Source organism: Perognathus longimembris, chromosome 3 (assembly GCF_023159225.1).
Source record: "Perognathus longimembris pacificus isolate PPM17 chromosome 3, ASM2315922v1, whole genome shotgun sequence".
Classification (NCBI taxonomy): Eukaryota; Metazoa; Chordata; class Mammalia; order Rodentia; family Heteromyidae; genus Perognathus; species Perognathus longimembris.
Window position 1 is genome coordinate 86506280 of NC_063163.1, and position 117969 is coordinate 86624248.

At 48.4% G+C, this 117969-nt stretch overlaps 1 protein-coding gene and 1 non-coding gene across 13 annotated transcripts; one reads left to right on the plus strand and one right to left on the minus strand.

Annotated features, from left to right (window-relative positions):
- Positions 1–1548: 1548 nt before the first annotated feature.
- Kdm2b (lysine demethylase 2B) lies at positions 1549–92217 on the minus strand. Of its 12 annotated transcripts, none has more exons than XM_048342983.1 (23): positions 91936–92216; positions 90742–90886; positions 87766–87844; positions 86391–86437; positions 73962–74140; positions 73570–73676; positions 61515–61608; positions 60030–60183; positions 54046–54161; positions 47644–47770; positions 46012–46487; positions 44747–44833; positions 15521–15745; positions 11444–11587; positions 10368–10454; positions 9932–10192; positions 9610–9723; positions 9016–9054; positions 8190–8869; positions 7415–7578; positions 7164–7325; positions 5856–6074; positions 1550–3060 (listed from the first exon to the last, which is right to left on the minus strand). In XM_048342983.1, the coding sequence occupies exons 1-23, from the start codon at positions 91966–91968 to the stop codon at positions 2879–2881; spliced, it is 3921 nt and encodes a 1306-aa protein (XP_048198940.1). In that variant the 5' UTR covers positions 91969–92216; the 3' UTR covers positions 1550–2878. The 12 variants fall into 12 exon arrangements, with proteins under 12 accessions (XP_048198943.1, XP_048198940.1, XP_048198939.1 ...); XM_048342982.1 differs by having other exon boundaries at positions 9932–10201; XM_048342985.1 differs by having other exon boundaries at positions 91539–92216.
- Positions 59457–59561, plus strand: LOC125349818. Its single transcript, XR_007210621.1, has one exon. It is a non-coding gene; the product is annotated as a small nucleolar RNA U13 (small nucleolar RNA).
- Positions 92218–117969: the final 25752 nt, after the last annotated feature.

Consider the following 117969-nt stretch of genomic DNA (forward strand, 5'->3'; position numbering starts at 1 on the left):
CACCACATATATAGAAAATGGCCAGAAGTGGCGCTGTGGCTCAAGTGGCAGAGTGCTAGCCTTGAGCAAAAAGAAACCAGGGACAGTCTGTGCTCAGGCCCTGAGTCCAAGGCCCAGGACTGGCAAAAAAAAAGAAGAAGCTTAGGTTCTTTATAGCAAGAGTTTAAAAAAAAAAAAAGAATAAAGACATTTTAGGTAATATTTTGTTTTTGTTTTTGGCCAGTCCTGGGTTTGGACTCAGGGCCTGAGCACTGTCCCTGGCTTTTTGCTCAAGGCTAGCACTCTGCCACTTGAGCCACAGCGCCACTTCTGGCCATTTTCTGTATATGTGGTGCTGGAATTGAACCTAGGACCTCCTGTATACGAGGCGAGCACTCTTGCCACTAGGCCATATCCCCAGCCCTTTAGGTAATATTTTGAAGTAACCCTCGCTTGGTGACCAGCCACCATTAGTTTTTAGGGTTAACAGGAAGCTCTCTGCACCCATGGGATTTAGACCTGAATTCAACCGTCCAGGATTAAAAATATATGAAGAAAACTCTACTGAACATATACAGCCTGTCCTGTCCTTATTTTCCAAATGACACAGTACAGCCACCTTCTGCTTGACTTTACATATATTAAAATAGCTCGCATCCAGACAAGATATGAACAGGTATATGTATACTGGGCAGAAGGCCACTTAAGGTAGATATTGATATCTTGGTGGTAGAGGTCTTGGGGCCAGGCCCCTTTATTTTTGCCAGTCCTGTGGCTTGGACTCAGGGCCTGAGCACTGTCCCTGGCTTCTTTTTGCTCAAGGCTAGCACTCTGTCACTTGAGCCACAACACCACTTATGGCCATTTTCTACATATGTGGTGCTGAGGAATTGAACCCAGGGCTTCATGTATATGAGACAAGCACTCTTGCTACTAGGCCATATTCCCAGCCCTGCCAGGGCCCTTTAGATACCAACTGCTACCTTATTTGGCAGAAAATAGGTGAAAATAGGCCATATTCCCAGCCCCGCTTGTAGCTACTTCTAACAAGTAACAGCCATAATCACCCTTAATGCAGTTCCCCAAGGGAGAGGACCTCTTTCCTAGTGCAGGTCCCATCTTAATAGGATGAAAGCAGTCTCCAGGCCTGTGGAGGTAAGCTAGTTTCACAAGTGAACTACACTGTTAACTAATCTTAACTCTGCCACATGAATTCTGAGTTAATGCAGTGGCTACATTGTTTCTAGTTTGAGGCAGAAAGGGTCATTGGATTTTTAGCAAGAGGATTGGCCTTAGATGTAATCTGATTTTTTTGTGTACTACTTTAGCCATTTTGTCAGAATGGGAAATGTAAAATTAGACTTAGCAGGGTTTTTCTCTCGTCTCATCCTCAGATCCACTAGAGCAGTCATATTTGTAGAGAAATGCAAAGTTACAGGACTCTGTCTAAATAAGTCCGGTAAACTCTCAGGGCAGGGTAAAGGCCTAGGGGCTCGGAAGCCACTTGGCATAGGTGCAGTAAGAGGACATCAGGCGGGGAGTCTACTCCTGTTTTACAAATGGCTGTTGCGTGAGCTTCCCATTTTTTCACTGGCTGGACACTAATCTCTTTCTGAAAAGAAAGTCATGAACCACAAGGCCACTAGATAACCCAGAAGAGAGAAATTCTATGGCTTCATCTCAAAATGCTGCACGCTTGTGCTGAGACTCCATGCCGGGCTGCTGCGCTTCCCCCAGTGGCGGTGCAGCCACTCTGCGCTGCGCTCAGGAGTGTTACACCACACCCTTCCAAAACGCCAAAACAAAAACCCTCAGACAAGAAGAGTACTTGGGCTTTTTTTTGTACAATTATTTATACAAATTCAACAAAGCTAAAACCGAAACAGGGAAGGCCTAGGAAACACCACCGTACAATGGCACTTATGAATGCAGAACTTGACAACTTGTGAACCTAAACAAGAACTTAACTTATGCCTTGAAGGAGAAAAAAGGGAACGCAAGGCCATGTGGGACATCCATCTACTTTTTGACTCATGTTGTATAAATTAGACTATGTAGAATACAAAAGCTCATGCTGGAGCAAAACCCTCCTGAGTGCAAAGGCTCAAGTCTCAGTTGTGGAATTTGGAAGAAAAGATGAATTCTCTATAGAGGAAACTCAGCAAAGTGTCTTGACTATAATTTACATTTATTCACAACATGCTTGTGTAACTTCTTGCCATACAAAGTGGGCTCTCAGCTTCCAGTTAAGCATGCTTTTAAGAGGAAGGTCGCAGCCCACGCTGTGTGACCTGGGCACATCTGTCCACATCTGTCCATGGCTCTGTGCTGCTAAGTACAGGTTAAGTTCTATCCTACCTGAAGGAAACCAGGAAAGGTGGGTATCTCAAAACAATAAAAACACTGGTATGCAGTCAAACCTTGCATAAATAACCTTTAAACAATTTGTACAAAAATAGTTCTGCATAATGTAAGATGTAACAAAATCAAACTAATTGTGTCTAGACGGCAGCAGATGTGGTGTGTGGTCCACGTTATGTAGACGCCAGAAACCCTGGGACTGCAAGGAACATGGCGTCCAAAACAGACACACCACCAAGGAAAACCTCTAGGCTTGTAAGAGAATTTCTCCACAGTCTAGTCTCCTCTCTGCCAGGAATGACTTCTCTAAGCCGCCTCGGAAATGGTCGTGGTACAGTCACATTGCAGAAAGACCGGAGGTCGGGTCTGGCTCGCTTATCCCCCACGGCCTGGTGGGTGGCTTCTCCCTGGCAAGACTTGCAAACTGGAATCATCCTGTTGATCCAAGTTCCAAAGGGAAGGAGAAGCCTTGGTTTCTCTTGTAGTCTCCTTCCCTCCCGGCCTGAGGACCATCTGTATTTACACACTTGGCCTTGGACTAACTCAATTTTTGTAGGAGTTTTTCTTCCACTTGCCCAAACTGGACACTCACTGACATCTCAGCTATGAACTGCTCACAGCCTTCCTTAGTGACTTGCTTGCAGTACCTCAGGTCAATATGACAGATATTTCCACAGCGTTTGAAGAAGGACAGGCACTGGTCAGTGACCTTATTGCAGTCTGCAGGGGAAGCAGAAATGATGTGATATGAGAGACAGCAGACAGGGAGCACAAAGGCCCCCAGGGACAAACACCAGGCCAAGGGGCTACTGATAGCTGGTGCTCACTACCCCCACCCCCCATCCCGCTTTCTTCCCCTACCCAGCCCCCGAATCCCAGCAGGCCACCCTGCACCCTCCAGGCTGGAGGCCAAAGAGGGGATCCACCAAAGAGGAAACCAAATTTCTGGGCCTGTGTTTTTCCAAAGCACTGATCTACACAGACTGTTCTTTAACTGCTGCCCACAGCGCAGAAGCCCAGCTACCTGCCCAGAGCTACGGTCATCTTTAACAAACAAGCAGCAGCAGTCAATCTGAGGAAAACCTCACAAGAACACAGCTTAGAGAATTTAAAAACCAGGTGGAACCATGGGAAACTGCTGCCTAACTATTTTTGATCAATGTAAACAGCAGTTTCATATGGCAGATGCTACACAGCAGCCGAGGCTGCCAATGAGACAGCAGCCCGACAGAAAACGCAAGAGAAGAAAAAAAATTGAGGTGATCGATAAACAGTGGTTTGGGGTCTGATGAGCTTGTGTGGGAAAGAGAACTCAATTCTTTTACACAGCTCACTTAGCAACTAAACAAGCACAAGAAAGAGGCAATTCCTAACTAGAAAACCCCAAAAACAATCCATGCAGGAAAGAAAGTGTGCTTATAATACACACGATTTGGCTCAATAGGACTTACATGGTCATAATAGGGCAAATAATAGCAACCAAAAATGGAGCAGGGAGGGTACACAGCCAGCCCTGTACTCAGATGTGTCTGCATGGAAATGGAGGTGTAGGCGCACTATTTGGAAATGGGAGTTTAAGGAATGGTCCAAGGGAATGAGACCAGGTAGAGAAGGGAAAGATAAGGAGCTGCCTTGAGCATCAATTTTTTTTTTTGGGGGGGGGGGGGGCGGTTCTGGGGTCTGAACTCAGGGCCTGGGCACTGTCCCCAAGCTTCTTTTGCTCAAGGGTCACATTCTATCACTTGAACCACAGCACCACTTCTGGCCTTTTCTGTTTATGTTTTACTTTACTAAGAATGAAACCCAGGGCTTCATGGATGCTAGGTAAGCACTCTATCACTAAGCCACATTCCCAGCCACCAAAGAAATATTTATAAGATGAAGTTTTGCCTGAGCATAATAAATACGATCCTAACTTTACCTTATCAAAAGGATAGATGCTTCAACCACAATCATGGACCCTAAAACACACCAGCTGCCACCTATGTGTGTGACACAGAGACTTGCTAAACTTGCTATAAAAGGAGGTGAAAAAGACAAGAAATGTACTCACTACCTTACGTAACTGTAACCCTCTATACGTCACCTCGACAACAAAATTAAATAAAAGGAGGTAAGAAAAAACAAAACAAGTCAGGTGTGGGCAGCTCACCCCTGTAATCCTAGCTACTTACAAGGCTGAGATCTGAGAGTGGTGATTCAAAGCCAGCCTGGGCAGGAAAGTCTGTGAGAGTCCTATCTCCAATTTAACCACCAGAAAACCAGAAGCCCAGGTCCTGAGTTCAAGCCCCAGGACTGAACAAAAAGAGAAAAAGAAACAAAACACAGTGGGTGTAGACATACTTCACAGGTCTAAACAAGATTCCAAAGATCTGCTTACTGAGAAGAAAAGATTATCTCAGTGAATTGTCAAAAAGAAAAATTCAGAGGCTGGGAATATGGCCTAGTGGCAAGAATGCTTGCCTCCTACACATGAAGCTCTCGGTTCGATTCCCCAGCACCACATATATGGAAAACGGCCAGAAGTGACGCTGTGGCTCAAGTGGCAGAGTGCTAGCCTTGAGCGGGAAGAAGCCAGGGACAGTGCTCAGGCCCTGAGTCCAAGGCCCAGGACTGGCCAAAAAAAAAAAAAAAATTTAAAAAAAAAAAAAAAAAGAAAAATTCAAAAGACCATACACACACATGCACTCCCCACCCCAAAATACCCCAACTGCACTGAGATCTGCTCTCGACATCCCTAACCACCAAACCTAGAACCTAGGGAAAAGAGCCATTGCAATACCAAGTGCTCATAACCAGCTGCCTCAGGCCTTCAAGGGACAGCAGCCGCAGCCCAGCTCAGGCCTGGGAACTGATCTGCAGCACCGCCACTGCCCTGCCTGCCGTGTGGCACTGGGTGGCTGGGTGTCAGTGTCACCTAAATGGAGCCATCCCTTAGTATTTGGTCATTTTTTAAGGCGGGGGGGGGAGATGCCATTCCATCCTTTTTATTCTTTTGCTTTATCCAAATGTGGCATCCTAACCCAGCAGCCCTCCAGTGCTGGCAGAGTGGTGGCTGGCGGGGCAGGGGCAGGCAATGTGAGTGCCTCACCCCAGATCCTTCGGAAGTCCCAGCCGCACCCTCAGCAAGCGCAGCACCCAGGATTCAGTGCCATGTGACACGGGCGCAACAAGGAACTGTCTGAGGACTTCTTTCCAATGCCGGCGCCTTCAAAGCTGGGTCATGAGGGGCCCATGCACCCAACAAGGCAACACCACTAGTCCATGTGGCCAGAAGCCCTATCCAGCGTGGCCCCTACCCCCCAGCCTCCCACTGTCCCTGCACCCCGAGTGTCCTCCCTCAGGAAAATGGTCCCTAGCCCAGATTTCGAATCAGGAAGCACCATTTCTCACTGCGCTCAGCACTAAGTGGCCATCCGTGCAGTGGCAACAGTGACGGACACAACACATGTGTACCGCACTGCCAGTCCTCAGTAGCCATCGCAGAGAAGCTGGCAGGCCAGGCCCCACCGCACCTGAGAGGTTAATCTCGGTCAGGGAGTCTCGGGTGGTGGTGCCAACTGCTGTGAGCAGGTTGATGGACTGGTCAGTGACGTGGTTACAGTAGCTGAGGTGGAGCTTGGAGAGCAGGGGCATGTGGCGGATGATGAGTCGCAGGGAGGCATCTGTGATGTCCAGGCCAGCCAGACGCAGCTCCACAATGTTGCGCAGCTTGCTCCGATTGTCCATCTGACCTGGTGGGAGAAGCAATCCGTCAACCCGATCAGGTCATGTCCCAAAAGACCAAGGAGCTAGACTTCACATCTAAGAGTTAAGTCAAAAGTGCTTCTCCTCAAAATCGCAACTTTAGCATTAAAAGCCACAAGATTCAGGGCACAGTATGGTGGCACATGACCATAATTCCAGCAACTTGAGGTGGAGGTTGAAGGAATCAAGGTCCAAAACCAGTGAGGCAAAAGCATGAGATCCTACCAGAAAAACGAGAAGAAAAAAGAAAAAGGGAGTGTGGCTCCAGTGGTAGAGTGTTTATCTACCAAATGCCCTCAGTTTAGTCTTTAGTACCACCAAAAGATAAAACCAGACTCCATATCAAAGTGAGATTTCTGGGGGGGTGGGAATGTGGCCTAGTGGTGGAGTGCTTGCCTTGGTATACATGAAGCCCTGGGTTCAATTCCCCAGCACCACATATATAGAAAAAGCCAGAAGTGGCACTGTGGCTCAAGTGGTAGAGTGCTAGCATTGAGTAAAAAGAAGCCAGGGACAGTGCTCAGGCCCTGAGTTCGAGGTCCAGGATTAGCAAAAAAAAAAAGAAACAACAAAAAAAAGTGTGATTTCTGAGGCTAGGTATAGTGACATGCCGTAATCGCAGCACTTTGGAGGTGAAGGCAAAAGGACTGAGTTCAGGGTTAACTGTCTCAACCCCCAGTATCTTCCCTTAAGATTGCCAGCTTCTCTTGAAAAATCAAAAGATCATTAAACACAGCTCCCAGGCTCCCCAGGACCCCCCCACCCTGTCAGCAGGGGGAGTGACCTGGGCTGCTGTGCCCACCAGGCTGACCCTGATGCTTGACTCAAACAATGCGCCACAGAGGGTCGGGTATGTGCAGGCCCCGGGATGGAAACTTGGCCTGCTGGTGCCAGGCATTCCCCACCTCCTCCTGGACACTGACCCAAGGCTGGCTCAGGACACGGCAGTGAGGACTCTTCACTGTCCCTCAGGAGAAGGCTCAAGTAGATGAGCGATGGTGGTGGCAGACTGGACAACACAGCTCTACCACTGCCCCTGAGCAGGCCCCAAGCAGAGCCCCAGCCTGGGAACTCACCCGGCCTGTTATCTGTGGGTGGGGACAAGAGGTCCCGCATCTGGGCATCCTTTAGTCCTTCCACCCACTGGACGTCCAAGGTCCGGAGCAATGGACAGCTGGAGCTACAGAGGGCTGAGACAGCAATCCACGAGCAGCCAGACAGCACCAAGTCTCGAAGCCCTGGGGGAAGGCAGGCAGGGAAGAGGGTTTGGTCAGACAATATGCTCCCACCTCCACTACTGCACAGGGGGCCCCAGCCCACAGCTCACCAGGCAGCCGGTTAATGAGCCAGCTGAGCTGCTTCTTGGAGATATTAGTCCAGCTGAGGTCGAGGGAGATGGGCTGCCGCCGAATGATGCCACTGAGCATCAGGGGTGTGATGGACTTGCAGTGGTTCAGGTCGATACGGGTCCACAACCGCTTATCGCAGCACCTGGGGGCCAGGATTGCAGGGAGACAGCATCAGGGGGCTGGCATGGGAGGGTGCGGTAGCAGTAAGGCTCCCAGCACAGCTACTGCCCACAGCGGAGGCTCCTGAGCGCCTCTCTGCTGCCTTCTATTCTGCACCACTTCTGCTCTGAGTGCCACTGGCAGAGTGCCCACGGCCCCGGCAGCCACCTTCATGGGCATCGCTTGAGGGCCTTTGCGAGGCCTTCTACACACACCTCCAAATAAGCCCGTAGGAAGCATCATGCCCAGTCATAGGCGAGGGTAAGGAACTGACTACAGAGCCCCAAAGCTGGGAATGTCAGGCTGGGATTACAGTCAGTACTGGCATGCTCACTCAATCTCAACTAAGCCTGAAGACTCCATCTGATCCTTGTGAGCTTGCAGCGAGCCAAGTCTGGAAGGTAAAGGGGCTCCCCTCAACCCGGAGTGGATTGATTGTGCATGGCTGCAGCAACTGGAGACTGCGGCCAGTGACTAGGCTCTGCAGGGGCTCAGAAGCCCCACAAGTGACTCGAGAGAGCACAAGCAGGGTCGTGGGCATCCTAGCTGGGGTGTGAGCCTCAAGCTGGGCCGTGACCCGGGGCAGCCCCTCACCAGCGGTTCCAGGTCCTGCAGACCCGCATGCAGACACACAGGTCCTGGTGGCTGAGGTAGCTGAAGACGGCCATCCACACCTCCCTGTGCATGACGTGGGCTGCCCCGTCATCAAGGGGCAGCGAGTCGGGCGGGGGGCTGATGGGGGGCGGCCGGATCACATGGCGCTCCATTTGGATGCACTTGGGTGGAGAAACCGAGGGCGGGGGCCGGGAGATGACCCGGGGTGGGCTGCGCAGGCCGGGCCCCAGTGGGTGCCGCAGCTCCCGGGGTGTGCCATTGAGCCCCTTGCTGAAGCGGTGGGGGCGCTCACAGAGGCCCGGGGGCCGCTTGGGCTCCTCGTTCTCACTCTCAGGCTCCGACTTGATGGGCTGGTGGTTCTCGTGGGCCAGGCTGCTCTCTGTCTTCTGAATCTCATGGTTGAGCTCCTTACTCAGCTCCTTGCTCAGCTCCTTATTGGGTAGCCGCCGTTTCCGGCGCATCTTCACCTTCTTTTTCTCCTCGGGGCCCTCTGCCACCTCCGTGCTGGGCCCCGCCGTAGGGGAGCTGGAGCGGGAATGGTCACTGTCCCGTGTCTTCGGGGGCGCCTCGGGCAGGTCGTCCTCCGGCTCCTGCTTGAAGCGCCGCAGGGGCTTGTTGGCCAGTGCCAGCCGGTCCTCTGTGTTCTTCCACGATCGTCGCTGCGGGAGGACAAGGACAAAGGCACGTGGCTCAGCAGCAGCCCATGGCGCTCTGTGTGGCCCCCACCCCGTGGGCTGCAAGCTCCTAAAGGGACCTCAGTGAGGTGACAGGAGGAACGAGCCTGGGAGGGAAGAGAAGGGAGTACCTTTTTCCTGAAAAGCTTATCTTCTTTGCCAGGTTTTAGCTGTGATGAGGAAGAAAGGACAGAGCTTGCTCTCAGGCTCCAGGGCTGTGGCCCCTGCACCCGACACCCCTGCCAGCCGGCGCCTTTCCCACAGTGCCATCTCTTCCTCCACTTCTCATTGGTGGGTGGTGGCCCTGTCTGCAGCTTTCCAGGAGGAAGCAGGAAATAGGAGGACAGCGGACAGTTCCCACCCAGCTGACCTCCCACCCCAGAACGACCAGATTGCAGGTGCCCATTACAGCAGCCTGGCTTCCAAGCGAGCAGACATGGCCGGCAAAACCTGAACCCAGAGGGCGCCGGCGCCACCTTGTGGCCAGCGACAGCAAGGCCAATGGGTGGAGCAGGGACGGGAGATCCTGAGGTTCCCTGGATTCACAGTGGCAGTTCAGCTTTGATCCCAACCAACCAGGCTCTTACCACTGAGCTCCAGGCCCTGCCACAGGCCCGAGGCCAAGCCCCCGCAGTGTCTGTGGCAACAGGCTGGGAGTGAGGGGCAGGAGGGGGACAGCCTGGGCTCAAGTCCCCAGGGCCTGGGGGTGTGGGGTGTGGGAGCACCTGCTGCTGGAAGTAAGTGAGACTGGATCTCCACCAGGGGCTGAGGCTGCTGCCTAGAGGGGGCCTCGGCGAGAGGTGAGAGGAGGAACCGGGGGACGTTTGAAGCGTCGAGGCCTAAAGGGGGTGGGAAGAGGAGTGACTCGCTGATTTGTATTTCTTTTGGGCCGGGCTCTTAGGACGTAGGTGATCTGCTTAGGGCAGCCAAGAGGCCAGGATCCCGAGTTCTACCCATTGCCCACTCCCCACCCTTCAACCCCACCGCAAGACCAGCCAGGGCCCCCATCCGTACCCCCCGCCTGCAGCCCAGAGACCCTGTCCTTACGCGCTTGCGTCCGCTCAGCTCTTGGGGCTTCTCGTACTTCCGCTTTCTCCGTAAGTGCACATCATCAGACTTTCGGCGCAAGACACCATCTGGGGGTGCCTTCTTGGGGTGCTCGTCTGATTTGCGCCGGGGCGCCTCCTCGCACTCACTCCTCCGCTTGACAGGCTCCTGCCCTTCTTTATGGTCCCGGTTCATCTTCTGCTCCTTGAGTAAGGAGCCGGGCAGGTTGGAGGCATACTTAAAACCAGGGCCACGCTTTTGCTTGTAGGCCAAAAAGAGAGATGGGAACAACCCAACTGTATATCTTTGCACTCACCCTTCCTCCGTGCGCCCAGCTGCCACACCCCACCTGCCTGACAACCTGGGGACAGGCTGGTCCTGGCAGGGCCTGCCCGCCCCATTTACCACACCACCCCTCTCGCCACGCCACACTCACTTTCCCGGTCTTGCCAGCGTGGTTGCACTTGGGACACTCCCAGCAGTTGGGAAGCTCGTCGTTGACCACTCCCTCTGACTCCTTAATCTGCAAGAACACGTCCAGACTCAGCAGCAGAGGGAATGCGGCCCAGGGAAGGGGGACGCCAAGGGCATGGGGTCTCTGCAAGGCCCAGCTTATTGGAGATATCCATGCCCCCCACCCCGCAGGCCATGTCCATCCAGCATCTAGCCAAAAAATGTAGCTGCATGGAGCTGCTGAGACTTGCTCTGAATGAAGACCGGGTGCAGACGCTGAGCCTGACGAGCCCTCAGCCCTCCCCCCGTGGGTCAGGCCCTCCTCCATGCAGTGTGTGCCCATCTTACTGGCTCTCAGAGAATTGATGAAGGGACCTTAGGAAAGCGATCAGCTCAGGCCTGGCACACGCAAAGGACCTAGCACTTGGCTATGCCATTGACATGAGCTGGGGGAGAAGGAAAATAACCAGGCAAGCACAACAGGAAGGCCACGGCAGTGTGAACCCTCATTCAGAGGGGTTTATCTGCACACACGTGGAGTGGGGCCAAAACAAAAGCCTGCTTCCAGGCTGAGGCGGCTCTGGCAGGGCTGGCGCCATTCTCTTCTCTGGGCCGGCTAGCATGCACTCCTTTCCAGGTGCAACCTGCTGCTAAGCCAGCCCAGCACAGAGATCCCCCAGACGGCGGCTCTGCCTTGGCATGCCATAGGAACTGGCTCCTAATGGCACAGGGCGACAACCATCTGTCACTCCCGACCCACTCCTTTTTCTCCTAGAAGCTGAGAGTTAGGACGCCCACGAGAAGCCACCCAGACCTCTGCTCTGTCCCAGGTATAAACACAAGGCCTGTGTCTTCTGTCTGCTGAGATGCTGGGGTGCTGGAGCACTAAAGTGCTGGTGGGGGTTTTTCTCTCAGGGACACAAAGCTAGAGATCCTGCCTGGCCCATCATTACACGCAGGATCCTTTACCTCAACAGCAGAGCCTAGCCCCTCCCTACCATATCAGCATCAGAGGCCCTGGAGTTGGGGGCATGCCCAGGGCCCCCCTGGGGCTCCTACCTTAAGGCATCCAGGGTGGATGATCTCGTTGCAGATGGAGCACTCCATGAGCATGAGGTTAAACTTGCCCTCCTCCTCTTCCACTGTGTCCTCCTTCCCTGCCTCGCCACACACAAGGCACACGGCAGTGTGGGGCAGCACTGGCTGAGAAGCCCAGAAACACACAAATCAGCCCGGGGAGGAGAGACCCCATGGGGGTCAAGGGAACTGAGCTGCTTTTCTGGGCCCAGCCTGAAGTCAGAAAGCTAGCCCAAGCACCTTCAGCCACTCATTCACACGTACTGAGCTGTGACCTACCGGTGCCAGGTACTCTGTGAAAGCCAGGAACATAGCAATGAACGAAACAGATCAAAACCTCTGCTAATCCTCTGCTACCCTCAGCCTATCTTTCAGGGGAAAGAGACAAACAGGAAGAATAACTAGGCATGTGGCACAAGGAGTGTAGGGAAAGAGACCGGAGAAGGCCAGGGTTGGGGGTGTGGAGGTCAGGCACACAGTAATGAAAGGGGTCGGCCTTGTCAGCAGTCCATAGCTCTCAGAGGGAGGCTGTACAGTCAAAACTGTCTTCACAATAAGCTAGACGTGATTTGCCTTCTGTGCTGAGCTGCTATTGTACTGACAGGCTGTTGTCGAGGAGTACAGGCAGGTTCTGGCAGCTCTGGTAACTCAGGGCCACCCACATGAACACTGAAGAGATCACCAGTTCCACTGAAGAATGTCTGATTCTTAACTTTATGGAAACCTCGACCCGTGAGCACACATCCTTTCCACACAGGAAGTGTGCACACGGCACTTCCGCACGCAGAGGGACCGTTAGCAAAGGGAAAGTACTGTGACAGAGGCGGCTGAACTGACCACCTTCTCCACGGACCACCATGTCTACTGAAAAGGGGATGCCGGGAAAAGCAAAACCCAAACAGCAAAAGAACTGTCATTTCTAGAAAAATAATGAATAACATTCGACACAAATGACAAAATTCAAGCATTTAAAAGTAAACAGTAAGTTTTCCTTCGTTGGGAAGCCTTTTGGTGGACTGGCTTTTCTGATGAGACTAGTGGTGGTGATATTTAACAAACTTAACTGTGCGTGTGTATATAATATCATGACGGGCATGTGGCAATATTGAGAAAATAAGCCTCAGTCAGCCAGTGTTTTCCAAGCATCCATCATACAACATCCTGCAGGAAGAGTGAGCTGGCAAGGGAGAGATGGTCAACTATGGTAACAGTGTGAAAGCTCTTGATACTGTTTCAGATTCTGCTTTGCAAGCTTTAAGAAACTGTCTCCTCGGTTGGGGATATGGCCTAGTGGCAAGAGTGCTTGCCTGGTATACATGAAGCCCTAGGTTCAATTCCCCAGCACCACATATACAGAAAATGGCCAGAAGTGGTGCTGTGGCTCAAGCGGCAGAGTGCTAGCCTTGAGCAAAAGGAGGCCAGGGCAGTGCTCAGGCCCTGAGTCCAAGCCCCAGGACTGGCCAAAAAAAAAAAAAAATAGAAAAGAAAAAAAAAGAAACTGTCTCCTGGGCTGGGAATATGGCCTAGTGGCAAGAGTGCTTGCCTCACATACATGAAGCCCTGGGTTCGATTCCCCACATATATAGAAAACCACCACATATATAGAAAACGGCCAGAAGTGGCGCTGTGGTTCAAGTGGCAGAGTGCTAGCCTTGAGCAAAAAGAAGCCAGGGACAGTGCTCAGGCCCTGAGTCCAAGCCCCAGGACTGGCCAAAAGAAAAAAGAAACTGTCTCCCATGGAACTGTGGGGAGTATCACACTATCCAATGCTCTGAAAATCTATTACATTCCTCCTCCGGAAACAACACATCACATCATATCACATCACATGGAACACAGAAGTATATAAAAATCTAGGTCCTCTCTAATGAGCCAGATATGAGTTACAGAAAGAAAAGACAATGCCAATCTTCCTCTTGTTTCAGAAAATAGAGTTGGTCCTCAGGTCTCAGCCTCTTGTGTAGCTAGGACTACAGGTGCCCAACAAGACCATATAATTTTTACTAAACCACATTCTAACTCTGATTTTTGCTGGTTATCTCTGGAGATGGACTCTCTTGGACTTTTTCTGCCAAGGCTGGCTTCAGACCACGATCTCTGGATCCTGGCCTCCTGAGTAGCTAGAATTACACTTGTGAGCCACAAGCGCCTGACAACAGTTGTTATTACAATACTTCAGATAGGTCCTAAGTAAGATGGAATAAACACTCTGCTGATATGTGAAAAAGTCTTTATAAAATGGCAGATATCTGAATTTAAATAGAACATTGAAGATAAGAGTCAATCATCCAACAAATTCCTAAGGAACATCAGCTAAAGCTTGAAACCAGGGATGGAGGGGTACGGGGGGGTGGGGGTGGGGCAGCTGTTCCCCTTGAGTAAAATCCAAGGAAAAGATGGAAAAATTGTGAAGCATTATGTGAAACAGCGAAGGCTGGTGTCCAGGGCACTGGGATAGGAAAGGCAGGGGCCGCTGACATTAACACAGAAGAAATGGTGCAGGAGGCCTTGGGCCCAGAGCTGGTCAGGCTGTGGACGAGAAGCCCGGCCCCAGCACCAGGACAGCGTTGGCAGGAAGAGGGATGCGCTGTGACAGACGGGCAGCATATTGAAAGGACACCGCAGGCAGTGGAGATAAAGCCTGGGGGCAGGGAGAGGGAAACCTGTGAAGGAAGCCACACGAAGAGAGGGGCCAGGGAGCCAAGCTACAGGGCAAGCAAGAAGGGGTGGAAAAGGAGAGGGGCCTGCAAAGATCACACATGCGAGGAAGCACTCGAGGAGGCAGAAAGGTTGGAAGAAGAGTCAGAAGGGCCCGTGGGCCTAAGAACCCACAGGAGACTAGAGAGAGCAGAAGGGACAGGAAGCCTTAAGTAGCTCAGGTGGGTGCCCAAGTGGAAAGCAAGACCCTACTTCAAAAATGGTAGGCAAAAGCCAGGGCTGGAAGTGTGGCTCAGGTGGTAGGGTACCAGTCTAGCAAGTGCAAAGCCTTAAGTTCAAAAGACCAGTACCAACCTCTCCAAAAAAGAAATTGTGTCATACGTGCTAGCATGGATGAACGCTGAGGACGTCACAGTACGGCCAGTGAACACTGCAGGGCTCCACTATAGAAAGTGGACTCTAACCTAGAATGCTTAAATTCTTAGAAACTGAAAATGGAATGGGGGCTTCCAGGGGCTGGGTAGAAGTTGGTAAAAAGGGGGAGCAGTTAGTTGTCCAATGGCTGGCTTAAGTAGTATAAGATAAAAAGTGCATATAGTTAATACTATTGTAATGTGCTCATTGGACCACAAGTCACAGAAGACATTCAACAAGGTCCTAATGAAGGGGAAGGCCCAGGACCTTGAAGGGGCATCCACAGCTCAGAAGAAGGGGCTCACGTGCACCAGGATGAGTCTGTGAACCAACTTACCGGGGCCCAGGAATCCTGTTCCTCCAGACTAGCCAGCTTTTCCAGGGAGCATGGAGAACCACACTGGGTACTTACACCCCCGCCTCAGTTCAGGGAGGGCAAAGTGGGTAGGAGGAGGGAATCAAGCATGAACCCCAGAACCATGCCAAGTTTTCAAAGTCCACAGACACTGTCTGAGGCTGTGGCAAGCCAGCAGATCTGGGTCATTGTCTAGGAAGCTAGAAGCATCTGAGAGGTCTCTGCAGGTGCCACTTGTAGTATCATATGCCACCTCTTGTGTGGGGAAGCCCCCTCAGAAGAGACATTGATCACTCTCCCAGACCTCTGGCTCTGAAGGCAGGACAGGAAGGAAGGGAGGGTCCAGATCATCATGAACCAGATAATAAATGTTGGTGATGGGGTCACAGGCAGGACAGGTTGCCCTGACATCTTTAATGAGAGGGACTTCAAAGTATTTGGCCCTCTCAGGGAGGGAGGAGTTACAGACCAGCAGGCTGACCCAGAGCCCAATGAGGGGCTGAAAAGGGCCCTGCCTGAGTCTGTTCTTCCTACAGGGAGCTTGTTTCAGGGGTAACAGGACAGTAAGCCAAGGAGTGCAAGCCTGATACAGGCAGGGGGGGCCCTGGACCCAGGCTGGGGCGTTCACTCACCGCGATGCATTGCCGCATGATGCAGCTCTGCTTCATCCGCCCAGGGCCTCCAAACTTCTTCATGTCCTTGCAGAAGTGGCACTCTCCACACTCCGTCCGCAGGCAGGCCTCGCACTTGCGGCATCGCGTCCGGCGCCGGCGAGCTCCTGCTGTGGTGCGGTTGGCGGCCAATTTCACGGCGGAGGCTGGGCCCAGCTTGCCCTTGGGCCGACCCACTGCCCGGTTCTGCAGGAGAACCAACAGGACAGGTGAGATGGGAAGGAGATGATGTTGGGATTGTGCTGTATTCCCCCCAAGGAAGAGAAATTGAACTCCCAAACCTTGCTGTCTTGGAAGATGGCCTTATTTGGACACAGGGGTTTAGAGAGGTAATTAAGCTAAAGGAAGGACCCCTAGCACTGGTGTCCTGAAAGATGGAAATATGGACACAGGCAGATGTGCACGATACAACATATGTGAAAACACAAGGAGAAATGGCCATGGGAATGGAGTTCTGTCAACAAACAAACAAAACTGAAAACAACAACAAATGTCAAGGACTATAGGCCAACACCAGAACTTAAGAGAGGCCGGGAAGAATCCACCACTAGAGCCTTGGGATCAATTTGGGCTCTGCCTGCCAACACCTTGATCTCAGTCATCTGGCTGCCCAAAGTCTAAGAGAACAGTGGTCTGTCCCTAGTGATTCTCTCTACAGAGAACAACCCTGCTTCTGCCCGCAGCAGGCCCCGTTGCCCACTTCTTTAGCCTCTTCTTGCCTACAGTCAAGCTGTATCTCCTCAAAAAGACCTCCATCCCTTTACCCAGAATACCAGCCCCCCACCAGACACCTGGCCCAGCCCTGCAGCCTGCAGGATTTGGTTCACTTGATGCGTCTGTGCTGGGTTCAGGGCCCTTCCATGGGCTCTGCCCAGCACTCAAGAGCCTAAAGGTCCAAATGGTCTTCCTTCACAGTTGGCTACCATCATGGATGTTATGTACTCTCTATCTCCAAGAGATGAGAAGACAAGAAAGGCCCTATTTTCTGAGACCCCCACTAAACTTGTTTTCCTGTGATTCACATGACAGAAAAGAGCAACTAACATAGCCACAGTTCTGGCCTCCAGACATTGGCCACCAGCCCCCAGCCTCCTGCACAAGGCCGATGAGGCCTCTGTTTATCAGGGACCTAGACAGGAAGGATCAGGATGGCAGCCGATGTCTGGGCAGAGCACATCCTAGGCTGGAGTACCACCCAGAAGCACCCTAGCACCTGAGGCAGGAGCTGCTCTTCCCCATGCTTGATCTCCTCCTACATCCTTACTGTCAGGGCTGGACTGCCCCTGCCCCAAGGATAATGGCTGTGGCATGCTCACAACTTCACCAAATAGAAAAGTAAAACAATCTGTACCCAGGACATTTTGAATTTGAGATACAACTTAAGAGACTGTAGAGGGCTGGGGATATGGCCTAGTGGCAAGAGTGCCTGCCTCATATACATGAGGCCCTGGGTTCGATTCCCCAGCACCACATATACAGAAAATGGCCAGAAGTGGCGCTGTGGCTCAAGTGGCAGAGTGCTAGCCTTGAGCAAAAAAAAAAAAAAAAAAAAAGAGAGAGAGACTGTAGAGGCTGGGAATATGGCCTAGTGGCAAGAGTGCTTGCCTCATATACATGAAGCCCTGGGTTTGATTCCTCAGCACCATATATACAGAAAAGGCCAAAAGTGGTGCTATGGCAGAGTGCTACCCTTGGGAGAAGCCAGGGACAGTGCTCAGGCCCTGAGTTCAAGCCCCAGGACTGGCAATTAAAAAAAGAGAGACTGTAAAACTAAAAACTGCTGCTCAGTGAGTAAGAGAATATGTATACCAAGAGGAAGCATCAATGGTGAAAGTAGCAGGCCTGATGGGAGGTATTCTCTGCCCATGCACTACCTACGGACACTACATACATCTGCTCAGTAATAACCCTGTGAGAATTGTCTTAATGTCCTTATATTCCAGATAGAAAACTGAAGCAAGAGGCTGAGTGATTCACCCACGTTCAGTGAAGGAGGCCAGACTTCAAAGAGTTCGGCTACAGACTCAACACCCTTAGTATGAAGCAGAAGTGAGAGGGGCAAAGAGTACATTCACTCCGAGAAGCAGAGGCCAGGAAGGCATCCCCCTCTCCCACAGCTCTCCTCCCTACAAAGGACACAGGTCCCATTACCAGCAACCACATGGGCAGCTTCTGGAGGCCTCAGGTCCAGTGCAGAGAAGGCAGCGCATCACCCATCTCCAAGGACAAGATCAGGGAAGGAAGGGCTCACTCAGACTCAAACCCTTGGGACTGGCGAAACACTGAAGTCTAAAGTAATGTCAAGTACCAAGGGCCAGCAAGACCAGAGGCTCCCATCTTCCCTCACCGTCGAAAGCACATTCCCACCCAGAAGTACATTTCCCACTCACGGAAAACACTGCCTGGACCTCACTAGCTGAGACATCTTAGTAATGACAGAAATGCCTTGGAAGGCAGCCTATTTCCCAAGACCTCAATTCTCGTCCTCTCTATCTTAGATTGAAACTTAAGCTAGAAATACTTTTGCACTAGTAGAAACTGTAACACTGAATTGCATAGGATCCTGCCTGGCACTAATGATTCACACCTGTAATCCTAGCTACACAGGCGGCTGAGATCTGAGGATCTTATAGTTGGAAGCCAGTCCAAGCAAGACCCTAATATAGGCTTTGAGCAAAAAAGTCAAGCAAGGGGGCTGGGGAAATGGCCTAGTGGTAAGAGTGCTTGCCTCGTATACATGAGGCCCTGGATTCGATTCCCCAGCACCACATATACAGAAAACAGCCAGAAGTGGCGCTGTGGCTCAAGTGGCAGAGTGCTAGCCTTGAGCAAAAAGAAGCCAGGGACAGTGCTCAGGCCCTGAGTCCAAGCCCCAGGACTGGCCAAAAGAAAAAAAAAAAAAGTCAAGCAAGAATGTAAGACTGAGTTCAAGCCCCAGCACTGGCAAGAAGCAAACAACAATAAATAGAATTGGTCAAAGATCTAAACACTAGCCAGGCTCCAGTGGCTCACGCCTGTAATCCTAGCTACTCAGGAGGCTGAGATGACAGTTCAAAGCCAGCCTAGGCAGGAAAGTCCCCAAGCGACTTATCTCCAATCAATCACTCAAAACGAACAAACAGAAATGGCACTGTGGCTCAAAGTGGTAGCATGCTCAGGGACAGCATCCAGAGCCTGAGTTCAAGCCCAATGACCCAAAAAAAAAAAAAAAAAAAAAAAAGACCTAAACAGAGCTAAGACAACAAAACTTTTTTTTTTTTTTTTTTTGCCAGTCCTGGGCCTTGGACTCAGGGCCTGAGCACTGTCCCTGGCTTCCTTTTGCTCAAGGCTAGCACTCTGCCACTTGAGCCACAGCGCCACTTCTGGCCCTTTTCTATATACGTGGTGCTGGGGAATTGAACAGAGGGCTTCATGTATAGGAGGCAAGTACTCTTGCTACTAGGCCATATTCCCAGCCTGACAACAAAACTTTTTTAAATTTAATTTTATTGTCAAGGTGATATACAGAGCAGTTATGGTTACATATGTAAGGTAGTGAGTACATTTCTTGTCAAGCTTGTTACCTCCTTCCACAATGAAACTATTATATATATGAAAACCTAAGTATAAATTTTCATGACTATGCATCAGCCATCAATAGTTTTTAGATAGGCAGCAAAAAGAAAATAAAACATCAAATTTAAAGTTTTGTGCTTTTGGGCTAGTAATGTGGCTTAGTGGTAGAGTCCTCTCCTAGTAAGTCCTGGGTTTGATTCCTCAGTACCACATACACAAAAAAGCTGGAAGCTGCGGCTCAAGTGGTAGAGTGCTAGCCTTGAACAAAAGAAGCTCAGGGACAGTGCCCAGGCCCTGAGTTCATGCCCCAGGACCAGCAAAAAAAATAAAAATAAGATAAAGAAAGTAAAACTAAAAATGTTTTATGCTTCAAACGATACAACCTAGTGAAAATCCCCACCAAATAGTAGAGCATGCTGTCAGGTAAAGGACTAGTTCCCAGATTATCTACAGAACTCTAGTTGGATTGGTGTTTGCAAGCCTGTAATCCCAGCAGCTGGGCTCCACGGAGAGACTATGTCTCAAAAACAACCAAAAACACCTACAAGTGAATAATAAAAAGACCAAAGTGCCGATTTAAAAATGGACAAAGAACTTAAATAGCTGTTTCTTTAAAACAACAATGGCAAATAGACACAGGGAAAAAACTGCTCACCTTCACTAGGTAACAAAGCATGCAACCATAATCTGCACTGGGACTCATTCATGAACCCTCGTTCACACACTCACCTCACCTACCTATCCACCCTAAGTGTTTTCTGGCTGTGGATTATGTACCTGACTAGATGCTAAGTGCCAGGACAAGAGATGATTAAGATCTGTTACCTACTCTTAAAGACTTTACAGTGTGGAAGAAAGAAGACGTGATCACAAAAACACATGATAACGGTATTATAAGATAACATTGACAAAGTGCTACTCATTCTTTTCAATGTTTATATCATAAAAACATATGAAGCAGTTACTATTACTTCCATTTCCAAATGAGCAAACTGAGGCACAGTGCAGAAGTATTTTGTCCAATGTCACACAGCTAAGGAAGCTATGAACCCAGGCAGTACCTTTAAAGCCTAGTATGCTGGTATGCTGACCCAGGAAGAGTCAGGAAGGCAGGTTGGGAAAAGCACTTCAGATCACAACAGTGATTAAGTGTGCCTTACAGGAAGAATAAGACTCTGCTGGCCGGAGGTGGGAATAGGGTGAAGGGATACAGTCTGGGCAGAAGGAAGAGTAAGCTAGAGATATGAAACTTGAATGTGATGACACAGGGCCCCAGGTTCTACACACATTAGGGAAATGTGCCCTGTAAGATGGGAATATGGCTAAGCGGTAGAGTGCTTGTCTAGCATGCTTGAAGCCCTGGGTTCGATTCCTCAGCACCACATAAACAGAAACAGCCCGAAATGGCACTGTGGCTTAAGAGCAAAAAGAAGCCAGGGACAGTGCTCAGGCCCTGAGTCCAAGCTGGCCAAAAAAAAAAAAAGTTATGTGAAGGACTTGACACCTTGGAACACAGGACTGTGTTCTGGCAATAGTGTGGTTATGTCTTGGGCAACAATGTAAAAACAAGCAGAGATCAGCTGAAGATGATGTAGACATGAACAGAAGCAACAGACAGGATGACAGAAGGGGATGGTTCAGGAGGTTTTAGCAAAGACCTGGTTTTATACTCTGGTGAATGGCCCAAAGCAAGGATGCAAGCAGGAAAAATCCTGTAAGACTGAGATTTCTGGCACAGGCAACAGGAGGGACATGGGGGGGGGGGGGGGGAGAGAAGAAACATAATTCCAAAGGGGACACATGGAATTTAAGGGACCCACGGGACCACTAAGGAAAGTGATGGGAGAGAGCTAAGACACACATCTGAAAATCAACATCACGCAGTGTTAAAGCTAGCAGATCCATGAGGATGTCTAGAGGGAGGGTGCAGAGTGAAGAGCTTTTGGAGGTGCCCTCAGGAACGAAGCAGCTCACTGAAGAATGGCCAGACAAGCAGCAGCAGCAGCAGCACAAGGGTGTGGCCTAACAGCCAGAGACTAGTCTCAAGAAGGGCGTGGCCAAGAGTTTCCCACCAAAGTACCCCAACAACAGCTCCCCATGGAGTCCCACAAGCTCGCTGTTGTTCTTTGGACATGCTAATGTTGCCACCTGCTGCACAACAGCCACAGGTAGGACAGTCCTCAAATCTCTTCCCACAAGGGACAAAGAAAAGTTGATGTGACCAGTTTTGACTCTAGGAGGGCTTGTTTACATACTGAGAATAAAAACAGAGAAGGACCAGAACACCCAGAGGATGGGGGCACCTGAAAATGAGGAAAGCTAAGGACCTTTCCCCAGAAATATACACACAGACACAAAGTTGCCATGCTTTCCCATACATGGTCAGGATTGTCCAGGGACCTGTCTTAAAATTCCACTCTTTAGGAAGCTACAATGGGGAATACATATACTACTGGGTAGCGACCACATGTATTTCTAAGAGATTTTCTTCCTCATGATTCCTTAATTATTATATTCAACAAGTTGTCGTCTTTTTTGTCTCAGCAAGGCAAAATTTACTTCTTCGCAGGAAAGTACACTATTGGCAAGCAAGCACCTGCAGTCATTTTTTATTGGGGAAAAAAAGGAATAAAGCTATTTTCACCTCAGGTGTCAAGAAAAAAATACTCTAGGGTGGAACAAAAACTCGTCCTACTAAGGGGCCACCTCCTCACACTAGAAAGCAGAGCTCAACACTTTTCCAACACATTTGCACTGGAGAAGGCTCAGCCAAAACTGCACACACAGCAAACAGCAAGCAACTGTCTCCTGCCTGCCGTCAAGGCTCAACTTCCAGAGGCTGTGAAACTTGGGGAAATCCAGGTGGCTGCAGCAAAGTGTAGGGCAAATGGGCCTGTTGGTAGGATACAAGCCTAAGAAGGCCTGAAATTGCCCAGGACTGGACACCAGTGTCTAGCAGGAATCCGAATGAGTGGGGTGAGAGGCTGAACACAGCACTACAAACCACTCCTCCCAGGGCCTCCTCCATCCAGCAGCATATCCACGCTCCAGGAACTCCCATCCTCTTCATGAAGGGCCTGCATGCAGATAGAGTTTGTTGCCAAACCTAGCCAGCCAACAGAGGGGCAGGAGGGAGGGAAAGTCTTGATGAAGTGCAGGGCCTGGAGCCTTTGGCTTTGAAGTGGCAAATGCCTTCTAAAGGTGCTCAGTGGAAGCTAGTCTTCTCAGGCCCAAAGAAACTGCAGAAGAAAGCACAGTGGAAGGCCAGGAGAGTGAGCCAGCTCCTGCAGGGACCTCAACTGACAGCACTTCTGCTGGGACTACAAGAAAAACTGTTGTCCATGGCCCTGCCTGACACACTGTCTCCTTCAATAAATCCAAGTGGGAAAAAATACTATAAGAGAGCATGAAAACCTGACTCGTGGCTAACGGCTCCAGAAGTGCCACACCCAGCACACCACGCCAAGAGGAGGAAAAGTACCTGGCTTGGGGACACAGGCCCCTTCCTAGTGGCCATCTCATTCAGGAATAGCCAGGCCTGAAAATGTGTTAAGTGCAGAGAAACACTGTATCCTTTTGTCCCGCAGTGTCAAAGATTACATCTCCCATACTGTCTGACCAATTTCAGAAAAACAGGTAGGCCAACCTGCCACACTAAAGCCCAGTCTGCACTGAATACCAACATCCTATGACCACCTAGGAATAGTAAAGTTAGGCAGATCCAAACCAGGAGTTGAGGTATGAGCTATGTAGCAAAAAACGAGAGCCACTCACCCAGGAAGAGCTACTGACTTGGTTATAAAGTTCCAAGCCCAAACCACTTGAATTTTCCCGGGTTCAAACAACTGAAGGGGCAGGGAGATGCATGAACATCAGAAGGTGCATCTGCTTGAAAAACCACACAGAACCAAGAAACCGAAAAAGTGAACTTTGCTAATTGAAACCACTTTAACACCATGATAAGACTTGAGTGCAGATCATGTTTGTACTTCCTCAATAATGCCTAATGTGAAGAAGGGGGGAAAAAGTTCTGACGTGTAGCCTTTAACATTCCAAAACAGCCTTATTTCACACAAGCATCACAATCAAGCACCTTAAATTGACCCAGTGGGTGCGATGTCTACATCAAAACCACTTCTCGCATTAGTGGTCCCTGGGGCTGGTCTACCTGGCCTGTGTCTGGCTGCAATTGTTATTGTACAGATACTACCTGGTAAACCTCCGCGCTGGCCTCCCCGGAGTGGGTTCTCGCCGTACACACAACCCCAGGCTTTGTTTTACACGCACATTTCTCCCCCGGTCCCGGGAGAGGTCCCTTTACTTTTTAAATCCGACCCAGGCCGAGCCCTGCCAGCTGGGGTCAGGGCTTCCTCCGCCGCCGCGGGCGCGGAGCGCACTCGCTGGGTTCCGGGTAGCCCGTGCCGGCCGCGGCTCGAACCCCTTCCTGTCTCCGCTGCCCTCGGCGGGGCGGCGAGCGCGCGGCGCCCAGACAAAAGCTCGGGCCGTCGGGCCCACGGGCCCGCGGGCGTCCTCCAGCCCCGGGGCCAAGAGTCTCGGTGCAACTTAGCCCACCGAGAGGCGGGAGGCAGCACCGCAGGTCCGGGTACGACTCGCGGCCGGCATGCGCGGGGGGCCGCAGACGAGGACGCCGGAGAGGGCGCCGTGCGCCGGGTGGCCGCCCACAACTTGCCCGCGGGGCCGTGGCCCGCGCCCCGCAGGCCCGCCCGACGGCGAGGCCCGCGGCCCACATTGTCCCCGCGGCGCCGGGGCCACCCGCGCGCGCCAGCCCGGAGCCCGCACACGCCCCCTGCCCGCGCCGGCTGCGGGCCCGCCGGCCTGCCGAGTCCTCCGCGCCCCGCGCGGGCTCGGCCCTGGCCGCCCCACCGCCCAGGGCTGCAAAACTTTCTCCTCGCGGCGCGGCGGCGGCGTCGCGGCCGCCCGGGGCGCGTCAGGCGGGCGGTCGGGAGGTCGGGCAGCGGGTTCCTCCCCCGGCCCCACCCCGGGCCCCGACCTGGTCCGGCTCCGATTCATAGTCGTCGTCCTCGGCGCTCACGGACATGGCCATGGTTCATGGTGGGCCCCGGCTCGCGCGCGCTGACATGGCCGGAGCGGCGCCGCCGCCGCCCGCCGGGAGCAGGCTCGGCTCGCCCTGGCTCGGGCTCGGGCTCGGGCTCCCGCGCCGCGAGGAGGGAGCCGCCGCGCGCCTCGCACGCCCGCGCGGGAGGGGCGGGGCGGGGCCGGCGCGGGGCGGGGCCTTCATGCATATGCATGAGCGGGCCAGGAAGGGGCTGGCCCCCCGGCGGGCGGGCCAATGGCGCGGCCGCGGCGCCCCGGCCGCACACAAAGGGAGCGGGCCTGCGGTGACACGGGGGCGGACCCGCCGAGGGCGGCCCCGGGAGGCCGGTGCGCGCGGACGGGCGCGGACGGGGCGGCGTGGGGGCGTGCCCCGCCCGGCCCTGCCCGGCTGCGGCCCGCGCGCCACGGGATGCACATGGGTGGCTGAACGCCGCCGCGGTGGCTGCAACAGGAAATGCAAGCCCAGCCTGGGGTGGGGTCTTTTGTGTGGTCCTTTGGGGTGTCTTGCGTGAGCCCCGGGGTGCACCGGCCCCGGAAAGGGTCTCACCCAACGGGCGATGCCAGGCAGCAGCCTCTACGCTTTCTGCGGTGGGCACCTAGGTTTCGGAAGACTTCGGGGTTTGCATATGCCCCAAGACCAGGACCTGATGCCAGCTAGTCCCAGAGCTCCTAACTCAGCGCCAGCAGGCCGGCCAACCTCGATAAGATCGGGGCCCGGTTTCCTCGGATGCCACTGTTGGCGAGACTGGGCCAGGCCGCCCTATGGACGCGGATCCCTCCCCAGTTTGCCTTTTCAAGTCGAGATAGTGTCAAACGGCGGGTTGTACCAGTCCTCAACACCTGACTTGTAGGCTGTCCCGGAGCATGCCCTGGACTCTGCCCTAAGGTGGGCACTCCGCCCATTTGGACAGAGCCCCCACTTCTTCCTGTGATGCCCAGGGGTTGATTGGAGAAGCGCGGAGGGCACTGAGAGCCAGAGCTCCCGGGAGCCTGACAGTGCCATGTGCTCACTGAGAAGCTGTGGGTTTCTGAATTCTTAAACTGTAAATGTTCCTAGTATTTACACCGAAAGCAGTCCAGTAGCACAGAAAATCGTTGCTGGTGATCCTCATGCCAAATATAAGTATTTGGCACTTAGCAGCCCTTCCTTTAAAGCGCTCATGACCTTTAGCCTGCATGACCAATGCTGTCACAGGTATCAAAACTGTATTTAAAACTCATAGCTGGACAGCTGGCCCACATACCCACCCACTCATCCAAGGTGACATGGTATATGCATACCTGTACCAGCTCATTTGCTCCACTTATAAAATGAATGGATTGGCAGGGGAAAAGGATAACCTGTAAGAGATCTTTCCCAAAAACAAACCATCAACTGTGAAGTCAGATGATCAAATCTTCCACAGTCACCCAGTTACAAAATCCAGAGAGAATAAGAGAGACCACCAGGCTGATCATGGCCTGGGCTTTCAAAGAAGGCAGAATGTGTGGTAGAAACCTTGTAAAAAAAAGCTCTGGAGGATTCTAGCAGAGTTGAAAAAGGAAATAAGAAGAGATGTCAGTTTCACTCAGTGAATTTTCAAGTCTGAAATGTAAAAAACCACTGACACTATGGGGAAAAAAAATCCCAGTAGACTTGCTCTTCACTAAAACTGAGTTCCTTCCTGGTTGCTCTATTTTTCACAATTTACTCAAAGTAACAATAAATTAAAACACAAACACACACACACACAGCAAAAGACCTCCCACCCCTTCCACACACACACACCTTCTACTCCTGCAAAGTTACCAGCTTTCTAAAAGCTACTTTGTCTGGACAATTCTGACTGAGCTCTTAGGAGTCACCTCACCTAGAGGAAGCCTTCTAAAGAAATTGGAAGCCATTGAGAAAATTCAAACCAAGTGGCTGAGAATGTACTTAGGGTTAGAGAACTTTCTGAGCATGCAAGAGGCCACCAGCACTTCCAGAATGAAAAGAAAAAAAAAAGAGAGAAAGAAAAGAAAGGAGTAAAGAAGGAAGGATGAAAAGAAAGGAGGGAGGGAGGGCAGAAAAAAAATCATGCAACTGGTTAAAGCGCCAAGGACAAAGCGACATACAAATGATATATCAAGAATAGTCTGAGGGCTGGGGATATAGCCTAGTGGCAAGAGTGCCTGCCTCGGATACACGAGGCCCTAGGTTCGATTCCCCAGCACCACATATACAGAAAATGGCCAGAAGCGGCGCTGTGGCTCAAGTGGCAGAGTGCTAGCCTTGAGCGGGAAGAAGCCAGGGACAGTGCTCAGGCCCTGACTCCAAGGCCCAGGACTGGCAAAAAAAAAAAAAAAAAAAAAAAAGAATAGTCTGAAAGCAGGAATTTCTCCCCCCCTCCCCCGCACCCAGATCTCTCCTAAGGCTTTTTTCCCCTTCCTTTGAGATAGGGTCTCAATAACTAGCCCCAGGCTCGCTTTCAACACAGAATCTTCCCTTGCCTCAGCCTCTCAAGTACTAGGTTGCCACATGCCCAGCTTCAGGTCTCTCCAGTTAAGAATCCAGAGCACAAGGTTATTTAATAGAATTGTCCTGGAGCTGACTTCCTTTGATGCCTCTCAAAAAAATGTACTTTGGTATTTAAGGAAGTAAAATGATACAGTTCACCATACTGGAGGTGAGAGAGGTGACACTAAGACGAGTGACAGACACACTCAGACTTGATCAGAAAACAACCTACTAGATAGATTTTGTGTATTTGGGGTTCTTGGTTCAAATCCAATCCCAGCAGGGCAAATATGACTTGCTGTCTGGTCTGTCCAGAGCCTACAGTGGAATAAGGAGGCTAAAGTGATGAGGTCGCTGCAAATATTAAGAAGGTCACCATTCTAACACCTCTCAGGAATCTTCTGCTGACATTACAAAGAGCTCCTTCTTCTACCTCCCTCAACCAGGTTTCCTTCAGCTAACTGTGTGTAACTGGTACACACAATTATTCAGCATGTTTTGTGCTAGACTATACAAAATACAGTGTGCTAGACTATACAAAATACAAATTATGCCATCCTCATCCTCTTCTACCTGACAGAATTGCCACTTGAAAATGCACTGCCTACACTGTGCCTTGGGCTGATCCTTTCTTTACCTGGTCAGGAGTGGCCTAAGAACACTCGCTGGGCACTGGTGGCTCATTCCTATAATCCTAACTTCTCAATAGGCTGAGATCCGAGGATCCCGGTTCAAAGCCAGCCAGGGTAGGAAAGTCCAGGAGACCCTTATCTCCAATAAATTACTCAGAAAACTGGAAATAGAGGCTCAAAGCAGCAGAGAGCTAGCTTTGAGCAAAGAAGAGCTCAGAAGAGTTCAAGCCCGGGCTGGGGATATGGCCTAGTGGCAAGAGTGCTCGCCTCATATACAGGAGGTCCTAGGTTCAATTCCCCAGCACCACATATACAGAAAATGGCCAGAAGGGGCGCTGTGGCTCAAGTGGCAGAATGCTATCCTTGAGCAAAAACAAGCCAGGGACAGTGCTCAGGCCCTGAGTCCAAAGCCCAGGACTGGCAAAAAAGAAAAAAAAAAAAAGAAGCGTTCAAGCCCCACACCACCAACAACAGAACTTTCTCAAGTTCTCAGAAAGCTCTCAAAGCTGACAATACCACACAGGTAGTTAGGATTTGCTCAGAGCCAGGAAGATTGAGAACTTTCGGCATGTGCTGAGGAAATAAAACAAATGGACACCAAGTTTCCCTGATCCCTCTCCATCCTGTTCTCTGAAGTTTTTCCACTGCATATAAGATTGTGAGATCCCAGGTTGGGGATTTAGCTCAGTGGAAGAGCACTTGCCCAGCAAGAGTCTGAGTTCCATCCTTAGCACACACACAAAAAAAATTTTTTGAGATCTCAGGAATTTTTCCTAGCTATAGATAAGTTCTGCCCAGACTTAGCCTTGTCTTGGGACAGCGACAGGCAATGTGCTAAGATGAAAGGAGGAAAGAGAGGAAGAAATATGATGGAAATGGGATATATAAAAACAGAAATATATCTATAATCTAAGATACAATATAGCCACAGGACCAGAATGCCTAAGATATATTAGAAAGGCTTGTATAAGGGTTGGGCATGGCTCTCGTGGTCTAGAGTGCCTAGCAAACTGGAGGTATGCACAAAGCATATCATTTATATTAAATACACATCAACAAATACACTACATATATTTTGTGGATTCACATTTGGCATATGTGTGCCAATCTATAGTAAAACATAAAGATCAGGGCAACTTATGATGGAAGGACAAAACTGGGAGTGACAGTCAAGCTGAATTTTGATCTATATGTAATGTCTTCTTGCTCTTAGTGATTCATATATATATTCATGGACTCTTTCTAGAATGAATTAAGGCTGTGAAAAGCCACCATAAAGGTTTGTCCTTATTCTCTTATATTCTCAAAGGGGGGCAAAGAAAAAGCAGCCACCATCATCCCAAGGTTGATCTGTCCAGTCATCCCGGGGGTAAGGAGAGGGAGGGAACAGAAGTAACAAAGTAAGGCTGCACAGGGTCACTTCTCACCTTCTTTAATAGGTCTTCTCTCAGCTGGTAGTTCACACCTATAATCCTACCTAGTCAGGAAGATCCCAGTTCAAAGCCAGCTGGGGCAGGAAAGTCTGTGTCATTCTTATCTACAATTAGCCACCAGAAAGTGGAGCTGTGTCTCAAGTGGTAGAGTGCTAGCCTTGAGCACAAAACTTCAGGGACGGACACACACACACACACACACACACACACACACACACACACACACACACGATTCATGGCAAAAGGAAAGGTCTTTTGTTTTGTTTTTTGGCCAGTCCTGGGGCTTGGACTCATGGCCTGAGCACTGTCCCTGGCTTCTTTTTGCTCAAGGCTAGCACTCTGCCACTTGAGCCACAGTGCCACTTCTGGCCATTTTCTGTATATGTGGTGCTGGGGAATCGAACCCAGGGCCTCATGTATATGAGGCAGGCACTCTTGCCACTAGGCCATATCCCCAGCCCCAAGGAAAGGTCTTTTGGAGAATTATTCTTCAAATATAATGGATGTAAAAGGAATTCCTGCATCTGTCTCAAAACCTGACAAATACATATCCTGGGGTTGCCTGGATAAAGCTGGTACAACAAGCAATGTTATACAGGCTAAAGAAATTACTAATGTTATTTAATTGCCTTTTAATTTTTCCCCTGGAGAGTCATTGCACAAGCATTTAAAAACCACATATATTTGTCATATGGGTCTTCTAAACAGACTGAGCTTTCTGTTAAATGGGGGTTTCTTTCCTAATTATGTCTCTTTACATTACCAAAATAAACCTATAAATATTTACAGGAACTGGAAGATCTGTGATTACTCACAATTTTAAAACTTAATTAAAAAAATTAACAGATGACTAGCACTAATCTGAGATATGGGTTTCCATCCTCTAGCCCAGTCCAAAGCCTTTTTTGACCTTAAAAGGATAGTTCCCAGCCAAATGCTATTGGCTCACACCTGTAATCCTAGCTACTCAGGAAGCTGAAATCTGAGGATCATGGTTCAAAGTCAGCCTAGGTAAAAAAGTGTGAGACTCTTATCTCCAATTAACCACCAAAACCCCAGAAGTGGAGCTGTGGCTCAAGTAGGAGAGTGCTAGCCTTGAGCAAAAAATCTCAAGGATAGTACTCAGGCTCTGAGTTCAGGCCCCAGAACTGGTGTACACAAACACACACACACACACAAACTTATTTAAAACAATAAAGTTGTTGTTGTTTTTTAAATTATGGTTGGGGCTGGGGATATGGCCTAGTGGCAAGAGTGCTTGCCTTGTATACATGAGGCCCTGGGTTCCATTCCCCAGCACCACATATACAGAAAACGGCCAGAAGTGGTGCTGTGGCTCAAGTGGCAGAGTGCTAGCCTTGAGCAAAAAGAAACCAGGGACAGTGCTCAGGCCCTGAGTCTGAGCCCCAGGACTGGCCTAAATAAATAAATAAACAAACAAACAAACATTAAAAAAAATCATGACTGGCGATTTAGCTCAGAGGCAGAGCACATGCTTAAGCATGCTGAAGGCTACGATGTCATTGCCCAACACCTCAAATAAATTTCATCTAATTCATCCACTCTTGCCCTTTTCTTCTGTATATATCACCTGAACTGGAAGGACATATTATCTAAAAGTATGTGGTCAAACACACATCCATCTTGCTAATGATGCAAAATAAAGAAGGTGGGAGAAACTTGACAACTTATTCCCCAAATACAATGGAATTTGATGATGAAGTTAAAGATGGGCCATTATTCTACAAAGAAAACACTAGTAATAACAATTATTTCAGTGGCTGCCAAGCTTTCTAATGGCTCCAACAAAGACATGAGCCCTCAATATTTCAGTTGCTTTCCAAGAATATGTCTTTGGCATTACTAACACAGACAGCTGAGCAGGTTATCGGGACTGAAGAAGAAATCCTTGGCTACAGACTTTAATTACTGGCTATTTCACTGGGTGCTGTCTTGATGCTGCAATAATGTGGTTCTAATAGCTGACAAATTCAAGTCCTGCAGGAGAAATGGGAAGGGCTCATTTTAAGGGACAAAAGGGCATAGGGACTATTGGAAATCTTAGTTCTCTTTCAGTGAGTGTTCTTTGAGCAGCTGGCTGGGACTAGGACACCAAAATTCAAGGGAGGAATAAATGAAGTGACTCAGAAGCATTAGGCATACAGATGAAACAGATTAAAGAGATGAAACGGACTAGACTTCATCTTTAGAAGCTCTGGGAACATCTTGCTGGTGAGTTCACACATGTAACAATAGTTTCCCAGGCACTTGCTATCTGGGACCAATCTTGCATTGATAAGATACAAAATGGATAATAGGATGTATTACTTCAGAGGCATCTTGGCGGGAAATGGATGGCACCCTGCATCTTTATATTGGGTCATGGAGGACAGTTTAACAGAAGCTCAATTTCCAGAGTGAAAATAGAGTTAAAGAAAAACCAATAAGGCCTGGAAATGTACTCCAAGCCTCGGGTCAATGACAAGCCATTATCTCTTCTTGGCCAATGGGGTAGAAGAAGGAATAGTTACTAGAAACAAGGAGGGAAGCCAGGAATGGTGGCACATGTCTATAATCCCAGCTACTGTGGAGGTAGAGGCAGAGGCAGGGTGCTTTCCAGTTTAAGCCCAGTCCACTCAGTTGGCAAGACACTCTCAAAAGCCAAACTAAAAATAAATAAAAGGTCTGGGGGCACGGCTCAGGCAGTAGAAGGGCTGCGTAGGGGCTGAAGTCCCTGCAATCGAGGGGTGTTCTCTTCCACTGCTGGGAAGACACAACCTGTGGCCTTCCAGTAGGAAGGGAACTGCAACCAGCCAGAAGTCAAGCGGCAGCCCTTGAGTGCAGTCCTAGAGAAGGCCTGACAACACGACAGGGAGGACCCAGCTCAGGAAGGGAGTGGCATGGTCAGACCTAAACTTAAATCACAGTTTAGTTAGCTGGGAGGGTTCAGGGGTTGAGCCCGGAGACCGAGGCAGCCCAAGTGAAGGCTGTGGACCCTCATCCATGGTCCACTTTAGAGGAGATGTGAGGTCACTAACCCCAAACCCTCCTGCCCCAGTAAATGGGATGCTGGAGCCAACCCTGACACCTCCCTTTGCCCTAGCAGCAAAGCAACCCGGGCCCTGCCATCCTACAACAACCCCCAGTTATACTTGTGATCCACTCTCCTCACTGCCACTACCACCCGAAACCAACCAAAGCTGTAGCCATGGCCTCCTAACCAGCCAGTCCTGGCCTGCTGCCTCAATTTCACACTTTTCTCAGTTTCAGAGGTTTTAGGGAGGGCTAAACAGGAAGAGTAACATGGCACAGCGACTTTCGCTCTGGGATGATGGATAAAAGTCCTGAAGATGGCTGCATTACACTTGTGAGTGTGGGTCACACCGCTTAACTGTACACTTCAGCTTCGATGTGACATAACGCATTAATGAATAGTTAATCAAAGCCACCTCTCCAAAGAGAAATCATTCATTGGTTCTTTATGGCTTGGGATCAAATCTAAGACTATACAATCAACTCCAACATGAGAAGTGAGCCCAACCCTCCAAGCTGAGCTGGGCTCTATGCTCACAACCCCTCCCCACCCAGCCAGCCTCCTTCAAGGAACATTCCAGGCTCCCCCACACCAGGCTAGAGATGTCAGCCTCCAGGTCCCTCTCCTGGAGAACTGGGAGAGACCTCCCGCCTTGGCCACACCAGGGTCCAGCACATGGCCCTTGCCTGCTCTGGGTAATGATCTATCCAACCGTGTGTCTGCCACAACTGTGCACAATCAGCTCCATAAGGACAGGGATAAATCTGTTTGTTCCCCACCCCACCCCTAGCACAGGACCGTGTACACATAGTAGGCTAATCACTCGTTCCTTGGAGGAACAAGTGACTGGAAAGAAGGAAAGCAGGCCAGTCACCCCACACCCACTGACTCTGAACTGGAGAGAGCACGTTCTATGACATCACCACAAACACCTAGTGAGCAAGGACATAACACTTCCCTCCAACCATCAATCCATTCTTGCTTTGTAATGTTTTTAAAGACACCTCATTTACTATCTAGTGGCTTCATTCACATGGCCAACAGCACCATAGCTGGTGTCTGAAGGACACTTGTGTAACACATACTTTCCCCGTGTCCCACTTCAGCACTGGAGGAAGGTGGTTAAAATCATCATCAACAACGAAAGTCAAAAAAGTGTAAAAACCTGGCACCACATAGACCTGGGAAAGGACATTTGGTTAGCATCAAGAGAGCTGAAAACAGAAGCAGAGGCTTGGTTTCAAGAGGGGGCCGCAGGTCATTCAGCCCCACTCATCTCATACATGTCAGCCAGTGACTACAAAGGTGTCATATGATTTGGGGGTTACAAACAAATTTCATCAAGTAGGCAAATCACATATATAAAGCCCATAAAAAAAAAAAAAGGAAGCTGGGAATATGGTCTAGTGGCAAGAGTGCTTGCCTCCTATACATGAAGCCCTAGGTTCGATTCCACATATTTAGAAAATGGCCAGACGTGGCACTGTGGCTCAAGTGGCAGAGTGCTAGCCTTGAGCAAAAAGAAGCCAGGGACAGTGCTCAGGCCCTGAGTCCAAGGCCCAGGACTGGCCCCCCCAAAAAAGCAAAACAAGGCTTGCAAATAAGCTCTAGCCTTTTTACTTCAAGGTGATTGATGCTCAAGGGCCACTCCTCTTACCTACACAAATGAGCACATGCCTGGATCTTATACATGGGATGGCTCTAGAAATTTCCACCATTGGGCTGGGAATATGGCCTAGTGACAAGAGTGCTTGCCTCATATACATGAAGCCCTAGGTTCAATTCATCAGCACCACAGATATAGAAAAAGCCAGAAGGGGCTGGAGATATGGCCTAGTGGCAAGAGAGCTTGCCTCATATACATGAGGCCCTGGGTTCGATTCCCCAGCACCACATATACAGAAAACGGCCAGAAGTGGTGCTGTGGCTCAAGTGGCAGAGTGCTAGCCTTGAGCAAAAGAAAGCCAGGGACAGTGCTCAGGCCCTGAGTCCAAGGCCCAGGACTGGCCAAAAAAAAAAAAAAAAAAAAAAGAAAAGAAAAGAAAGAAAAAGCCAGAAATGGCACTGTGGCTCAAGTAGGCAGAGTGCTAGCCTTGAGCAAAAAGAAGCCAGGGACAGTGCTCAGGCCCTAAGTTCAAGCCCCAGGACTGGCAAGAAAAAAGAAAAAAGAAAAAAAGAAATTTCCACCATTGGGCTGCAGGTGTTGGGAAAGTTACTGTTTGGTTCTTGTCCATACCACAGGAAGGGTGTGAGGTTTCCCATGGGTTCTAAAGACCAGGCTTACCATGAGCTCAAAAGCACTGGAAGGAAACCTCCCAAACTGGGAGGCAAAATAAACCTTTGCCCTCTTTAAGTTGACTACTGCAGGCATTTGTTACAGTCATGCAAAGTGCACTCCTGGGGCATCCTTCAGACACCAGTCATTTTCTCCCCACTGGATTTCTTTCCGTTGTTGATGTTACATGCAACATTGTTTAGGATACTCAGACCATGTTTTCTGGGCCTCCCTACCACGCTCCACACTGCAAACAAATGGCCATCACTGATGAAGGTGTTTGGATTCCAGATCAGGAGTTCTTTGCTGCTGCTCCTCCTGAGGGAAGCACACTTTGCTTGCCTGGCTGTGGTCCACAGGCTTCCATGGCCTGCCTCTCACAACACATGATTACCTGGCCCTGATCGGAGGTTGCTCTCTGAGTTATATAGGACTGGAGAGGTGATACCCAAAGCCTTTGACACCCTCTCCTCTTCCCCTCACCCAGCAGGCAGCATGGAGCCTCAGCTACCTCCAGCCCCCAGGGACACATTGTAAGGAGATGGACACCCTCCCCACAGAAGGGCCCCAGGCTTGTTGGAGCAAAGGGAGCAAGAAATGGATCAAGGAGACCAGTTTCCTAAACCCTGTCACAATACAACCCTACTAGTCCTCACCCAGTTAGGGGTTCAATTTTGCTCAAGCAAATGGTAATATAGAGGTAGAAAATGTGTCTACAGCACTCATCTCAGATAAGACCCCATCTGATAAACAAACTAAGCATATGCAAGTGGTAGAGTGCCTACCAAGTTGAGGGTCCCAAGTATGAATTCCAGGGAGGCGAAAAAAAAAATCCAAGGGCTTTTAGAAAATACAAACTCCCAGGCCTTACTCCAGACACACAGAATCACAATGTCTGGCTAGGAATATGGCCTAGTGGCAAGAGTGCTTACCTCGTATACATGAGGCCCTGGGTTCGATTCCTCAGCACCACATATACAGAAAATGGCCAGAAGTGGCGCTGTGGCTCAAGTGGCAGAGTGCTAGCCTTGAGTAAAAAAGAAGCCAGGGACAGTGCTCAGGCCCTGAGTTCACGGCCATGACTGGCAAAAAAAAAAAAAAAATCACAATGTCTGGGGTAGGTCCCAGGAAACTGTGTGTGTGTGTGTGTGTGTGTGTGTGTGTGTGTGTGTGTGTGTGTGTGTGTATAAGTTCCACAAGTGAGGCTGATGCTCCCCGCCTGAATACTGACCCTCACTGGATCACATTCTCTTCCTAGGAAAGGGACAATAAAAGGCAGCCACTGTCACCAGCCACCACCTCTTCCTCATCGACTTAATTACACCATGGCTGGCAGCAATTGGGAGAAGGTCAGCACATGGGACAGGAAGTAGAGAGCCCTTTTACGGAATGATGTACTTCAGGGAAAGGCTGTCACACCCAAGGAACCCCAAGCTGCTCTCACATCTATCTGCCCAGTTACAGAGAAAGGGGAAGAGAAACAAAGCAACGTCACTGGATATGTACCATTTTATTCCATGCCCTGAAGGATCCCCACAATAAAGTTGATCCAGAGCAGGGAATGTGGCTTAGTGGTAAAGTGCTTGCTTAGCATGCATAATTCCTCACTACCACAGAAAGGTAAAATTAATAAAATAATAGAAAAAATAATCATTAAAAAAACAAGTCGGGGCTGGGAATGTGGGTAGAGTGCTCACCTAGCGTGCATGAAACCCTGGGTTTGATTGCTCAGCACCATATACAAAGAAAAATCTGGAAGTGGCTCCCACTTCCACTGTGGATCAAGTGGTAGAGTGCTATCCTTGAGGAAAAAAAGCAGCTCAGGGATAGTGCCCAGACCCTGTGTTCAAGCTCCAGGACTGGCACAAAACAAAACAAAAGAGGGCTCGGAATATGGCCTAGTGGTAGAGTGCTTGCCTCGCATACACAAAGCCCTGAGTTCGATTCCTCAGCACCACATATAGAAAAAGCCGGAGGTGGCACTGTGGCTAGCCTTGAGCAAAAAGAAGCCAGGGACAGTGCTCAGGCCCTGAGTTCAAAACCCAGGACAAGCAAAAAAAATTCAAGCCAATCACTACCCTGTCAGAGGACCTGTCCTAACATAGCCTCTCTGCTTCTATGCCAGTAACTGCAATTTAAATGGCACCTGTTTGGGCCAAAAGAGGTAACAGACTAAGAAACAAGATGCTCCAACAGGCTCCTCACTCAGCCTTGCTGGGTCTCCTCTCCGTCCTAAGTCGTCTCCTTTGTGAACAGGCACGCAGTCCAGCAACAGAAGGTCAGCTTGCTAATAAGGCCAAGGTCAGAGGCCGAGCTTCAAATAAGCTCAGTTTCCTCACCTTGCCTTGAGGGTCACAGACAGGCCCCCAAAATCCTGCCACTTGGTCATAAAAGGAAGTAGCCAGAGTGGAGACGGATCAAAGCAAGTACAACACCACTGGTAGAAACAGCCAATCGGGTGAATGGTGATGGACGGCCCTTCAAAGGCTTCAGAAAGGACCTCACGGCACCTAATGAGTTCCAGAAAAGGACTCTGTGCTCCTGAAGGGGAGGTGGGAGATCAAAGCATTTCTTGCTAATCATCAGTGAGCATTAATTACTTGTTGAGTAACCCAACCCAGCACCCTGACAGCCTCAGTGAGCACCCTTGATCTTTCAACTCAATGGGGCATCAAATTGGGAGGAAGCTGACTGCAAACCTGGGAACCCAGAGACCTGGGGTGGCCCAGGCAGCCAGTTGTTCAGTTATTCCTTCCTTTCTAGTTAACTTCTTAACCCCATCAGCCAGGAAATGCATAAACAGAGCACCAGCCTTCCTCCCCCCAACCCTCTGCCACATTTCACTGGGTCCTCACAGAAAGTCACTGCAGAAACAGGCAGATCTGGGGACAAACACCTCACAAGCTATGTGGCCTGCGGCATATCACATTCTACTCTGAGCCCTCAACTGTACCAGGAGGTAAGACTACCCTCTCCTAGTTGTTTGGATAAGGAAAACTCTTAACAGCTGCAATAGAGCAGGGTAGGAGAGGGCGGCCAAGCTTGCGTGGGCCCTGGGTTTGGTTGCCACAAATAACAACAGAACAACCTGCACACTGATCAACTTGCTCATAATATCATTATTCACGACAGCCAAAGTGTAGAAACAACCTGAACGCCCATCAACAGACAAATGGATAAACTCAAACTTTAAGAATCACAGGATGGGGGCTGGGAATATGGCCTAGTGGCAAGAGTGCTTGCCTCCTACATATGAAGCTCTTGGTTCCATTCCCCAGCACCACATATATGGAAAACGGCCAGAAGGGGCGCTGTGGCTCAGGTGGCAGAGTGCTAGCCTTGAGCGGGAAGAAGCCAGGGACAGTGCTCAGGCCCTGAGTCCAAGGCCCAGGACTGGCCAAAAAAAAAAAAAAAAAAGAATCACAGGATGTGAGGCTGGGAATATGGCCTAGTGGTAGAGTGCTTGCCTCATATACATGAAGCCCTGGGTTCAATTCCTCAGCACCACCTATGTATAGAAAAAGCCAGAAGGAGTGCTATGGCTCAAGTGGTAGAGTGGTAGCCTTGAGCAAAAAGAAGCCAGGGACAGTGCTCAGGCCCTGAGTTCAAGTGCCAGCACTGGCAAAAAAAAAAAAAAGGAATCACAGAATGTGGTCTATAAAGGGACTATCATCTGGCCACAAAAGTAAAAACGGGCCAGATATAATAGCACATGACTGTACTTACCAGCATGTGGGCCACAAGTTCAAGTCCAGCTCGGGTTATAGAGCAAGACCTTGTCACAAAGCCAACAGACAAAAACACCAAACAACAAAAACTAATGAGGAAGGAAGGCAGGACCGATTCTTCCTATATAATGGGTGAATCATGAAAATGTCATGCTCAGTGAAAGAAGCCAGACACAGAAAGTCACACATGTTGTATGTATCCATTTAGCAGAACTCTCCAGAGGCCAGGGACCCATGGCTCATACCTGTAATCCTAGCTACTCAGGAAACTGAGATTTGAAGGTCAAGGTGAATAGCCAGCCAGGGCAGGAAAGTCTGTGAGACTCTTATTTCCAATTAACCACCAAAAAGCCAATAGTAGAGCTGTGGTTCAAGTGGTAGAACATCAGCCTGGAGCAAAAGAGCTCAGGGACAGCACCCAGCCCTCAAGTCCTAGTACTGGCATGTGCACGCACACAGACACACACATAGACACAGACACACACACTCACACACACCGTAGGCCTGTCCAGAATACAAAGTAAAACAGATTGGGGGGAAGTGGTCACCAGTGGGGAGAGGGTGAATGAAAGCAAATATGGTCTATGTAGTTTATCTGCACCTATGAAAACAAAACAATAAAAGCCACAGAGACTGTTTCAAGAAGGGGGAGGGAGTATGGAGGGAGCTGTAGGACTGACTAGATGAAGTTGACCAGGATACAATGTACACATGTGTAGAAATGTCACAATGCAAACCATTTGTGCAACTAACATACTAATTTTAAAAGAAATGTCCAGTCAGATCCCAGTGGCTCATGCCTATAAGCCTAGGTACTCAGGAAGAGGAGATCTGAGGATCATGGTTCAAAGCCAACCTGGGCAGGAAAGTCTGTGAGACTCTTATCTCCAATTAACTACCAGAAAACCGGAAGGGATGTTGTGGCTCAAAGTGGTAGAGCACTAGTTTTGAGCTGAAGAGCTCAGTGACAGTGTCCAGGCCCAGAGTTCAAGCCCACGACCAACAGAAAGAAAAGACAAGACGAGACAAGACTAGACAAGAAGAGAAGTGAAGAGAGAAGAAAAGAAGAGAGGTCCAGAATAGGGAAAGCCAAGCAGACAGAAAGTTGTTTGGAGTAGAAAGGAGAGAGAAGAAAGGTCAGGGAGAGAGGTAGTATGTACAACTAAGTTGAGGTTTAAGGTTTTTGTTTTTTTTTTTTGGCCAGTCCTAGGCCGTGAACTCAGGGCCTGAGCACTGTCCCTGGCTTCTTTTTTACTCAAGGCTAGCACTCTGCCACTTGAGCCACAGCGCCACTTCTGGCCATTTTCTGTATATGTGGTGCTGAGGAATCGAACCCAGGGCCTCAAGTATATGAGGCAAGCACTCTTGCCACTAGGCCATATCCCCAGCCCCTTAAGGTATATTTTATTTTAAAACTCTTCGAGTATACCAAACAAACAAAAAAACCTGAAAACTTTAAATAAGTAAATTACATGATAAGGTATCTTTAAAAAGACTGATACCCCTAACATACAAAAATACTGATAGTGGGATGGGAATGTGGCTTAGTGGTAGAGTGCTTGCCTAGCATGCATGAAGTCCTGGGTTCAATCCCTCAATGCCACATATACAAAAAAAGTCTGGAAGTGGAGCTGTAGCTCAAATGGTAGAGTGCTAGTCTTGAGCAAAAGGAGCTCAGGGACAGAGGCCAGGCCAAGTTCAAGCTCCAGGACTGGCAAAAAAAAAAAATTAAAAAAAAAAATACTGAGGGGGGGGGAGGGAAAGGGGGAGAAGGGAGGGGGGTATGAGGGACAAGGTAACAAACAGTACAAGAAATGTATCCAATGCCTAACGTATGAAACTGTAACCTCTCTGTACATCAGTTTGATAATAAAAATTTGAAAAAAAAAAATACTGATACCCTGAGAGTGTTGCTCACTACTGGCTCTCCTCCCTCCTGCACTTTCCAGCCTGGCCTGAGACTCCACTGACCCCCAGCTATGTGAACTAGGTGTACCAAGTGTGGCTCAGCAAGAGCCTGATGGGACCTAGACACCCCCAGAAGCCATCTTCTTGTCTAGGCTTTGGAGAAAAAGAAATAAGGTAAGGGTTTGGCATTTTCCTCCTTCTTTTTTTAAGTGCCTATCTCCTCAGCAAGGAGACAAGGCACCTGGTGGACGGGTGGAGATGGGGACCTGGCTTCATTTGTGAGGTTCATTGGCTCCTCTATTGTTTTTGAGGTTTTGGTGCACAGCACCCGCTGTGCAGACCCTCAGACCTCCATGGAGCAAGTCCATTCCTTAGGAGGGAAGTGACAGTCAGTAAAGCCTGCCTTTCTCCTTAGGGTCCCGCAGCCACCGCCTGGCTTGTGTTTCCAGTACCTCCTGCAGGGGGCACTTGTGGTCTCCCATATGGTGCAGGTAGCAATGCAAATGGGGGAGGCCGGCTTTATCACCCACACTCTACAAACTGAGGCAGAGCCAGGAAGGAAGTTTTTGGGCTCCTACTCCACCTGGGCACCCACAAAGCCTCAGAGAAAACTCAATATCCACAAGTAAGTGAAGCTCTATTCCTCCCAGTTCCCTAAGACAGTAACCAAACAGCAAAGAATCGTCTAGAACACAGCTGACCAACAGAAATATCCAATGAGTCAAAGATGAATTTCTGAATTTTTTGTAGCAATATCAGAAAATGTAAGCTCAATCTGAATAATTAATTTTAACAAATATATCAAAACAGTGGTCATTTCTTCTAGGGATACCAGATTGAACAATAAAAATACAAGGCATCTGATTACATTTCAAGTGAGTAACATTTGGGACATACCTGTAGTTTAAAAAAAATTGTTGCTGGGCTGGGGATATGGCCTAGTGGTAGAGTGCTTGCCTCGTATACATGAGGCCCTGGGTTCAATTCCCCAGCACCACATATATACAAAATGGTGCTGTGGCTCAAGTGGCAGAGTGCTAGCCTTGAGCAAAAAGAAGCCAGGGACAGTGCTCAGGCCCTGAGTCCAAGGCCCAGGACTGGCAAAAAAAAAAAAAAATTGTTGCAGACAAAGGCCTAATATCTGTCATCTACAGAGAACCCAAAAAACTAACCCCCTCCAAACCCAGTAAACCAATTATTAAACGGGCTAAGGAGCTAAAGAGAGACTTCACAGGAGAAGAGATAAAAATGGCAAAGAAACATATGAGGAAATGTTCAACATCCCTGGCAGTAAAGGAAATACAAATCAAAACAACCCTGAGATACCACCTCACTCTAGTTAGAATGGCCTATACTCTGAACTCAAGCAACAACAAATGCTGGAGGGGATGTGGGGAAAGAGGAACCCTTCTCCACTGTTGGTGGGAGTGCAAATTAGTACAACCACTTTGGAGAACAGTATGGGGGTTCTTCAAAAAGCTCAGCATAGACATACCTTATGACCCAGCTATACCACTCCTAGGCATCTATCCTGAACAACAGGTCTCAGGATATCAAAAAGACATCTGCACATCCATGTTTACTGCTGCACAATTCACAATAGCCAAAATATGGAAACAACCCCTCTACAGATGAATGAATCCAAAAAATGTGGTACCTATACACAATGGAATACTACATAGCAATTAGAAATGATAAAATATTGGTATTCATAGGGAAATGGTCAGAACTTGAACAAATAATGTTGAGCGAGACAAGCCTAGAACACAGAGAACAAAGGGGCATGGTCTCCTTGATATATGACTGCTAGGGTGGGGGGAGGGACAGTAGAGACCAGGTCTACGTAACAAAAAACTTCTTGTCAAATGGTATTTCCACAGGTTTGGGTCAGCGACCTTACATTATGTATCTAAAACCAAACAACTACTAAACATAAAAAGATCTAAAATAGATCTATCAGTGGATCACAATAGCTCAACAGCTATGTACATGTGATCATATAAGAAAAAGATAAGCAAACTCTATTGTTGACGTTATTTAAAGTTCTAGGTGAATTTCCTTTGGTGTATGCCACATGGCTACTGTATATGATTTTGGTACACTAGGTATTGTATATATGCCTACCTGATCTAGGGAAGGGAAAGAAAAACGAGGGTATAAGATATCACAAGATATGTTACTCACTGCCCTATTATGTAACTGTACCCCTTTTGCACAACACCTTGTCAACAAAATTTAATTTATAAAAAAAAATTGTTGCAGAGCACGGGTAAGCTCAGGATGATAATCCTAGCTACACAGGAGGCTATCTGAGGATTGCAGTTCAAAGCCAGCCTGGGCAGAAAAGTCCATGAGACTCTTCTCTCCAATGAGCCTCCATAAACCAGAAGTGGCACCGTGGTTCAAAGTGGTAGAAGGCTAGCCTTGAGCAAAAAAGCTCAAAGACAGTGCTTAGGCACTGAGTTCAAGCCCCACAACCACTAAAAACAAACAAACTGACATGTTGATTGAAACCTCTCCTACAACTACTTAAAGATAACAAAATTTTCAAGTTAATTGATGCAGTGTTTACTTTTATCTTGTACTAAGTCTTGGAAATCTGTTGCATATGTTATAGGCATAGTACATCCCAATTTGAGCTAACCATGTTTCAACTGCTGAGTTTCAACTGCTCATAGTCACCAGTGGCTAGAAGTTAACACTGTGGAAAGCCCTAGAAAGTTCTTTGTAGTACTTTTTATAATAGCAAAGGAAAAAAAATCAGAAATAAAAAAATCACCCACTAGAGCTAATGAAATAACCTGTCTTTGAGAATGCTGAGGACTAAAACTAGGGCCTCAGGCAAGCTAAGTAGGAACTCTCTCACTGAGTTCCATGCACCCCTAAGTCCTGGGTGCTGGGCAAACCACTGGGTCCCCACAGCTCTTCAAAGTGATGGCTGGCAAGTGAGGGAAGTGAGAATCAGAGAGTTGTGTGATGGGGTTATAGGCATGGCTCAGGTGGTAGAGTGCCAGCCAAGGAGTGAAAACATCAGATACTATGTTTGAATCTGGTCTTGGGGAAAGAAAGAAAGGAAGGAAGGGAGGGAGGGAGGGAGGGAGGGAGGGAGAGAGAAAGGAGCGAGGAAAGGAGGGGGAGGAGGAGGGAGGGAGGCAAGCTGATGTGACTTGACCAAGAAAATGGTGAAACTGAGTGTGGACACAGGACAACAAGTAGGTGGGACAACACACACACAGGTCAATCACAATGGCCTTTGGAGGGGTACAGGCCAGGTGTCATACTTCCTCTGCCTGGTGGATGGTGAATGGGCATTGGTTGAAAGTTCAGTCTCTGCTATCAACTGGAACTATCTCTATCCTAATAAGGCTTCACTATTTAAGCCTCCATTTCCTTGTCTGTGAAATGAGTTACAAGTGCCAACCCCAGTCTAAAGAAGATCAGAGATGCAGGAGATCAGGCAGCAGCTACCTATCCCTTCTGTGATCTTCATCATGCCACTACTAGTGTTTGTCCCAGTCATTCTTTCCCGTTTGACTAGACATTTTATGTTGAACACTGATCAGATTTACAAAGAGAAAAAAGGTACTTTCAGAAGAGAGGAAAACAGTCTATGGCATGGATAGAGAAAAAAAGGGGGGAAAAATAAAGGAGTGAGTGACAAAAAGAAGATCCACCTAATTAAATCAAGTTGAACCATGGCTTGCCACAATTAACTAGGTAACCACCAGCGGGTGATGTCAGTGCCACTTCGTTTTTGAGTGGTCAATTGAAAATAAGAGTCTCATAGAGACTTTTCTGCCTAGGCTGGCTGCAACCACGATCCTCAGATCTCAGCCTCCTGTATGAGCCACCAGTGTCTGGCAGAATTTTTTTTTTTTTTTTTTGCTAGTCCTGGGGCTTGAACTCAGGACCTGAGCACTGTCCTTAAGCTTCTTCTGCTCAAGGCTATCACTCTACCACTTGAGCAGCAGTGCCATTTCCAGCTTTTTCTGTGTATGTGGTACTGAGGACTCAAACCCATGCTAGGCAAGCACTGTGCCACTAAGCCACATTCCAGCCCCAGAATTTTTTTTTTATTTATTTTATTTTTTGTCAGTTGTGGGGCTTGAACATAGGGCCTGAGCACTATCCCTGGCTTCTTTTTACTCAAGGCTAGTACTCTACCACTTGAGCCACAGTATCACTTCTGGCTTTTTCTATATATGTGGTACTGAGGAATCGAACCCAGGGTTTCATGCATACTTTACCACTAGGCCATATTCCCAGCCCCTTGAACTCTTTTTAAAAAAGCAAATATTTGAGGCTCTAGGCTGTGGCTCATGCCTATAATCCCAGCCACTCAGGTTTGGTGATTAGAACTGCTATTTCAAGGCCAACCTTGACAAAATGTTCTCAAGACTTCATCTCAACCAATTTTTTAAAAAACAACTAAGTTTGGTTGTATATGTCTGTCATCTCAGATACTCGTACACAGAATGCATAAATAGGAAGAACATAGTCCAGGTTGGCCTGGGTATAAATGCAAGACTCTAGCACAAAAATAACTAAAGTGAAAAAATTAGAAGGGTAGCCCAGATGGTAGAGCACCCATCTAAGCAAGGACAAGGCCATTAGATCAACCTCCAGTAGCAAAAAAAATAAATAAAAACTTAAATTGAGACAGGTACTGGTGGCTCATGCCTGTAATCCTTAGCTACTCAGAAGGATGAGATCTGAGGCTCGCAGCTCAAAGCCAGCCCAAACAGAAAAGTCCATGAGACTCTTATCTCCAGCTAACCACCAGAAAACTGAAAGTAGCACAGTGGCTCAAGGTGATAGAGTACTAGCCTTGAGCAAAAAGGCTCAGGGATATTACCCAGTCCCTGAGTTCAAGCCCTGTGACAAAAAAACCCGAAAAACCAAACTCAAAATCCAAATTATTACAGCATCTACTACAATGACCATATCACTGCAATCGTTCAACACAATTGGGGTGCCCTCTCCCAGTAGCCCCCTGAAAAGCTGCCGACACGCACTCTATAAGAGAAGTGGGAAGTAGCCCCCCACCTTGGGCAGAGTGCACCTTACCTTAGGCATCTTCTTTGGCCAGCTGACCACAGGGACCCCAGTGATGGCAAGGCTGGGATCATCTTCTGCATGCTCCTTCAGGACATTCTGTAGCCAAACAAAGGAGGCACATCATCCCGGTGAAAGGGAGATCTCAAGCACTCAGTCTTGCTAACTTCTTACCAAACACCCTGTAAAGGCTGGAGGGTAATGCCTCAGATCCCCTACTACCCACAAGCTCAACTATGTACCCAAAGAAACAACTGTCAAACCTTGGTACCCCAAGTCCTGACTCAGCTGCTCTTTCAGTCAGCTTGTTGTTTGTATCCTAATCCTGGCACATGAGAACATTTATCAGCTCTGGCCACAAGTGGATACTTGATCCAATTTGACCAAGGATGGCACACCTGTAATAACAGCTACTCCAGGCAGGGATGGAAGGATCACAATTCAATGCCAACCCAGATAAAAGTTATTGAGATCCTATCAGAAAAACAAGCCTGACATGGGAAGTGTACACCTGTAATCCCAGCTAGTTGGGGGATGAAGTAGGAGGATCATGGTTCAAGCCTAGCCCAGGCAAAGAATGAGACCCTACCTGAAAAGTAATCTGAAACAATGAGGGCATAGACACAGATATATAGAATATACATATACATATACATATACATATATGAGCTATATATGAGAAGATAATATGTATGTACATAAACATATATATTTCCCTTTCCTGCCAGTCCTAAGGCTTGAACTCAGGGCACAGTTGCCGTCTCTGAGCTTCTTTTGCTCAATGTTACGGTTCTATCACTTAAGCCACATCTCCACTTCTGGCTTTTTTGGTGGTTTAGTGGAGATAGGAGTCTCAGACTTTCCTGCCTAGGTAAGGCTTCGAACCTCATTCTGCATATCTCAGTCATGAAGAGGGCCCCAGGACACACAGCTGTGCACATGACCCTGCTGCATCCTGCAGGAACCCTGCTCAGATCAGGGAGCCTTTCCAGCCAGGAGTGAGAAGTCTGCCCCACAGGCAACAGCAGCCCTGACACTGTACAAACACAGCCAGCTTCCAGCAGAGGTCGCTCTTCAGCTCCAACAGTGACCAAGGCTCAGATGCCCCCAAAGTATCTTTGGATTATAGTCGATTGGATATAGTTGGATTATAGTCCTGGAGAGCACCAGAACAGTGTGCACCAAGCCACTCTGATCCAAACTACCCACCATCACACAGAACAGAACCTTCTCATCCCAGCTCAGCTGCCCAAACCCCAGCCTTGATCTCTGCTCACCTTCACTCCCTCCAGGAGTGCCTGGGGGTCCTCGATGCCCTCTGGGACACACTTCTTGTTCTCTGGGAGGGACTCAAGTTTCTCCACTAGTGCCTTCAAGCCCTTCAGTTCAAACTCAGTGAGGTGGGTCCATTTGGCAGACACTTCGGTGGCAGGAGAGCCAGTGGGTGTCTTGGGGTAGTCAATGGGCATCGTGGCAGACTTTGTGCTGTCCTCCGACTCATTGGACAGTGTCCTTTTGAGGAACCGCATGGCAGGTGCTTTGGGCTTCTTCCCTGAATTTTCCTGATCCTCGGAGGGGGTGCTGGTGGGTGAGGTGGGGCCATCAGCAGGGGGCTTGGGTGCTTTATCTGCACCATGCCCTTCCTCTTCCTCCTTCTCTTCTTCTTCCTGGGGCTGCTGCTCACAGGATTCTTCCTCCATCTCCACCCAGGAATCCGATGAAAAGCCGTCTATACTGGTCTTTGTTGGGGCATCTGCAGGAAACAGGCAAAGATGCAAGATGATGGCTTTACTGCCTGCTGGAAGCTCTGGAAATGCCTTGTCAACACCCCCCACCTGTGTAGAGGCTCCAACCATTATAAAGGTCTAGGTCAGACAGAGATTCAAATCTCAGCTCTGCATCTTCCCAACTATGCACAAGGTTTCATCTCTTCTCTGGACTCACTTAGCACTTTACTAACTACAGAGAAATCAGGTAAGAGCATACATGACCTTGAATTCAAATGATTTACAATCAGGGAGAACCCCTAGATGTAGAAAGCAGGCTGGTAGGAAGCAGAAGGGGAGATTAGGAGGTGATAGGATTATAGCTAAAGAGTATGGGCTTCTTTTGGGGGTGATGAACACATTTCAAATACTGACGATGGTCGTACAGAAAAACTGCACACTTGGAGATGGTTAGCATGTATGATATATGAAATAGAGCCCAATAGAGCTATTTTTTAAAAATACAGACAGGAGTTCAAGCCCCAAAACTGGCAAGCAATAAATAAATGAGTGAGTGAGTGAATAAACAAACAAACAAGATATGGCAAGGTATTGCTGGCTCACGCCTGCAATCCTAGCTATTCAGAAGGCTGAGATCTGAGGTTTCCTGTTCAAACCCAGCCCAGGTAGAAAAGTCCCCAAGAGACTCTTATTTCTAATTAACTACTCAAAAACTGGAGTGGAGCTGTGATTCAAAGTGATAGAGCGGGCTGGGAATGTGGCTTAGTGGTACAGTGCTTGCCTAGCATGCATGAAGCCCTGGGTTCAATTCCTCAGCACCACATAAACAGAAAAAGCCGGAAGTGGCTCTGTGTCTCAAGAGGTATAGAGAGTTAGCCTTGAACAAAAAGAAGCCAGGGAAAGTGCCCAGGCCCTGAGTTCAAGCCCCAGGACTGGCCAAAAAAACAAAACAAAACAAAGTGATAGAGCACTAGGTTTGAGCAAAAGAGCTCAGGGACAGCACCTAGGCCCTGAGTTCAAGCCTCACAACCGCCAAAATAAAAAATAAAATACATGCGCTGCAGTTGTGACTCAGTGGTAGAACACTTGCTTAACACCTGAGGCCTTGGGTTTGATCCTCAACTCCACAAGAAGAAAAAAAAAAGATGTCATGAATATTTCCTTTAAAGGTTGGTCACTCACCAATAAGCATGGATTCTCGCTGGTACTCCTGAGTGAGGTGAGAACGCTGGGTCACGCAGTACACATATCTCTCCAAAACATACCAGCACATCTCATAGTAGAAGGGGTAACGGAACTTGGGCTGGACCTGAAAGCAAAGAGCAGTCAGGTAGAAGTCAGTTTCTGGAGGAAACAGGGAAAGGAGGGGGAGCCACGGGCAGAGGCTCCTGAAGGGAAGGTTTATTATTCTCACCATCTAGCAAGAGCTGAAATGGAGAAAAGAAAATGGGGAATGTCACTGGCAGGGAGGCGAGAGGGAGGCGCTGAAAGGGGGCAATGCCAGCAGCATGCACGAATGAGACAGAGGAAGAGGCCTGAGTAAGGACATCCCTTCACTGGTCCCTGAGCTACATGCCCAGGAAGGAGGACCAACGGGGTCCACTTTGTGCTTCTGTGAGATGCAGAAAAACAGAGCTTTCCTCTGACATTGCCCGTCCCTGAGTGTGGAAGCCCTGCCTAATTCCAACTACATAACAGACATGAACTCCTCATTCTAGAATATTCTGGAACACACTCATCCTCCTCTCTAAAAAACAGAGGTTTTCCCCTCCCCATTCTTACCCTTTGGTGGTACCCTCCAGCAATGCAGGAAGAAGGCCAGCAGAGAAGGCCAATAAGGACAGGAGTATCTAGCCTTACCAATGCGGGATAGATCTCAGAGGTGTACTCCCACTGTTCCTCTCACTTCCACATCATTGCCTGGCCTGGCTTCTACCAAGGGATCACTGGGACTTCAAGCCCCATTAGTACTGGATCTGGACATGGACTTACATGGAGACCCTCCCTTGGAGGTCTCTTACAAGAAGAGACAATGAGTATGGAGTGATATAAAAAGACCTAGGTCCTGGGATGGGGGAGTTCAGATGATGGCAGTTAGGAGTCTATGTGGAGGAAATGACAGCAAGAGATGGGAAGGAGAAACACCACTGATGACTCCAGAACAGAGGAACCTTCTGGAACCTGCATCCTGGTGGGCAAGGGAAGAATAAGGATGCACAGGGGTCCTTCAGATGCTATCCAATGGGTCTAGTGTATCCACACTCACACCTGGCCTGCCCTCTTGCCAGGGGAATACTTGTGAGCCAAAGATCTCTCCTCCCTTTTCCCATCCTGTGCCTGCTCTGCTCACAGTCAGAACAGCATTATACCTCCAGGACACAGACCAACACACGCACATCACTATCTTCTGTTTGCCCTAAAATACTTTTCCCTACCATTCTCCAAGTGTCTCCATTCTGCCTGTCCTCAGCTCCCCGTCCACTCCCAACCTGCATTTCAGCCATGAGGCCTTTTCCCACTATGGGCCCTCATTTCTTCCGCACATCAGGTCCGTTTGATCTCCCTGCACCTGGTAGATGACATGCTTTGGGACGCGATCAAGGCTGTCACATGCTTTTCAGCTCCTTGGGGAGATGCATGGAGTTGGATCATAGTCTAGCGTTTTCCTTGGCTCCAGCTACTGTATGAGAACCCCCATAGCATTGCTAGGATAGTAAAAATATATATATATATATATATTAATAATTGCCTTTCAAATACTGAATCAGTGCCCCCTGGAGTTTACAAAAGAGGGGGACTCTTAGGCATGAAGCAGACTATGATCTCCTGTGATGAAGAAGGGTGGGGTGCTCAGCCTCACCCTTACTCCAGAGTTAGGGCCAAATGATTTTAAAACCAATTGTCAATCCCTAAAATACAAGGTGAGGAACTTACACCATCATTCAACTGATAATTGACTCAAATGACGCTTTGACTTTTCAATATTTTGGACACTTGTCCAAGCTACTGTGCCATTATTGGCTTTTACAATGCCTGAGAATCTAGCATGGGAGAAAAAAAAATTGGGAGGACAGGCTGTATCTCAGAAGGGGAAGATAAATCTCCTGTTTGTTGCTGAACCCAAGGGAAACCAGCTGGGTGAAAATAAATGCTGATGAAGGAATTCAAGGGTTTGGGTCTTTTGTGTTGTGGTGGGTTTTTTTATTTTAATTTTTTTTTTCCAAGAGAGGGCTTCAGGAAACAAAATTTGCAAAGAATTGACTTACAAACAGGTTGTCGCCTTCTACCCTTCGCCTTCAAAAGGTTTCAGCCACATGCCTGGGAACATTAAACACAGGATTGCTCGATATTATTTGATGACAAACCTGGAGCCTCAACCGAACTGAGCTGTTAATCGACCTCAGTCCAAAAACAAAAGGTAAGGCAGTCACAAAGCATGACCGGTTCCCAGCCAGGAAGGTAACCAAATCTATCAGCAGATCTCAAGGGTTCAATTTGAGTTCCAAAGGCCCATTCAAGCGGCACATTGCCTGAACCTTTCCTGGGAGCCCCAGGTCATCTGAGAAGGCAGTACCTTTGCAGATGACAGAGGAAGCTATCTCAGTGGATTCAGAACTCCCAAGTGCCAAGGAGTTGAAAAAGTAACATGAGGGTGGGTGGAAGTATCTTAACATTCATTTTTCTCCTGGAAAAAAAAAAATCAGTGGAAGAAGTTAAAAAAAAAAAAATCGGATGGCAGGGGGAAAAGGGAGCTAAAAGGTAAATTATTTGCAAGTTCCAAACAGACTCACTGGCCATGAGGGAAGGACAAGCTGGCATTACCTTTTCAGGGAAGGCTGCTTTCACTAGAGCCATTAGAGAAAGAGAGAGAGAGAGAGAAAGAGAGAGAGAGAGAGAGAGAGAGAGAGAGACAAGTGTAAGAAGCAGCAGTTTGTGGAATTATCATTTGGCCCTTCCTATCACTCTTTGTTCATTTATGTTTTTGTCTGGTTGTGGGGCTTGAACTCAAGGTCTAAGCAGCTTTACACTTAAGCCACAGCACTACTTCCAGTTTCTGAGTGGTTAATTGGGGATAAGAGTCTCACAGGGACTTTTCTGCCAGGGCTGACTTCGAACTGCAATCCTCAGATGACTCAGCCTGGTGCCTGACTTCCTAGCTCTTATTAGCTTCACTTGAGCTAAAAGTATATCATAATTGTTGTGATCCGATCTTAAAGGAATGAGCAAGCAGCGCCTCCACTCTGCTGAAGCTTTCTACCACCAGCATCATCTGAGTTGGGAGACTCCCTCTACCAGTCCTGGAAGGCCTGCACCTGATTGGCTGCCTGAGGGACGCTGCAGGATGAGGTCGCCTACCATGCAGCCCAGAAAAAGGAAACAATGAGAGCAAGACAGAGCTTCCTAAACTAGGGGAATCCTGGGATCCCTCCTGGTCTGGATGGGGGACACACACACCCCTTGAGCTACAATGGCAAATTCTAGCCAGTCTACAAACTGATGTTTCCTCTGCCCCACCCACAGCATTTGGTTTCCAAGTAAAGCCATGTTTTAGGACTCCCAGACATTTTTTTTTTTTTGGCCAGTCCTGGGCCTTGGACTCAGGGCCTGAGCACTGTCCCTGGCTTCTTCCCGCTCAAGGTTAGCACTCTGCCACTTGAGCCACAGCGCCGCTTCTGGCCGTTTTCTGTATATGTGGTGCTGGGGAATCGAACCTAGGGCCTCGTGTATCCGAGGCAGGCACTCTTGCCACTAGGCTATATCCCCAGCCCCCAGACATTTTTTTTCTTCTTTTTGGTGCCACTCCTGGGGCCTGAGCACTGTCCCTGAGCTTTAGTGCTCCAGGACAGCAGTCTACCACTTGAGTCACAGGTCCACTTGTGCATTTTTTTGGTGATTATTTGGAGATAAGAGTCTCACACCTCACTGGGGCAGGCTTCAAATCCACATCTTCAGATCTCAGCCTCCAGAATAGCTAGAAAAAGCTATTTTTAAATGGCTATAACCTTCTTAAGGGAGCTCATGGGGCTGTGAAGAATTAAGCTGTAATGAGCTGACAAAGAACTCTGGCATGTTATCGGGCTTGCAGGACTCTCCTCTGTGTCTTTTGTCTGCATTGACTCCTAAGACAGAAACAATTGAGCCTTGCAGCCAAGCCCTCTCCCAAGACCAGAAATCAAAGCAGATTAAGCTTCCAACCCAGCCTGCTCCCCAGCCCCTCCCCAGCCAGTAACCTGCTTCAAGGAAGCCAGACAGGATTGCCTGCCTATTCAGCAGAGGACAGAGATGGGGGCCTTGGAGAGAAGGGCCCTGTCACACATCCCTATGTGGGCGACATGCCACAAGAGCTCAGTGTGATGCTTGGGGTCCTCACATTACCCTTGCCTCCCTGCCTTGAGTGCCACTGATGGGGGAGGGAAAGAGGCTCCTTTGGAAAAGAATGGGGCTCAGATCCTCTGCCATGTACAATTAGAACCCCAGGGAAGGGATCAGAGGCCCAGTTAAGTTGCTAAAGTATTTAGAAACCCTAGCCTGGCTCTGGCTTTAAGGAACAGCCTGGAAAGTCCAGCCCTGACTTCTCCCTTTAGACTGTTCTGTTTCTGTCCACACCCGCTGGATTGCTCACAAACATACTGGCCTCTTCTTCAGGATCAGCCAAAGAACAGCTGGCCCAAGTCCAGAAGCACTTGACTCAGACCACTGTGCCCCAACAGTGCGGTTCTTTCTCCTGAATGGCACAGGGCACGTGCTCCCAACCAGGGATAGCCTGGAGAAAGTCCATGAGGCAGGGAATTTACACAAGGTCAGGGTCTCGATCTGGGTCTCTGAGCATCACAGATAGCAAATCTGCTGCCCAGGAATGTAAGCAGACCTGGTACCACACCTGACTGCTGACTGGGCTCCAAGGGTTCTCCAGGATCCCTGGACCTGGCCCCTCAATGCTGAGACTGGCACAAGACACCAGACACACAGAGTGGCTAAGACTTGGACTCAGGTATGTAATTCCATGAAAATCTAGGCCTGAAACAAACTGGAAAACAGATGCTGCCTGGAGCAGCTGTGATGTGTCCAGGCCTGTGAATGCTTCTCTGGGGCAAAAGAAAGCCATCTCCATGGTTCATGAGAAGAGAAACCGCATGGTCTACCCACACAGTGGGGAAAGCCATGCTACAAGAGACATGAACCTTGAAATCACGATGCTGGGTGAAAGAAGCCAGACTCACAAGGATTGAAGGATTCCATTTATACAAATGCCAGTCCCAGGGGGGCAAGTAGATGAGGGGCTACCAAGGTTGATGGACAAGGGGAATGAGGAACAATTGCTAATGGGCACAGGACTTCTCTCAGGGATTACAAAAAAAAGTTCTGGAATTAGTGGTGAAGGTTACATTTGTGGGGGCTGGCAATATGGCCTAGTGGCAAGAGTGCTTGCCTCGTATACATGAGGCCCTGGGTTCGATTCCTCAGCACCACATATACAGAAAATGGCCAGAAGTGACGCTGTGGCTCAAGTGGCAGAGTGCTAGCCTTAAGCAAAAAAGAAGCCAGGGACAGTGCTCAGGCCCTGAGTTCAAGGACCAGGACTGGTCCAAAAAAAAAAAAAAAGGTTACATTTGTGAATATACTAGACACCACTGTACACTTCAAATAGTAACTTTTTTTTTTTTAAGAAAAAATATTTTTTTAGTCAGTCATGAGGTTTGAACTCAGGGATGGTATGGCACTGTTCCTGAGCTCTTTTGCTCAAGGCTAGCAATCTACTATTTGAACCACAGCTCCACTTCCAGTTTTTGAATGGTTAATTGGAGGCAAGGGTCTCCTGGGGACTTTTCTGCCCAGTCTGGCTTCAAATGTGATCTCAGCCTCCTAACTAGCTAGGATTACAAGCGTGAGCCACCAGCCCCGAGCTCTAAAGAAATATTTAAAGAGCCCATAAAAACATCAACAAAGAAGGACCTTTGGGCCAGTATCGAATGTGTGGGGACATGTGGTTAAGCTGCAGTATGGGAAAGGGGGAATGGCAAGGTCCCAGCCATCAATACTTTTCAGGGAAATTCACAGAGCCCTTGGTCCTAGAGTGTGGAGTGGGGGAGAACTGATCTCTGAGAAACTACCCTGGGCACTGTCACCATCTAGGGCCCAGTAAGCATGAGACCCTCATGAGACGATCCCAGCAGGCACCAAGACAAGCACAGAGCTAGCTGGGGACCTGAGATTCAGAGATACGGACTTCCCCTCTGTCAGATTTCAGGTCACCAGAGAAATGACCTGAAATGACAAACCTGACCTTGGACCAGGCCAGGCTTCTTTCCAAGAAGAAGATACTCAATCTCTTCAACTCCTTTCTATACCAGACAAGAATAAAAAGTCCAGTTCCTGATAGGTCACATTGCCTTCTCAAGAAACACTTCCTTTTCCACAGTAGGGCTTGGGAGGAGACGGGGGGCAGGAAACTATGGCCTGAAGATGAACAGAAACTCCAGGAGATTGAAGGGATTCTTGTGGGACACAGATGGAGGCCGGGCTTGAGACAGAGAGTGGGAGTGAGGGGTCACCACCCCTCAAAAGAAGTGGGAGCCTCCTTACCCGGGTTCTGTCTTCAATCTCGTAGATCCGCAGCTGCATGGGCACGTTGAAGCTGTGCAGGATGTTCCCGCCGAACACCAGAGAGTCTACAGGGGTGTAGACTGCATGGATCCAACCTGGATGAGGGAGGCAGAGGGGAAGTGAGCCCTGGCTCCTGGGGACCCTCTCCCCAAAAGGCTGGAGAGAAAGAGACAGCACACAGGAGGACACCAGGGGCCTGATGCAGAATGTGGAGGCTCTTAGCTGGCATGGAGGACCCAGCTCCAAAGCCTGACTGAACCTTGCTAACTCGAGTCTGGTACTAGGAAGCTGTCGACCAGCTCCTACCCCAAGGACCTCAATGACCCAGCCTTCCTGCTGGGACCTGGCTGCAGTTGCTAACAGAGGGGGGGAGAGAGGAGGGGAGGAAGGAGAGAGAGAAATAGGGACCCTGTTTCTACACTGGCCAGGAAGCTGAACATCTTTCCTGAGCCTATGTCTCCCCTGCCCTCCCCCAGAGCACCAGCCTCAGAAGTGGTAAAAAAAAGGATAGCCCAGAATCATGACTACACAGCAACATCCTACAGAGGGACAGCACCCAGATGAGGACTCAAACTTGAATGCTTTTCTACCACCCGAGTCATGCTTCCAACCTTACTTGACATCAGATCTTTGCAGGAGCATTTCTAGGTGGTTTCCTTAGCCACGTGACACCTGCACCCACCTGACTTCTGCTTCTGCCCTATGGTGCAACAGCTAATTACTCAGGAGACTGAGATCATAGTCAGCCCTGGCAGGAAAGTCTATGAGTCTCTTATTTCCAACTAACCAGCAAAAAGCCAAAAGTGGAGCTGTGGCTCAAATGGTAGAGTGGTAGAGTGGTAGCCTTGAATAAAAAAGCTAAGGAACAAGCATCCAGGCCCTGAGTTCAAGACCCAACACTGTCACAAACGCACATGCGGAAGCATACGCATACACCAAACTGAGGCTAGAGGAGTTAAGCCACTGGCTAAACAGTTATAGCTGGTGAAGTAAGTAACTCAGCTTTTAGCCTTGACTTTGCACTGCCTTGAAGTCTCAGGGGACAGGGGACAGGCATGGAAGCACAATGAGAGATCAGGGACAGAGGTGAAGGCAAGAACAGGTGGAGGCAGAGAAACTCATCAGAAGACAGAGGAGAGTGGGCTGGGGGGAGGGAGGATCATGTGCCAGAGGTCCTGAGCCTCTTCTCTGACCTAGGTACCTCACGGTTTTGCTGGAAAGAAAGTTGAGAGTCCAGCCTACCTCCTCCCATCAGCCCCAGCAGTTCCTGCCTCCCCCTGGGTGAGCTGGAACATACCAGCCACAAGTCAGTCAGCAGTCACCTCCGGGAAACAGAGAGACCATACTGGATCCCCCAGTCACTGGACAGCCAAGGTGGCCCTCCTGGGAAAGCAGGAGAAGCCTCAGCACCGAGCTCCCTCTCACAAGGCATAACCTCATCCTCCATTTCCATGCCCAGGTCCCCGGTGTGGGTCATCAGAGGATGCTGCTCGGTGGCCACCTATGCCACTTGTAGGCACCTGCCTTGCCTACCCTCTGTGCCAAAAGACAATGGCCGTGGCCTTTAAAGAGACCTGGCTTCCAGTGCCCCGCCTCTGCTACCTGCCAGATATCTTCGTGAAACTGCATTTCTATGTTTGCACCAAGCAGAGCTACGCTGTCTGGTACTGCTGGTGTCACCACTGCTAGCGTTATTTAAGCCATGCTTCCTAAGCCTGGGACTGAGGACTGCCCGAGCCTTAACACCCCATTCCTACAATCTTCCACATGACCACCCATGCCCAAGACCAAAGCCTGGCTTCCAGACCATCCCCGAGCTGATCAGGGAGGTAAGGGGCACCATCAGAGTCCTCTCCTGTGTGCCCACCGGAAGACTATGCCCTCCTGTGTGAGAACTTGGTGAGCAAGACAGAGGCACCATCACCAGTATTGGTAGAGGGGTTGGCAAAGGTGGCATCCACACAAGACTGTATTTACTAGCCTGGATTCTCCTTTCTCTCCTGGAGGTGGGAGCACAAACACATCTGACTTACGTTTATTACCATTGTGTATGAACAGGAAGAAACAAAACAAGAGCAGCTGTGGCAGGGAATCTGAATGCCCAATAATCAAGGGATTCTAGAAGCTTTTACTTGCTTTCCTTCCTACTCCTAAAGCCTTACGGGGGGGGGGGGGGGGGCGGAGAGGGGACAAGGAGGATCACCTAGATTAGAACAATTGTCAAGTTCCTCCCTAAGCCCTGCTTGTATCTATGTGGCTGCCCCCAACACCGCCCTGAGGAAGAACCAGCGAGGGAAAACCACAGCTCTCAAGAAGCCGCCTCTGTACCCACCCTCCCAAGGGCAGATCATTCTTGAACAGACTCCAGGAAGCCTGTATGCAGGTTACTTGGGCTGTGACTGGGCAGGGGAGGATGGCATCTGCCATCAGCAATAGGAAGGTAGTAAGGACGGGCTCTTTAGGCCAAGCAGCAAGGAACAGATGCAACCATGGAAGCAGAGTGGTAACCCACAAAGCCCTTCTCTGGGACAGTTGAGGCACAGAGTCAACCTCACCTCTAATCTCCACATTCATAGCTCAGAATCCAGCAGCTCCTTCCTTACCTCTGCCTCTGACGCCATGTCACACTCAGGCCCTGGCTTCCTTCACAAGCATCAATGAACACTCTTTGCAGAGGCAGCCGAGGGACACTGTGACTGCTGGTATAAAGCAAGGTTGGCCTTTTCTCTGGAGGCCCTAGTGGCTGGTATCAGGAGCCCAAAATGGCAAATGTGTTCTATATCAGGTCCAGGAGCGCGTTACAAAATGGGGAAATGTCACATGGCAATCTGAATTGCTTCCTTCTGGAAAAATGAGCAGATCCGTACACCAGGCCCCACTGCTACCTAGTCCCAACTGGCTGGGGCTGAGCAAGCCACTGCTCCACTGCCCAGGGCATAGCACCTTCTGCATCAGTTAACTCTTTACTGCAGTCTCTTTCCTGCTCTGCAGTGATTTTATAGATGGGCTGATCATCTGAGGCCCAGTCATGTTGCAGTCTAAGAATAATCTTACCTACTTGCAAGAGGCTTCTACTACCTGAGAAACAGAAACAGGAAGACTGCAGTCCAGGATGGCCTAGGCATAAAAGCAAGACTATGCAAAAAAATAACGCAGGAAGTTCTGGAAGACATGGCTTAAATGACTAGTAAGCACAAAGCCCTGAATTCAAACCCTGATACCTTCAAACAAAAGAGGGGAGCCAGTTCTGCATCTATGAAACCAACCAACAGCAGATCAGAATTATCTGGGGGTAAAAAAAAAATCCTGTTTGTACTGAACACACACAGACTTCTTTCCTTCAACAATAGCTGGCATTTACATTGTTTTAGCTATCATGAGTCATATAGACTTGGTTTTGCTATCCATTCATAGTGATGGACACGGCCTCCTGGGGATACCAAGGTTCAGATGTACTTAAGTTTGTCAGAGGTGTCATGAAGGGGCTGGGAATATGGCCTAGTGGCAAGAGTGCTCGCCTCATATACATGAAGCTCTGGGTTCAATTTCTCAGCACCATATATATAGAAAAGGCCAGAAGAAGCACTGTGGCTCAAGTGGTAGAGTGCTAGCCTTGAGCAAAAAGAAACCAGGGACAGTGCTCAGGCCCTGAGTCCAAACCCCAGGACTGGCCAAAAAAAAAAAAAGAAAAGAAACAGCAATAAGATGCTTTTGTTTTTGTTTTTCATTTGTTTTGTGGTACTAAAGACTGACTCCAGGGTCTAATGCATGCTAGGCAAGTGAGTTATCACCAAGCTACAGCCTGACCCTCTTATTTTTAATTAATATTCCACCTTTAGCAAAACCTGGAAGATGGTGGTAGTGCTGGTGGTTCAACCCTATATCCTAGGTACTCTGGAGGCTGAGATCTGAGGATCAGGGTTCAAAGCTAGCCTGAGCAGGAAAATCCATGAGACTCATCTCCAGTTAACCACCAAAAACGCCAAAAGTGGCACTGTGGCGCAAATGGCAGAACACTATCCCTGAGCAAAAAAGCTCAGGGGCAGCACCCAGGTCCTGAGTTCAAGTGGTAGAGCGCTAGCCTTGAGCAAAAGAAGCCAGGGACAGTGCTCAGGCCCTGAGTTCAAGCCCCAGGACAGGCAAAACAAACAAAGACAGCCATATTTGTGCTGTGGCTTAGAGGATGCTTCCAAAACCCTTCACAACTTGTGGAGGTCATCAGTCATCTCTCACCCCAGGGTGAGGGAGAGATGAGCTTCCCGCATTTTTGCATAGGGCCTTGAGAGAGAGCCTACAGGCCCCCATTGCAGATATGGTAGTAGAGGTGCAGAAAGGGGAAAAGACTAGCCCCAAGTCACAAAGAGAGTCAGCAGTAAGAGTAAAAGCATTCCTGAGTTTTTCTAAATTCACCAGCACCATTTCCACACACCTTCAGGATTGGAGCACAAGTCAGAAGGAGCCCATCTCTTACCAGGGTCTCTACACATTTGCCAAGGACACCCATCACACATACTGCCGCCAAAGGCAATGCCCTTGGTTCCAAACAAAGGTTCTTTCCATTCCTTGATTGCACCTAGCCCAAGGATAGTCCTAGAGCATGAGTCATCCCTACTAAAACATGGCCACCTCTAAATTCCACATTTTGCTGAGGGAAATCTCTATCTTCTGTCCACCTTTATAGAGGAGTCCACGTATACCAACCGGTGTACAGGGTATAACAGGTATATAGGCCCCATCTCTAGTGGGAGCTGTTACCATCCCTTAAACCCACCACACCGGTACTCCATGTCCAGAATGAAGGGCAACTTACAGAAACTTAGATGTGACCAGTTTCTTCACCTAAGGGATCTTAGTGACCATGGGGTACTCCTGTATTCTGTCCATGTTTCTACCCAGTGGAAGCACTTTGAGACATGCGTATCTCCAGTGATGGGGAGATTTCTACCAAACAGCAATCCTTCCCACTGTCTTTCTTCAGACACACCTCTTCTCACATAAAATACCCCTAGTGTCTCTTTCAATCTCATATTAACCTATATGGTTTCCAGACTCCTTTACCTCAGATTGAGATTCTCCAAGAGGCACACGGCTGGCTTCCCATATGTGGCCTCCATTAGTGCAGCCTAAAGTCTAACTCCTTGGCCCCTAGATCATTGGCCACCTCTACTAGTGACTCCATCCAGAACCAGTAAGAAGCCTTCAGTCTATCTCCACAGAACTATAGGCAATAGGGCTTGGAGGCATAGTTCAGGGGAAAAGTACCTACCTAGCAAGCTCAAGTCCCTGAGATCAATTCCCACTACTGTCAGAAAGCGAGAGAGAGAGAGAGAGAGAGAGAGAGAGAGAGAGAGAGAAAGAAAGAAAGAGAGAGAAAGAAACATAGCAGTAGGATCCTTTTCCAGTTCATAACCATGATGACTGGGTTCTTACACGCTTGTGTGACATGTGCCTCCCTGTAAACCTTATTATAACAGGAGCACATTACCCATCTGACATGAAAAAAGAAAAGAAATGAAGAGAAAAGAAAAGGAAAGAAAAGAAATGCAAGCAGTAGGTCTGAGCTGACTCAGTCCTGGCACCATTCTAGGAAGTCTTACCTCCAATTTTACAAGTGTTACCACTGAGGCCCAGACAGGTATAGCAGCAAATCCAAATATCCAACTGGGGCTGTTCAAGCCCTTCCTCTGACCCAAAAATCCCAGTCATCATTTGACACAGCAGTCTCCAGTGGGAGGTACTAAAACATCCCATGGAAAGACCTGTGGCTTTTCCCAAAAGAAGTCCAGTCCACAGGCACGCAGCTCTGAGGTAAATGTTTCCCCCTGTTGTCTGAGGTGTGTGCTTCTCCAAGACTGTCCATGGCCGGTCCAACTCAGCAGTCCCGGGGAGCCCTCACCTGGCCTCACAGCAGCATGAACAACCAATGGGTAGTAAGATCCCAAACCAGCCACAAAGGAACCTACCAGAAGGAATGAAAAACGTGTAGCCTTGTTTCAGCTCAATTCTTTGGCATCGTTCCACACGGTCTCCCAGGAAGATGTCACTCTGCTTGCCTGACAGCACCCATTCCTCGTACAGGGCCAAATTGTGCAAGGTTGGAGGGATCAGCCAAAAGATCTGGAGAGGGAAGAAAAAGAGGCCAGTCAGGCCAGTCTCTGATTTCTTCCAGGCCCTCCATGACCCAAAGGAATGGCTCCACCTGCCTGGAGAGAGAAGGGATAAGAGGGGATCATCCACCCCCTTGGCCCACAAGATTGGGCCCAAGAGGTCTCTGAGGAAGCAGGGAAGGCTGGAGCTGCCTTCAGGAAATCTCCATCCCAGCTAAAGTACCAGGGAAGGACTACATCCTGCACTCAATGGAACATTCTTTCTTTTGAGCTACAGGCTTGGCTGGGAAGGAGGGGGAAGGAGAGAAAGGGAATTTCCTAGTTGTATGATAAAATGGCCCAATAAATAAGCCCAGCCTGCACTCATTTTGGAGAAGGAGGAAAAACATCTGGAATCAAATAGATTGACTTCCTTCCAGAATCTCTTCCAACAAGTTATTTAAAGCAAATGCACTCACACAACCAGATGAACAGGGCAGTATATCAGCATTCTCAAGAAGCACCCACGTCCATTTGGGAATACCTACATTCCTACTTGCACACCCCCCCCCCACACACACACACGAACACCCTGAATTTCTACTTCCTTTCTCAGGGTGCTGTCTATCCCAGCATAAAATTTTCTCGAAGACAGGTATGCTGGCAAAGAAGCTTTCAAGTTAGGAGAGACTGAATGACATTGTCCAAAAAGAAATGCAAATGCACTTTTTACCTGACTTACGTACCTGTAACCCCTCTGTACATCATCTTTATAGTAACAATTAGATTTTTTTTTACGTTAAAAGAGACTATAAGCCAGGCACTGGTGGCTTAGGAAGCTGAGATCTGAAGATCATAGTTTAAAGCCAGCCAAGGCAGAAAAAGTCCATGAGACTCTTACCTCCAATTAATAACCAAAAAACCAGGAATGTGAATGAAAGTGTGGTTCAAATGGTGAATGAAAGTGTGGCTCAAGAGGCTCATGAATGAAAAAGCTAAGGAGCAATGTCTGGGCCCTGAGTGTAAGCCCTGGTACTAGCATGCTTAATTAATTAATGAGACTACAGACAGGAGGAATGCAAGCTGGAAGTACTTGGGAGCCAAACTCAGCTTCAAACTGGCACAAGGTGTTTAAAAAATTAGACTAGGAAAGTGAGTATGAATGAATGACCAGGTGTGATAAAAATTTCTCCCCTCAAAGGGAGGCAGAAAGCCAGAGGTGGCCATAACAGTGTCCCAGATGATGTTCACAGGACAGGGGGTAGGCAAGGGGAGGCTGATGGAAGGGCAGATGTAAGTGAACACCTCTAAACACACAAGGAACCTGAGATGCACAGAGCTGGAAGCTCAACTTGAACTCACCTTTCCACCCCGGAATACATGGTACCACACAGAAGTGCCTCCAAAGTCGATGTGGAAGTCAGTGAAACAACCTTTCACACTCATCAGACAGTACCTGCAGCACAGAAGCAGGAGGGGGAGAATGATGGTGGGGAAAAAATAACAGCCCGATGCTGGTGGCTCATGCCTGTAATCCTAGGTAATCAGGAGGCAGAGATCTGAGGACTTCAGTTCAAAGCCACCCTAAGCAGGAAAGTCCATGAGATGGTTATTTCCAATAAACTACTCAGAAAAAAGTCAGAAGTGGCACTGAGGCTCAAGTGGTAGAGCGCTAGCCTTGAGCACAGAGAGGATCAAGGACAGCACCCAGGCCCTAAGTTCAAGCCCCAGGACCAGAAAATAATAATAATAGGGCTAGGAATATGGCCTAGTGGCAAGAGTGCTCACCTCATATACATGAAGCCCTGGTTTCGACTGCTCAGCACCACATATATAGAAAAGGACAGAAGTGGCGCTGTGGCTCAAGTGGCAGAGTGCTATCCTTGAGCAAAAACAAGCCAGGGACAGTGTTCAAGCCCTGAGTCTAAGCCCCAGGACTGGCAAAAATAATAACTCAGTAACCAAATCACAGGAGCAAACCCTTCAGAGGGGCCTAACTTGGCACTCTTCCATAAACATCAATCCTGGGAATTTCCTTTTATCTTTGTAAAACATAAATCTACTTGGAGCTCTTGACCTGGGGGATACCCTTGTGATCAAATGACAAATCTCCAGCAAGGGCCATCCTTCCCCAGAGCCTGTGTGTGTGTGTGTGTGTGTGTGTGTGTGTGTGTGTGTGTGTGTGTGGCATTTTGTTTTATGGTTTCCAAGAGAGGTGGTGACCAATAGGCCACTGTGGTTTCTACACCTGCCTCAGCCTCCCGGAACTAAGAGGCTTCCTTTCTGCTCTTTCACAGCTCTGATGCCTGCTGACCGCCCCCTTTGTTGAACATGGAATTCAGTTGTAAACCATCTGTATGTAGCTTGCCAACTCCAGTTTCATTTATTCCATTCATCTCATGTATCCCACCAGAGGTCCAGCCAGGAGCCAGGCATGGCACTGATGCACAGGAATGCCTATGACCCATGCCATGGAGCAATGCACAGAAAAGTTCAATGGCAAACCAACTACGATGGATCACCAAGTAAGCAATGGGAACCAACAGCCACCAAAGCCCACACAAAGGGAATCCACATACAGATGATGCCCAAAGCAAGCACCCCAATCAGTGGCAGTTGGAACAACCGGGATTCGCAGACACTAACGAGAATCAGGGTTTCATTCTGGTCTGAGGATAATGTTCTAAAACTGATTGTGGTTTCACAACTCTGTAAACATAGTAAAAAACCATGGGATTGACATTTTTCATAGATGACTGGTATATGAATTCTATTTCAACAAAGCTATTTTTAAAAAATGAAGTAATTAAAAGAAAACCCTAGGGGTGTGGACCAGGCAGAAGGGGGATAGAGGATGTCCATTCAGAGAGAGCAAAAACCAGTTAGTGGTTCCTTTCCCTCTGATCACCAGAAAGAGCTAGAGAGCCCACCCTTGCAGAAACAAGCCTATTCCCCCTCTCCCCCCAACATGATGTCCTCCTAGAAGTGAGCAGAGCCTAAGGAGGAAGGGGCATAGAGCAGGCTTCTAAGTCCATGCCTGAGAGACAAGAGTGCCAGACCCCCTCCAGCAATTCACCCCTTCCCACAAGTGCTCTGGAGGGAGCACGGATGAGGGCAGCTTTCCCACCCTCATGCCCATGCATGTTGGTACCTCCAGAGGCCCCGTGTGTTTGCACACACACGCTTACCCCACTGACCTCTTTTCCCTGCTGTACTTTGCTTTTCCGTGGTTTGGGGAAGAGGAATGGGGTGGGGATGGGCAAGGAGGGGCCAGCAGCAAGCCCCAGTGAAGAGAAGAGGAAAGGGGGACATAGTGTTGAGCGGATTAGAAGGCAAGAGGGCTCCAAGAGCCCCCTCCTTCTGGTTGCCTTTTGCACCTCCCGTTCAGGTGGACCCAGGGCTCAGCAGTATGCAGGCAGCGTGCCTCTCATCCCTCCTCCGGATAGGCTGGAAGGAGCCTTAACCATGTGTCTGCGGGAGGCTGACAAATCAGAAGGCCTTCCCGTACATCAGAGCCCCGCTGCCTAGCAACCCCATCGGAGGGGTGTAGTTGACAGCCCAGGACGCAGGCTGTCACGAAGCGGGCACCAGGGCTGCTGAAGTCCCGACTCTGGCCTCCGCACCCTCCTAGCCTTCCTGCTTTTCCAGGTTATATGCGTCCTCACACTGAAGATCTTAAGAGAGCTTTTTCTCTCCAGAGAATAGGGAGGGAGGGTCCTGAAGCCCTCACCCATCTCACCACACACATACACACACACACACAGGCACGCACAGGCGCGTGCACACACAGAGGCACAACCAGCACAACCATACCGGCCTCTTTTCTAAGCACCACTTCAAAATATTAGCCCTCCCTTCCCTAAAACCACCTCTTCCTCTAGACTTAGATTTGTTGTTTTTTTCTTTTTTTTCTTTTTAAATCTAACCTTGGTTTCCACCCCCTCCAGGCCTCAGATGAACAGTCAGGAGAAAAAACAATTTAAGGAGGGGCAAGAGGTGGAACCAGGAGAAGGTACTTCCTTCTGGCTGCAGTGGGTACCCTCGGTACCCACAGCAGAGGACAAGTGGAGACCTTGGCTCCTCGGTTCCAGGTCCTGGGGCTGCCTGTCCAAACGGATTTATCTTCTATCGCCCTGCTCCAACCTCCCCAGGAGGTGGAAAAAAAAGGAGACTCTCAGGCTGCTTGGAAAGTTCTCCAAGTTGGTCTGAGTCTGATCTGCCCTGGGGGGTGGGGGCCCTCGGGGACAGGGGAACCACTTCTAAGCCCGCCTCTTCTGGTGGCCCCTCCTCCCAGTGTCCCTCATTTCCTGGCCACCTGACCAAAGCCACCCCTCCCACTCCAGAGACTGCAAGCCAGGTGGCAGTGACAGGACGGCTTTGTCCTGGTCCCTGCAGCTATCAGGCCACCCCAGGCTCGCTCCAGCTCGGTCCGCTCTGGCGAGACGCCTTTGCACTGACCTCCACAGCTTCCTCTTCACAGCACACCGCAGTCACATGGGCGCCCGGCTCCTCACCACTGCGCTAAGCTCTCCCCGCCGCCCCCCTGCCAGCCCCCCAGCCGGCCCGGCTGCCTGGCTTCGCCTCTTGGGCGGGCCCCCTGTCCCCCCGCCCCCGCCCCGTTGGGACCCGCAGCCAGGTGGCGTCCTCGGGAAGGAGGCCGCCCGCCAGTGGGAGGCGGCAGCCCCGCACTCGGGAGCTCAGCCCTGGGGTTCCTCGCTAAGGCCGGGACTAGGGGGAGGCGCATCGTAGCGGGGAGCTGCACCTGCCACACCAACTTCGGGGCGCGGCCTGGGGTCTTCGGGGGCGGGGCGACCCCGCCCCTGTGCTTTCCCTCCACTTGGGAGAACTGCCCCCCAGGTGGCCTGGCCCCGGTCCCCTCGGGCAAAGGTCTGGACGCGAGGAGGGGGGAGCCTAAGAGGCTGACACCGGGTGGCGGCTGGTGGCACGCACGGGCGCGAACGCACACACTCCACGCTGCCTGGCCGGGAGACACAAAGAGCGGCTCGGGGACTGGGGGCCTGGGCGACGCCGTCCGTGCACCCCCTCCCGCCCTGCGCACCACCACAAAGGGGCCGGCACAGGGCGCCCGCCCGCCCGGCCGGCCCGGTTACCCTCGGCGGCGGCGCGGCTCCCGGGCATCCCCCTCGGCGGCAGGAACTCGACGCGCGCCGGGCGGGCGTCGGCAGCGCTGAGAACCGGGCCCCCTCCGAGGTGCGGGGCCGGCGGGGACGTTGGGGACCTCTCGCGGCGCCCGCCTTCCTCGGGGAGCCGGCCGCTGCCTGCGCCCATCCCCGCGCTGAAACTGAACACCACGGAGGCTGGGGGAGGCCGCGGTGGTGGCCAGCGACGGGCGACGAGGAAGCGCCGCGGGCCGGCGCCGAGGGACGTGGCCGCAGCCCACGGCCGCCTCTGGCCCCGGCGGGGTGGGGGCGCAAGGCAGCTTCCTTCGCTCCCGCCAACTGGAAGCAGCCAGTGGACCCCAGTGCCCGAAGAAGTGTTTCCCGGAGACGATGCCGCCCGGGGCGGGGGGGGGGGGGGCGGTTAAGGGTGATGACCCAGCAAAGCCACCTTCCCTTCCATGTGCACCTAAGGGCATGGCACCACCGACGGACCCAAGGCTAGGAAGTGGGGGGGGGGGGGGGAAGTACGGCAGCCAAGATGAGGCTCCCTGGGCTAAGCTAGCAGTGTGGCCACGGGCAACTTACTTCCCCTCTGGGAGCCATTTCCTGGTCCCTCCGAAGAGGAGGGAGGCAAGCCCATCAGCTCTTCCCGGCCTCTTCCTCTACCTGCCCCCTCCCTGGCGCTGGGGAGGACAGCATAGAATTTTTGTGGGAATTCCACAAACCAGAAAATCGTATTTTAAAAAAGAAAAGAAAAAAAACTAGAACCGTCTAATCCAGACATCCTAAGAACCCTGGAAGGCCATTCCCACTGCTTGGCCCCATTTTTCAGATGAGAAAACTGAGGGTGAGAGACATAGTCCCTCATCTTGGTGGTGAGCCTGGTAAATTTCACTCACTTTCCTGCCCAGGTTGGCTTTAAACTGTGATACTCCAACCCCAGCCTCCCAATTAGCTAGGATTACAAGTGTGAGCCACTAGCACCTTGTTATATCCAGTGTTGTTTTTTTTCATTTTCTTGCTTGCTTTATTTTTTTCTTTCTTATTTATTGTCAAAGTATCCTGTGTTTTAGTTTCTTATTTTTTCCCAGTTTTCCCTGTCACCTCCTGAAAAGAGTTTAAAAAAGTACATGGGGGGAAGGGAGGGTCTGGGGATTTAGCTCAGCAGAAGAGTGCCTGCCTGGCAAGTGCAAGGCCCTGAGTTCCATCCTCAGCTCTGGAAAAAAAAACAAACTATAAAATAAAAAAGTACATGGGGGGAAAGCAAAGGTAAGGGTGACAAAAAAATTGTTTTCATTACCTGACTTATGAAATAACGCTATCTCCTCTGTACAACACCTTAATAATAATTAAATTATATTTTAAAAAATGAGCACCCATGGCTCACATCCATAATCCTAGCTACTTAGGAGTCCAAGATCTGAGGATTAAAGTTCAAAGCCAGCCCAAGGGGAAAAAAGTCCATGAAACTCTTTTATCTCCAATTAACCAATCAAAAACTGGAAATAAAGGTATGGTTCAAATGACAGAGTCCCAGCCTTGAGTTAAAAAAACCAGGGCTGGGAATGTGGCTTAGAGGTAAAGTGCTTGCCTAGTATGCATGAAACCCTGGGTTCAATTCCTCAATACCATATAAACAGAATAATCCAGAAGTATCCCTGTGGCTCGAGGAGTAAAGAGCTAGCCTTGAGCAAAAGAAGCTCAGGGACAGTGCCGAGGCCCTGAGTTCAAGCTCCAGGACTGGTTAAAAAAATAAAAATAAAAAGAGTACCCAGAGCCTGACTTCAAATCCCAGTTCCTACACATACATTAGAGTTCAAAAACAGGGAGAAAAAAAGTATCCAACTTTCAATTCATTTGGAACTAAAGATGCTTTCTATAAGGTCCCCTTTTTACTGAACTTTTGGACTACTTCTCTGCTCATCCAGCCCCCAGAATATTTTCCTTATACCAGGAAACCTCATTTCTGCAAACCCTCCTGGGACAGTAGCAGAGGGGAGGAGACTCGCTAATCCCTTTCTAGAACACATGCTAATGACTAGCCCTCCCTAGTGGAAAAGGTACCACCAAGTCATAGGCTTAGAGGATTGATGCTCCCTTCTTACAAGAAGTAGAGCTAAGTTCTCATCCCTTGAGAATGGACTGCACTATTTAACAGAAGCAAGCAGGATATGACTGTCACAATAAGATTACTAAAGGCACTGTGCCTTCCTCCTTTGTCTTTTTTTAATTTTATCAGTCATGGGGCTTGAACTCAGGACCTGAGTACAGTTCCTGAGCTTTTTCACTCAAGGCTAGCACTCAACCACTTTGAGCCACAGTACCACTTGCAGATTTTGGGTGGTTAATTGGAGATAAGAATCTCACACTTTCCTGCCTGGGCTGGCTTCCAACCACAATCCTTAGATCTCTGCCTCCAGAGTAACTAGGATTAAGACATGAGCCATGGGCTGGGGATATAGCCTAGTGGCAAGAGTGCCTGCCTCGGATACATGAGGCCCTAGGTTCGATTCCCCAGCACCACATATACAGAAAACGGCCAGAAGCGGTGCTGTGGCTCAAGTGGCAGAGTGCTAGCCTTGAGCGGGAAGAAGCCAGGGACAGTGCTCAGGCCCTGAGTCCAAGGCCCAGGACTGGCAAAAAAAAAAAAAAAAGACATGAGCCAGGACTGGGAATATGGCCTAGTGGCAACAGTGCTTGCCTCCTACACATGAAGCTCTCAGTTCGAAAACGGCCAGAAGGGGTGCTGTGGCTCAGGTGGCAGAGTGCTAGCCTTGAGCGGGAAGAAGCCAGGGATGGTGCTCAGGCCCTGAGTCCAAGGCCCAGGACTGGCAAAAAAAAAAAAAAAAAAGACATGAGCCACTGAAGCCAGCATCCTTGGTCTTTCTTGAACCCCTCACTCTGAGAAGCTAGGACATTCAAGCAGTCCTGTGGAAAGAGGTCCATGTGGCAAGGAGCTGAGGCTTCCTACCAACAGCCATGCTAATGCCATCTCACAAGTGACTCCTCCAGGCCCAGTCAAGCCTTCAGGTGAATGCAATCCAGGCCTAAGTCTAGACATAACCTTTTTCCCCCTTGGTACTAGTCCTGAGATTTGAGATAAGGATCTCACAGACTTTCCTGCCCAAGCTGGCCTCGAACCCCAATCCTCAGATCTCAGCCTCTTTAGTAGCACACATGAACCTGTTTTTCAAACTGCTATTTAAAAAAAGGGCTAGGAATATGGCCTAGTGGCAAGAGTACTTGCCTAGCATACATGAAGACCTAGGTTCAATTCCCCAGCACCACATGTATAGAAAATGGCCAGAAGTGGCGCTGTGGCTCAAGTGGCAAAGTGCTAGCCTTGAGCAAAAAGAAGCCAGGGACAGTGCTCAGGCTCTGAGTCCAAGGCCCAGGACTGGCCAAAAAAAAAAAAAGCTGTTCCATTTTCAAATGATTATAGAGCAATAAATAACAAATGGTGGCATATAATTGCTACTGTTTAGACAAGCAGAAGAAATTTGCAAAGACAAAGTGGCAGAAATGCAGGGTGACATCAGGACTCAGCCCATTCCTGTGATTCTCTCTTGTTTCTTTGAGACATTCAGCACTAAGCTGTATAATGTCCATGTTTGCTTGCCTGTCCCTTCCCCACCACAATGTACATTCCATGAGAAAGAAGACTTGCTTTTATTCACTGTAGTCTAAGAACTATTCAGAGAAAGCGTGTCTTGCATTATAATTAATACATTGACATACGCTTTATGAATCTTTTTGTCTCCCATGTTGTCATTACTCCCTGTACTCTAGCCATCTTCTCTTCCTTTTTGTTGGTCATGGAACTTGAACTCAGGGCCTGGGCACTGTCCCTGAGCTTTTTCGCTCAAGGCAAGTACCCTATCACTTTGAGCCAAAGTGCCACTTTCAATCTCTCCTCTTAAATACCTCAACCAAAACCATTTAAAATGCCTAAACCTGGGGCTGGGGATATGGCCTAGTGGCAAGAGTGCTTGTCTCGTATACATGAGGCCCTGGGTTCAATTCCCCAGCACCACATATATAGAAAATGGCCAGAAGTGGCGCTGTGGCTCAAGTGGCAGAGTGCTAGCCTTGAGCAAAAAGAAGCCAGGGACAGTGCTCAGGCCCTGAGTCCAAGCCCCAGGACTGGCCAAAAAAAAAAAAAGCCAGGGACAGTGCTCAGGCCCTGAGTTCAAGGCCCAGGACTAGCAAAACAAACAAATAAAATGCCTAAACCTCTGACTACAACCCAACAGCATAAACCCTGGAGCCAGGGAGAAAGCAATGGTGTCTGCCACCATTTCCCCTTCTCCTTCTATTCAGGAGAGCCGTCAGCTGTCCCTGCTCCAGCAAGGAAGCTGTGCAATTTCTAGAAACAATGTCATTTTAATTAAATTCCACAGAACTATTCCATGATCTCAGAGGACTTCATTGTGGTGGCATTTTTTTTCTTTTTTTTACCTTGCTTATGAACGTTTGAAAGGCATTCTTTCCTGCTGAACAACTGGGCTTTCCAAGGTGACATCTTCCTTCCTAAGGAAGCTCAAGTCCTCTAGTAAATCCCCACAGCCACCAGCGGAGTTAATTTTTAAATCTACCTGCCAAATACTAGACTGAATATGTGGGCCTAGAAAACAGTATATGTACCGTGCTTGGGATATATAAGAGGGGATCCTACCCATATTGATAGAGTTTACTATTTAAAAGAATCTCAGATAGGTTGCTGGTGGCTCATGCTTGTAATCTCAGCTACTAGTGAAGTTGAGATCTGAGGATCCTGGTTCAAAGTCAGTCTGGGGGCTGGGGATATAGCCTAGTGGCAAGAGTGCCTGCCTCAGATACACGAGGCCCTAGGTTCGATTCCCCAGCACCACATATACAGAAAACGGCCAGAAGCGGCGCTGTGGCTCAAGTGGCAGAGTGCTAGCCTTGAGCGGGAAGAAGCCAGGGACAGTGCTCAGGCCCTGAGTCCAAGCCCAGGACTGGCCAAAAAAAAAAAAAAAAAGTCAGTCTGGGCAGGAAAGGCCATGAGACTCTTAACTCCATTTAACTGCAAGAAAACCAGAAGTGAAGTGTAGTAGAGTGGTAGCCTTGAACAAAAAAAGCTCAAGGACAGTGCCCAGGTCCTAAGTTCAAGCCCCACAACCAACTGCGTGGGGGGTGGGGGGGTGGAAGGATCTCAGCAAAGTACAGAAGATACTACAGATAAGGTAGACTTAAACTGAAACTGATATGTACATTTCTCGGTGCTATCTTCTTCCAAAAAATGTGTTCAGGTATCCTCCTACCCCTTCCATCTCCCACTCTCTTTTCTCTATCTAGGCTAGGCAGTGGCCTATTCCAACCTGCTTGGTCCCACACCCTTCAGTCCACATTGCAAGAAGATTTTGTACAATGTAAACCTAAAAACATCCCTCTCTTCTTAAAATCTCCAGAGAAAACAAGACATGGCAGTACACCCCTGTGGTTGGTTGGTCCCAGCTCAGGAAAAAGAGGATCACAGTCTGAGGCCAGGCTAGGCAAAGTAAGCACAAGAGTGTATCTGAAATACAGACAAGCAAAAGGGCCAGGTGCATGGCTCAAGTGGCAGAACACTTGAGTGCGTAAGGCCCTGATAAAATATGGGGAGAGGTTTCCAACTGTTCTTGGGGAAAATTGGGGCATTCTACAGGAAGACTGGGGCATTGGGCCCTGTTCATGACTTACCCCTACACTATGCCCAATGCCTAATCCCACCAGCCCACTGCACTCAGCCAGGAAAGCCTTAGCAGTCTTTCTTACCCGAGAAGCCATGCAATCTTTAGATCACCGCTCAGGAGGCCTCCCTGACCACCATGACCAGGTAAGAAGTACCACAGGCCTCTGTTGTGGCCTCCACAACAGCTGTCAGATCCCCATAGCTGGGTTAACATCTGTCTCCCCCCTAAACTATATGCCTGATGTGGACAGAGAGCCCATCACAGCTGCTGTCCCATGTGTCCCTGATAACCAGCACCTGTCAGATGCCCAGTGCACTGTTGTGAAGGAATGACTCACTGGACCCATCAATGGGTGGATCAGTCCATGAGAGCCATAATCTGAACCCTAAATCCATTCCTACAGCTCTACCCTAAGCCCTTTCCCTTCCTCCATCACTCCCCACTGCTCCTCATCTCCTCTATTGTCTAAAGCCCAGGTGAAACGTCTCCTCCAAGAAGCTCTCCTGGTGACAAGATCCCAAAAGCATTCCGCCTACACCTCCTCCCTCCCAAGACTCTGTTTCCCTTCTCCAATCACCACAGCCAGCACCATGAGGCACTTTTATCCACAGGGTGGGGGCTTCAGTCCTGTTCACCTCTCTTTCTTCCCCAGTGTCCCACATGGAACCTAAGGCCTCCCACATACCAGATAAGCGTTCTACCGCTTCAGTCACAAACCCCAGCCCTTTTGTTTATATTTTGTTTATATGACAGTGTCAGTAGTTTTGATTAGGCTAGCTACCAACTCCTCCTGCATTTGCCTCCCAAGTAGCTGGCATTACAGGTGGGCACCACCACACTTGCTTTTATCTCTTTACTTGTCCTTCTCAGGCACACATTTCCCTTTGATCCTATCAGAACAGAATAGAATAAAATAGAGAACAAACCCTGGTACCCTCCCTCCACACCCCTGGCCTATGCCTCTGCCTTTGATGCAGCCCAGATCCAAAGGATGCATGGCGCTTCCGCTTGGAGCGGACAAATGTCTATAACATAATGAGAGAAAGAGAAGAGAGAATGAGAGCAATCCATGAGAAGCCCAGGGCCTGAGAGCTGGCCTCTCTTACAAAGCCTAGCACGCAGTAGGCATTCAATTTGCACTGAATGTAGGGCCAAAGGGGTGAAAAGTTCACAGCAAGCACCTCCTGGGGGCACTGCTGGCAGCAGGGCTGAACACGGATGCTAATGGATTCAGGCTGCCAGTGTCAACTCTGACCAGAGCCCAGTGCTGCCTGGGACAGCCAGCATCTCCTTCCCCTTTTGCATGGCTGGAGCCCCCAATGTGATTTCCTCCTTTTAAGGGCCCATTACTCAAGACCTTGAACTGGGGAAGCCCCTTGCTACCCCTACCCTGGTTCAACGATCAGGCTCAAGATGTGCTGAACAGGCATGTACATAAATATATGTTCATAGCCATCATTACTCCCCCAGCCCTCAGTCAACCTTCTGCCTAGAAACCATACTTCTGCTGACTGAGATGACCCTGAGATTTGTTCAGGAAAGGTTCTTGTGAGTCAGAGGTCCTAGGTCTCAACATTAGACTCCCTTCTCATCCAAAAAGTATGTACTAAGCCAGGCACTGGTGGCTCATGCCTTTAATCCTAATTACCCAGGAGGCTGAGATCTGAAGATCATAGTTTGAAGCCCAGGCAGGAAGGTCTATGAGACTATTATCTCCAATTAACTACCAGAAAGCCAGAAGTGGTGCTGTGGCTCAAGGGGTAGAGCACTAGCCTTAAACAAAAAGAGCCTCAGGGACAGCACCTAGACCCTGAGTTCAAGCCCCACAACTTACAAGACAGGGAGAGGGAGAGGGAGAGGGAGAGGGAGAGGGAGAGGGAGAGGGAGAGGGAGAGGGAGAGGGAGAGAGGAACAAATGAAAATCCCATAAACTCCTGCCTCTTAAACTTGTCTCTCTCTCTCTTTATTTTGAACTGGAGAGAAATAATTCAAAACACTCTTGATTAAAACTCTAAGTCTTTAAGGGCTGGGAATGGGGCTTGATGGCGGAGTGTTTGCCTAGTACGCATGAAGCCCTGGATTCCATTTCTCAGCACCACATAAACAGAAAAAGCCAGAAGTGGTACTATGGCTCAAGTGGTAGAGTGCTAGCCTTGGGCAAAAGCAGCTTAGGGGACAGGGCCCAGGCCCTGAGTTCAAGGTTCAGGACTGGCAAAAAGAAAAAAGTGTACTGTTGAGTAAGACCCTCTTGTGGGGCACATGAAAGGGAGGAAATAGTTGATTGTGTGTGAGTAAATACACGCAAACACTAATCTCCACACAAACACATATACACAGGAGTACATGCAGAGGTGCCTCTTTCCCATCTCTTCCTCAGATCACCACTCTGGGGAAGATCTGGGATGGAGGGCCTGGTCCATTGCAGGACTATGTCCAGCTTGCCCATAGGAAGGATCCCATCCTCCTATCCCACCCTGGGAGCAGCAGTGCTGAGTCCTTCAGCTCCAGATGGGGCTAGCCAGAGGAACACTCAAGCCCTCATGGATGGTCCCAAGCTTAGGAATACCCTTCCCACCCCCACTCCCAGCCCGGCCATCTTACTTCTTTACTTTGGGGTACTTCATCTCGGCAATGGCATTTGTTGCTTCGGTCTGCTTCTCCTTCAGGTGCTGGGGCCACATGTTGTCAACCCAGTCTACCAGGTCCACCTGAAAGCCAGGCCACGTCAGTGCTCCCAGTCTGAACCCAGACACAGCCAGAAGCACATGAGCCAGAAGCACATGCCCCAGGCCCCTGATTCCCTCATCACTTCACCCTTTCCTCCAGCCTCAGCATGCCTCAGAGCCAAAGCCTTGTTCCCAACATCCCCTCTAAACCCAAGAGCCTTGGTCTCGCCCATCCCAGCAACTCTATCTCAAAGGACAGGACAGCCTGGAGCCAGGCAGCAGGGGAGTTAGGCCTGGTATCAGGAGGGGTGTTGGGCTGGGACTTACCACAGTGGGCCGCTTGACCAGTTGCTCCAGCTTGGTATGGCTGAACTCCAGGCTGATGACGTTGTAGAGCTTATCCCGCTGTGCCTCAGGCGTCTCATAGTAGCGCACAAACTGGGACATGCTCATCTCTGTGCCCTTCTGGGTGTTCACGTCCATCACATCCACCAGCCGCCGGCTCCCTGGGGGCACGAGGCACACCCTGGTCAGCCCTGCCAGCTCAGGGCTCCAGATCGCAACTAGGGGTCTCCTTACTCTCTGCAGTTCTCCTTCACACCTTCACATCTGCCAAGATGACCTCAGCTCCTTCCCAGGGGTCTTCAGTCTTCCCCTCCCACTCATGCTCACACCATGAACACACCTCTCTCCCCTGCCCCATAATTAAAACCTTCAGTGGCTCACTACTGCTTTTTCTTTTCTTTTTTTTTTTTTTTTTTTTTTGTCAGTCCTGGAGCTTGGACTCAGGGCCTGAGCACTGTCCCTGGCTTCTTTTTGCTCAAGGCTAGCACTCTGCCACTTGAGCCACAGCGCCACTTCTGGCCGTTTTCTATATATGTGGTGCTGAGGAATCGAACCCAAGGCTTCATGTATACAAGGCGAGCACTCTTGCCACTAGGCCATATTCCCAGCCCCTCACGACTGCTTTTAAAAAGAAAACCTTCACAAGGAATTCAAGGCTTTTCTGTATATTCAACACAAGGACAGTGTTTATCTCTATGAGCTTCAGAAGTCTCCCTCCTTCCTTCTGTGAAGCCAAGTTATTTGGCTTCTCTGACTTTATCTATAAATGGTAGGCGAATGAAAGAAAGTAAGTGCCACTGGATGGCTCACCCTTGTTATCCCAGCTAGTTAGGAGGCTGAGATCTGAGGGTCACAATTCCAAGCCAGCCTGGGCAGGAAAATCCATGAAGTTTTTAAAGGTTAATATTTTTTTTTTGTGGTCCTGGGCCTTGAACTCAGGACCTGAGCACTGTCCCTGGCTTCTTTTTGCTCAAGGCTAGCACTCTGCCACTTGAGCCACAGCGCCACTTCTGGCCTTTTCTATAAATGTGGTGCTGAGGAATTGAACCTAGGACTTCATGTATACAACGCGAGCACTCTTGCCACTAGGCCATATTCCCAGCCCAAGATTAATCTTACTCCTTTTTGCAGTCTATTCACTCATCTGTGGAATTCCACTAAATGTCTCCAGGACTTCCACCAACGAATGAGCCAAAGAACAGTGTTCTGAGAGGGGAGAAACAGACACAAAGGGGCCTGCCAAGTCCAAGAGATTTCTTCAGGAAGTTGTCACTTCTGGGGTGTCTCTCAGAATAAGCATTGCAATTGCAGGCAAGAAAACAATCACATGGCCTCAGAGGCCCTAACTCTCCATGAACTCAGTGACAAATACACAGGCTACTGAAACTTAGGAATATCAACAGAAAATAGACAACCTCTTATTCACAGCTACCTCCAAAGGTTTTTGGTACATTTACCAAAATGACAGCCTCAGGAATGTCCACGCAGCCCCACAAGCTAAGAATGGATTTTACAGGAAATTAAAGCAAATTTCATGACGTGCAAGTCAGGTGACATTCATACTCCTTGATGTACATGGAAAGCTCACCTAGCCACACACCATTTTCCCTGTCACCTGGGGATACTTGCATGCTACCAGGGGTGGTTGCAACAGAGAGCACATGGCCTCAAAGCCTGAAATGTTTACTCTTCCCCCTTCTGAGACAGCATGCTGACCCTTGTACTCAACAAAGGTTTTGTTGAAATTGAATACTGACATGGGCTAGCAATTTCATCCCATACCCTCTTTCATGCCAGCTAGGGGCACAGAACCTGCCTGTAGCAGGCCTGCGGCCAGGATTTGTTGAGTAAACAGTGCCTTTCACACAGTAGGAAGTGTAATAAAAGTAACTGCTTAAGTGTTTAGGACTTGGACTTCAGATTCAAGATCTGCTCTTCCCAATAATCCTGGAAACCAGGTAGGAAGGTCTCTACCAGTAAGGAAAGCAAGCAATGGGCCCTGAGTGACTGCCTCAAGTTCCCTGGATAATCTCTCTTTACTCTTCTTTTTTTTTTTTTGGTCAGTTGTGGGGCTTGAACTCTGGGCCTGGGCGCTGTCCCTGAGCTCTTCAGCTCAAGGCTAGCAATCTACCACTTGAGCTACAGTACCACTTCCTGTTTCCTGGTGGTTAACTGGAGATAAGAGTCTCATGGGCTTTCTTGCCCTGGCTGGCCTCCTGAGTAGTAGCTAGGACTACAAGCATGAGCTACTGGCGCTGGCTCCCTGGATTATCTTTCTACCAGTAGCAACTGTTAACACCTACTGAGCACAGCCTCTATACAGGCCATATGATGGGTAAGAAACTGATGCTCAAACAACCAACTTGGCCAACACGCCCTGTAGGTGAACTACCGGGGTAAGGTTTGAAGCTCATTCAGTTGACCACCACAGGCCAGGCTCCTAAGTCAACCCCTGGAATACTGTGTACTCAGATCACAGGCTAAGGATGGATACAACTTCAGCCTTCAACATCCTCAGCCCTCAGTGGCCTACACCAGAAGACCCAAGGGAAAACAGCCGTGTTTACACAGATCCACCAGGGGGCATCCCTGGCCTTTGCTGGAAACTGTGGATGTGATACTGACAGTATAGGTCCTACCGTAACCAGGGGACAGGGAACAGGTGAGCTCCCATTGAGCATTCTGGGAGAACCTGATATTAGAGCTCTCTCCCTCTTTGGCCAGATTCCCACCTCTCCCCTACCTCTCTGCCTCTAACTCAAGATTGAAGCCAAGGTAAGGAGGTAGGAGATGAATACAGTATCCTAAAATCTCCATCTCCCATGTTGGGTGCAGGTGGCTCACGCCTGTAATACCAACTACTCTGGAGGCTGAGATCTAAGGAACCCAGTTCAAAGCTAGCCTGGGCAGGAAATGCCATGAGACACTTATCTCTAATTAAGCACCCAAAAAGCTGGAAGTGGAGCTGTGGCTCAAGTAGTAGAGCACTAGCTTTCAGCCAAAAAGCTCAGGGATAGCAACCAGGTCCTGAATTCAAGCCCTAGGATTAGCACTAAAAATAAAATAAATAAAAATCTCCATATTCCCAGGGGCTCCTGCAAGTTAGAAGTACAGGCCAAGCTTGGCTGTCTCTGCTAGCATCATGCAGTAGTTACACATCACAGGTTCATATCCCAGCTGGGCTTTAGCCTGTGCCTTAGGCCATAGCTTATGTGACTATCTGTTTCCTCTACTGTAATAGAGGGCAAAAACAACAGCCAATCTAGGGATGGTTGTGAGACTTAAATGTTAATGCACAGAACATAGGCTGTGTCTGCTGAAAGGAAGTGTTATCTAGTCAACCAAGCTCATGTAACTACAACAGTTTCAGAGACACCCCCAACCAAGGTATCAAACCCCAAGAAGGCATATGTCCTTTATACAAAATGAGTCTGCACAGAACATAGGCAATTCAATGCACTAATTCATATACTTACACTTATAATACCCAATACAATGAAAATGCTACATAAATATGCTGATATACTGTATTCTTTAGGGAATCCTAGCAAGAGAAAAAAGTCTGGGGCTGGGAATGTGATTTAGTGGTAGAGTCCTTGCCTAGCATGCATGAAACCCTGGGTCCAATTCCTCAGTATCACATAAACAGAAAAAGCCAAAACTGAAACTGTGGCCCAAGTGGAAGAGTGCTAAGGACACTGCCCAGGCCCTGAGTTCAAGCCTCAGGACTGGTAAGGGGGGGGGGTGTCTATATGTGTTCATTACATGTACACACACAAACACACACTTCTTTTTAAGGTCAACTCATGAGGGATTGAATCTCTGATGGGGGGGTGGGGTCTGACTGCACCAGAAGGGAAAGTCAGATGGTTAGAAGTTTATGCAACTGCCTGATAACTCTGCCAGTTAACTAACTCTGGACCTACCAGTCCCATTGAACTGACCAGTTTGGATTCTAAAACATAATCAGAATACCTAACTAGGCAAGGTTTTTATGGTGGGTACTAAAGTTAATTATGGTACAATGGTTCCAGAACTGTGAATATACTTTTTTAAAAAAAGTGAGCCACGTCATTTAGTAAGTGGGGTATATGTTATGTGCATTATAGTTAAATAAAACTGGAAGTTGTTGGGGCTGGGGATATGGCCTAGTGGCAAGAGTGCTTGCCTCATATACATGAAGCCCTGGGTTCGACTCCTCAGTACCACATATACAGAAAACAGCCAGAAGTGGCACTGTGGCTCAAGTGGCAGAGTGCTAGCCTTGAGCGGGAAGAAGCCAGGGACAGTGCTCAGGCCCTGAGTCCAAGGCCCAGGACTGTCAAAAAACAACAACCCTGAAGTTGTGCTTTTTTCTTCTTTTTTTGAAGTAGTAGGGTTTGAGATTTGGGGTAGGGTGAGGTGTTTCTTAGATTTGTCTGCCTAGGCTGGCTTCACACAGCCTCCTGAGTAGCTAGGATTACAGACATGAGCCAGCAATTTCTAGTCCTCTATTCTAGTCAGGTAGTGAATTTTATTTCCACTCTAGGGCCATGTTATTCCACTCCCAACAGATATGTGGAGGCCCTACTTAGTGATACCTATGAATAGGACCTTACTTAGACTGGCTCTTTGCAGACAGGGAGGATCCAATAAGTGAGAGCCACGTATAGATATAGGCTGAGAAAGTAGTAATACAGCCACAAGCCAAGGAATGCTAGGAATTGTTATAGCTACCAGAAGCAGTAGGAGGCAGGAAGGGTGCTCCCCTGGGGCCTTCTCCTGATAACTTGACTCAGGCTCCATTAAACAGCAAAAAATACAGGAAAGGACTGTTCTTAAGACCAACTGGTCACCAGGATACTTCCTCTAACTAAGCTACAGAGGTCACCTTGTAGCTACACAAAGAGAAAAATATCATCCTGGATAACATACCACTCCATCCTCAATAGGAACTTCGGGTCACTTATTTATTGCCCTTACCATTCTAGTAAACACTAATAGTCTGGTCTTATCCATTCCTTTAACCCAAGATTCTAGAATGGAGCCTGGCACATAGGAGGAGCTTAGTAAATCTTTGATGAATGAATAAGTGCATGCTGTTATCTATTCTTATGTCCTGCCTAGCATGTACTATAGGCCTCCGTGTGTGTGTGTGTGTGTATTTACATGTGTGTGCGTGCCTGTGCGTACACACATGCACCAGTCAGTCCTGGGGCTTAAACTTAGGACCTGGGCACTTTTGCTCAAAGCTAGTGTTCTACCACTTGAAACACAGTTCTACTTCTGGCTTTTTGGTGGTTAATTGGAGATAATAGCCTCATGGAGTTTTCCGTACCGCTGGCTTCAAACCAGGATCCTCAGATCTCAGCCTTGAGTAGCTAGGATTATATGTGTGAGCCACTGGCAACCTGGTGCTTCTACTGCAAGCTGAACTGAAGAAATGACCAGAAGCCTGTGGGTAGGATAGGCATAACCATGTCTAGAGACCAGAAAGATAAATCCCCTCACCTGAAAAACACCAGCAGAGCTGGGTACAGGTGGCTAAAGCCTATAATCCTAGCTCCTCAGGAAGCTGAGATCTGAGGATAATGGTTCAAAGTCAGCCTTTAGTAGGAAAGTCAGTAAGACTCTCATCTCCAACTCCAAAAAAAAAAAGCTAAAAGTAGAGTTGTCACTCAAGTGATAAGATTGCCAGCCTTGAGCAAAAAAAAAAAACTAAGGGAAGCTGAGCACTGGTGGCTCATGCCTGTTATCCTAGCTACTCAGGAGGCTGAGATCTGATGATCAGTTCCAAGCCAGCCCAGGAAGAAAAGTCCCTAGAGACTCTTATCGCCAATAAACTACTCAAAAAAGCCAGAAGTAGCACTGTGGCTCAAGTGGGCACAAAGAAGTTCAGGGACAGTGCCCAGGCCCTGAGTTCAAGTTCCATAACTGGCAAAAGAAAGAAAAAGGTAAGGGACAGCTCAAGCCTTAGAACCTACTAAGAAAGAAAAATAAATAAATAAATAAATAAATGTCTTCAGTAGTTCTGAGTAGTCAGGAGCCCCACCCTGGAACCATGTGACTTGACAGAACGGACACCATATTCTTTTGGGTTTTTTTTGTTTTTTTTGGCCAGTCCTAGGCCGTGAACTCAGGGCCTGAGCACTGTCCCTGGCTTCTTTTTTGCTCAAGGCTAGCACTCTGCCACTTGAGCCACAGCGCCACTTCTGGCCATTTTCTGTATATGTGGTGCTGAGGAATCGAACCCAGTGCCTCAGGTATACAAGGCAAGCACTCTTGCCACTAGGCCATATTCCCAGCCCTGGACACCATATTCTTTACAAGTGACGGCCAGGTTCACTCTGGAGGTAATAACCAGGCCTCTTGTCTCCTCATTGAGACCCTAGTACTCCTGTGCTCCCTTGTGGTTCTGGTTTTCTTCACAGCTTTCGTTCTCTTTTTTTTTTTTTTTTCCCCAGCCCTAGGGCTTGAATTCAAGAGTCTGGGTTCTGTCCCTGAGTCTCTCTGTGCTCAAGGAAAGTGTCCTACCACTTGAGCCACAGCACCACTTCTGGCTTTTTTCTCTTTATGTGGTATTGAGGAATCGAACCCAGGATTTCATGCATGCTAGGCAAATACTCTACCAAGAAGCCACATTCCCAGCCCTCCTTTATAGCTTTCTAAAGTGACAGAGGCCACAGGGAACCAAACCAGGAATACTCCCCAGGCCAGGATCCCCAGGTGACCCCACCCACCTCAGTGGGCCCCACCCTCTGATGAAAGGGAAGTCAAGATGGAGCGTACTTAACTAGGCCTCATTCCTTTCAGAGCCCAGGACCGGCATGAGTGGAACAGCTGGGGCCACAGAGAAGGTAGAAGAGGCCAAGTGACAGAATCCCAAGCCAGAGGCTGGGACACTTGGTTCTAAGAATAGCTTCCTTGGTGTGCTAAGAGTTCTGTCTAGCTCCCCAGGTGTCCTGGAAGCCACAGGCCACTGGAAGGGTCAGAATGGGAATGAAGGGAGGATAAGGAAATCAGTTCTGCTGGCACAGGGAGAGGCTCTATGGATCCTCCAAGAAAACAAATGCACCAGCAACCCTCTGATAGAGCCCTGCTGGGATGTGGCTCCCAGAGGGCGGCGGGAACAGCAGGCAAGATGGCACAGTGCCTGGGTGGCAGGACAATGCAAGCAGAAAGAACTGTTGACTTGGAAGACCGATGTGTGGTAAGGGATAGCTCTGAACACAACAGCACAGGGAAGATTCATTATACAGATTCCTTACAATGAATGAGAGAGGATGACAGAATGACACCCAGTGCCAGCCAGATGACAGATGAAAGCCTTCATCCTGTAACCCTAGCTATCTGGGATCCTGAGAATGGGAGGATGGAGGTCCAAGCCCAGCCTGGGTAGAAAGCTTCATGAGGCCCCCTTTTCAACCCATAGCTGAGGGTTTTACCCAGGCCAAATCCCAATCTCTGCTTCTAGAGTAGCTGGGATTTCAGGCATACACCAGCACTTCCAGCCAGTCTTTACTTTTTCCTTTTTTTGTTTTTGGTAGTATGTGCCTCTCAGTCACTCAGCTTCTTTGCTCACACCTGGCACTCTACCACTTGTGCCACACCTCAGCCTAGCTTTTTTTTTTTTTCTTGTCAAGGTGATATAGAGAGGGGTTACAGTTACATATGTAAAGTAGTGAGTACATTTCTTGTCATATTTGTTACCTCTTCCCTTATTTTCTCCAACCTTCCCTTCCCCCCACCCCAGCCCAGCTTTTTGATAGTTATTTTGGAAATGGACTCTCAGACTTTTCTGACCCCCAGGCTGGCTTCAAACTGAGATCCACTAGGTCTCGGCCTCCTGAGCCTCTAGGATTACAACTGTGAGCCACCAGCACCTGGCTTCATACACTTGATTTAAAGTGTGCGATGTCCCATTTCCTACCCTTACTGAAATAGTCTGTCCCCTTCTGCTCTGACATTCACTTCCTTCATAATTTCTAGATTCTTTCACACACACACACACAAAATATATATATATATATAAGAATATATTATAAATAAAATAAAAATATGTTTATATATATTGGGGGTCGGTTATAGATAGGGTTTGAACTCAGGGTCTGGACACTGTCTCTGAGCTTCTTTTGCTCAAGGCTAGCACTCTACCACTTGAGCCACAGTGTCTTTTCTGGCTTTTTCTGTTTTTATGTGGTGCTGAGGAATCACATCCAAGACTTCATACATGCTAGAAAAGTACTCTACCACTAAGTCACATTATCAGCCCTCCCAGAGCTCTTTTGCCCAAGGCTAGCATCCTACCACATGAGCCACAGCACTACTTCTGGTTTTCTGGTGGTTAATTGGAGATAAGAGTCTCAAGAACTTTCCTACCCCAGTTAGCTTCAAACCATGATCCTCAGATCTCAGACTTCTGAATAGCTAGGATTACAGGCATGAGCCACCAGAACCCCACTAAAATCTTCCTTTTTTTGTCGGTTGTGGGGCTTAACTCTGGGCCTGGGCACTATCCCTGAGCTCTTCAGCTCAAGGCTAGCACTCTACCATTTGAGCCACATGCCACTTCTGTTTTTTTGGTGATTAATTTGGAATAAGAGTCTCACAGATTTTCCTGCCCAGGCTGGCTTTGAACCACGATCCTCGAACTCAGTCTCCTGGGTTACAGGCATGAGCCACCAGCGCCTGGTGCTAAAATCCTTCTCTAGGGCAGGCCATATCCAATTGACTGGGACCCTTCCATCTTTCAGCAGTATATCCTTGACTAAACATGCTCCTCTCCTCAAAGTATCTGTTCACACGTTTGGACCAATTATTCTGACCAGATCATCTGACACCATGCTGGCCAATTGCCCTCAACCTCTACACAGCCCCTAGAATGGAATTTTAAAACTCTAAAGTGTCTGGTCACTACCATCTCACACCTACTGGCATGGCCACCATCAAAAACACAGACAATAACAATTGTTGGCAAGGATGAGGTCCAACCCTGTATCCAAAGCTGATGGGAATGTAAAAGAGCTTTGGGAAGCGGACTGCCAGGTCCTCATGAAATCAAATACACTTACCATACAGTGTGACTTGAGTGTAGCCCTCATGAATTCATGTGTTGGGACCATCAGTCCCACTGTGCCAGTGTTGGGACAGAGACTATTGGTAGGTTTCTGGACCAGGAATATGGACCCCTCTGAACAGATTAATGCCTTTCTTTGGGGACTGGATTAGTGACAAGGATAGCAGGCTGTTTATAAGACAAGCTGTTCTGCCTCTTCCACGTGCCAGCTTGTCCCTCCCCTTTCTGCCATGAGTTGGAGCAGTGCATCATCTCACCAGAAGCTGAGCAGATGCCAGCACCTCACTTTTCCTGCATTTCCCAGTCTCCAGAACCAAGAACTAAAATAAATCTCTTTTCTTTGGGAATTAGTCTCAGGTAAGCTGTTATAGTAACAGCAAACAGATTAAGATGCCATATGACACAGCTATTCTACTCATCAATACTGCACAGCCGCAAGAGAAATGGAAATACATGCTCACATTGCAACCTAGTGCACTAGTTATGACAGACAAAACCAGACACATCCACTTAGTGGATGAATGGAACAACAAAATCTGAGCTATCTATACAATGGCCGCTTATTAAGCCATTCTAGATTGGAGGTGTAGCTCAGTAGTAGAGTTACTGCTTAGTTTGCAGAAGGCCGTTGGTTCAATTCCCAGTAGCAGCAGCAGCACCACAAACAAGAATGAAACATAAAGCCAGGCAAAAGCAGCTCACACCTATCATCTTAGCTACTCAGGAGGCTGAGGATTTGTGTAGCCAACCCAGGCAGCAAAGTCCTTCCATTAATCAGCAAAAAGACAGAAGTGGAGCCATAGCTCAAGTGATAGAGCACTACTAGCTTTGAACAAAAAAACTCAGGGACACCACCTAGGCCACACACACACACACACACACACAAAAAGTATGATTCATGTACAACATGGATGAACCTTGAAAATGTTATGTGAGGGCTGGGAATATGGCCTAGTGGCAAGAGTGCTTGCCTCGTATACATGAGGCCCTGGGTTCGATTCCCCAGCACCACATATACAGAAAACGGCCAGAAGTGCCGCTGTGGCTCAAGTGGCAGAGTGCTAGCCTTGAGCAAAAAGGAAGACAGGGACAGTGCTCAGGTCCTGAGTCCAAGGCCCAGGACTGGCCAAAAAAAAAAAAGAGTGCTTGCCTCATATACATGAGGCCCTGAGTTCGATTCCTCAGCACCATATATACAGAAAATGGCCAGAAGTGGTGCCGTGGCTCAAGTGGCAGAGTGCTAGTCTTGAGCAAAAAGGAAGCCAGGGACAGTGCTCAGGCCCTGAGTTCACGGCCTAGGACTGGCCAAAAAAAAAAAAAGAAAATGTTATGTGAGTAAAGGAAACCAATCACAGAAGGTCCAATAATAGTTGACTATACCTATAAAAAATGTTCAGTATAGGCCAATCATAGAGGAAAAGAATCAAAAGCAGCAGGTTGGTGGTTACAAGGGGATACAGGGAGAGAACTAGGAAGGCTTATTTCTTTCTTTTTTTTTTTTTTTTTTTTTTTGGTGCCAGTCCTGGGCCTTGGACTCAGGGCCTGAGCACTGTCCCTGGCTTCTTTTTGCTCAAGGATAGCACTCTGCCACTTGAGCCACAGCGCCACTTCTGGCCATTTTCTGTATATGTGGTACTGGGGAATTGAACCCAGGGCCTCATGTATACGAGGCAAACACTCTTGCCACTAGGCCATATTCCCAGCCCAAGGAAGGCTTATTTCTGAGGTGACAGAGCAGGTCTGCAAATAATGATGATGGCTGTACATATGACTATTATAAAAAAAGCAACTGACTTGTCACTTGATAAAGTTATAGTTGGTGAACTTTATGGTAGGGGAATTCTATTTCAATTTTCAAAATGTGTGAAACCTCTTGTAAGAAAATAATTGAGTTACATAGCTACCCCACGTACCCTGCTTTTTTTTTATCTCGCTATTGGCTTTCCATCATATAAAGTCAATGCCAAATTATCTCCTTGAGACTCCAGGGCCCCCATGGCCATTCAGCCCTATGGCCTCTACCAGTTCTACCACTCTCCGTCTCTCAGGACTTTCACATACCAAGCTCATCTTCTCCTCCTGGCTACTGCTCGTCTCTTAGCCTAGAATATTGTTCCCTATAGATAGATTTCCTTCAAATGCCACCTCAGTCAACTCCTAAGAGGCCCTCCCAATCACTGTGCGTAAAACACAGTCTCAGCATGGTTCATCCTTTGCCCTGATTTATTTCTTCAAAGCCCTTCAACAAGAGTTACAATTGACTTCTTTTTTTCAGTAGTAATGAGGTTTAAACTCAGGCCCTGCAAGTGCTCTATCATTTAAGTAATGCTCCGGACCTCAAGTTTACCTTTTCTTTTTACTTGTTTGTCTGTCTGTACTACAGCTTAAACTCAGGGCCTGGGTACTATCCCTGAGCTTTTGTGAGTCACGGCTCTAATTCCAAAATTTGTCTTTGACTTTGATCCTACCTCAGCGTCCTAAAAAGCTCAGATTACAGGAATGAGTCACCAGTCTCTGACCTCCTATTTATTTCTTTTTTTCTCCCCTCCCAGTCCTGGGGCTGGAACTCAGGTCTTGGGTACTGTCCTTGAGTTTCTTTTGCTCAAGGCTAGCACCCTATCACTTGAGCCACAGTGCCATGTGGTACTGAAGAATCGAACCCAGGGCTTCATGCATGCTAGGCAAACACTCTACCACTAAGCCACATTCCCAGACCTCCTCTTTACTTCTTTATTGCCCGTTGCTCCAATCAAGAGGGCAAGGACCTTCTGTGACACATTTCACAATCCACCATATAAGCACAAAGAGAGTTTCCAGAAAGAACAGAACTATTTCAACTTCAAGATGTAAAATGCCACCTGCTACCTCGTGGACAGTCATCAGCCGTGCTGTGCAGTAACTCCGGGAGTTTACAGGCAGCGCTCAGCACTGAGTGACAAGCCTCAACCCTGGGTCTGTGGAGAACTCTGAGGAAGGAACAGGAATAATCCTTCCTCTGGAAAGCATGAAAGTCTTTCAGGGGCCACCAAGTACCCAGGGTTTACCCAGCAACCCACAAACAAACACAGAGGAGAGATCAAAGATTGTGTTGCTGACGCCCACGCTGCAGGCTAGGTCCAAATCTGCCTCATAAAAGTGTCCCAGCAAACGCCCTCTGATAGGGCGGCTCAGGACTTCTGCAATCTGACCTACTCTCCCCAAGAGAGACAGTTGCAGCTCACACCTGCCCTGGCCTCCTCCCGTGGGAGTTTTCTTTCCCAGGGCAGTATAAAGACTAAACGGGCAGGTGCTGAAGCCTCCCTTGCCCTTCTCCTGCTCCTGACCACAGCATATCTTTGAGCCAGCAAGCAACTTACCCACTAGTAGCTTCACATCTCGGACTGTGAAATCAGGGTCAGGCATCCTGGGGGTACAGAAGCAGACACACATCTGGTAAGAAGCCAGAAGCAACAGAAGCTCTACGGTCCACCCAAGGGAAAGGTATTTTTCCTAGAGGGAATCCTCACTCTTAGTATGGAAGTGGCATCTTAAGGGAAGTCATTGTAGAACAAGGAATCAAAGAATCCCCCTCCTTACTGCAAGTGGTAAACCCAGACCTCCGCAGAGTACAAAACATCCACTATCTACCCCTTCTGCAGGGAAGAAATGTGGGGGATGACAAAAGCCAAGCACTTGCTTTCATGGAGGGTGGGCAGCAGCCCTGGCTGTCTCCTTCCTGCAGAAAATAATTTCCAGAGTTACATGGAAAGAGGGAGGAACCCTCAGTTCAGAGGAGAGAAAAAAAATATGACACACTCGCTGGGTGCTGGTGGCTCATGCTTGTAATCCTAGCTACGCAGGAGGCTTAGATCTGAGGATCACAGTCCAACGCCATCCCAGGGAGAAAAATCCATGAGACTCTTTATCTCCAATAAAATACTCAGAAAAAGCAGGAAATGACACTGTGGCTCAAGTGGTAGAGTGCTAGCCTTGAGTAAAAAGCAGCTCAGGGACAAAGCCTAGGCCCTAAGTTCAAGCCCCAGGACTGGCAAAAAATAAACATAAAAAAGACACACATCTACCATTCCCAGGGATTTGACATTGCCTATGTGGACTATGGTGGTGACAGTACTAGTTAATGAAGATGCTGAAGGTTTCAGCCCCACTCTTAAGAATCTGTCTCTTGAGCAAGTCTAGCAGCAGATGCCAGAGAGGGAGGCAATGTAGGGTTACACTGTAAACCTCTTCTGGTACTCCTGCCCCTGGGGCGGAAACCTGTTCTTCCAGCCTGTTCCCATCTCTCCTCCCACCTGGAGCGTGGGCAGATATCACCAGAGTGTAAGGCAGTGGCAGCTGGAGAAAGGGGAGACCTGGCACCAAAGGAAAGCACCCTTCCACAGAAAATGCCACTTCCCACACTGTGGGAGTCTTCAGGGTTTGAGGAGAGGGGAGGAAAGAGGTACAATTCTTAGTATACTGTATGGAATCAGGGCAGACTAGGACAAAAAGCCATCACTCCCTAAACATCCCATGTCATCTTTCTCAAATTCCTAAAAAAAAAAAAAAAAGACCAACCTTTAGAGAGTGTTTCTCCTTGCTAAGGTCTTGAACAAGGAATTGTGTTCTCAGATCATAGAAAATGGCCCCTTTCAGGGATGGGTGGTGGGGACAGGGGAGGAGAAACCCATCTAAAGCTATAGACTGCATTAGGGAATAGGACAGGGGAAGAAGTGATTAGTTTCAACAACTTACTTAATTCCTAGTCCATCCTTTTCTCGAAATACCAGGGGAACCCTGAGAGCTTCTCTCTGTACGTACTCATAGTTGAAATCTGTTTGGATATTTGAATTAAAACAAGTTGGTTAAGTTACTCAGGAGCAAATGAACCAGGATCCAGCAGAGAAGGGAAAATGATAAAGGTAGTGGGGTTTTGCTGGAAACAGGCACTGACTGCATGGCAAAGGCTCCCTTAAAATGATAGGGAAGTGGATAAGGCAGAGCCCAAAAGAAGCCATACCCTCCATCAGCTCCTCTGCCTACCCAGTCATTCTCTGCATTACCCCACGGGTCCAAACTTGTCAATGAAGAGCACAAGACCATCCGTCAAGGGCCCAGAAGGAGACTTAAAAGAGCTCCACACTGAAAGAGCACTGGCTATTGCTCAGGAAGAGGGACAGACAATCACATCCGAGGCCAGGCTGAGACAGTAAAGGGACTGCAAAACTGAAGCATGCCACCTGGGAGGATCTGAGGCCTGAGAGAGGAGGCTGGGAGGAGGGCTCTCATTGTAGCCGAGCATCAGTGAAAATCTTATTGTAATATCCTGCATGGTGAAAGGGGGGGGGGAGCTGGTTTCCCTGGAAACTGTGTATTTGGTGCCAAAATAACTAGGAAACTGGGCACAGCTTTGTTGTCTTCTAGTGAAATTCTGCTAGAGCTCCTGTCACAATACTTGCTTCAACAGGAGAATGGAGAGGGATGCTCTCCAGGTGGACCAGGCAAATGGGACATGGGAAGGTCTGAAGGAAAACTCACCTGAGCTTTGTGTGGAATGGTCCCCCAAATCCTTATCCTAAGCCTTGGGGAATGAAGGGGGCCTTAGACTCATTTTTTTTTTCTCTTCCTCAATCCCCAAACCAGGGTAGATCTGACCCAACCACATGCCTGAACACAGAGTGGAAGGAGGTTGGGATAAACCCTTATGTCCCTCAAATTGTCAGGTGATTAACGCAACTCACTTGCCCCCTGGTTGGTTAGAAGGAAGACAGAAGGGTTCCAAGACACCTGAAGCTTGGGCCCCAGAAAAACAGTTCACCAGGGAAGCCTTGGGGGAGGAGGAGGAGGCCAAGACAACTGGCGCATAGGAGAGAAAGAACAAAACCCTGAGCCTGGAAAGCCCTGACCTCGGGGGCTCAGATCCCCAGGGGCTCCCAGTGAATGGGGATTCCTAAGGATTTAAAGGAAGAGAAGTTTAAGAAGCTTCCATTTAGAATCCAGGCTAAGGGCTCCCCCTGTTTCTCAGCTCCTCCCTCAAGTTTTGGGGCCAGATTTGAATTAACTAGTGAAACCCTAAGGCCTGGTCCTTTGAAACAAGCCAGGATAGCAGATGTAAGGATGCCCTTCAGAGCTTCTAACCTACACACACACACACACACACACACTCCCCTTGCCCCACCCCCACTGCAACTTCCCCAAATGAGCGAGAGAAAAACCTTTAAGAGCCTGGGCTGGGGATTCCTGACAAATGACCAGGAAAGAGTTTGTATATTGTTTTCTCATAGGCTCTGCCAAATGATTCAGTAAAATGAAGGAAAAAAAGAGAAGAATTAAAATCCCATTTACACGGAAGAAATGTAAATGCAGTTGGGTCTGGCACTCCACTCTTGGACTGGAAGAAATCTCTTCCTCCCTCCCCCACTTCTCACCCACCCCACCAGGGCCCAGTGCCCCAGGAGGCACGCAGCACAAAAGAGAAACTTCAAAAATGCAAAGCCTGGGGGACAGTCTCTACAGGCTAACCCAGGGCCCCAGCCACTCAACCAGAACCCAGAGGAGGGAGGCCCTTCCCCAGCTGTCAGCTCCCAGAGGGGGAAGGGGTTTCTAGGAAGGGGGTGGGGAGCCACAAAATGGAAACTGAGTGATTGCAAGGAAATGGCAACACAGGCGGGAACAAATGAACCTCTACCTCCTGGGAAGACCTGGGTAGGCCCGAGCAGCTCCAACCTCACTCAACCCCACTGGGCCATGTTTGGCCCCAGTCTGCAGGCTGGGTTGCTTCAGGCCTCCCTCAGCCCCAAAGAGAGGCGGCATCTCCTCCACCTCAGGAAGACACCCCAAACTACTCTCTTAATAGGAGCCAAGGAAAACTCAGACCCTAAAGGTCCCAGGCTGAGGAGCTCTCCAAAATCCTGGAGCATCCATCCCCAGGTCAGCCCTACATAGGAAGGGCTCAGGAGGAAGCGCACTCAGGGGCTCAGGCCTGGAAACACTTCCTCACAGAGGCACCTCAAGTCTTCCAACTGCCAGGGTCAGGTATGCCAGCCTTATGCCTGAGGGGGAGTGACCCCATAATCTCCACTTCCTAGACACAAGCTGTCAAGGCCACCCCTACAAAAACACTCAGGCTTAGTAGCAGTTTTAGGCCAAGTAACTCACATCCTAATCTCGGCTCCAACCCCAGGAAGGGAAGAAGAGCCTCTACAAACCCCAGGCCTGAAGGTGGGCAACCCCAATAGCCCAAGGCGGCCCTCACCACCGGTTCCCAACTAGCAGGACCCAGGATGGCAGAGGTCTGGAAGGCTTCAAGTTGGGGACCTCACCCCGCCGTCCCAAGGGCTCCCGAAGCCTCAGCTCAGACCCAAGGCTACACCTCTAGCAGCCCAGGGAACGCGACCGGCTGGGGAGAAGGGCGCCGCGCTCACGCCCTCCCTCGGTCCCACGGTCCGTCCCCAGGTCCCTCTCTGTCCACTAGCCCTCTTGGCACTGCCCACCCTGGGGCTGGTAGTGGGCGCAGGCCGGGCCTAGGCCCGCGCCCGGCCCCCTTCCCGCCTGCCCTCCTCCTTCGCCACCCCACCCCACCCCCCCAGTGCTCAGCCTCGTTTCGTCACCGGATCCCCTGGAATGGGGGACGCGGGCGCGAAATACGAACCCAGCCACAGGCAGCTCCCTCCCCACGTGCGCGCGGTCGGCCCGCGGCGCGGAGGGCAGACCGGGGAGGGGACGTCTCACCTTTGCCCTCCATGGCGTGCACGAAGTCCCCCTGGTACAGCTGGCTGCGGAGCTTCTCCTCCAGGCTGAAGCCACGGACGCTGACAATCTCCTCCACGTCCGACAAGTCTTCGTTCTCGTCGTATCTCTGGCGGTCAATCGGACGCTGCGGGGACCCAACCAGAGAGTCCGGGACGTTACTGAGGGTCGCCTCTCACCCTGGGCCCAGCACGAACAGGTGCAGGAGCCGTGCGCCCCCGGCACCCCACCACGGCGACCTGAGCAACTTTGCGCAGATGCCCAAGATGCTGAAAAGCAGGGAAAGGCAAGGGGCCCGGCGCCCCCGGGCCAGGCTGCGCCCCGCACGAAGCATTCCCCTCCTGCGTCCTCCGAGGCCGTGGAAGCGACACTTGGGGGGGGGGCTCGCCCCCGCCCTAGTGATGTGCTGAGCTCTGCCCACCCGGCCGGGAGCCTGGGTGGGCAACCGCGAGGGCAGCCCCGGGCACGGGCGGGCTGGCGGGGCAGATGTAGGCCCCGGAGGAGCCGCGGCGGCGCCCGGCTCGGCGGTTACGGCAGCCCGGGCGGCCGCGGCGGCAAAGCCGGGAAGCCGGAACCCGGGGCCGGCGGCATTGCTTAGGCTGGAGCCGCCCTCGAGCTACCGGGAAAGCTGGGAAAATGGAAGGGCTTGAGACCCCCAGCAGCCCCCGCCGACCGGCCGCCAGTGCAAGAAAAGGAGGTGAGAGGAGGAGGTTCGGGCTTGGGAGGGGGAGAGGCGGCCGGCCCGCCACAAAGCTACCATCCCAGACCCCACAACGCACCAGCAGCTGCCTCATCTCCCACGAGCGCGCGCACACTCACTTCCGAAGGAGCCCCGCACCGCCCCCCCGCATCCCCGGCTCCTTCCTCCGCCGCCCAGCGACCCGGCTCCGCAGCCCCCCAGGTTCCCAGCGAACCCCGAGCCCGCTCGGCCCCCCTCCACGCCTTTCCGCGCTACCACCTCCCACTTAAGTGTCGGAGACCCTGCGCCTCACAAGGGACTGGAGGAGTGAGCTGCTTGCTTCCTTTTGCATGCAATTTATTTTTTTTCCGGTCCTCTTGCAAAATACAGAAAAGGAAAGAAAAGGCAGCAAGAAACAACCAAAAAAAAAAAAAAAAGATCTACCATATACCATATTACAGATTTGGGAGCGGGGGTGGGGGGGGGAAGCTACACACCAATCTTCTTCCAGAGTCTTTCTCTGCCTCCATTTTTTTAGGAGAGTTCACCAATTAATTGTCAACACTCCTGCCCCCGGCATTTTGGCGGACGGGGGTGGGGGGTGGGAGGAGGGAAGACCAAAGAAAACAAACCAAAAATAAATAAATAAAGCCAGCCACGGCCGAGGTCTACAAAGTTTTGCACCAACACTTAGGCAGATCCGTTTGCAAAGTCCTAGGAAACCATTTTCAGCGGTGGGGGGGGGGAGGCGTCGACGTCATAATCCCCGGAACGTAAACATTGTTGCCGATCGCGGCCCGGGGTGGGGGGGCGGCCGGGAAGGGGGCGGGGACGGCGGGCCGCGGAGGTGCGGGGCGGAGCGGGGGCTCCCGCGGCACCCGGCGCCGTTAGCGCCCGGGCATCGCCGTTTTGTGGTCGGGTCACGAGTGCGCCTCTGCACGCAGGCGCCGCCGCCGCCGCCGCCGCCCGGGAGTTGCGAGCCCGGCTGACTTTTGGAGGGCTGAGTTGCAGGCGGCGGGCGCATCCCAGAGAGAGATGGCGGGGCAGGGAGGGAGCGAGGGAGGGAGGAGGGGTGGGAAGGGAGGTGCAGATTTGCACGGATGGCCTCAGCGGGAGGCGCGGAAATGCAAACGGAGCTTGCTGACGAGAAAGCCCCCCGGGGCCTGGCACCCCCCAAAAGGACTCCCCTTACCCTAGCCCCTGCCCCCCCCCACTACCCTGGGTTGCCCTTCTTCTTGGCCCACTCTACCCCATTGCCTGACTTCGTGACCCAAATGCAAAGCATTCTGTATGGCTATGGCTATTTTGTTTTCCTACCGCATGTCTTTTTGGAGCTTGTGATCCTGTCCAAACTCGCATCTACGAACTTGCTACATAACTTGCTACATGGAAGAAGCATTTGAGGGGATCAGGAAGAAATGAGGGCAATTCCGTATCTGCATGGACGGCATAACTTTTAAACTCGGGGAACTTAAAGAATGTAGACACACACAGGTACAGGAAACACAGCCAGACCAGAGTCTTTTTCAGACCGCTGCTGACCGGAAGACGTTTTCTTTCATTCATTCTGTCTGCCTGGGTGGAGTCCTGCTAGCTACCAGCCCTGCCACAGAAATTGGGAGGTTTGTTTTGTTTGTTTTTTGTCTTTTTTCTTTAAGGTCCTGCTATTCGTTAAGAGGAGAAAATCGATGCTACGGTGGGAAATAAAAGAATCCGACCCAGCTTCTCTAAGCAGCTGACAAACAAGTAAAAGGTAAGCCCTTGTTGGCGGTTTATAGGAAAAAAGTGGTGGAAAGGAATCTGAGGAACTCAGCCCGGGAAACTCGGGGAACAGTTTGATTAATCGTTGAAAGATAGGGATACCCTCCACACATGGAATATTTAGGTCCAAGTGTTCCCGTTTCCATGCCCAGTGGTTGGGACTACACTCAAAACTGGCCTAGGGCTTCTCAAGTACGTTTTCCTTGGGAGAAAAGCTGGTGCTAAACTTTCCTCTCCTCCAGCCTCTGCCTGGTATTGGGCATCTTGATACGATGACGGTGACATCAAGAACTACAAGAAGCAATCTCCTAGACGCCCCCAGCAGGCATGGAACACAGCGTTTGACTTCGGTCTTTAACCCTGTGGGGTAGTTGGAGCAGGTCATTTTGCAGACTGAGAAACTGGGGCTTGCAGAAATTAGGAATCCGTATGATGATTACTCTGCCTCCAAATCATACCCTTGTCAACAAGCAGACCAACAGGGGTAATGGCTTCCTGGATTCCTCACCCTACACCTGAAGTGAGCCATCACTTCAGGTTGGTCTCAAGAGACCACTTCTGCCATTTTGTTCTGTAGTTTCCCCACCCATCCCTAATGGCTTTTTGTTTGTTTGTTTGTTTTTGTTTTTTGTGGGGGTTTTTTGGCCAGTCCTAGGCCCTGAACTCAGGGCCTGAGCACTGTCCCTGGCTTCGTTTTTGCTCAAGGCTAGCACTCTGCCACTTGAGCCACAGCGCTACTTCTGGCCATTTTCTGTATATGTGGTGCTGAGGAATCGAACCCAGAGCCTCATGTATACGAGGCAAGCACTCTTGCCACTAGGCCATATTCCCAGCCCCAATGGCTTTTTTATTTTTTTTTGGCCAGTCCTGGGCCTTGGACTCAGGGCCTGAGCACTGTCCCTGGCTTCTTCCCGCTCAAGGCTGTAGCACTCTGCCACTTGAGCCACAGCGCCGCTTCTGGCCGTTTTCTGTATATGTGGTGCTGGGGAATCGAACCTAGGGCCTCGTGTATCCGAGGCAGGCACTCTTGCCACTAGGCTATCTCCCCAGCCCCCCAATGGCTTTTTGACACGGAGCTGGCCTGGTGCTTGGAACTGAAAAGATATGCCCCAGCCATCCCAGGGACCATGTGGAGGTAGTCACGTACATAGGTTCATATGACATCTGCACCTTATCCAGGTGGCAACTTCTCTCTGGGGCTAAAGAGGAAGTAGGTAGGTCTTAATGGTGAATAGGAGTGGCCCATTATAGTCCTAGGGCAGAGAGTTTAGGTGTGGGTGGATGTGGGGGCTAATGGGAGGAGCTGAGTAGCTGTGAACCTAAAAGGGGGGGATGCTAACAGGAACCCTCCTGCCCCAGCCTCCCACACGCTGGGATTACAGTAAAGTAACTTTTAAATTAAAGCAAACACCAAAAATTTTCTCTGACCTCAAGTCTCCTGTGCTACTGATTCAGCTGCATCCAATCAAAAGTCCTTAAGAGTAAGGCCCCACCCTCATTTCTTTGATTCTCCCATGAGCATAAGAACTCTTTTTTCTTTTCTTTTTTTTTTTGTGTGTGTGTGTCAGAGATTAGGACTCAAACTCTGTATCTGACACTTTTGCTCATTGCATTGGTGGGCGCTATACTACCTGAGCCACTCCTCCAACCCAGTGAGAATCTTACTCTTTAAAGGAGATTGGGCTCCGGCTGGGGATATGGCCTAGTGGCAAGAGTGCTTGCCCGTATACATGAAGCCCTGGGTTCGATTCCTCAGCACCACATATAGAGAAAACAGCCAGAAGGAGCGCTGTGGCTCAAGTGGCAGAGTGCTAGCCTTGAGCAAAAAGAAGCCAGGGACAGCGCCCAGGCCCTGAGTTCAAGGCCCAGGACTGGCAAAAAAAAAAAAAAAAAAAGGAGATTGGGCTCATAAGGCACCCCAAGATCATGCAGTTGGCTTGTGAGGTTCTGGTGCTCCAGTTGGAGGATAACTTGGCTGAGGCTTCATTTTTGGATGCTGACCAGCTCCACTTTCCCCACAAAGTGAAATAAATATGCTCAAAGGGGGAGCCTAGACTGGGCAGCAGTGAAAGTGAAAAGTAAAATAAGGCAAAACTTGGAAATAGGATGTTTGATCTTCCTTCTTCCTCGCTGAGACTCCTTTCTCCCCATGTGGCTTCATGTTACCCCCAAAATCCAGCATTAGGAAAAAGTCCCCTACCAGCCACCTTAGTGTAAAAACAGTTAAGTCCATTTATCACATTAGTGGGAAGTTCCTGGCTTGTCTGCCGGGGATGGAGTTAACTAGTTGCCTAATTTAATCCCCTCCCTTTACAAACCTTGAGGAAACCACAAACCTGAGGAAAGAATTGGCCAGCTGGGGTTTGTTCCCCTTTGACTCCCCAGAATGCCTCCCCTGCCTGGGCCTAAGGTGTCACTCAATAAATGTTAGGCCTTGATGGATCACCTTGCGCGGCATATTTGCATTTTCTCTTTATCAGTAATGGGCAGATGAAAGGCTTTGTCCTCAGTTGAAAGAATTCCAGGCATTCAGCTCCTAGTGGGGGAGGAGGTTATTTTGGGCCAAAAGGGGGAAGGGCCAAGACCCTTGAGCTCCAGCTTTGGTTGATTGTCTCTAAGGAGCTAAGAGTAGGTGAGGGAGGGGACCAAAAAGATGATTTTCTTGCAGGAAAACTTGAGGACAGTTGTATTAGCAATTGCACTAGACTGCCCTGCTTGAGCTTGCTAGTCTTGTCTGTGGTTTTCCCATTCATTTCTTCTTCCCAAGGGTCACAGTCTGACTGAGCAGCCATGGGCCCAAAAACAAGACAGAACAAACAGCCCCACTTAAACTAGGGGCATGGTTGGGAGAGATGGACTGTAGTTCTCTCCAAGGAAAGGTTGTCACTGGATAGAACCCTCAGAAACCAGAATCCAAAATTTCTGGGCTGTTAAGAAATTGAAGTTGCTGGGAGCTGGTGACTCATGCCTATAATCCTAGCTACTCAGGATGCTGCAATTTGAGGATCACCATTCAAAGCCAGTCCAGGCAGGAAAGTCTGTAAGATTCCAGAAAACTGGAAGCGGAGCTGTGGCTCAAAGTGATAGAGTACCAATCTTGAGCAAAAAGCTCAGGGACACCACCCAGGCCCCAAGTTCAAGCCCCACAACCTACCAAAAAAAAAAAAGAAAAAAACTCATCAACAGAAATATAATTCCTGACTTCTAAGAACTTAGTGTGCCTTTGAACAAAGCCCCTCAGCATTTGGTATCTTTGAATCCTTCTCAAAGTGTGGGGCTCTAATTTCTGCTTCAAAACCAATGCTCAAGTAGAGGTCAAGTTACTTAACTATAACTACAAGGGCAACAACAGCTACAGGATTTGAACCCCAAGCTTGTAGGAATCCACAGCCTGCAGAGTGACTACTTTACGAGCCTCCAGGGGACTGTTACACAGAAAAACATGTTGGGAATATTATGTGTCTATATTGTCTAAGAGTGTTGCCTCTGGCCACATCTGGCTGTTAAGCAGATAAAGGCAGTGGGATTAAGGAACTGATTGATTGATTGATTTTTATACTGAAGTTGCAACCCAAACCCTTGTGCACTCATATATGCAAAGTCTGAGCTCTGCAATTGAGCTACAGATTCCAATAAGAATTTGAGCCCAATATTTTATTAAAAAGTAAATCTGGGAGCCAAGTGTGGTAGCACACCTATAATCCTAGTGTTCTGGAGGCAGAGGCAGGATGGAGAGTTTGAAGCCAGTCTATGATACATAGTGAGACCTTGTCGGGAAAACAAACATAAAAGTTGGGCTAAGCATGGTAGGACATGCAAATTGGGAAGTTCAAGGCCAGCCTGGACAACATAGCAAGATGCAAAAGCACAACAAAAAATAGTACAGCCTCAGAAGGCCCTCCACATATGTTCATAAAATGCACCCTCCGGGCTATCCATACAGTAAGGCCCGATTTGGCTCTGGGTCAACCTCCTGGAAACTTGTGAAGTGAATGAAGGTTCAATAAGGGTAGGACGGCAAAGGTTTCCTGGAAAAGGCCTTGTGACAATGAATTGCCAGGTGAGCCTCCAAAGGACTTATTCTAAGGACCTGCTGGGAGGAGAGCTACTCAGGTGAGATTGGCTCACCTGCCTGGATCTCTCAAGGCCCTGGGTTTGAACCCCAATACTGCAAGAAAGAAAAAGGAAGCTAAGGGCTGGGGATATGGCCTAGTGGCAAGAGTGCTTTCCTCGTATACATGAGGCCCTGGGTTCAATTCCCCAGCACCACGTATACAGAAAATGGCCAGAAGTGTCGCTGCGGCTCAAGTGGCAGAGTGCTAGCCTTGAGCAAAAAGAAGCCAGGGACAGTGCTCAGGCCCTGAGTCCAAGGCCCAGGACTGGCCAAAAACAAAACAAACAAACAGAAAAAGGAAACTAAAAGTTGGAGAACTAGTTAGATCATTGTTGGGCCATTTACATGCAATGAATCATTAGATATCTTTTACATGCACAACATTTCCTTAGGAAAGTTTTTTTTAAATCAAAACTAAAAACAAGGAAAATTATTTCTGTAGTATCTATATGTATATATCGTTTTTGCCTAGTTTTGAACCCAGCAGAGTTAATTTCATTTTATATGCCGTAATGCCTTTTAAATTTTGTGCCATGGAGATGTGTAAGCTAAAAATGAGTTCCAGCTGGGAATGTTCCTCAGGGCAGAACACTTGCCTAGCATGTGGAAGCTCTGGGCACAAGAAGGGGAGAAGGAAGAAAAAAAGGAGCGTAGGAAATTAATATAGCAAGTTCTGCCATATTCTGTATTACTTTTGAAATTTAAAAATATATTCATTTTAATCTAAGAGGACAACAGACAATGCTATTTCTGTTCCACATTGTTCTCAAATACCGTTTTCTTAGTCCTTAGTCCCCTGTGGTTGAAGTTTTTTGTTTTTTAAAAAAAGGAAAAGCCTTGACTGTCATGCCTTAATTGACTTAATTTTCAATCTAGAATTCTGAGTTTTACAGTATTTCTTTTGTGAAAGAACTGGAACTAATAGGTGAGTTCATTAAAGGGTTAATGCCAAGAAGAGAGTCATAAAAGTTCAAAGATTCTTTCAAAACTTGCATCATTGGATTGATAGACAAGTGTGTTAACCAATTGAAGTAAAAAGCCAGAAATTACTTCATCATGCTCAGTTGTCATTGGCTGACAATCCTTGAGAGATGGCTAAGAGGGCTAGCAGTTAACCCTTTCTGGGGGGACTGTTACTTTGGATTGTGAAGTAGGGACAGTAGAAAAGGTCTCAGAATCTCCAGGTGCCACCTTTGGATTTAATCCTAGCAGACATCTAGCAGAGGAATACTCAAAAACAAATGTCCTAGAGAAAAGTTTTGAACTTTTGAAACAGGAAATCAGCTGACTTTGCTGAGTAGGAGAGCAGTTTGGTTGACTTTCTGTGCTGTCAGAAGAGACCCAGGTTGGAGAGGATTCCATTAAGTCTTGCAAAGTGATCAGTCACTGGGAGGATTGAATTGCACTTCCTGCCTTGAGATGTGGAGACAGATGACCTTTGCTGCAGTCCTCAGACCCCAGCTCCCAGCTGGAGAGAGGATGTGTCAGCATTCACTTTCCAGTGTCACCCTACCCTTTGTTCAAAACTCAAACCTTTTGTGTTCAGGCTGTGACTTCTTTTAACCGCCCACAACTTGCAATTTCTGAGAAACAAACACCCTATTTGGCAGAAGATGATACCTGGAGGGGCCCCAGAGCAGGAACCAGACTGAAGGGGAATTTTGAGAGGCATTTGGGTCTTTTGGTTTTAATTATTGCCCTTTCCTAGGCTCCCTGAATGCTGAACTAGAGGGAGCCAGAAGTCCAGCAAAATTTCATGATGATGCTTCATGTTTAGATGGCTCTATTGAAGGGGGGTAAAAAGCTTTTACACTTATGACCTCATGTAAGAGGCATTGCTAAAAAGAGAAACCTTTGCATAGGAACCATTCTAAATCCCTGAATAGCATAGTTAACTGTGTGTAACCCTGGACCAAGTATTCCAAATGAGTCTCAAGTTTTCTCACCTGTGAAATGGGGCTGGTTATATAGATGACATTAGATCTTAAGAGCCAGTGTTGTATGAGAGGGCTCAATCTGATGTGTTTATTCAGATGCAATTGGGCCCCTGGGTCATAGAACCCTAACACTGTAGCTTTCCCTTGGGTTGAAGTTTTGGGGGAAGTCTGAGTGACATGGGTAAAATAGCCCCGTCTCTCTAACTGGCCTCCCTCAAAGCCTGCCTATGCTATGCTATTTACGTGAAGCCATTTGACTGAATTTGCTCTTGCTGTCCTCTAAGCCTCACTAGGGTAGAGGACCTGATGGTATCACAACTGGGGTGTGCAAGCAGCATCCTGCATCTTCCTCCAAGACCTCCAAGCTAGGGATGCTGGGTGAGAGCAGAGGCAGCGATTTGCATGTGGTAGTGATTTCTGCATTGAGCAATGCAGTTTTGGATGTCCCACCAGGCCTAGGGGCTGGAGACAGATGGCCCAAGGAGATGGGGCTCAGAGGCAGCTGTTAGGCTGAGAGTAGCCAGCAGTCCCAGGTGGTCTTAGGGGGCCTTCACCTTCTGCTCCTGTGCTCTGGAATCGATCCATCTCCCTGAGCCTCTGTGCCAGCCTCTGCATCCATCTCTGACTAGCAATAAAGCTTGATACCTGCCCTAGGCTCACAGGGGTCACCTTTGCCTGCCTGCTAGGGCAGAAGCTTTTAAAATAAGTTTAATGTTTGTTTTGTTTCCATCCTGTGCTAGGTAATGGTTAGGTATGCAGGCAAGAGTGATTGGCAGCATGGGTCCTTGACCTTCTGGAGTCCTGATTTCTCTCCACCCATTAGCTGTGCATCCCCAGGGAAGTGATTTCACCTCTCTGAACCCCATTTGCACTGTGGGAATAGTGACATTGTTAAGAAATGAAATCAGACTTCTGTTCTCTGAAGCAATGATCACTGTCATATGCATTTTACTTTTTTTTTTCTCCTCCCACTAGAATGTCAATTCCACAAGAGAGAGGTTTTGTTCTGTTTTGTTTGCTTCCATATCCTCAGCCTCTTGGACAGAGCTTGAACATATTGTAGGTACTCAGTAAATATCAAATAAAATGAGAGTTAAGTGCCCAATAATGGTAGATAGGACTTAGCATTGTAATTAACAACTCAGACTCTGGAACCTAACTGGGAGCAATGCAGGTGGGGAAAGGCAAAATGCAGCCTCTTGAAAAAGAGGCACAGTTGGCAGGTCTGGCTGCCAAGACTTTTTGTGACCCAGGACAACTGACTTCACTTTCCTGCCACTCAGTTTCCTCGCCTATAGAATGAAGGTAACGGGACCTCCCAGGCTACAAAGCAAGGATAGATGAGGTGGCAAATGTAAAGTAGGTGGCAGAGTGCTCCACACATGGTAAGCACTCAGCAAACATCGGCCATAATTACTCTCATTATAGTCATAGACAGGGGACCTCTGAGTCATTTAACAGTTGCTAGGCACTTAAAATATGGCATGGTCCAGCAAGCTCACTTAGTGTTTATTGAACTGAGTGAACTTGAACAGAGCAACCACATCCATGTCATTATCTTGGCTCCAGTAGATGCTTTTTTATTTTCCTTTGTGCTGGGGATGAGACCCAGCACATAAGCACTTCAACACAAGAGCTGTACCTTCAGCCCTAGTATCTTCTAATATTAAAACATGCTGTGGAGGAAAAAAAAATACCCACTGAATTAAAGTGTGAGTTAAGAGACTCACTATTAGAGTTAACAACATCAGTTGTCTAGTGTGTGCCAGGCACCATATTGGGTCCTACCGAAAGGGCAGTGAGTTCAAGCAAACTGGATGGCCACTAAACTATCACTTAGCTGAGGGGGAGGGGAGCTGCATAGATTGGTGGAACACTATACCTGTGAGTAGCAAAAAGGAGAGGTTGTGTGGGTGTGTAGCGTGAGTGACAGTTGGGAATGGAACCCAGAGCCCTGTATGCATGAGGAGTGCAATACCTAGCAATAAAGGTATATGATGCTGGGGCTGGGGATATGGCCTAGTGGCAAGAGTGCCTGCCTCGGATACACGAGGCCCTAGGTTCGATTCCCCAGCACCACATATACAGAAAACGGCCAGAAGCGGTGCTGTGGCTCAAGCGGCAGAGTGCTAGCCTTGAGCGGGAAGAAGCCAGGGACAGTGCTCAGGCCCTGAGTCCAAGGCCCAGGACTGGCAAAAAAAAAAAAAAAAAAAAGGTATATGATGCTTTCAGATGCATAATGTAAGGGAGGCTGACTTGGTCTGCAGTTGGGGAGGAAGTCAGGAAAGCAATACCAAGGAAGTGATGTGCAGAACTTGAGTGCTCAGGGAGAGAAGACCTTAGGCTGAGGGAAGTACCCTCAGCAGAGAAAACAGCAGATGCAAAGGCCTCGTGATTGGGCTACACATATTCTAAGGGAACTGAAAGTTCCATGTGACCCAAGAGGAATGAACTAAGGAGGGATTTAAGTGGGAAGTGGGAAGTAGACAGGGAGAATAAATAGACACACAAGGAATGAATGAGATGATATCCAGTCAAGCTGAAGGTATGTGTAGCTTAAAATCTGGCCCGTTCCATTACTAGGAACTGTAAAAAGGACACGAAGGCATGGACATAACTGCAGACTTGCATGCATGAAACAAAAGCTCAACTGTAGGGTACCTTTCCTCAAAACAGCCTGGCTGGGCACTGTTTGTTCATTCCTTAATCTTAGTTTCTCAGGCCCCTGAGATGTGGATGATCAAGGTTCAAGGCCAGCCCAGACAAATGAGTAAAAAACATGGTTGGACACATGATTCAAATGATGAAGTAGCAAGCATAAGCTTCAAACCCTGTACTGGCCAAAAAAACTACTCACAGGGACTTTTCTGCCTGGGCTGGCCTTGAGCTGTGATCCTCACCTCTCAGCCTCCTGAGTAGCTAAGATATAGGCTCCCTCCGGGGCTTCGCCTTGGCCTGGGCACTGTCCCTGAGCTCTTCAGCTCAAGGCTAGCACTCAGAGCCACAGTGCCACCACAGAAAACAGATGAGCCTTACAGACTTTCCTGCTAGCTTTGAACTGGGATCCTCAGATCTCAGCCTCCCAAGTAGCTAGGATTACAGGTGTGAGCCACCAGCTCCTGTCTCATTAAATCTTGATATGAAAAAGTGGCCCAGCCATCAGCTACAGAGTCTCTTCTGAATAACTTTTGTTTTAACTGGTATTTCAGAACCACATAAGGACATTAGAGAAAACATTCCTGTAGCTAGTTTTGCTATCTTCAAATAGCCACCTCTGGAGAAAAGGTGGGGACCTGGAAACGGGAGAACCACTCTTCAGTGTTGTATTTGGAATTATGTGAATGTATTTGTATTTATTCTTTTTTTGTTGGTCATGGGGCTTGAACTCTAGGCCTACCTAGGCACTGTCCCTGAGCTCTTCAGCTCAAGGCTGGCACTCTACCATTCAAGCCACAGCACCACTTCTGGTTTTCTGGTGGTTAATTGGAGATAAGAGTTTCACGGACTTTCCTGCTCTGCTAGCTTGGAATTGGGATGTTAGGAATATAGGTGAGCCACCTGTGCCTGGCAAAACCTAAATTTTAAATTTAGCCTTTGTATAATAATAAAGTCCTCATACCAGCATGTTAGCTTCAAAAATACTTCAAATCTTCAAAGGGATTTGTCTTTTTGTTTGCTAATGAGTTGATTACTGGCTAGTGCCCCCCTGGTGGAGGGCTGGTCACGGGAAAGCCTAAAAGTCACTTTAGAAGGGAACTTTCTGCCTCACCCCTAGCCTGGAAGAGGGGCTACAGGCTGAAGGTTAAATTTGATCACCAGCGGCCAATGATTTAATTAAGAGTGTAGCCTTTTGGAAGAGCTTTTGTCAGTCCTGTTTGAAGTTTGAGGCTGTAGGATTGGAACACAAAGCCCTATAAAACAAGGTTGAGAGCCAAATACCTTGAAGTTCTGAAGTGCCCAGAGGGTATAGAAGCCACGCCCTTTAGTCCTGCCCCTAACAGCTCTTAAGCTGTATCCTTTGTAAGGTCCCAGATAATAAACTGATAAATGTTAGTAAACTTTCCCTTACTTCTGTTGGCTGCCTCAGCTGAGCAGTTAAATTGCTGGAGGGAAGGGGTCAAACCCGGTTTGTAGTGGGTTTCTGTTAGTACAGGGAAAACAGGTCCAGCTAAGCTCTCAACCTGTGGGGATCCGAGGTTCTCACCAGGAAGATAGTGTATGATTTTATTTTTTCTTCTTTGGGGGCTATGAGTTAAACCCAGCTCTTCACTCGTGCTAAGCATACCCTCTACCCTCTAGTTACCTCCAGCCCAAATAGTACAAGAATTGAACTGGGTTAGAGGACAATGTCAGCATCCCCTATAGAATCTGAAGTTCCTTGGTTGGTTCTGAGGAGAAATCTCCGTACATTCTTTGGTGACTATAGGTAATACAAAATTACTTTGTATTGTGGAAGTATAAGAGAACATAAATTTGCTTATGCCTCTAGTCTCAGAGCTGCATAGTGTTCTTTTATCTCCATACTTATTAGATATTACCTTGATAATTTCTGTTCTCTTTTTGTGCCAGTCCTATGGTTTGAGTTTAGGGCCTGGACACTGTCCCTGAGCATTTTTAATGCTCCAGGCTAGTGCAGTCACAGTGTCATTTCTGGCTTTTTGGTAGTTAATTGGAGACAAGAATTTCACAGACTTTTATGCCCAGGTTGGCTTTGTACCTCAATCCTCAAATCTCAGCATCCCAAGTAGCTAGGATTACAGGTGTGAGCCACAGACATCCAGTGATAATTTAAAATTTATTAATTTGCCACTTTAAAAGTTCAGGCAAGGGCTGGGGATATGGCCTAGTGGCAAGAGCGCTTGCCTCGTATATAGGAGGCCCTGGGTTCGATCCCCCAGCACCACATATACAGAAAACGGCCAGAAGTGGCGCTGTGGCTCAAGTGGCAGAGTGCTAGCCTTGAGCAAAAGGAAGCCAGGGACAGTGCTCAGGCCCTGAGTCCAAGGCCCAGGACTGGCCAAAAAAAAAAAAAAAAAAAAGTTCAGGCAAGTGGTTATGACAAGAATCATAACCTTAAGTCCTTCATTTTATAGCTTGGAAAGTCAGGCCAAGTGGAGCCAGCTCCTGGCTCACCATCAGTACCACGTTTGGAGTCAGCTGCTGCCTTCTTACCAGTTGAATTAGTGACCACAGGGTATCTTAGCAGTAATCAGATCTCAAGCCTCAATGGAGGTGTATTTCGGGAAGACTCCCTTTGGGGTGCCAGGAAACAGACAAGCAAGTAGGAGGTACAGTGAGGCCTGACCTTCAAAAGTCTATTTCCTGGGCTGGGATGTAGCTCAGTGGCAAAGTGCATGCCTAGCAAGTGAAGCGTCTTGGGTTTGATCCCCAGTACCAAAAATGAAAAGGCAAAAAAAGTCTTATTTCCTAAGTGAGAAGGAAAATCTCTGAGAAAAATACCTGGGAGCACAAGATGATAAGGCACCCCTGTACTGTGAATGAATACACCCACATTACAACCTTTTCTCGGTATAGAGTATTTATTTACAGGCCATTTCAGCAGGAACACCAGGGATTCCTTCATTCAGAGATTTATTGAACTACTGTACACCCAGGCACTGGTTGGAGATGGGGACATCCAGTAAGATACTTGATAAATGTAACTGAATTGAATGGTGAGCTTGGATCCAGCATTCAATAGGCACTCAATGCTCCTCAACCAGGAGGCTGAGATCTGAGAATTGTGGTTCAAAGCCAGCGCAGGCAGACAAATCCACCAGACTCTCATAACCAATTAGCCAGCAAAAAGCAGGAACTGGGGTTGCCACTCAAGTTCTAAAGTGCTATGAGCAGAAAAAAGATGAATGAGAGCACAAAGCCCTGAGTTCAAGGGAGTGCCAGCACAAAAACAAGTGCCCATCTAACTGACTGATGGAGGAATAAACAAACCACTTGTAGAAGGCCTGACACTGCAGGTTTTTACTGTCGAACTACATGAAGAACTTCCACAGCTCTAGCATACAAGATGACCAAACATTGCATATATCTGTCTGACTGCTATCCTGCTGTTGAATCCCAATCACTTAGAAACTAAATTGGAACCTGGGTACCAGTGGCTTGCATCTATAATTCTAGATACTTAGGAGACATCTGAAGATTGAGGTTCGAAGCCAGTCTAGGCAGGAAAATCAGACTTATCTCCAATTAATTACCAAAAAAGCCAGAAGTAGAGTTGTAGCTTAAGTGGTAGAGCACTAAGCTTTGAGCAAAAGAAGCTCAGGGACAGTGCCCCAGCCCTCACAAGTCCCAGAACTGGCACACACACAAAAAAGAAACTAAATTAGGTGACTCATCTATCCTTACATCCTCTCTTTTCATCTGTCTGCCTATCAATTCACCCAGGTAGCATCAACATGCCATCATTCGAAAAGCATTGATAAAAAACTATGTGCCATCAGTGTGGGATACAGCAATGAGCAAGGCAAAGAAGAGGTTTCTTTTTTTTTAACCAGTCCTGAGGCTTGAACTCAGGGCCTGAGCACTGTCCCTGGCTTCTTTTTGTTCAAGGCTAGCACTCTACCACTTGAACCACAGTACCACTTCTGGCTTTTTCTATATATGTGGTACTGAGGAATCTCAGGGTTTCATGTATACAAGGCAAGTACTCTACCACTAGGCAATACTCCCAGCCCAGAGGTTTCTTCTTGTTTGCTCATATCCAAATGAGAGAGTGACACACTAAGTTTTTAAGTGAAGACCTACACTGACACTAATAGAACCCAGGTAATGAGGGAGATATACAGAGGCAGACACTGACTGCAGGGAGGGTAGATGAATTTGCCAGGAGAAGGCCCCTCTGTAAGAGAATAAACTTGTGCTAAACAATGGGGAAACTCATGCTCAGAGAAGATAAATGATTAGGTGTGTGTTTTTAAAAGATTTTTCTGGTTGCTGTTCTGGAATGGGCTTTAGGAGAAGCAAGAGTAGTCATTAGTTGGGCACAGTGGTTTATACCTGCAAATCCTAACTCCTCAGGGGGCTGAGATCTGAGGATCTCAGTTTGAAGACAACCTAGGCAGGAAAGTCCACGAGATTCTTCTCTCCAAATAAGCACGAAAAAAACCATAAGTGGGACTGTGACTCAAGTGATAGAGCACTAGCCTTGAATAAAGTCCAGGCCCGGAGTTCAAGCCCTGGGACCAGTACACACACAGAGTAGCTGCATAGATATGCCTGGTTTAGTGGCCTGAACTAGATCGAAGACAGGAAACCTAAAGGAAGAACCCCAATTTTAAGGAAAGTTAAGGGCCAAAATTGTCTGGATTTTCTGATGGGCTAAATATGGGAGGGAAAGACCCAGGGAAGGAAAGGGACTTGGGTGATCAGCACTTCAATTTCCCCACTCTCCCTGGGGCCTCACAGAGCCACTGTGCACTTTACTTGTTCCTGGGAAGCTGGGCATTTTTATGTGATTAGCCTGGAACAGTTCTCTGGGAAATAAATGCCCTCAGTCTAAAGGGCTTTTATGAGTCAGGACAGGGGATTAAAGACATCCATGCTGCTGAGAAATCCCAGGGTCAGGAGACAGTGGAGCACAGAGACTTTTAATTTAAACCTTAAACGTTTTTATTTTTCACTCCCTGAACTCAGGGTGTCACTTTAAATACATGTTTGGCAACATCAGCTGTTCTATTTTTCTTTTTAATTACACAAAGAGAGATCCTGGAAGCGGCCCAGCCCTAGGCTGGGGGTGGCAAGGGAAGTCTGGCAGCAGCAGTCGAAAGCACAGACATGAAATAAAAATCTGGTAGATTTGAAATCCTTTTGAGGAAACTGAGACAGAACTTCCCACTACCCTGCCCTTGGTGCAGCCAGCTCTGACTCAGGACTTCTAAAAGGAGACTGACAGACTCACCAGCTTAGAATGGACACAGGACAGATGGATGGGTATCCACATGGATAAAAATACCACCGCGAGTGCAAATTAGTACAGCCACTTTGGAGAACAGTATGGAGGTTTCTCAAAAAGCTCAATATAGACCTACCCTATGACCCAGCCATACCACTCCTAGGCATCTATCCTAAACAGCAAAACCCAAGATATCAAAAGGACATTTGTACTTCCATGTTTATCGCAGCACAATTCACAATAGCCAAAATTTGGAAACAACCCAGATGCCCCTCCACAGATGAATGGATCCAAAAAATATGGTACTTATACACAATGGAATACTACATAGCGATTAGGAATGGTGAAATATTGTTATTTGCAGGGAAATGGTCAGAACTCGAACAAATAATGTTGAGTGAGACAAGCCTAGAACACAGAAAACAAAGGGGCATGATCTCCCTGATATATGACTGTTAACAAAGGGAGATGGAGAGACAGTAGAGACCAAGTCTGTGAACACTGTATATGTGCTTGATACATTGTATACTGCATATGGGTCTACCTGACCTAGACAAGGGATGGGAAAACAGGTTGTAAGATATCACAAGAAATGTACACAATGCCCTACTATGTAACTGCACCCTCTTTGCACAGCACCTTGTAAAAAAAAAAAATTTATGTTCAATTGATAATAAAAAAAAAATAAAAATTAAAAAAAAAAAAAAATACCACCGCACTAGCACTGAGCCTGTACCTTGGGCTTGTTCCCAAGCTCCAGTTCCCACTCTCCCGCACCCCCACCTTTGATTCTCAGCGAAAAACAGCCAACTCCATCCTGCAGACGGCGTGCCAAGCACTGAACTGAACTATTCATATTTATTTTATACACTCGACTGTTCTGTGAGTAGACACTATTATGCCTAATTTCTAGACGGAGAATCTGCAGCCTGGAGGAGGCGGGTAAGAACCCCAGCCCCAGTGCGAGGCCTAGGATTTTTTGCCCTCGGATCCACTCCTTGGTCTTCCCTGCTTTGTTCTGAATCACTGGGACGCCCACCCCTGCAGCTGCCCAATCAGCAGGCTTTCTGCACAGACACACCAATGGGATGTAGGGACAGGAGTTTGGCGGGTGGGAAGAAGGGAGGAGCCAGGTCTCCAACCTCTCCTACATCTCGGGTTTGCACTCCACCCGGCAGACAGGCCCAGTCTGGATCTGGCTTCGCTATCTAATTAGCCCCAGTCCCTTCTGGGTACCAGTAACACCACCTCCTTTCTCTGTGCATCCACCCTTGCTATTGCTAATATGTAGAAGCTCCAACATCTCTAGTTTGCCTTTCTCCACAAACCTTCCACTGTTTAAGGAAAATTCTCACAACTCCCTCCTGGTTCCTATTCTTCCTGTTTGCATCCTCATGGGAGGGTAATCATACTGCCTTTGGGAAACAGAGATCATCTGGGTCATTGGGTTTGGAAGGAGGCTCGATTCTTTGAGCAGAGCACACCTCACAAGGGGGAGAACAGTAGCCATCATTTATTGAGCACTGTGCTGCCAGACAGATGTTCTTTAGTGGGACGGTCATAACAACCTTTGCTGCCAAAGCACCGGCACTGTTCCCACTCGACAGAAGGGGCTTAAAGAGGTTGGGGTGCTTGCCCAAAGCGGCAGAGTTACACACAGATGAAACAGGGATTCAGAACCAGTGAGAAGTGCCTCCCTGCAAAGTCTGCGTGATTTTCTGATCTCTGGACACCAAGAACACACCTGCAAACCCCTGATAAGATAGCACACTTTCCTTAGCTGTGGAAAGAGCCCTCCCCACTCACTTCAGGGCCCTCTGTTAACTTCCGTTGTAATGAAGCACTACTAGAACAAGACAGATTTGTCATTTCACAGTTTGGGAGCCTAGAAATCTGAAATAAGCAGACATCTACCACCCTAAAGTCACTAAATTCCTCATTGGCTCAGCAGGGCTTCAGGGAAAGGTCTGTTTTAGGCTTTTCTCCCACAGCTTTTGGCAGCCTCCTGTGTTCCCTGCTTTATAGACAGCTGTATTCTTCATATTATGTGCCTCTTCAGAGTATCTTCTCCCTGTGCATGCCTGCATGTTCAAATTTCTCCTTTTTTCCTTTTTTTTTTTTTTTTTTTTGTCTGAGCTGAAACTCAAAGTTGGTAAGTTGGTACCTGGTGCTTTTTTTCATTGGCTGGTGCTCTACCAACTGAGCCATGCCTCAAACTACAAATTTCTCCTTATAAGGATATTATTCACATTGCATTTCTGCCTACTCTAATAACCTCATTTTAATTGAACTCTCAGTGGGCTTTTTTACTCATGACTGGTGCTCTACCATTTGAGCCACACCTCCACTTCCATCTTTTTTTGTGTGTGAGCCAGTCCTGAGGCTTGAATTGGGAGCTGTCCCTGAGCTTGTATTTTGTTCAAGGCTAGTGTTCTACCACTTGAGCTACAGCTTTGCTTCCAGCTCTATTGCTGGTTAGTTCTCAGATCTCAGCCTCCTGAGTAGCTAGAATTATAGGAATGAGCCACTGGCACCTGGCTACTTCCAACTTTTTGTCGGTTAATTGGAGATAAGACTCTTGGGATTTGACTAGCTTCAAACCTGTTACTAGAATCACTCTCTTGAATAGTTATGATTACAGGCATGAGTTTCCACATATCTTTTGAGTTTGGACAAAATTCAACCCATAACAGTTCCTTTGAATTTAGTAATTGAATTTCTAAAGAGACATTTGACCCTACTGACACTCCATCCATGTAAGAGATGCATTGATTCCCCAAGTTATGCATCCATAGACAAAATTCACCCCAATATTTGACTTCACAATTCACATAAAGGACCTCATATAGCCAAACCAATGTTGGAAAAGAACAAAATTGCCAAGCATTGGGGGCACATGCCTGTAAATCCTAGCTACTCAGGAGGCTGAAATCTGAGGATCACAGTACAATACCAGCCCTGGCAGAAAAGTCCTCCATGAAACTCTTTCCAATTAACCACTCAAAAACTGGAAGTGGCACTGTGGCTCAAAGTGGTAGAGTGCTGGCCTTGAGCAAAAGACCTCAGCCAGTGCCCAAGCCTGAGTTCGAGTCCCACAACACAATTGACAAAAAAAGAGTTGAAGGTCTTGCCTCTGTTTCACTTAAATATTTACTTTTCAGGCTAGGCACTGGTGGCTCATGCCTATTATCCTAGCTACTCAAGAGGTTGAGATCTGAGAATCATAGTTCAAAACCAGCCCTAGCAGGAAAAGTTCATGAGACTCCAATTAAACACACACACAGAGACACAGACACATAGAGGGGCTAGGAATGGGGCTTAGTGGTAGAGTACTTGTCTAGCATGCATGAGTCCCTGGGTTTGATTCCTCAGTATCACATTAACAAAAAAATGCCAGAAGTGGAATTGTGGTTCAAAGTGGCAGAGTCCTATCCTTGAGCAAAAAAGCATCTCAGGGGCAGTGCCCAGGCCCTGAATTCAAGCCCCAGGACCAAAACAACAACGATTTACTATTTATTTTAACAGTCATGGGACTTGAACTCAGGGCCTGGGTGCTGTCCCTGAGCTCTTCAGCCCAAGGTTAGCGCTCTACCACTTAAGCCACAGCACCACTTCCCTGAGCTTCTTTTGCTCAACGTTAGCATGCTACCTCTTGAGCCACAGTGCCACTTCTGGCTTTTTCTGTTTATGTGGTAATGAGGAATCAAACCTTGGGCTTCAAGCATGCTAGGCAAGCACTCTACCATGAAGCCACATTTCCAGCCTAATCATCTGATTTCTGACAAACATGCCCATGCTTTTCAATGGAGAAATCTTACTTCACTTCAGTTTGAAGCCAGAGGACAATGACTCATGTTTGTTATCTTAGTTACTTGGAAGGCTGAGAAAGAGATTGCAGTTCCAGGCTCGTGGGCAGAAACATTTGCAAGACTATTTTTCAACCTGTACCTGGGCACAGTGGCAAGAGACTCTCATCTTAAGCTACATGCTGAAATTGAGAGGAGAGCAGTTGCAGGCCAGCCTAGACAGAAAAATCTACATGACAAAGTGTCCAGTGCCTGTCATCACAGCAAGGATGGAAAGCCTAAAATAGGTGGATCAAGTTCCTGGCCTGGGCCTAGCATGAAACAAGACTTTATCTCAAAACTAACCAGCATAAAGAAAAAGCTGGTGAGCAGAGCTCAGCACTAGAACCTTTGCCTAGGCTCTGAATTCACATATCAGTACCACCCAAAAAGAAAGAAAAAAATCAGCTTGAGATGGTTCATAGGCCTAAACATACAAGAAAAAAAAAGACAGAAAATGAAAAATCTTTTAAAAGAAAGCAGATAAGGTAGGCACCAGTGGATGGCAACTCTAATCTTAGCTACTGAGGATGCTCAGATTCAAAGGGCTGTTTCTTTCCTCAATGCTCAGTGAAAGTGGAGCCTTTTTTTTTTTTTTTAATAGTGCTATAGGTTTTTTTGGTTTTTTGCCAGTCCTGGGCCTTGGACTCAGGACCTGAGCACTGTCCCTGGCTTCTTTTTGCTCAAGGCTAGCACTCTGCCACTTGAACCACAGCACCACTTCTGGCCATTTTCTATATATTAGTGCTGTAGTTTGAACTCAGTGCCCCTGGAGACTTCTTTGGGGCCTTGGATGGGTAAGGTGGGGCAAGTGGTTTCCTCCAGAGCTAAATGTCACATTGACTTCTCTTGATAATCAGTTTGGCAGAGTTACTGGAAGTTTAACATCAGGGCCCATAAATCAGTATTTGGGATGTTTCATTCTTAGAGAACTGGGATTCAGAAAATTTGAACAATTTGCTGAAGTTTACATTGCAAGGAGCCAAGGGGTTGTCCATGCTTAACCATTGAAAAAGACTCAGTAGGGCTAGGAATATGACCTAATGGTAAAGTGCTTGTCTCATATACATGAAGCCCTGGGTTCGATTCCTCAGCACCACATATATAGAAAAAAGCTGGAAGTGGTGCTGTGGCCCAAGTGGTAGAGTGCTAGCCTTGAGCAAAAAGAAGCCAGGGACAGTGTTCAGGCCCTGAATTCAAGCCCCAGGACTGGCAAAAACAAAACAAAACAAGAAAAAGACTCAACATACTTGAATACTAAAGACTAGCTCCCTGGCTTCTTTTTGCTCAACGCTAGCACTCTGCCACTTGAGCCACAACGCCACTTCTGGCCATTTTCTGTATATTTGGTGCTGGGGAATTGAACCCAGGGCCTCATGTATATGAGGCAGGCACTCTTGCCACTAGGCCATATCCCCAGCCCTACCGGAAGACTTTGTTAAAACTAGACTGTCATGATTGGTTCTATAACTAACATACATTTTAACAGAAATACCTCTGGGGATTCTGATATAGGAGGTAAGGATGATTGGGGTGATGATGAAGTCCCAGACTCTGAGACCCGACGACTAGTATCAATAACCTGTCCTATCACTTCCTCTGGGCCTCAGTGTTCTTACCTGTGAAATGGTGCTATTAAGACCAAGGAGTCAAGGGGCTGGGATGTAGCTCAGTGGCAAAAAGCGCTTGCCTAGCAAGTGCAACGTCCTGGGTTCGATTCCCCAGTATCAAAAAAGAAAAGACCAAAAAAAAAAAAAAAAAAAAAAAAAGACCAAGGAGTCAGGCACCGGTGGCTCACACCTGTAATCTTAGCTACTCAGGAATCTGAGATCTAAGATTCAAAGCCAGCTTGGGCAGGAAAGTCTGTGAGACTCTTATCTCCAATGAACCATCAGAAAACTGGAAGTGGCACTGTAGTTCAGTGGTATAGAGCTAGCCTTGAGCTGAAGAGCTCAGGGAGAGTGCCCAGGCCGAGTTCAAGCTCTCCCACCAACCAAAAAAAAAAACAAACAAAAACAAGAAAAGGCCATGCAGGTGCTGAGAGGCATTCCCAAATTTAACATATTTAATATTAATAAATAATTGATTTAATGTATAACATAATAAAGTGTTCAAACAGAATACCTGTTACTTTTTTATTTTACTTTTTGTGCCAGTCCTGGGGCTTGAACTGAGGGCCTTGGCACTGTCCCTGAGCTGCTTTTACTGAAGACTAGCACTCTATCATTTAAGCCACAGCACCTCTAGCATGTTCTAAGTAGCTTTTTGGAGATAAGAATCTCTTGGATTTTCCTGCCTGGATGAGCCTTGAACCTTGATTCTCAGATCTTAGCCTCCTGAGTAGGTAGGATTATAGGTGTGAGCCCCGAGTGCTTGGCTTATGTGTTATTTTAACAATAACTGTATTATTCATGCTGTGTATTGGGAAGCTTGCCATCTCCTAAGGCAGTTCATGCCATGTTTAGTTAGCCCTAGGCAGAGGTCATTTGGGTCTACACCCTCACATACATGAGTCTACTCAAGAAATTCTATTTTTTCCCCCTTAGATACAAACCTCAAGTGACTGCTTACTTTCTGGCCGCTGGGGGGGAACCACACACAATGCTTGGAGGCACTGCAGAAATGAGATCCTGGGTTCCAATCCTGTTGATTCCCTGGCCTTTGTGTCTTTTTCTTTTTTCTTTTTTTTTCTTTTTTGCAAGTCCTGGGGCTTGGACTCAGGGCCTGAGCACTGTCCCTGGCTTCTTTTTGCTCAAGGCCAGCATTTGCCACTTGAGCCACAGCGCCACTTCTGGCAGGTTTCTGTATATGTGGTTCTGGGGAATTGAACCCAGGGCTTTACGTATAGGAGGCAAGCACTCTTGCCACTAGGCCATACCCCCAGCCCCCTTTGTGTCTTTTTCAAGGTTCTTCTCTTTGGGACCTCAGTTTCTTCATCTGTTAAGTGGTTTTGTGCAGCTTAGGTAGAAAAAAGTTTACTCACTACTGACTCTTAGGTGCTCTAGGGTAACAGGTGATTGCACAGCTCTTCTCCCTCTACCCTAGGTTTGTATGATATTTTTATTCTTTCTTCTCTTTCTTTTTTGCTGCTGGAATTGAATCCAGAGCTTTACGCATGCTGAACACATGCTCTACCACTAAGCTACATCCCCAGCATTTTGTATTTTTCTTTTTTTGGCTGTACTGGGGTTTGAACTCAGAGTTTCCTGATTGCTAAACAGTTGTTGTACTGCTGAGCCATGAGTGAGATAGGTCTTGCTCTTTGCCCAGGCAGACTTAGACTCCAATCCTATTTATGCTTCCCACTCTAGCTAGAATAGCAGATGCACATCACTGTACCTAGCTTTTTCTGTTGAGATAAGGTTCTCTTGAACTTTTCTCCCAGGTTTTCCTTGAACCTGATCCTCTCAATCTCAGCTTCCTGAATAGCCACCTCACTCAACTCCTCTTTTTACTATTTCTTATCTGAGCACACGGGCAGGGAGAAGAGCATGATGTCCAGATTTGGGGAACAGAAACTGTTCACACCCCAAAGCAGTTTTCTGAGCCATAACTTCCAGATCATTTTGTTCTCCTTAAATTAGTAAAGTTTCTCCTTCTGGCTTCCAACCTCTTCCCTTCCAGAACTTAGGCCTCATCAACTTCCAAAGGTTGCATATACTTTATTCCAAGATGCGGGGGGAATGGGGATACAGGGTAGAGATCCCTGAATCAAGGGCATTTCATTATCTTATTCATTGAACCTCTTTCCATTGGGAGGCAGGAATTCAGGACACTCTAGTAGTGGGAGACTGGGGCAAACAAGTCAGTACATAAATTATCTAGATTCCAGATGCCATTGTGGTCAGAACTATGAAGGGAAGACATCAGGGTGATATGACAGAACTGACATAGAGCTACTTAGGTAGAGGAATGATGTCTCTTTGGAGGGGATATTTGAGACCAGATATCAATTGGGAGTGGAAGGTAAAATAAGTTCAAAATCTACCACAATAACAAGCTGTGAGTAAAGATTTCAATGGGCAGTTCCCATTCTTTATTTAAAAAAACACCCAGGAAGCCATGGACTGGTGGTTTTTGCCTGTATTCCTAGCTACTCAGGAGGCTGAGATATAAGGATCGCACTTTGAAGCCAGCCTAGGTATGGAAGTCCATGAGACTCTTATCTCCAATTAACTGAAAAGACACAAGTGGAGCTGTGACTCAAGTGGTAGAGTGTCAGACTTGAGTGAAAAAGTTTAGTGGCAGCACCCAGGCCCTGAGTTCAATGCTCAGTATCAATACACACACACAACACACAGAACTCTGGGTTGGGACCTTCAGGTTTATCTCCTAATGTGATTGGCTGGAGGGAGGAATGCCCTCTAGTGGTAACAAGAATCAAATGCCACCTCAGGAACCTGGAATGCCACTTTGTTACTTGATTACAGGATAGTCTGTCACTCATTCCTGTTTCTCCCACTTGTATTTATTCAACAAGTATTTACTGAATGTGGAGGAAAATGTGCCCAGTGATGTTTGAATGCTGGATGTTAGGAGCTTGAAACTGCCTTTAAAGGTCCCTACCTTGGACTTGACATCATTATTCTAATACTCTACTCCACCTTACCTTTGGCCCCTGTCCCCCATTCCAAAACAAAATTGGCTGTTTAATGCTCCAACAGTTAAGACATCCCTGCTTCATGGTCTCTGCTTTTTCAATTCCTTTGAACCTGGACATCTAGGTCCTGGCTTTTTGAATAGCTAGCTCAGATTCAGGCTCAAATGTGACCTAGTCAGAAAGATATGAACTTAATTTTTTTTTTGTTTTTGTTTGTTGTTGTTTTTTTTTTTTTTTTTTTTTTTTTTGCCAGTCCTAGGCCGTGAACTCAGGGCCTGAGCACTGTCTGTCCCTGGCTTCTTTTTTGCTCAAGGCTAGCACTCTGCCACTTGAGCCACAGCGCCACTTCTGGCCATTTTCTGTATATGTGGTGCTGAGGAATCGAACCCAGGGCCTCATGTATACGAGGCAAGCACTCTTGCCACTAGGCCATATTCCCAGCCCACTTAATTGTTTTATTGTTTGCCCCTACCCAATGTAAAAGTCCATAAAGGTTATTTTCTAGAAATTCTTTGGTCTATCCTATAAAATATACTCAGAAGATATCTGGTCAATAGACTTGAGAATTTGCTTATCTTAAAAAGTATCTACTGGGAGCCAGGCACTAGTGGCTCACACCTGTAATCCCAGTAGCTAATTAGGAGGCTGAAATCTGAGGACTGTGGCTTAAAGCTAGCCTAGGCAGAAAAGCCCACGAGAGTAATCTCCAATTAACCACCAAAAAGCCAGAAGTAGGGGCTGGGGATATGGCCTAGTGGCAAGAGTGTTTGCCTTGTATACATGAGGCCCTGGGTTCGATTCCCCAGCACCACATATACAGAAAACGGCCAGAAGTGGCGCTGTGGCTCAAATGGCAGAGTGCTAGCCTTGAGCAAAAAGAAGCCAGGGACAGTGCTCAGGCCCTGAGTTCACGGACTAGGACTGGCCAAAAAAAAACAACAACCAGAAGTAGAGCTGTGGCTCAAGTGTGCTTTGAGCACAAAAGCTAAGGGACAGTGTCCAGACCCAGAGTTCAAGCCCCAAGACTGGCCCCCACCCTAAATCTACTGGACATGTGGTACAGTAATCCCAAGACTCCAGAGATGGAGGCATCACAATCGTGTGTTTGAAGCCAGCCTGGACTACATAGTGAGAGCTGTGAGAGCTGTCCTGAAAAAAACTAAGTAGGGCACTGGTGGCTCACGCAAGTAATCCTAGTTACTCAGGAGGTAGAGATCTGAGGATCGTAGTTGGAAGCCAGCCCAGGGTCCAGTTAACCATCGGGGGAAAAATGGAAGTGGTACTGTGACTCAAAGTGGTAGAGTGGGGCTGGGAATGTGGCTTAGTGGTAAAGTGCTTGCCTAGCATGCATGAAATATAGGTTGAATTCCTCAGTACCATATACACAGAAAAAGCTGAAAGGGATGCTGTGGCTGCTCAAGTGGTAAAGCGCTAGCCTTGAGCAAAAGAAGCTCAGCAACAGTGCCCAGGCCCTGAGCTCAAGCCCAGGACTGGCCAAGAAAAAAAAAATGTGGTAGAGTACTTGCCACTGAGCTACATCCCAGCACCAACCATTAGTGTTTCTTTCTTTTCTTTTCTCTTTCTTTCTTTTGGTGGCTCACACCTGTAATCCTAGCTATTCAGAAGGTTGAGACCTAAGGATAGCAGTTCAAAGAAGCCCATCCAGGAAAGTCCTGAGAGTCTTTTCTCCAACTAACCACCAGAAAACTGGAAGTGGCACTGTGGCACCAAGTGGTAGAGCTCTACCCTTGAGCAAAAAATCTCAGGGACAGGACCCAGGCCTTGAGTTCAAGCTCCATGACTGACCAAAAAAAAGAAAGAAAGAGAAAAAAGTGAGAGCCTCTCATCTCCAACTAGTCATCAGAAGACCAGAGGTGGAGCTGTGGCAAACATGGTAGAGTCCCATCCTGGAGCAGAAAAGCCAAGTGAGAGCTCAATGCAAGCCTTGGTACTGGCACAAAAAAAGCGAAAAAAGAAACAAACAAACAAAAAACACCCAAAAAATAAAAGGCTCTTCTTTCCCATGGATATGGAAATGGTAGGACACCCCTGTAGGCCCAACACTCATGGCTGAGAAAGAAAAAAAAAAATCAACAGTTTGAGCCAGCCTAGTCTAGATAAAAGACCTTGCCTCAAAAAATGAAAATGGTGGGCTGAGGATATGGCCTAGTGGCAAGAGTGCTTGCCTTGTATACATGAAGCCCTGGGTTCGATTCCCCAGCACCACATATATAGAAAACGGCCAGAAGGGCGCTGGGGTTCAAGTGGCAGAGTGCTAGCAAAAAAGAAGCCAGGGACAGTGCTCAGGCCCTGAGTCCAAGGCCCAGGACTGGCCAAAAAAAAAAAAAAAAAAAAATGAAAATGG

Coding starts and splice junctions, on each gene's coding strand:
- Kdm2b (XM_048342982.1), bottom strand. CDS start 91,968: ATGGAGGCAGAGAAAGACTCTGGAAGAAGATTG. Junction 60,184..61,514: donor ATGTATTCCGGGGTGGAAAG/GTGAGTTCAAGT, acceptor TTCCCTCTCCAG/ATCTTTTGGCTGATCCCTCC. Junction 44,834..46,011: donor CACTCCTGGAGGGAGTGAAG/GTGAGCAGAGAT, acceptor GTTTGGCTACAG/AATGTCCTGAAGGAGCATGC.